The sequence below is a fragment of the Juglans microcarpa x Juglans regia genome, chromosome 1D (assembly GCF_004785595.1).
Source record: "Juglans microcarpa x Juglans regia isolate MS1-56 chromosome 1D, Jm3101_v1.0, whole genome shotgun sequence".
NCBI classification, from domain to species: domain Eukaryota; kingdom Viridiplantae; phylum Streptophyta; class Magnoliopsida; order Fagales; family Juglandaceae; genus Juglans; species Juglans microcarpa x Juglans regia.
The window spans coordinates 49708666-49852844 of NC_054594.1; the positions used below are offsets into that span (position 1 = coordinate 49708666).

A 144179-nucleotide genomic window follows, 5' to 3' on the forward strand; every position below is an offset into this window, starting at 1 on the left:
TTTCGGTAAAATGCCTCTACAGACTAATGGTAAGGTTGCCACGTGGCAGCCAATCACAACTCAACACGTGGCATTTAAATACCATGTCAGGACTCTTATTAAAAGTAAAAAATATTTTAAAAAGGAACAATGCTAGGTACAGTCTCCAAATGGAGATTGCAATGCAAGTCTAGGTAATTTTAATTTTAAAATTTTTTAAAATTACAAAATTATTCCTCTTAAAATGATATTTTTTCTCATTTAATAAAGAGATTGCATGGACTGTAAATAGAATTTCTCTTTAAAAAAACATAGTTCTTTTAGTATAAATCTGATGATCCATATTTTCAGACTCTATTCGTTATGGTTGAATCATGTGTAAAAAGTGTTCAACAAACCCACATCAGCTATGTTAAGAGGTGGCTTGAATTCAGATTGAACAGTGCATGTGTCGTAGGTTCGCTCGAGTGGAGGTTCACTCAGCTTGAGCGAAGTCAGACAGAGAGCTTGGCTCGACATTCGCTCGACACTCAGCTCGAGCAAATTCAGACAGAGAGCTTCGCTCGACATTCGCTCGACACGCAGCTCGAGCGAATTCAGACAGAGAGCTTCGCTCAAGTATCGCTCGAGCAATATCCAAGTCAGAGAGCTTCGCTCGACACCCAGCTCGAGCGAGTTCAGGCAGAGAGCTTCGCTCGACTCTCGCACAACTGTTGGCTTGAGCGAAGTGCAGAATATCTACGCTCGCTCGACACTCGCTCGACGTTCGCTCGAGCCAATGTTCACAAAAGTGAATTCTCACTTTTCCTATAAATATCAAACGGCGCCCACTTCTTTGTAAGAGACTTCAGAATTCATTTTGCTTGTTTTTTAAGTGTTTTCTTGAGAGAGAAGTCTAAAATGAGTTTGAGAGATAACTTCATTGTGAAGTTTTGTTGTATTCATATGTATTCCATCTCTGTTGATAGTGAAATCTTCGATACCGACTCCACCAGTGGACGTAGGCTTATTTTGAGTCGAACCACTTAATTCTTAGTGTTCTTTCTATGTGATTGTCATCAATTTCTTTCGTTTAATTTCATTACTATACTTCGAATTAATCTTAACTACAGTTATTCCAACAAGCTCTAATTTGGGGGTGGATAATAAAACATACCGAGGTCCGAGATTTTTTTTCTTAAAGACAAACCTGCATGCCGTGGAACGATGAAGACCAGAACTGCGGTGCCACGTGCACGCTCGCTTTAGACAGGCAGACGTAGACAAAAGAAACATTGATTTTCTGGACATAAAAGAGGGCTGCTGCATCCTGCAGCTGGAGATAGAGAAGGGGAAGATGGCGGTTTCAGCCGTGAGATGCGGTCGCTTACCGATAACACCATTGTTCCACCATCATCGTCATCCCCTGTTGTTTTCATCGGGTAAAGACTATTCTTTAAGACGAAGAAAGCTGAACAATCGTGGCTCAAACCGTTTATTTTTTTCTGCCCGTTATTCTCAAGCCCAAGATCCTTTCTCCTCTCGCCGCCTCGAAGGTAGGTCACGCATTTCATATCTTTAATAATTTACCCCCTCTTTCTCTCTCTCTTATGGGTAGGGAAAGTTCTGATTTTTTGTCGAATAAAATCTCACACGACAAGCGTGCAACTTTTGGCAGTTTCCATAACTGGCTGCTTCTACCCAGTTTCTATGTTTCGCTTCCTCAACTTTTTGGCAATTTGGCTCTAATATTGCCAGTCTCCCTTTTCAGAGCAAGGGGTTCCTTGCAGCGTCTACGTTTTGTTATTCGGCCCTTTCTTATCATCATCATTAAATTAGAATTCTATGGTGATAACATTTTTTTCAATTTTTCAAGAAAATTAGAATACAATGATAGCAGTATATTATTTCTCTTTTGAAATTTGTAATTATCTGAATGAAATATATTTGAAAACACTCACCTTCATTGGGTAGTGATATTAAGAAAAGTATAAACCTTAGTTTATTGTTCGCACGTAATTACCTCTTTTTTATAATTCTTATATATCTCGCTTCCATAATTCAACTTATTATTTTAATTGCAACATATAAAAATATTAGATGTAAAATTATTAAATTTCTTGGAAGAATGGAAATTCAAAAATTCTTTTCGTTTTTTTTTTTTAATTTTTTTTTATCAATGTTGTTCCTAAAAAATTTCAACTCAACTAAAAGTATCCGGTCCTTCTAAACCCCTAGGGGTTGGCTCAAATGGTAAAGGACTTGGGCTTGAGGGTATGCTCTCCTTAGACCTTCAAATCCCCTTGGGTGCAGACAATCTTTAGACAATCTTTAGGAGCCATCTGACTGAGGGATTTTCTATTTGAATTATCCGAAGTGCACTTGCGGAAAACTCCTTACCGAGAGCCTATGCACTCCCGGGATTACTCGGGACATTGTTTGCGGACACCTGGTGCCAGAAAAAAAAAAAAAAAAAAAAGTATCCGGTCCTTCTAAACTTATAATTCTCGCTTTGTCCCAGCATGCAATTAGCTAAGATTCTCGAAGTTCAGTGGTAATCCAAATGGTCTTGCCAAATATTATTTCTTCCATTCACTTTTGGTACTTCTCATTATCCAACTGTGAAGTTGTATGTTTAAAGTTAAAACTGAGGCTTAAAAATCATAGTTGTTATATTTTCAGATACTTTAGAGACCTTGCCTAAACTGGTGGAGGATATTGTCCAGACATCAATTAACACTGGTCCTCGGGGTGCCCTTAGACTGGCCCAAGGTATCCAAGCATTTCTTGGTGTGGGTAGCGAGTGGCTTGCTGATGTTTCAAAGGTATCCCCTGTACATCTCTAGCTCCTTGTGAGATGTTCTTCCCATTCAATTTATGGGAAGTTCATCCTGTAATAAAAATTCCTAGCAATTTCTTTTAATTATGTGAACCTCACTAAGCCAAGACGTTTGAACCCACCTCTGAGGAAACTCGATACACAATCCTACCCATCAGAATCATGTATCTGTTAATCTGGAGAACTCCTGGTGTGGAACAAAGTCAAGTTGTTTGAATCATTGAATGCACAACTCAACCAGCCCATCAACCTTCAGGATAATTAAACCCCCTTTTGACCACTAAGCTGCATCCTGATAGCGAAGAATTAAAAAAAATGTTCCTAGCAAAGTTGTGCCCCTTATTACGGTTTGACTTCGAGGGTGAAGAAAATGCACTTGTGGTACGCTTTAATTGAAAAAACTGCAAATGATGCATGAATATTATGAAAGTGTAGCTGTAAGCCTTGGGAAGATTCTCTTTTAGGATACAGGAGTCGTTCAGTGTATAATTCTTGGGGTTTGGTCTTTTAGAAGTAGGATGTTGTGGTTTTCACGCAAAGTAGATTGGGTCATTAATATGATAAAAAGATTTCTTCCTCGGATACAGTTGAAGATTGAGCGGAGTGTTGTTTTTTCTCAAATTATTACATTCTCCTCTGTGTGTGCGCACGCGCGCACCATGTAAGATCCTAACATAAATCATGTTGAAGTAGTTAATATGCTCAATAATAATTTGATTTGATTTGAGGTCTCCATTTTTTCCACGAAAGAAATCTGAGAATGTTGACAGAAATAATGACACATTTTCATCTTTTGTAGTCCACAAATTCATCTGTTGGATTACCAACTCAATCGCAGCTTGGACTACTTTCCCCACTTTATTTGAGGAGATTGTTTGAACGAATGGGAGCAACATATATCAAACTAGGTCAGGTACGTCTCAAGTTATGCAAATTACTTTTGTACTTTTAAAATATAATTGCTGTATTTTAGCTATATGGACATGAAAAAATGCCGCTTAGCTCATATGGCCACTTTGTTGGTGTATTCCATCTCTTTTGTAAAAATATTTGTCTTTTTGTGATTCTCTTTCTTATCTTTTAGTAAATTTTCAAATGCAAGGTATGTTTTAATAATGAATAACTTGGCTTGCTACTGGTAGTTCATTGCATCTGCACCCACACTGTTCCCACCAGAATATGTCCAAGAATTTCAGAACTGCTTTGATAGAGCTCCTGCAGTTCCTTTCGAATACATCCAAAAGATTTTGCGTGAGGAATTGGGGAGACCCATAGATAGTGTCTATGAATATGTTGACTCAACTCCAATTGCTTCGGCCTCAATAGCACAGGTTTATTTATTTTCCTACTCTCTTTTCTAAAATGCATTTCTGAGCGATAAAGATAAGAATTTATGTTAATTGGCAGGTTCATGGTGCAAGGCTCAGAGGCTCTCGTGAGGATGTAGTTATAAAAGTCTTGAAACCTGGAATAGAGGATATATTGGTGGCAGATCTTAATTTTGTTTACGTAGTTGCTCGGATATTGGAGTTTTTGAATCCTGAATTCAGCCGTACATCATTGGTATGGAACTAATCACTTCAATGATTACCTTGGATTACAAGCATAAACACCTTCCCGATATTTCAAGCAGCTAACAATTATCTACCATTAGCATTTTCTTTAGTTCCACATTGGTGTAGCCAAATTTGGGGATGTACAATCAATTTTTGGGTATTCCAATTTAGTGGCATTTAAAGTAATGTGATGCAATAATGTCATAGTAGGTTTTTGTGGTGGTGTACTTACTTCCCTATACTTTTGGAACGAACCATCTAAACTTTTCTTATAATTCATGAATACTGTATGACTTTTTTTTTCATTTGTTATATAAAATGACGATAGCATGAAGCTTCAGTGTAATGTAATCTTCCTTTCAGCAGGTTGGTATTGTCAAAGACATAAGAGAGTCGATGCTTGAAGAAGTTGACTTTTACAAGGAGGCAGCAAATATTGAGTCCTTTAGAAGATATTTGGAAGCTATGGGACTGACACAGCAGGCTACAGCTCCAAAAGTGTATCAGTACTGCAGCACCCAACGAGTTCTGACAATGCAAAGGCTCTACGGCGTTCCTCTTACTGACCTAGACTCTATAACTTCGCTTGTTTCTAACCCAGAGTCTAGTCTCATAACTGCCCTTAATGTATGGTAGGACCAAAGTCTTATATGTAATGCTTATGCTTGCAAGGTTGATGCTTATTTCTGTCCAGGCGTTAAAGCGTCACGTTCTTGATGAAACGCTATTGCAGGTTTGGTAGTTTGCTTGCCTGTGAATCCTTCCATGCAGATGTGCATGCAGGCAATTTGTGGTTGTTACGTGATGGCCGTATTGGGTTTCTTGATTTTGGTAAGCATTTATCTTTTGCGATTATCTGAATTCATGATTTAGTTTTAGCTGTGATCTATTTAGATATAATCTTTCATCATGAACTCTTAAAATGCTTTACATTAGTCACTGGCTCATTTAATGGTCAAGCATCTTAAGTGGCACCCTTTTTGTTTTCCTCAATAGGAGCCTCCCCTACATTTTGCTTAATTCCTCTCCTTTCCCTTGCTAGTATTCCCCTCATCCATCATGATATGCTCATTCCTTCTACTCACTTTACTAATGATTTATTATTCATATATGGTCAGTAAGTTTACATTAGCCATTTTATGCAATTCTCCTCCTTTTTCTGTGATTTTTACTGGCTGACTACCAATTTAGAGCACAAAGCACTTGAGGCTTATCTTTCCTATGGTTTTGTCATTCTATGCCGGATTAAAAAGTCACCAGACATTTTTATAGCTGTAGTGTTTAACTATTGATTACTAGCATATATTTTTATGGTTTATAAACTTCCTTGCACTATATGCTTTCAACTTGAAACTTGCAGCTTTTCCCATAAATTTGCTCTGCCAAGGTTGCTTCAACCACAATAGTTCCATGAAATAAATTTGGTATCACCATGAAATACTTGTTAACTGGTTCGTAGTTTTTCTATAAAAATAATGTAGGCTTCCCATACATCAATGGCAAAAGTAATATGGAAGTTGGAAATTAAAATTTAGTTTTTCCTAGAAAATAGAAGAGATTTATTAGTTAATATTTAATGGAGTATAAAGACAAAGCAATGTATTGATAGACATGACCTTACTTTTTCATATGTACCATGAGATTCAAATGAATTCCTGCTTCCCAGCACACAAAAGGTGCAATGTTTTGTAAGCCTTAAAAATTTGAGCACTTTATATGGTACAACTAGGCTTTGGTTGATTAAGGTCCAGTTTTTGCCCCCACTTCAGGTGACTAAATTGCAGCCTTCTCCTGAATTTTCTCATACACCCCATTACTGAAAGTGGCAACCATTTTCCTGTTATCTACTTGGTGCCACCAATTAAATTGACCATTCAGGTGCTTATGGACTAATTTGATTGGTAATAGCATCCAGGATTTTTACATCAAAGCATTGTTGCATGTAACACATAATAGATTTATCTTACAGGAATTGTTGGGCGGATATCCCCGAAAACATGGGCTGCTATGGAAGTATTTTTGGCATCGATAGCAGCGGAAGAGTATGAGTCAATGGCATCTGCCTTGATTGAAATGGGGGCTACAAACAAGGATATCGATGCTGAGGCCTTTGCGCGAGACTTGGAAAAGATATTTTTGTCAATACAGGCAAGAACTGTAAATTATCCATGTAGACAATTGATATATGTTGAAACTTCAGTCCAATTTCATTAAGAACTCCATGACTCTAGAGCTTTATGAAACACGTGTACATGTTCTGGTTAAAGTTGTTATTCTCAAACCATTTTTATGTTCTATATTCAATAATGTACATGGTGCTTAAGGTGGAGAGAAAACAGAAATTTGAGAAACAAGAAAATTTTGTTCCCTTTTTTTTATAAGTGAAAGATATTTGTATTAATATGAATAGACATAGCCCAAGTACACAAGGAGTATACAAGAGTTTACACCTAGCTAAGAGGGAGAGGTAGAAAGAAGAAAATCATGAAAATTTATTACAATCTACAACACTCTCCCAAAGGAACAAAGTTTTAACAAAGAACACTCTAATCTCCTCCAATGTTCGCTCCTTATCTTCAAAATTTCGATCATTTTCTTCCTTCCATAGGCACCAAAGAATACATATAGGAATCATCTTCCACGCGGTTGAGATTTGTGGAATCCCATCCAAATTCTTCCAACTACCAGGAGCTCAACCACTGTAGCAGGCATAACTCAGGCGAACTCCAATCTTCTTAAGACATCATCCCATAGCGATCTAGCGACCTCACAATGTAGTAGAAAATGATCCATGGTCTCTCCATTCTTTTTGCACATACAACAACAGTCTACAACAATCACCTGACATTTTCGTAGATTATCCATAGTCAAGATCTTTCCTGATGAAGCTGTCCAAGCGAAAAAGTTTGCCTTAGGAGGCGCATTGTTTCTCCAAATACTTCTCCATGGAAAGCAAGCTATTTTGTTGCGGATTGGTGAGGGTCTTATAAAAGGAGCAGACAGAGAAAACACCTTTTCTAGCAAGTGTCCACCACAGCTTATCAATTCCCTGATTGCTCAGTCTCATGGCATACAAGGTTCTTAAGAAATTAGCAAAACTGTTGACTTCCCAATCATGAGCTGACCTCATAAATTCACATTCCACTGGGTTGAGTTACTAGATATCTCCATGAGATCCGCAACTGATGCTTCTTGTTCACATCCAATCCCAAACTGCAGGAAATGTGTCCTTAGGAGCTCGATCTCCACACCAGAAATCATGCCAGAATTTTATTCTAAATCCGTACCCATCACAACTCTAATGTGTTGAGTGAATCCCCCACCTTCTTCATATGTGCTTCCAAACTTCCACTCCATACACTCCTTGTACTTTCCTGGTACTCCACCCCCCGCCCCCCCAATACACCCATATAGATCAAATCACTAACTTCCATAAAGCTTCCCTCTTAATGTTATATCGCCACAAACATTTCCCAAGAAGAGCCCGGTTGAATACCCTCAAGTTTCTAATCCCAACCTACCGGTAGAAATTGGAGAACAAACCTTGTCCCATTTGACCAGGTGGAACTTAAACTCATCCCCCAATCCACTCCAAAGGAAATCACGCTGGAGTTTCTCTATTCGGATTTTCCCGCTAGCCGGGAATGGGAACAAAGATAAGAAGTGAGTTGGTAAATTGGACAGCGTGCTCTTGATTAGGGTGGTCCTACCACCTTTTAACAAATACAATTGCTTCCAACCTACGTTTAATCTTTTTTATTACTTCATCCCATATAGATTTAGACCCGAAAGAGGCCGCCAAAGGAAGGCCAAGGTATTTCATGGGAAGTGATGAGACCTTGCATCCAAGAATGTTGGCCAACTGCCGGTGGTTTCGAACGTTTCCAATTGGGACCAACTCCGATTTGGATATATTCACCTTCAATCTGATTTGTTCTGCTTTACAAAATACCAAGGTGTCATCTACAAACAACAAATGAGAAATGTTAAGGGTTCCCCTTGGTGTCACCAATCGAAAATCCAGCCATAAAGCCATTGTCCACCATAGCCGACATCATCCTACTTAGTGCCTCCATAACAATAACAAAGAGAAGTAGGGACAACGGATCACCCTGTCTTAGGCTGTGTGAAATTTTAAAGAAAGCAACTGGATTGCCATTGACCAAAACCGAGAACCTCGCAGTTGAGATGCAGTAATCCATGAGCACCACTTCTCCCTAAACACACACCTCCCAAGCTAGTATAATAGGAAGTCCCAGTTAACATGGTCACACGACTTCATATCCAGCTTGCATAGAACACCTGGTTCTCTTGATTTTAATATGCTATCTAGACATTGATTGGCGATTAGTACTAGATCCAATATTTGTATTCCTTTTAGTTGTGTGGTCTCGAAATAACCCTCCCCAAAACCTCCCCCAAGCAGTTGTCTAAAACCTTGGAGATAATCTTATATGCCCCATTCACAAGACTAATTGGCCGAAAATCTTTAACATTCAAATCCCCGACCTTCTTTGGAATAAGCACAATAAAAGTGGCATTGAGATTTTTCTTGAACTTGCCAAATGAGAAAAATTCTTGGAAAACCTTCATCAAGTCTTCCCTCACCACCTTCCAACAGGATTGGAGGAATCACATAGAGAAACCGTCTGGACCAGGGCTTTGTCTTTGACAATCCTTCTCACCACTTCATAGACCTCTGTCTCATCAAAAGGCATCTCCATTAAGGTAGCACTTTGCTGCTCAATGGTCTCAAATCCTAATCCATCGAGTTTAGGCCGCCACACTACTTGCTCGGTGAGTAATTGTTCAAAAAACCAGCAACATGTTCCTGAATCATTGGAAGCTCCGTTGACACAACACCATCAATATTGAACATCTCAATGTTGTTAGTCCTTCTATGTGAGTTGACCACTTTATGGAAAAACTTCGTGCTTCTATCTCCTTTTAACCACAATGCTCAAAATTTTTGGCGCCATGAAATCTCCTCCAATAATATAACTCTCTCAAGTTCTGTAACTAATTCCATCTTTCAAGAGATTTCCTCCATAGATAGTGCCTGACCCTCCTCTGCCCTTTCTATCTCCTGCAATTCCTCCATTAGAGACATCTTCGGTCGCCTACATCTCCAAAAACTTGTGCATTCCATATCTTGAGATCTCTTTTTAAAGCTTTCAGCTTCCCTGTAAAAACAAAGTGCCATGTATTAGATTGGAGGACCACCATTGCCTAATCCTTTCTACAAAGCCCTCAGTTTTCAACCACATTCTTGAATTTGAAATACCTACACCCGCCACGAATACCTCCACAATCTAGTAAGATAGGGAAATGACCTGAACATAGGCAAGTTAGTCTTTTCTGACATAACTCTGGGTAATGGGTTTCCCAATCTGATAGAGACTAGAAATCTGTCCAATTTAGACTAGGTTTGATTATTTGACCATGTGTATGTTCCACCTATAAGAGGAATGTCCACCAAACCCATCTCAAATATAAAATCCGAGAATTCCGTCATTGTAGACCGAAGCCTACTCTCCTCTGATCTTTCACTCGGGAACCTAATAACATTGAAATCACCCCCTATGCATCAAGGCATGTCCCACCAACTTTGTAACCCAGCAATCTCCTCCCATAGAAGTCGTATTTGGCTGTCTAGATTCGGCCCATAAACTCCGGCAAAGGCCCACGTAAAATCATCTTCCACATTTTTAAATGAACATGCCACTGTATACTCCCCTATGTAATCTTCAATTTTATTCACTACCCTTTGATCCCACATGACTGATACCACTTGAGGCCCTAAGAGATGCAAGATACACCCAATCAACATATGAATAGTTCCACAAGTTACGAACAATGCTTCTTGAAATAATTTCTAGAAGCGTCATATTCTCTCTTAGAAAAACAAGCGCCATATTCTCTCTCCTCGTACATCCAAGAAAACCCTAAGGAGACTGCCGCCATCCACCATTGCCGGCGAGTGACCCCTCACTGCCGTCACAGACAAAGCCGACAGGCCCCAGCACTTCGTTGAGGGCCATCTGGCGTTGGTCCTGAGGAGAGAGAAATCCTTACGAAGTGAGAAAACCGTAGATCGGCTGCCACCCAACCCTGCCCGCGAGAGATACCGCACCGTTTAGTCATAGATAAAGCCGATGGACCCCGGCGACTACACTGAGGGCTGTCCGGCGTTGGTCCACCCTCCGGTGACCTAGATTCCTTTGTCGTCTCTCAGAGTACTTCGGCGACCCCCACGACGACTCCGTTGGTCTTGCCGTCTACACAGAACAAGTCAACGTTTTCCGGCGAGTCTTCTGGGAGTACTCCAGCGTCAAGTAGTGGTCTTCAGCCGTGGTCTGCAGTCTTGGTCTTCAGCCGTGTCCTTGTGTCGCAGATTTAGATTCTTTGAGATGACGAATGGTTGTTGAAGGAGGGGAGTTGGTCAGCATGGGTTCTTCTATGGAGTTGGTCATAGAATCTAAATCCTTTACATTGATGAAGGAGGGGAGCATGATGTTGGTCATCACTGAAAGGAGTCGAAGGGTGATATCTAAGCTGGTTCTGGGTTTAACAATAGTACAGTGTCTGGCCAAGGCCATGGAAGCGTGCACAAAAGATGAGAAACAAGATTTTTTCTCTACGGTCCGGGAAGGTAGACGCAGTTTCACAGCGCATCGTTGCTCGAATGCTCGAGGACGTTATATGGCGGTGGAGGAGTATGGAGGTGGAGAGAGGAGGAATTTTATTTTCATTCCTGAGGTGGGGAGCAGTGGCTACTGCTAGAGAAGGATGGGGAGGTGCTGCGTGATTTTTCCTTCGGCAAGAGAGGGAGTGACGGCTTGAAAGGACAAGGTGTTGTAGGACATGGCTTTGTCAGGGAGCCACGTAGCAGACATGTGGCGAGGCGATCCTATGCAGCAGCTCTAAAGACGGGTCAGGCTTCGGGGATTCAGAGTGAGGAGGGTCTGCAAATTATGTCTCACGACCAGCTCGTCGAGATGCACAATTCTATAAAAGAGATGGAAACCCAACTTGGCGAGTTGAAGGCAACGATAATTATATTGTCTACGAAAATAGACCGACTTTTAGTTGGAGGCAACAGGGTTGTAAGTAACAAGATATGCCCGAATCCTTTAAACTCAGAAAAAGGAAAATGGAAGATCGGATTCGGCCTTGTCCCTATAACCAAATTAAGGAGAGTATGGCGGGTCAAAAGGAAATCTAGGTTATTTGAAGCAGGGTCTACATCGAGTATCGGCGTAGAGACATCAGTGGAATGTCATTCGCTTCATGTAACACAGGATAGACTGATAGTCGGTATTACACCCTTGGTCCCCGAAGAAACTATGGCTCCCTCGTCAGAGTTGAGTGTACTGCCGACGTCTAAAGGAGATGTAGGATCCGCTATCACCCTAGAGGTGAAGGGACTTGCTGTCAACCCAGAATTTCCAATGGAGAGAACCAATGGAGTTGGTGGAGAACCTATGAGTTTGGCGTTGGTGCCTTGTGTAGAGTTGGGAGTGCAGTTGGATACTGTGTTTGGGGATAACGTTGTTCCCCTGGTCTCTCTTCCTCCAATAGCAGACTGGGATTCTGCCTAAAGTTAACGAGATTCAGCAGTTTGTGGGAATCTCACATGGAGGATGTGAATATCAATTTAAAGAACTAATAACTGCGATTGAGGCAAGTCACGCGCTTGAAACCAAATCAAATTTCAAGAAAAGCAGGGAGTTACAACGTCTTTCTTGGACAATCAACTACGACGCTAAGAGTGGTAGCTCATATAGAGGGAAGTCTAAAGGGAGGGCATTGTGAAGACGGGAATCAAGGGGTTGGGGTTGGTTTTTCAAGTAGAGTTTTAGTTCTATGGGAAACAAGAAGTTGGGATCGGGTCTGGTGTATTTTGGGTTGTTTTTCCACGGGCTTTTTGGGTCATTATGGGTTTTTTGGGTCATTTTAGGCAATGTGTTTTCTTGTATACATTCAATGTATTTGGTTTCTCCTTTTGATATATATATAATTTTTTACTTATAAAAAAAAAAAAAGAAATAATTTCTATCTTAGTTTCCTTCAAGCAAATGATATCCGCCCTCCACTCCCGAAGCAGATTTTTTTTTTATACGAAGTCGCTTATTTTTCTCATTAAGCCCTCAGACATTCCAAGATATAATCTTTGGCTTCATAAAGAAATTTTCAGCCCCCTTCCTTTGGATTGTCCCTTCCTTGAGCTGCATTCATAATTAATAGACCATGTTAGCCTATTTAGCTCCCCCTGTTTCTTGGAACCCGACTTCTTTGACTGAGCATGTCCTTCTTCAATGGTTGTGAGCAATGCCATAAATTATTCCTCAAAGCCTTCGCACTCGATCCCCACACATTTTTGAATTTCCTTCACCTTGTATAGCACCCAGTCTGAGGAAACTGATCTGGGCTGATGTGGCAGTACAAACTTTATGGGAGTGGGTTCATCTGCCATCTCGTCACCCTCCCTTGGTGCCCACTATAATTCCATCAAGTTCCCTGTATCTCCTTCATAAAATAGAGACCTACCCTCCCAGTCTTGCTCCTCATTCGTAACTATCATCATCTGTAGTTCACTCTCAAGCTCATCCCTACATTCTGTAAGGTTTCCAACCTTCTGCAGGTCCTCCAAAGGTGCTGTTATCAATACACTGATCGTTACATCATTATTGCCCTCCTTATCACTCCCGATATATTGCAACGCCTTCGTCAGAGGTGACACCCCCTGAAATTCCTTCAACAGGCCTTCCTTGCACTACATTGTTCCCTTCTGTCCATTCTGGGCCAAGGAAACACCGCTGGCCGCTTCTGTGGCTGTTACCAACTCTGCCGACACTTCCCCTCTACATTTTTTTCCATTTGAGTCACTGACATGGAGTTTTTACCGGCGTGGGTAGCTGATTCCCGGCGTTGCGAGTCTCTTTCTAGGGTGGGTTGCTGGTTCCTGGCAGCAGACAACCTTGCAGTTCCTCTGGCCTGCCCCATAAATTGGGACAGGCCTTACACTTCCACATTTGCCTCAGGCCCACCCTCGTCATCTTAGCACCTCCTTGTAGGAACAATTATTACGGTGATGAGCCTCCACCTTTGGCGCCAGAGCCAAGTTCCTACCTCCATAGCTTTCCTCCATTCGATCAGAGCCCAATGTCCCATCTGTTGTGCCCCATGTTACCTCCAACCTCCACACTGTCTTGAACTTCTTGCAAAATGCCCTCTAGTTTCTTCCACCCCTACCTTCCATATCTTCCAGTATGAATATGTAACTTCTTTTGCCGCCACCTCCATACTCCACTAGTGCCATGAAACACCCGTGTATGTTTGAACATCTTCGAGCTATACTATTACTGTCCCTTATAGATGCATAAAATTCCTTTTTATCTCCTGACACACGTTCCTCCAACACTTTGATAACCCATTTCACTGTGTATAGCCCTAGAAACATCTCCTTCATAAGTTTCCAGCTCTCCTCAATGATATATATGGATTTCCCTTCCACCGTGACTGTAAAAACTGTAGATTCTAATCAAATCTGCTTCGATTTACCAATGCGTCCCACTTGCCACACTATTCTAAAGAAATCACAGGCCCTGGTTAAAAGAGGTTCTGGGGTGCATGACAAGTATGATGGCATGCGTAACTTGCCCATCCACTGTTTATCCCCAATCACTTGTTCCCTTTTATTATTCAGCTTTATTGCTTACAAAAATTTTATTATTGTTTTTGTTGTGGTCATTGCTATCTGTTGAAATAATATGGACTCCAAAAAGTTTTTCTTGGCCAAGTATATATGCTTCCACAGTGGGATGACTAATAATGTACAACTGAATGCAATGATCATGAACCCCAAGGGGTGATGTGTTGTCTTGGGGCGAACTGTATAAACCGGATGTCTAGGGTTCAAAACTCCGCATTCACACTCTTGGAGCCATTGGACGGGGATGATTTTCCCTTGAATTACCCGAGGTGCACTTACAAAAAACCCTTTACCAAGGCCCTTCGGTATTAGTTAGGAATTTGTTCCCAAATACCTGATGCCATTGAAAAAAAAAGGCAATGATCAATACTTTTTTAGCTAAAGCCTACTTGATCAACACATTTACGTCCAGATTTTGTTTTTGTTATTAATGCAGGATTTGGATACAGAAATAGTTGTAGCAACAGCTAGGGGGACAACCACAAAGGCTACTGCTGTCTCTGCTAATCTAGTTGTTGATGAGAGGCAAATGAATGCACTCTTTCTTGACGTGGTAAGAGCTCTTATATTATAGAAAGTAAATACAAATGGCTGCTAGTGAGGCTTTTTATCAGCAATTGTACCGGTTTTAGTAGGTGCATTGCAATGTCAGCCCTCACAAATGAGTAATATAGATATAGAAAATTATTGGATGCCTGGCCATGTCAAATGAAGTGGTGGCAGCCTATAAATATTTACTTTAGAACATCGTTAGTACGTCAGCTACCTGAAGCTGCATGTATGTCTGATGCTCTAGTGCTGCTAGATTGTAGAGTTATACTTGAAAACTCAACTTTGGCTCATAGTTGAAGTATTGATTGAGAATTATCATGATTTGACTTGGAGGGGAAGAAGAAGCAGCGGGAAGGGGAGAAAGGTTCATGGAATTAAGATGAATAAATTGTGTATTTAAATTAAACTTACATTTAGGACTATAAATCGTGTGCAACATGGAAGTTTCTTGAACAATCCCAAAGTTATCAAGCCATGCATAAAAGAGTTGGATACGTATGTCTACTGATACAGCTACCTATAACTACTGACACTTCCTGCCTCTCCCTAAAGTGGCATTAATTAATGGTCTCGCCAGGAGCATTAATTAGTTCACGATTGGGGTGCAGGTCTTGGGGCTCCCAGCCTTTGGGCTGGGATGGGCTGATAAAATTGTACTGCTTTATTAAAATAGCGTAATGTAAGACTGAAAATAAAGTTTTTGGATATGCTAGGTAAATATAACCTTGGGTATGTCAAATGATAATTTGAGTTTTAAACCGCTTCATATTTTTCTATATGTTCCACAGGTTGGGGTTAGTGAATCATATGGATTGAGATTTCCTCGTGAATTTGCACTTCTCATGAAGCAGCTTTTGTATTTTGACCGGTACACCCGTTTGTTGGCTCCCAACTTGAACATGCTTCAGGACCAGAGGATCTCCATTGTTTCCAAGCGAAGAAGCAAATAAGGGGACGGTGTCAACTGAATCTCGCTTGCATGGATATCGGTTGTCCTAGGTCAAAGGCTTTATTTTTGTCTTCTCCATTTTGGCCTTGTATCTAGTTCTATAAGTGTGTAAATACTTGTCAAAAAAAATTTTTTGTCTTCACATTTTTTAAAGATGCCTATAAGTTCTCCTGAGGTGGTATTACCCAGATCACATAGAAATACTAAGAAAGCAGGGAAGATATGTACTCGTTTTATATTTTAAGCCGAGTATTCTTAATGATTTGTGGTGATGGGACTTTTGATATCTCTTCTGTATGAACATTAATTTGGCTGACAAGAAATTTCGCTCCCTCCCCCTAGGAGAAAATCCAGGCGGCAAGTGCATGCAGACCTCTTTCATTTAAGTCTCCATGAAGAAAATATTCTTTACATTTAACTGATGGAGAGGCCAATCGAAAATGGCAGCGATCGAGAGGAGGGAGGGCCCGTAAGGAGTTGGTCTTGGCAACTGGGACAAATGTCTCAAGGTAGGTCCTCTCGTTATATAAAAAATCATCACTCTCTCCTTTTCTTCAAACCTTGGTTCAAACAAGAGAGGTACACTACGATAATGTGCTTTGGATAAGCCACATCTCATGGATAGGCACTAATGAGCACATTGAACTATCCATGTGGCTCAGGGTCCTCATAGCCTAGGTACAACGACGCAATTATTAGAGGTGTGCCCTACTATTGAGCTATGGGCTATTGTGGTGGAGGGGTTGGCGGTTACCGTAGACAAGAGAATTCTTTCTTTTCGTAAGCTAGACAAGTAGACGGTTACTCTCCGTAGTTAAGAGAAGGGCAGCCAAGCTCACTAATCTATATAAATCTTTTTTTGTTGCGGAAGTGATGCTCGTGCATTTTGCATCTGATAATCGCGTGAACTGTGTCCTAGCCTTGGCTTTAACAAACTAGTCTCATGCCATTGCAGTCTTCCACATTTTCTGACTCATGCTATATGGAGATGGCTGCATAACTTTAGCTTTCTCCACCTGGAATGATAACCTCCTCTTCTTCTGCACCTGACCTTTGGATCTTTATTTTATATTGATCGCCATACTTCTTCTACACCTGACCTTTGGATCTCATTCTATATTAGATCACCATTCGACTCTCACTACCACCCCAACTGACACTCATAACAACCATGTGCAACAAGGTATTCCGAGACATCTTTTTCAAATATCACTCAAGTATAAGATACTTTTCAATTTTAAATTTTAAATTTTTTTATTTAATTATTATAAGTTTTCTAAACTGTCAAACAAAATATAAAAAATAATACAATTCTTTTAACTTTATAATATTTTTTTCTTTCCTTTCCCAAAATCTAATAAAACATTTTAATTTAAATTATTTTACTACTATTCAAAGAAATACTAAAATATTCTAAATATCCAAACGGACCTAAAATATGAATTTATTGACTAGTTGCAATAAGAATAAGATATAAATCTAAATTGTTTCAATAAGTATATTATTTATGTATTTAACCTCAGCCACATTTTCTTGCCTCAAATATTCTCGTATACGAAGAGATAAAATACCACCATTAAGTTACAAGTGCGTCACAATATTAGTATTATGTACATCAACACAAATTTAATATAAAATACTCATTCATTTCCTGATTTTTTCTGTTCAACTAAATAAAGTAAAAAACACTATGTTTTATCTTTCATTTTTTCTACAACTCTCATTAAATATAATGACAAAAAAGTTAATATATGTGTAGTTTTATTATATTTTCATAATAAAAAAAAACTTGTTTATCAAATACAATTTAAAAAATAAAGAAAACTTTGAATTAATTGGAATCAATTAAAATCGGTCTGAATCACACAGAATCAATTATGTGATCGATTTAAAAAATATATTAAAATTGGCTTGATTTCTGCCTGATTCTAATTGAATCGGCCTGAATTGACACCTTTTTTTAAGGCTTGTTCTATATAGATTGCTCAGGTTGCTGTGACGGTGGCTTTGGGAATGATGAGTTTTTGTTTTTGCTTAGGACTAGGTGATTGAGGGAATGATGAGTTTTTGTTTTTGCTCAGGACTTTGATATGGTGAAGAAATTTATAGAAGATGTAAATTGAGAGAGAGAAAAATAAAATATTGTGGTTAAGCTATGATCGTCTACATCTATTCATGCTTTTGTGCATATCATTTGATAACTTTTTTGCTTTTTTCTGACCTAATTTTCCAACTTTATTTTTCAATTTTGATTTTTTTAGAAGAAAAGTTAGTTGTGTATATTTTTTTGTTAATTAAATTCATAACATTCAAATACAAAATGAAAAGAAATTAATAGGAAAACACAAGCTGTAATTGAGATTCCAATCTTCCGAGTTGTTAGAATAAAAAATTGTAATTTCCATCAACTTAGACAATGGGTAAGTTAACATGATATCAAAACAGTGATGAAGATTTTATGATCGAGCTTCAAGTCAACACTTCAGTCCTTAATTCAATTTTCAAGTAAATATTCCTCATGACTATTCATCACACATGATTATTATCTCGATTCAATTATCTCTAATATCAAATACATATAATAAGTTTGAAAATTCATTACACACGATCAATCTTAGCCTACCCCACAAATATACAAATTTAGATAGAAATCTGGGTGAATATCTACATATACAACAATCAAAGCCTTTCGTGTCTACTTCTACAGTATAATCCAGAGCGAAGACGTGAATCTTGTTTTAACCAGAACCAAACACGTAGTATAGAAATCAACTAATGTTGTTCGTTTCTCAGAATGCTCAATGCTTCAGCCTCCAGGCAATGGATACAGCATATTGCTTCTGGCGAATTCCCCACTCCTACCACACATTCTCCTAGATAATACTCCTTGAACGCCATTATTGCCATCCAGTACAGACCAATTGGAGAACCACTCCCTTCTATGAACAGCATATCGCCCTTCTATAGGGCTTAACTCATGGCCAGATCACCAAATACTAAACAATATCCCTCATTTCCTTGACCTCATGCATTGTTTTCGTTGGAGACTATAGGCTTACTCCATACCAGACGGCCTTGAGCCAGTTATGACCTCGCTGGGTGAGGAATAACCCATGAGACGATGAAGGGGTGAGCTTGATCTTGGCTCAATTTCAGAGGATAATTTCTCTGCTTTGGACATGTTGGAGGAAAGCCCAGCTGATTCAAACGTTTCCACTGAATTCTTATGCTTGTTTTGTGACCGTTTCCCAATAGACTCCTTCCTTTCATGCACAGGTTTGGAAGGATCAGATAACATGTTTCTTTGATCTGAAATTCCTGGGAGGGCATGAGAGGACGTGAAGGGAACATGATCTCCTTCAGTGGAGCAGCTTTTACAGTATGAGAGTCCATAATCATCTGAGCATGACACCGGATCAGCATACGGAGAAGCATTGGTGTGAGATGCTGAAACCAATCTCCTATTACTATCATCACTATAGTCGCCAACCTCACTTGGTGGAGGGACACAAAAAGCATTCAGTGCATGTGGTACCAAATGAGTTCTGTTTTGAAGTGAAAATTTGAGCAGCTCTGAACAAGCACCACACCTTAGCCAATGAAATCTCTTTCTAAAGAGAAGAAAATCTGCAGGTATCTGCAGAGGGCTCAAGCAATTATAGCAAGATATGATAGGGGCTCCACCTGCAATGGGTCGGAAATGTTGTTTAGCCGAATGATGTTTCTTCACCTCACGGTCTCTATGCCTCTGTTCTTCAGACTTCGCATCACGACTGCACATGGGAAACTCAGGGTCTGCATACTGGTGGGGACTTGAAGGACAAGAGCGGTAGGAAGGATTGCAAAATTTGCGACCAGGATGGAGCCCACATAACTCTTGATTATTTCCAAAAATGGATTGAGGTGGCAACTGTACTGAGCATTGCCAGTCTTGGGGATGGCAATGAAGACAAGAGTGATGAACTCCATGTCTACTGCTTGTTGCCTCTCCTGAGAAACGTACACATGAGAAATTGCGCTGCTCAAGCCAGTTGCTTCCAGACTTACCTCTTCTGGGAAACCTAGGATAATTTAACTCATTATAGAGATCCCCCTCGGGTGCCTCATGATCATTGTAAGTTGACATATGATTTTCCTTCCAAGTGTTAACCCTTCCATCAGCTTTTCCATTTAGATAGCATCTTCTGTTAAGTTCATCCTGCAATTCAGAAACGATTCTCAATAATTTCAACTTGTCCTGTTCAAGGTAATCAGACTTGTCTGATGATTGAAAGCTACTATTGCGATGAAACTGATAATGCACTTGATTTGAGGGGCCACCAATCTCATAGCCAGCAAGGGAACCCCTTCCATAGAAAGGTACCCTGGATGGATAATTTTCTCTGTCACGTCTCCTCCAGTTTCTGACTGGGCGGCCATGCGATTTGGGTTCCAGCAATTCATCTTGATCCCACTTGCCACATCTATTGGCTGAATGCTTCTTAGTGGATGAAAGAATTCCATCTTCTTTAAGATAAGGATGGCAATTCATCAAGCTGTCCACCAGAAAGTTGTCCTTTCTGTTCCTTTCTTCAGAAGGAACAAAGTTTGCAACCTTACAAGTACTTCTAGATAAATGTCTAGGTCGTTCAGGGAATTGATCATCTGTACCATCATAAGAGGAGACACTTCCCTCATATGCGTAATAACTTCTGGTTGGCGATTTAGAGATATCTATAAGTCTACCACTGAGCTCAGAGCTGGGGTTGGCAAACTCTGTGGTTTCTATCGTATCTGTGGACCTTACATGGTCAAACACATGAACATTTTTCTGAGGTTGCTCAAGCTGTTCGTTAGGAGAAGATGTAGGAGTATCTGATGAAATGCTTTCCCTAGCTGCCATATGGTGAGTAACAATTGAAGTACTTCCCATTGTAGCCACGTTATTGTCGGTATTTGAAATTTTGATATTAGAATCACCTTCATTAATATCCACTTCTGAGTTTGCTCCTGCCAACAGTAAGCCATCATCATATGCCTTTACCTCTAAATTTGATCCTACTATTGGTAATGACTCTTCATTCTCAGGAGGTATAAGGTCAGTTGCCAAACACTCTCCAATGGAATCCTCGGGTTGTTTGATATTGCTGTCACAAGATTCAATTGCATCATCTTCATTGCTTTGGTCATTGTTTGATAAGTGTATTATACCTCCAAGCAGCTCACCATTGCAATCCCTTGACTGGCATCGATCCCGCTCCTTGTTCTGACCTTCATTCAACAAATTTATACCTTCAAGATGCTCACTGCAGCAATACCCTGATTGTCTTGGATCTCCCACATTGTTTTGGTCCAAAGAACATCCTCCAGTGGAAGGAACAGTATCTGTATGCATAGAGCTGCCAGATTCTTTATCTTCAGTAACAAGATCCAATGCATTTGTCTGAGGATTATCCATTTCATTTAAGCCAGATTTTGTGCTCTTCACATCATTTGTTTGATTCTTTGCTGCATGCCGGAAAGGGATTGAAAAAAACCAATATTAAACTTAGTGACAATACAGCTAAGCAATATTCTGTACACGCAGAAAAATGAGTAAGCCATGGCATAAAACCTACAGATAGTAAGGCTGCAGTCCATCGCAAGGAAACAGTCATAGTAAGGGGTCCAAACAATGGGGAACAACCCACCATTTTATTCTTTTACATTGGTAGATACGCTAACTCAAGGAGAGCAACAACTGTCTGTCAGCTTATTTTGAATTGAGAAAATAATCAAGAAATGGTACATGACGTTGAAATGGTGGGGGCTATAATCATCTTAAGCCCACACCATTGAGTTTTAGAAATTTCCTGAAATTGAATACTTCAAGATCTGATGTCTACACCACGCATGTCAAGCATAAATTAATTCGTATTCACTGAGTTTATCTAACTTGCTCTGATTTATTTTGGATTATTACCTTGGAGAATTGTACCGCATCCACCACACTTGTACACAGGATGGTCCGGTAACTCGGGAAGAAGCTGCCGACATTTAGGGCATCTAACTAGCCGGAGCTTAGTAGTCAACCCACTGGTCATCTTGGTTGACATATGTGGTCGTGATCAACTAGGGATTGGGCTTCTAAAACCCACTTCGACAGAACATTAATGATCAAAACCCAGATTCATCCATAAAAGGTTTTGTTGAAAACAAGGAGGCCGTCACCGTCTGCATTCAGATAGAAACAAAGATAGACAGGCATGAGATAGATGTATAAAAGACAGAATTCATAGTCGCAATTTGCGGGTGAACTCGTGAAGGGATTCAACGAGGTTGAATAAAAATAAAATAGAATGCTATTGCTACTGAAACGGGAATTATGAATCAGCGAGTTGGAAAATGCCTGCTCAAGGCTATAAGAAGCTACGGAGCATCGGCAATTAACGTGGTACAATAAACACGAAGAGATTATTGGAAAAACTAGCTAACTGCATAATCAACTCTGCATATTAAAGAAACAAAAATTGGGCAAGAAAAAGGTTAGAAGAGGAATGCTTGTCTAGCTGTATGGAATCCCTGGGGAATGAAAGGATAGGTGAAACAGGAGGGGTGGCAATTTCCTCCAATCGGAATACTTGCTCTGCTAGCGGATCAGAAAGATTTTTATGGAATGTCCTACTCCTGCCCGAGCTTTCCGATCAATCAATCCCCTATTTCAGGGCATGAAAGAGAGTACAGATTGGAGAGGATAGGTAACAAAGAAAAGCAGCGGAGATCGGGTCCAATTATAGTCGCAGGCGCTTATAGTGGACAAAAAAACATACCTTTGAGATTGGAAGATGGATATATTAGATCCAGAGAGAGAGAAAGAGAGAGAGAGTTCCCACAATATATAATTGTGTGTGTGTGTGTGTGTGTAAGGATCCGAGGGAGGTGAGGTGTAGAACGCAGATTAGAGGTGGGGAAATGGAAATTAAAAGGAACCTTGGAGGAAATTTAGAGAATTGGAAAGAACTCTATTCGCTGCCGCAAAGTTCACGACTTCCTTTCCATCAACTCCTCTGTCAGGTCATTCTTCTTCTTCCACACTTATGTTTCGTGTGTAGAAAGCTTTTACAGTCAAAGCTGACCTTTCAAAACTAAAGAGAGAAACAAGACGAAGAACTAGAGCTAAGGTCTTTTGCACTGTGTTGTCTGACTTTGACCAACAGGATCGGGGAAGCGAGGCGCCGGTGCCATTCAAAACGGAAATACGTGTCATCCTACGGGGACATACACTCTCTCTCCGAGGTATGGGTTACCTGGTTTGGTGAGGTCCAGCTAGAGCAGGAAACGGGCCAGAGTAGTGTCAAAATTGATCAAGGATATTCGAGTTTGACCAGAGGTTTAAAATTATTATTATTTTAAGATTTAAAAAAGTTAAATTATTTATTATATTTTATGTTGAGATTTGAAAATATTTAATGATAAGTTGAGATGAATTTAAGTTCTGAATGAAGCCTGAATCAGTTTGATGTTGATCTTATTTCTCTATGAATAGTAATGAGGTAGAATAAGTTTTGTAAGATCTATTTAAGATGAGTTTAGATGTGTTTAGATGTCAAGATGAATTTAAATGTATTTATGAAAAGTTGAAAAATATTATTAGTCCCTCGAGTAAAGAGATGTTGAGTTAAAAAATATTGTAGGTCTCACGTGTAAAGAAGTTTTAAGTTGAGATGAGTTTAGTGATTTTGAGAGTTAGATGTTTGAATATTAGAAGAGGTTTAAATCTGAACCGAACTCAGCCGAGCTGAGTGCTGCAGTCAAGGAACCAAACGAGCCCAGGACTGGTTTGGATTCAGAGATGAGATGAGATGGTTTTTTATGAAAGATGAAAGTTGAATAAAATATTGTTAAAATATTATTTTTTAATATTATTATTATTTTAGAATTTGAAAATGTTGAATTAAGATTTGAAAAAATTAAATTGTTTATCATATTTTGTATAATAATTTAGAAAAATTATAATGATGAAATAAAATGAAACACTTTCTTAATTTAAACGGACATAAGTTAGAGAGTTTCTCTCTGTACTATCATCTATTTCTTTTCTTCGTTAATTGTTTTCTTAATTGCAAATTTGCCACCTCGTCCTAGACCTCTACTATCATCTTGCTCTTGGCAGATCCCTCACTCTGGTCTTTTTATGGTTCTCTTTGCTACAGTCTCAGTAACCTACAGACTTTTGGTGACGACCACCAAATTCTGTCATATGCGGTGTGTGTTTGGAGGGAAACGGAAAGTGCGAGGAAGGTAACGGGAAAACAAGGGGAAAATGAGAAAGATCGGGTGGCAGTAAGATTTTGAGATAGTAAGAAAGATATTAACAGTGAATTGAAATGAGATGAAAATTTTTAATATTATTTTTATTTTAAAATTTAAAAAAATTAAAATATTTTTTGTATTGTAAGTTTGAAAAAATTATAATAATTAAATGAGATGTGATAAATTGATATATTCTAAAAAAAATTCCTAGACAAAAGCAAAATAAAACACATTTTTTTATTGTTCAGCTTTCCACGTCCGCGTATAAATAGTTGTCAGTGCGAAAGGTTGTTTCCCCGGCATCACCATCAACAAAGTGTGGGACAAGTCAAAAGTTAAATGTAACAAATGTGTGAAATTGGTTGATTTTGCCCGCGATTAATATCATATCAGGAATTAAGAAGATGATGAGTTGTGCAATCAATCCTTAGTCCATCGGAAATAGAGAGTACCTAATTTATCTGAATTTGGCGTGTATAAGAGAGTTAAGGATACGAATTGGGTAAAATCAAACCGCAATAAGTTACTGCCATTATCAAGAAAGAATCTCAACACGATATCGACTACCATTCCAGTTCCTGAAAGGTAAATTTTGATGTAATTCCTTCAAGGAAAGATGATCAGGAATTGCCAAAAGTTAATTTCAATGTCAGTTGTCAGGCATGTTGCCTGGACTGCTTTATCTTAGTCGGGCCATCTCGATTTTAACACAAAAATTTATGAAATTCCCAAAGACAAAGATGACAATAGAAGCACAAGATGAGTATAATGCAACTCTGATACAGATGCGAGGCACCTGATATCATTTGCCTGAGCTAGTCTAAACCTCAATAATTCTTTCAAAAGCTCAAAAATCTTAAGAAGCAATTAGTGTGAGCCACCTTTTTCAAGCTTCTCAATTTCTTCTTGGTGTCTCCTTTCTCCCTCCTGGCGTTCTCTTTCAGCATCTTCCTCTTCTTCAATTTGGTCAAGATCATCAAACTCTTTGCTTGCTGCCATCGCTTTCACAACAGGATCTCGTAGCTCAGATATTAGTCCACCACCAACCTTATACTCTTCTTCATCGCCAATCAGAAATAATCGTTGGTCAGGTCCTGATGCCATGGGAATGTCGACTGCCAAAAGCTTCAAATCATACTGCAAAAAAGATGGCACCGAATACTTCAGTATAAGGGGACAATCAATGTGCTTCCCTACATGCAGCTTGCCCTTTTCTTCCTCCAAAAAATAAAAAATAAAATTGGCCTTTTCAAGTTCCTGGCTCCATATCAAAAGAAGACTAAAGATACTAGTGACATACAAAAATGGCTTCTAGATGCTTATATTTTAGAGTGTACTGGAGAAAATTAGATAAAGTTCTAATTACCATATATAGTAAAGTGGAATCTAGTCAGATCTCATCCCTCTCCCAGTTTCATGCATGCATTTGCCTGGTTATTAATTGGGTGAGTCGTCAAATATCCATCAACAAATAAACTACGTAGGAATACCATGCAAGTTATTGGTTTAGAGAAGACATTTCCACTTGAGACGAACCAAAAATAGAATTAAAAGGGGCAATTGAAGTTGCCGATTGGTTCAACCTTGGCTTTATATTAAATGCTTGGGATTAAATACCGCAATCACAAGGGAGAAGACTATCTCCCATGATGTAGTCCCTAGGTTTACGGAATGCCAATTGACCAAAAATAGGAATTTGCGTGGGCAAGGTTTGCCTAGAAGAGCCAGTGGAACATAACTATTGTAACATAACATGAAAAGTGTTCTTTAAGTTACATGTCTAAACAATATGCACCTGGAAGAATGGCATAAATATTACCAAACTTTGAGAACAATCCGATTTGATGTTACAAGAAGTTGTCGAGGCAGAACAATAAACACTAGCTTATGTGAGTTACACAACTACAAAAAGTTCTATTACCTCATGATTGAGAAATAAATGGAGGGTCAGCAGAAGTAAACCTGGCCTTTTTTATTCTTCACTTCAACGCTGACGAGACCTTTTCTCTCTGAACCTTGTACGGGAAAGATGAGAAAACACCGCTTGCTCCTAAAATGTGGCCTCAAGTTCTTTAGTGTAAGTCCACCTCCTGACATCACATAGGCTCTCAAATCTGTTCCAGTAAGAGGCGCACCCATAACCTCTAGGATCCCAGCAGATGTATTAAGCCTCCTCATGGCCATTCGATAAATTTTATCAGGATTGACTGTGGATCTTGAGCGGAGATAAAGGCCCTTTAAATAACCAAAAACACAAAACAGACAACACAGCATCTATACCTCAGGCAAAATTATCCAGCAACAATCCGATAACACCAGTTGATCAATATTTTTTTTCTTTTGATGGTTTACAGTTGATCCACATATATTGGCAAGGAAAAATCCAAATCTCAGGTTCCAAAGATCCATATACATGTGTGTGTGAGTGTGCGTGCATATAATTTGCAAAAAGAATGTCAATCAGTTCTGCTTTAGAATCATGGGGTGAGAAAGATGGCATCCCGTCATGAGCTCAGATGCAACTATTAGCAGTTTGAGATTTTTTATCACTCAGCATTTGTAACCGAAGGGCCAGCCAGTACATATGAATGTGATTGGTAAGGAAGTTTGGAATCATTGCAACCTGTGGGCACTTCCGTGGAACTGCATTTGGTAGAACAAAGCTTCATCATGGGTGGCGTTCTTTGCATGGATAGTTATATCAGCTATATTTTTATGTTCAAATTTTGGTTTTTCATTAAGTTTTTCAAATGAGCTCCAACTTGATCACAAGCTGTTTGACTAATTTATTATTTGTGAAGGAAATAAATTATATTACTGACACTTTTAACATTTTCATAAGTTCATTTTGATAATGAGTTATTCAATTATTTTTTTGATAAGTATATTCAATTATTTCTAAATTATAAAACTTTAGTTAGCTAAACTAATATATATGAAGTATGAACTAGTAAAATTAAATTGAAAATAGAATAACCTTCAGACCAGATGCAGGCTTTACACCACCAGTCAGCCTCTCATTCCTTAATAGAAAATGTGAGCCACACAGGATCGATCCGCAAAACTAAGTTAGATCTGTTTTGATGCAGGATTGGGTTCATTCCCATTTAACTCTCTTCAACCACTCAATTTAAAGCCACCACACCTCAGTGAAGAACCTCTGCATCGCAGATTGAGTACTTGGTAGCCAAACCTGACATCATGACATTGTACCGGATTTAACACTCCAGATTTCATAGGTTGATTTTGGTGTGCTGTGATTTTGGTGGGAGAAAATTGAACTAAATTATTCCAAAAGGCATAAAGCACAACAGCACAACACAATCTGAGGCTAGAATCTGGATTTTACACCCTTCAACTTTCACTTTAGGCTCTGCTCCAGGTTCCATGTCTTCCTTTTTTTTTTTTTTTTTTTTTTTTTTTTCGTGGGCTGTGATCTTGGTGGTAGCTGATTGAAGTTATTCCAAAGGTATATAGTCAGTGTGACAAATTAAAGTCCGTCAGCAACCAATAACCCCCAACACCCATCGATGTAAGACGTCGGATTTACTTTACAGATGTTCTCTCTTCTTTGAAATCCGAAACATCCATAATCCTTTTTCCCTATATCAAACATCCCCAAGTCAAACAAACGGCAGCACACAACACAACCATGTACACATTTCCATACTTCGATGACATTCAGAATCACCTCATTAAGCATCCCCACGAACAAACAGATACACCTTAAAACATAAAGCAATGAAGAAGCTGAAAAACAACACAAAATGAAAAACCAAAAAGAAAAAAACAGAATTGTTGGAAAGTTTCCAAATTTATCCAGTCAAGTCTCCCTGGATTATAGGAGAAATTTCTGTAATTATGTAAATATTCTTAGGAGATATTCTTATGAGAAATTCTAGGAGATTTGTTAGCAATTGTTATCCTTGTAGTCTATAAGACATATGGATTGTACCTCATTTTAAAAAATGAGAAATACTATTCGAATTCTTCTCCACTTCTAGATGGTATTAGTAGATTGATCAACTAGAAGTGTAGTAGAAGGATTACCTGGGATTTCCAAATTACCAGTTTTGGGGGGCAATGATTGGCAGCGCTAGGATGATCGAAGGCCTTTATTATTTTGATGATACCCTATTCAGCAATAAACAAGCTCAGGGCTTGAGTGGTAGTACTAGTTCAATCCCTGTGCGGGAACAAATAATGATTTGGAATCATAGATTAGGGCATCCTAGTTTTTCTTATTTAAAATATTTGTTGCCTAGTCTGTTTAAAAATTTGGATTGTACTTCTCTTCATTGTGACTTTTTTCATTTATCAAAAAGTTATCGAATTCCTTATAATTCAAAAGGCTACCGTGCATCAAAGCCTTTTGAGAAACGCTTCTAGACAGCCCTGCTGTTTATAGGAGTAAAACAGTCCTCCAATAAGCATCAAACACGTAAGAGAGTGATGAATTAGCACAATACACAAGGATACAGGTGTTTAAAACTGAAAGGTTAAACATTGAAGGAGATTTCATCCCTGCAGCCCTTATCCGACTAGATAAAATATCAACTTCGAATCCCTGTCTGTTTTCTAGTAGAAATTATCTAAAAATCGAGTATTTTTGCATTGAGAATTTTCGTTAGGCTCGATTGAAAAATGTAGTCTTTGTTGATTCGAATCTTTCAAAAAAAAAAAGGATTTCTCGTTTCTTCTTCTTTGGGTGAACTACCACTAGGTATTTGCTCCTACAAAATTTCCCAAAAATGGAATCTGGATTTTGACCTAGCATGTCCAATGGATCCATCTACCTTAGAGAAAGAAATTGGTGGAAGAAGCTGTCTTTAGTGACCGTGAGATCATCCGATTTGACAGAGAAGCTTGCTTGCTGAAACCCACTGAACATCCTTTGGCATATATGGGATTCAAATGCATATTTTTTATGAGCTCTTTTTTCAATGACATTCAATTGAGTTTGCAGCAGCATCAAGATCCCACCAAGTTGCTTTCATCATGTTGATCAACAGCTTAGAAAAATCATGAATGGCTTTGAAAGTAGCTTCTACTGCAGGTGTAAACAGATCATGGGATAAATCTGCAGGCAAAAATCCATTTTCATTTGAGGAACCTTCTGATTCTTTTGTTGACAAGCCCCTGAGCTTAAGATTCTTCTCCAGTTTCGCCCGCCTCTGGTTTGCCTCATCAATCTGCTGCTGCAACTGAAGAACCTCAGAATCTTTATTTTGAATTTCAGACTGAAATTTCTGAGCTCCTGGGGGGGTCGAGCTCCATCCGTGCCGTGGGATGAGTGTGGGTTGGGGTGGAGTGGAAGATGAAGTAAGTGGCACGGGAGGGTTGTATGAGACGTTGTGATCGGGTGTTGCTAAATGCAGACCATGTAAAATGAAAGGCTTACGTGGAGCCCTGCTATTGGAGGGCTGTTTATTGAAGAAGACCACCCGAACCAGCCTCCAGGTTTTCTCAAACCTTTTTATTTGATTCATAGTGATGTTCGGGGTCCCTCTAAGGTTACTACCTTATTTGGAAAAAATGGTTTGTGACTTTTATAGATGATCATACTCAGATTTGTTGGGTTTATTTGATGAATAGAAAATCTGAAGTATATTATTCAAGAATTTTTATAGCATGATCGAAAATCAATTTCATACAAAAATAAGCATACTTCGTACGGATAATGGTACAGGATATTTCAACTAAGTTTTGGAAAAAATTTTCAAAGAAAGAGAGATTCAACATCAATCCATGTGTCGTGACACCTCATAACAAAATGGCATCGCTGAAAGAAAAAATCGCCATTTACTTGAGGTTGCACGGGCTATAATGTTTTCTATGCATATTCCAAAATATTTGTGGGGGGATGCCATTCTAACTGCTTGTTACCTTATTAATAGAATGCCTACCCGTGTGCTGCAATATATCACTCCTTTGGCATGCCTAAAAAAATCCTTTCCTGATAATAGGATAATTTCTGATCTGCCTCTAAAAGTACTTGAATGCACTGATTTTGTTCATATTACAGATCATCTTAGATCTAAACTTGATCCTAAGGCTGAAAAATGTGTTTCTTGGATATGCTCCCAATAAGAGGGTACAAATGTTTGAATCCAAAAACAAAAAAAAATCACATCAGTATGGATATGTCGTTTTTGTTGAAAATCAGTATACTTTAACCAAACTTATCTTCAGGGGAGAAAGAGAGTAGTGAAGATCAGTTTTGGCAAACTTCTATACTAATGCCTACTGTTTTCCTTGACATTGACATCCCTTTACAAAACATTCAAGGAGCTAAAATTTTAAATAGTGAAAAAAATGGAAATCCAAATCTGCCTGTACAAGCATAAAGGAATCACAAACAGGGGGAGAATTGCTACAGAATAATCCCTCTTCTGAGCTTCGTGTTTATACTAGAGGCAGGTATCGTTCTAATACTAAGGATCATCCCACAATTCCAGAGCATAATCAATCATCACCTCCAAAAACTTGTCATTTGGGAATCCCAGGTAATCCTTCTACTACACTTCTAGTTGATCAATCTACAGACCTTGACGTACCTATAGCCATTAGGAAAGGAGTTAGAACCTGTACCGCACACCCCATTGCCAAATATTTATCATATCACAGACTCTCTCATAATCATAAGGCCTTTACATCCAATATTTCTTACCTATTTGTTCCAAGGACCATATAAGAAGCTATGGATCATCCGGATTGGAAGTTAGCAGTTCTTAAAGAGATGAATGCACTACAAAACAACAGTACTTGGGAAATTATTGATTTACCAAAGGAAAAGAAAACTGTAGGTTGCAAATGGATGTTTACAGTTAAATGCAAGGCTGATGGCAGTATAGAGAGATATAAGGCGAGACTCATTGCAAAAGAGTTTACACAAACATACGGAATTGACCATCAAGAAATGTTTGCTCCAGTGGCCAAGATAAACTCAATCCAAGTTTTACTCTCCTTAGCTGTACATTCTAACTGGCCCTTACACCAGTTGGATATAAAGAATGCCTTTTTAAATGGAGATCTAGAGGCTGAAGTGTTTATGGAATTACCACCAGATTTTGAAGGTAATCTTGGCAGAGATAAGGTGTATAAATTGAAAACATCATTGTATGGGCTCAAGCAATCTCTGAAAGCTTGGTTTGAACGCTTTGGGAAGGCTGTAAAGGGTCATGATTACTGCAAAGGTCAAGCTGATCACACCATGTTCAATAAGCGCTCAGGTGAAGGGAAGGTTGCTAATCTAATTGTCTATGTTGACGATATTATTTTGATAGGTAATGACAACAAAGAACTTGAGAAATTAAAACAGATGCTTGCTAATGAATTTGAGATTAAAGACTTGGGTGGCTTGAAGTATTTTCTCGGTATGGAATTTGCAAGGTCGAGAAAAGGTATTTTTGTTTCACAAAGAAAATATGTGCTTGCCTTGCTTGGAGAAACAAGTTTACTAGGGTGTAAAGCAGCTGAGACACCTATAGAACCTAATCTTAAACTACAACCTGCCAAGCCTGACGAAGTAACCAATAGAGACTAGTACCAAAGATTGGTTGGAAGGCTACTTTATCTATCATATACACATCCTGACATAGCCTTTGTTGTCAGTATGGTAAGCCAATTCATGCACTCACCAGGGCCTGACCACTTTGATGCAGTTTATAGAATCCTGAGATATTTAAAGGGAACTCCAGGAAAAGGTCTATTGTTTGAAGACCATAAACATCTACAAGCTGAGGTATACACTGATGCAGATTGGGCTGGGAGTATAACCGATAGAAGATCAACTCTTGGTTATGGTGCCTTTATTGGTGGAAATTTGGTTACATGGTGCAGCAAAAAACAAAATGTGGTAGCTAGGAGTAGTGAAGAGGCAGAATTTAGAGCAGTTGCTCATGGAATTTGTGAAGTGTTGTGGATTAGAAAATTATTGGAAAAATTGAAAGTCACTAATCCACTACCTATGAAACTGTATTGCGATAACAAATCGGCCATAGCCATTGCTCACAATCCAGTGCTTCATCATAGAACAAAACATGTTGAGGTTGGCAAGCATTTTATAAAGGAGAAGCTGGATAGTGGACTGATTTGTTTACCCTATATCTCTACTATTGAACAAGTAGCAGATATACTTACAAAATGACTACCAAAGAAGCAATTTGAAAATTTGATCAGCAAGCTGGCAATGGAAGACATCTTCAAACCAGCTTGAGGGGGAGTGTTGGAAAGTTTCCAAATTTATCCACTCAACTCTCCCTAGATTATAGGAGAAATTTCTGTAATTATGTAAATATTTACATAATTATTAAAGACCTGTATGGCCTGAAAACTAGAAAAACAGAGGCTGCTGTGTGTCCGGAAAGTTTTTATAGCAATCCCATCTGATGTTCTTCAAGAAAACCAACCCCTAACCCTAGATAACTGCTGCAATCAAAAGCTCACGAACTCCAGTTTGTCTATGTTCCCGTGGAAGAGTATATGGAAGACGAAAGTTCCTTCAAAAGCAGCTTTCTTTGTCTGGACAGCGTCTTTGGACAAGATTCTCACTATAGATAATTTGAGGAAACGACGGGTCATTGTCCTAGATCGGCGTTGTATGTGCAAGAAGCATGGGGAGTCTGTTGATCATCTGCTTTTACACTGCGAGGTGGCTAAGGCTGTATGGGATGATTTCTTCTCAAGAGAAGGATTGTCTTGGGTTATGCCTTGGAGATTGGTGAATTTCCTCGCTAGCTGGACAGGACTACATGAAGATTCTCAAGTAGCGGCAATTTGGAGATTGGTACCAATATGCATGTGTTGGTGCATTTGGAGGGAGAGAAATGCTAGATGTTTTGATGATCAAGAGAGAACAAGGGACAAGCTTAAAGTTTTCTTTTTTAATACATTGTTCCTATGGGCAGGGGCTATAGTTTGTAACAGACGTAGTGTCCATGATCTTCTTCTTTGTATTGCATCCTCTAGCTATGCGTGTTTTCATGTATACTTCCTATGTACCTGCGCTATGCTTATTTCTATGAATATATTATCTTTGATTACCTATAAAAAAAAAAAGATAACTGCTGCAAATACCAATCAACTGTTTTCTTCAGGTTCATGCTTTATTTTGTTTTAAAGAAAACCCTAGGAAAGTTGCTGCAATTTCAGGAGATTTAAAAACCAGCCTCACCCTATCAAGTCCAACCCAATTTTCAGCAAGTCCAACCCAATTTTCAGCAACTTCAAGCAGGTGAGTATTGACCCTACCAAGTTATGATATGATGGAAGTGAGTTTCAATGTCGTGTTATTATGTGTTTTACATCATCATGATATGTTTTCATTTATGACTACAATGCGTTATGTTATTATGTGTTTTACACGCATCATGGTAAGAAAGAAAAAAGACAAATTATGAAAGAAGCTTTAAGAATAGCCATAAAAGATGTCTGGTACCAATGCAGTTATGAGTGGATGTGCAAGCCACAAACCTAAATGTAGTCCGCCATAGTGTGTTATAATAAGTTAAGTTGTTCCCTTAAAGGAAAAACAAGTTTAATGAGTTATGCATAGTACACGTTACATGTTTATGTTAGTACAAGTATTAAGTATGCATGCTTTCCAAGAAAACCATATGTTTATTATGTTAACTATATGATGCACTACTTATTGAGTATTCGACTCATTTTGGTTGTGTGGTTGTTTTTTATGTTTTCAAAATGTCTAGGTAAAGAAGATAGTGTTGACGAGCTGATGTCAGGCATAGATCATGTTTCAAGGGATTTCAGACTTCGTTAATAAGTGTTTTTACACAAAAAAACAGTTTTACATTTTCTAGCTACAGAACAATTTTTATTTAAATATTTTTCAAGACCATTTTTATGTATATTTTCCAGTTATTTTCTTTTTTCAAGAAATGATATATTTTTCATCAAGCTGGGTCTCTTTACCTGGCATAGTTACAAAAGTACATAGCAATCCCAACCTAAAGGAAAGGGGTGCTACAATTGAAGTCTTTATGATATTTTCCAATGAGTTTTATTTTATTGCGAAAATTTGAGGCATTGTTACTGTAAGGGTTATGAGAGATTTTCATTGATATTCTTTAAGGATAGAGAAATGATAGTTGCAGTCGTGAATATGCAAGCGCCGTGCAATCACTTTGAAAAAAGTGAATAAATACGAGACCCACATGAAAAAATATTAATTTTCTAATAGTGGACCCCACTCTTTTTCAAAGGGACTGCACGGTACTTGCGCACTCCATGATTATATGTAACATTACTCTTAAGGATAAGCCAGAATTAAGTTATAGATTTTACAAGAACAGGATGAGGGTTGAATTAATATTTAAAATTCCGATAGGAGATCCGGAATTCCCAATCTTACCTCAGAAAAGATATATTAAGACTGATTTTTTTTTATAGGTGAATTAAGACTATGATTAAGGATAATCAGATATTAACGGGTTTTTATGAAATTAGTATGGATTTAAAGGTCTGTGAACCAGACATAAAAAATTGGTTTGAGGTTATTTGGAGTTAGGATAAATTAGTTATTATATTTACCACTATCGAAGGTCAGGTTGTGCTTTTTGTATAAAATTGCCAGAACTCTAATTATGACTTGCACCTATCAGTTTATGAATCAAATGACATCGCAGTGCCTTAATTTCTGGATATGTTATAAACTTAGATATCAATAAGAAATTGATATAAATATCTAATAAGATCCTCTTCATTGTTTGCCGTTAACAATAAAGGTAGGTTACTTGAAACTAGTCCTTATTGAAACTAAGGCCTCGTTTGTTTTCAGAAAACATCTCATATCATCTCATCTCACCTCATCATTACAACTTTCTCAAATCCCCATACAAAATAAAATAAACAATTCAACTTTTTCAAATCCCAAGACAAAAATAATAACCCTAAAATATATTTTAATAATATTTTATTCAACTTTTTAAATTTAATCTAAACTCATCTCATCTCATCTCTGAAAACAAACGAGCCCTAAGTTTTTGAGCTCTCTATAGAAGGTAGTTGATCGGTGCGTATTGTAGAGAGAGGAAGAAAGGGGGTGAAAGAGCTGGTTGTGGGATCCTCAGCTGTGAAATGGATGGTGCAGACATTGGAGGAGTGTGCTTGCTCAAATGGAAAAAAGGAATTTTACAAAACCTCCCCTGTAAGCAGCAGTGCTTTCATTGCACAAAGATGTTCTAATGCTTATGGAAGATTCTTGACTCTAGTGGAATATAGAGGGGGTGGAACAAGAAGCCCCATCATAATCCCTAAAGAAGTGGAGGGGAAGGGCTGGAAAAAAATGGCAATGGAGCTTTGCGAGGTGCATGAAAGTGTGGGAACATCTAGGAAGAATTTATTGAAAGGGGCTGGAACCACCCAATGGAAAGACTTGGAAAAGGGCCTAGTTAAGTCGTAAACGGAGGCTGTCTTGACTCCATCTGATGGTCTGCCATTGGAGGAGTGCACTGTCGGCCGGAGGAAGCACAGAGAAGAGATGGGCAGTCGTTGAAGGGCAATCTGAAGATTTCACAGAGGCATGTTGTTTCCGTTGTAGAGGCGTGCTGGACACGTTGGTCAGACACACTGTCAGTTGATAGCACTGATGCAATAAGGGAGGGGGGGCATTCTACTCAGTGGTCATGGTGCAGAGCAAATGACCTTAGATACCTTTAAAAGGTAGATAATTGACTTGAGGGAGACAGTCAACAGCTTTATTCAGAGGATAAACCAGCATTTTGGGTTGGGCTTAGAAGCTTCTGTGGGTTGTGGGTTGTGTAAGGGAGAAAGAAGTATCTGTAGGGCTCATACCTCACAGGCAGTAAAAGAAAAGGGCCCAGCCCATATGGTTGTAAGATCTGTAACCCAGTTTTGGTAGGCCAAAAACAACCTAACCCCCGGGAAAGGTCTAGGCCCGTCCTCAACCCAAGATCTAGAACTGAGAAACCACCATCGGTGTCGAGGAACTGTTGGACGAGGATGGCACAAACTAGGCCGGCACTGTGGTGGCAATGGCGTCAGTGATACTCAAGAAAGTCTCTAAGCTAGAAAATGTGACCGAAACCGCGGGGATTGGGGATTGAGGGTGCAATCCCACCTATGTCACCTCAAAGTGGGTCAATGGACATGGGCGATCCGGCAGATGACATCTCGGTTGCCACTGTAGTGGCAACGGTGCCGAAGACACTTGAGGACATCATACTCGTCTCAGAGCTAGAAAATCATGTCAAAATCGAGGGGTTTAAGGGTGCGGTCCCAACTGTGTCTCCTTAGAGTGGGTCAAAAAATCAATTTGAGGTGGGCTTTGGCTCTGGTAATGTCTTTCACACCAGGGATCCTAAAATGACAACTACAAAGGCTGAATCTTCCAAGGGTGCCATGGTTTTGTACAATTCAGATGGGGATGTGAAGGAGTATTGTCAGTGGTCATGTTCCAAACTGTCCAGTCCTCGGGGCATCAATTGAGAGTTCTGGGAGGCACCTATCCCATTGAACTTTGTACACCCGATTGAAACCCAGGCTTCGGAATGGGTTCTCTATAAAGTTTAGGAGATCCAATGTTGTGTTGGGATTGTATGTAATGGTTTTGAAGACCAATTTATTGCCTTACTTGCAGCTGTTGAGGCTGGACAAAGATAAGCTAGCCTTGATGGCGAGCTCAACTCAGCTAAGAAAAGAGCTAGGGAGCTCAAACGGCTTAACTAGACAGTTAATGATCGGGCGAGTGAAAGGAGTTCAATCGTGGGAGAGCAAAGGGAAGGGCAAAGGAGATTGTACAATGAAGCCAAAAATCATTTCTTGGAGTATAAGGAGGCTGAATGAGACGGCAAAGCGCCTCACAATTTGAAATCAACTATGAATATGGCGAGGTGACATTATATGTTTACAAGAAACGAATTTGAGTTTTTCTCTTTAAGCATCATTAGGAGTTCATGGGCATGTAATCAAGTGGGTTGGCACTATCTACCCTCCAATGGAGCATCGGGAAGCATTCTAGTGATGTGGGATAAACGAGTGGTGGAAATGGTGGAGGATGGCATGGGGGATTTCACGGTGGCTTGCTCGTTTAAGAATGTTGAGGATGGCTTCTAGTGGGTCTTCACAAGTGTCTACGGTCCTAATATAGATCAAGCAAGAAGACAATTATGGGATCAGTTGGTAGGGCTATGTAGCATCTGGGATATGCCTTGGTGTATTGGGGTGGTTTTAGGCTATGTTTGAATGTCAAGATCATCTCAACACATCTCAAAGTATTATTAATGGGACCCACTACTTTTTAAACTTTCCATAAAAAGTTAAGCTCATCTCAACCTACTTCATACATTCAAACACATCTCAATGAAGCCCACAAACACTACTATTCACAGATCAACTCAGATCATCTAAGATCACCTCAGCATCTAAATGCAACCTTAATGTCACTCATTTCACGAGGGAAAGATCGAGTGGTTCCAACTACAATTCAGCAATGGTAGACTTCTCTAACTTCATTTTTTACCAAGATCTATTAGACTTGCAAGTGGTTCCTTCACTTGGTCGAGCAACCATGAACATCCTTCTTGCCTTCTTAGTCAAGGATCGATAGATTCTTGGTTTCCTCGGATTGGGAAACCCACTTTCCAAACTTCATTCAAAAGCATCTTCCCCGACTATGTTTAGACCACTTTCCCATCCTTCTTTGACTGTGGAGGACTACACCGAGGTCCAAGGTACTTCAAATTCAAGAGCATGTGGCTGAAATTTGAGGGCTTTATTGACCAAGTTAAACAGTGGTGGACTTCTTATCAATTCCATAGAACTCCAAGTTATATTTTGGCATGTAAATTGAAGGCACTTAAAAAGGATTTGAAGAGCTGGAATGAACAGATGTTTGGTAAAGTGGAAGGCCAGAAGAAACTACTCTTGGAGGAACTTAAGGGTCTAGAGATCATACTGGGTGTAAGGGAAATGTTAGAAGTGGAAAGGGCTTGCAAAACACAAGTGTCTGTAGAACTTGAGAGGGTTTCCCTCATGGGAGAGATATCTTGGAGACAAAAGTCAAGAGCTCTATGGTTGAAGGAGGGGGACAAATGTACCAAGTTCTTCCATCTTGGAGACAAAAGACAAAAGTCAACGCCATTGATACATTGTTGGCGGATGGGGTGACTATCTCTAACCAAACTAAGATCAAGGATTACATTGTCAACTACTATGAGAATTTGCTTTTGGAACAATTTTCTTGGTGATCGAAATTAGACAGATTTACCTTTGATACTATCGACCCACAAGTAAAAGGGTGGCTCAAGAGGCCTTTTGAAGAAATAGAGGTTTAGAAAGTCTTAAAAAGCATGGGGGGGGGGGGGGGGGGGGGGGGGGGGGGGGATAAAGCTCCGAGTTTGGATGGCTTCACTATGGCATTCTATCAGTCTTGTTGGGAAGTGGTAAAGGGTGGTATTATAGGAGTCTTTCAAGAATTCCATGAAAATGGAAGGTTCGGAAAAAACCTCAATGCAACTTTCATTGCTCTTATTATAGCTCTTATTCCAAAAAACTTAGGAGTGGTTAAGGTTAAAGATGTCTGGTAGTAGACTCAAGTCGGGAGAGCCGGGGCTTCTTTGCAAACTATATATGGAAAAGACCTATGATCGAGTAAATTGGATTCTTACTATATATGCTCAAGTGATGTGGTTTCAGGATGAAGTGGTGCTCATTGATCAAACATTGCATCTCTACTGTACACTTCTCTATCTTGATTAATGGCACAACAAGTAGTTTCTTTCAAAGCTCACTGGGACTGAGATAGGGAGATCCCTTATCTCCATTATTATTTGTTTTCGCAATGGAAGCATTTAGAAAAATGATCTACGGGGTTGTGGAGGATGGTTTTATATCCGGCTTTTCAGTGGGGGAGGCAAATATTGGATCTCTCAATATTTCTCATCTCTTATTGCCAACGATACCATGTTATTTTGTGAAGCCAACCTTGATCAGTGCATTGAGGGCTCTCCTTCTATGCTTCGAAGTTGTTTCTGGATTGAAGGTGAACTTGGGCAAATTAGAGGTAGTTTCGGTGGATTAAGTGCATAATGTGGATAGTATGGCTTCTATCTTAGGATGTAAGATATCTAACTATGAAATATCTTGACCTCCCATTGGGTGCTCATTACAAATCAATATCCATTTGGAATGATGTACTATAAAAGATGGAGCGGAAACTTGCTAGTTAGAAGCATACGTACTTGTCCAAATGTGGCAGAGTTACACTTATCAAAAGTACCCTCTCCAACCTACCGACTTATTTCCTCTCTTTATTTCCGCTTCCATCAAAGGTGGCTCACCAATATGGCAGGATTTCCTATGGGGAGGGATGAATGATGTGTTCAAATTTCATCTAGTAAAACGGGCCATCGTTTGTTCCCCAATTTTCAAATGAGGTTTGGGTATCCGAAATTTGTAGCTTTTTAACAAGGCGTTGTTGGGCAATGGCTATGCAGATATCCCATAGAACATGAAGATTTGTGGGGAACAGTTTTAGACTCGAAGTATAGTAGAGCGTGGGGAGGTTGGTGCTCGAACAAGGTGAGTGGATCCCATGGGGTGGGGCTCTGGAAGCACATTCAGCGTGGATGGATTGAATCTTCTAGTTTTACATGTTTGATGTAGGTGATGAGTCCCGAACCAAATTCTGGCGTGATATATAGTGTGGTGAATGGTGATAAGGCACTTAAGGAAGCCTTTCCAGACTTCTTTGGCATAACAAGAATGAAGGAAACCTCGATTGCAGACCTCCTTGACCAATCTAGCAGCACTCCCCAATGGAATATCACATTTCTTAGAGCTGTCCATGATTGGGAAGTTGAAGCAATCTATGAATTTTATAATCTAATATATTTTGTTCTTATGAGGGGGGAGGTGAAGACAGCTTTTTTGGTGACCCTTGGCGAAAGAAAAGTTCACGGTATGCTCCTACCAATCCATCTCTAAGCATAATGTAAATCCATTTTGGTGGAAGAGCATTTGAACGACATCCTTCTTTGTATGGACAACTTTTTTGGGGAAGATTCTCACTATCAACAACCTAAGGAAACGACAAATCATGGTACTGGATTTGTGTTGTTTGTGTAAAAAGAGCGGAGAATCCGTCGATCATCTACTAATACATCGTGAGATTGTCACGACTTCGTGGAATGACTTTTTGCTAGGGTGGGTGTAGCTTGGGTGATACCAAGAAGGGTGATCAACCTCTTAGCTTCATGGAGAGGTCTCAAAGGCACTTCTCAGATTGCTGCAATTTGGAAGATGGTTCCGATTTGCTTCATGGAGAGCGGTCTCAGAATATTCTTTTTTAACACCTTGTTCCAATGGTCGATTGTAATAGATTTTAATGGCATGACCATTCATGAATTTCTTATAACACTAGAACATCACTCTTAGGTGTTGCTCTTGTATTATGACCCTTGTACTGGGGCTTTTGCCTATTCCTCTTCGATCAATAAAATCTTATTTACCGATAAAAAAACATCCAATAAGTATAAAGGGTGAAATATCGAAAGAAGTGAATCTCGGTAGTGACCAGATGCAGTTCCAGGTTGTTTTTCCTAACAGATTATTGCATTATACTTCTAAGAACTCTTTGAGAGATGAATGTAGGACTCATAAGTTAAGAACTTAAACATATAAAAAAAGACAAGCTGAGAGCTTAAGAACTTCAGTTCTCAAGTAAGATACTTCTTTCATGGCTTCATAAGTGATTCTTGCTCATGTTCTAGCAAGGTGAATTTATGTTTGGTTAAGGAATTTAAGCAAATGAAAGTTGACAACCTAGGTAAGTGGATTTGATTAATCTAGACATTGTAAAATGCCCTGATAACTTTTAAGAAAACTTTACTTGAAACTTTCTATTTGGGCTGCTTTACTATTAAAAAAATACTATGATCACAAAATGTCTTGAAAATTTGAAATCATTTCACGAAAAAATATAGATTGAACCATTTTATGTTATGTTTAAGAAATGCATGTATGATAATAGGACAGCATCCAGACTTGAAGAAATATGCATATCTTGCCATATCTATAAAAAAATATGCAAGTCTTGCCATGAAAATTCATATATTAAAGGATGATTTTTGTGATGATGCTTATGACTTCATGAAATGTGCAAATTTCATATTATTCATAAAAAAAAAAATGTGCAAATGTAATATGCTTTGAACTGCAAGGGATGTGAATTTGCATGCACCTAGGGGTGACAAATCGTCTTAACGAGTCGTGCCAAATCGTGTATATTATACGATATGAGTCAACCCGAATATGACCCGTTAGGCTTAATGGGTTAGACTTCCAAACCCTAACACAACCCATTAAAATAACGGGTTGACACGACACGACCAGTTTTGACCCATTATGAATTAATTAAAAATATATTGACATGACCCGTGTGAACCCATTTATGTAAATGGGATGAATTAACCCAAATAATCTATTTGACCTGATTATCATAATTCCACATAAAAGTTAAAATCACAATATCTCCCAAAAATATAAAACTAACTACATAAGTCCAAAATTACAATCCAAACAATAAAAACACCAAAATTAAAATCCAGAGGAAGTGTGGGAGGTGGTCGTGACTTATGAGAACTGACTCAACTAAGAACTAAGAGAGAGTGAGGGTCTAAGGACTGAGAGAGAGTTAGGAAATACGAAATTTAACGGGTCACTAACAGGTTAAGTAGATTGACCCGTTAATGAATCGTGTCTCAACAGGTCAACCCGTTTTGACCAGAACCCGTTAATATCAAACCCAAACCCGCTAAATTTGTGTCGTGTTCATGTTGGGTTAAAGGTTCGTGTTACATATTGCCACCACTACATGCACCCAAGTGAAAGAAAAATTGATATAAAAGAAGTGAGCACCTTATTGTAGCCCTTTGGCAATTTGAGGAATTGGTAATGATGTTTTTGGAATCAAAGCTTATGAGCGAGGCCTTCCTTTCTTTAATGGGGCCATTCATTGCAGCCACTACAAAGGCTGTGTGGTTAACGAGGATGGCTTTCTGAGTGGACCATAAGAGAATGAAGTTGGGGCTAATAAGGGAGCTCATTCAAAAGAATGATGTTTCTTCTTAAACGGGGGATGGGAAAAGTTGATCCCAGAGGTTGGATTGCATAACTTAGTCATATAGGGTCAAAGTAGTATAACCACAAGTGAAATGGCTTAGGGATATTTCACATGAATGTTCTCCCCACTTAGCTCAAATATGAGATTACGAACTCAAGTTGTTTCTCAAGTTCAGCTAAAATGACTTTTGTACAAATTATGGCCTCTCGTTTGGTTACACAAACCATCTCATCTCATCTATCTAATCATTACAACTTTCTCAAACTCCCACACAAAATATAATAAGCAACTTAACTTTTTCCAATCCCAAAACAAAAATTATATTAAAAAATTATATTATAATAATATTTTATTCAAATTTCAATTTTCATCTCATTTCATTTGTGTAACCAAACAAGGCCAATATGTCAACACAAGGAAAAATGTTGGCGTGATATACACTAGTTTGTGGTTTCAAACTTCTTAATGTCAATGACTATGACACAATATGGCTTATTTAATAGTTGCTGAATTTTAGTGATATCATTGGGAATTGCTATTCTATGGGAGGTTAGTTTGTGGTTTCAGACTTCTTAATGTCATTGGTTATGATACATTATGATTTATTTAATGGTCGGTGGCTTTTAGTATTCTTTATGTTACATGAAATTGATCTTATGCACTTAGTGATCTGCTTATGAAAGAAAGAACAATTGACTTATGAAAATCATATGGTAGTTATTTACTCACAATCCCATTTTTAAGAAAGCATCATTCCCTTAATCCCATGGTTTCAGGGTGTGACAGCGGGGCGGGGCAGGGCTGGGGGAGGGGACCTCTTCCCTAGCTAGACAAGACAAGTTCTATCGATTGCAATGCATCAACTAGTGGAATGTAACACAGTACATAAATATCCCTTGATGCGTACCGCATGAATTCGGAGATCAATTTGTGAGATTATAGTGCCTGTTACAGTACTGAAATACTGAAAAACCTAAAAGACAAGTGAAATTGCATTGAAGGGTAACGCTTGTTTCCGAGGGAGCTAGGTTGCCAACTAAGATGAAGAAACATAAGTACAGACCCGGCAAAGCATTTGGAGCAAGAAATGCAAGGTACTAATTTTTAAAAAATGATATGCCTATGCAACGTTCCACAATCACATCAATCTTTGAGAACTTGGCCATGCCTCGGAAGAACGTGTTGTGCATCAATCAATTAATCATCTATTTTAATTTATATTTCCAAAAATTCGAAGAAATTTATATTACTTTAATTTATAATTCCAGAAAATTGAAGAAATTGATAACAATAATTAAAGGGGGATTTGAATTAAAAGAACTTACAGCAAAAGCAACGATAGCCGAAGAGAGGGCAAGAAAGCCATACTTGGCCATGCCTTCGGAGAGGCCAACGAAGGTGTTTGCTATCCCAAACATAATCCTCCAGAGCAAAGCACAAACTAAAAGTCCTCCGGCCCCAATGAGAATCAGAGAGTTTCTCCTAAAGAAAGCCTCAATTTGCAACCCAATAGCTTCGCGATAGCGGGAGAATGTGGAAGTAAGAGCTGTGGCGGGCTTGTCCCAGAAAACCCTTTTGCCCAGGTTCGAATTCATGGAGAATAACCTAACCCCAAACCCAGCACCAGATATAGGGCTATGAGCTGGTTTAATCGTGAAAAAAAGCAAGCTTCTAGTAGATAAAGACGATGTGTTAGGATTGACGGCATTTGAGGAAGTGGGCCTCGAATGGAATTGAGAGATCATGGAGGTCCTTGAATTGACGGGTGAAAGAGAAGACGAGTAAGCTCGAACAGAAGAGGCAAAGACATAATTTGGATTTGAAGAAGACAAAGGGGAGCGAATTGATTTTGACAGCTGACTGTAGTGAATAAGCCTGACAAGACCACCTCGAATCACTCTGACCATGGGTTCTGACATTTCTATTCTCCTACTATGATAATATGCAACACAGAAACTCAAGTCTCAGCAATATCCCCAAATATAGTAGATGACAGAGAAGAAATAGAAACGAGCTTCTTCTCGTCTTATTAACGCTTTCTTATTCCTCTGCGATAGAACTAGTTTTACACAATATCATAAACTTGCAGATGCTCTCAGCTCAGAGATAGTAACACATACAAACGGATCCCACGCAGACGTGGCACACGTCTTTTTTTTTTTAGCTAGGCTAAGGACCAGCCGTGAACAGCTGATCCGTAACACACCTTAGCTGGTATTAAATATTTTTTTTTTCCTTTCTTTCTCTAAAACAGACCACATCTCTCAGTTGGCACTAAAATATATATTTTTTTCCTTTCTTTCTCTAAACGCTGACTACATCTATCTCTTGTCAGTACTTCTCTCTCGCATCAGCTCTCTCTCTCTCTCGTCTATGACTCTCTCATCAAACTCTCTCACTCATCACATCTCTCTCACTCCTTAGATCTCTATCTCTCATCAACTTCATCTCAGTTGCCGAAGTTGAACCGAGGAGGATCAAAAGAGTTATGGCAGGAAGGAGAGGCATAGTTGGGAAAGCCATGAGAGCTGAGACCGAGAGAGAGAGCGCTATAGACAGAAATGGAGAGTTTTATTCAACAAAAAATGTTATCACAAAATGGTGGCGAATATGGACAAGATTGTTTTTTAGATTTTAGTCAACAGATGTGAGTTGTCTGCCAAAGTAATAAACAATCCGGCCCAGAAATCTCTTGGGTATAATATATTCCATGGCATGGAACTCGAACTTACCAAATTCAGCAGAGAGAAATAAGAAAAAAAGAAGTGGAAAGAGAAATCAGAGGGAACGGGAGGAGTTTTATTATAGGGTGTTTTTGGTAATTTTATTTGATCCACGTAAGGTGTGTTGCGACTACTCTCCAAACAGGGGCTGCTCCCCATCTTTTTTCTTTTTTTCTTTTTTTTTATCTCCAACATCTATTTTTCTCATTTTTTTTCCTTCCTTCTCCCCTTCTACCCTCCTCCCTCGAAGGCCACTCTCCTCACTGCCAGCCAACAACACACGGAAGTCCCCTCCTCCACCACTCTCCTCACTGTCAGTCGACAATCGTGACCCTCCCATTGCAGCCATCTTTCTGGCGTCAACCCAGTACTACTGTCGCCCATAACCCCAAATTACGATATATGATGCATGAAAAGTTTAACTTGGGATGTGGATGTTGAGAAGAGTGAGAAGGGGGCCAAGAATTTTGTCTTGGAACTTGGATCCCTATTGAATGTTGGTAGACTAATTGATGGGTATGTAGCGGAAATTGCACGTGATTGAAATCTCACGCTCTCTAGTTTTATTGATTTAGCTTAGATGATTCCTGGATCAACAATACCTATTCATGATGGATTATACAAAGCCATCAACATCTGTATGAAGGTAAGATGTTATTATGCCATGCATTTTAATTTTGCCCATCTTTTCAACTCTACCAGAATAATAATTGAGCCCGATATGCACAAAGGAACAGTTTCCCCGCTGCCCATCCTGCCCACCCCCGCTGCCCATCCCTTTGTCGCTGACAACGCCATGTATCTCTCTCTTGAAATTAGGTGCTCAGTTGGGGCTTCGAATTTCCACATTTAAATTATGTGCTCAGTTGGTTGATTTGTGTATACAAATTTTGTATACAAATTGGAACCGGTTTCTGGATTGTGATTTTAGCATTAGATGCTCAGTTAGTTGATTTGTGTATACAAAGTGTGTACTGTTTTTCATAATTTTCAGTGTTTTTCATGTTGCATATTTGCAAGAAATTCCAAAACTCTTATTATATACTTGTTTCTTCTGGACACTGATAAATATGAAACGTACTCACAGTCAAGTGAGGGTAGAGGGGTTGGAGACTCTTGACTACCTTGACAATTGAATCTGAGGTGAGACTTTTTATGTTTATTTTTAATTGGTTGAGATGTGGGAATCTTATCCTCTGGGAAGTGACTGCTATTGCCTATTGCAAACACTTTAAGGCAGTCGGCATTGAGTGGAATAGAACTTTTGAACATTTTGTGGACAAAATCTTTTTGGTGATAGAAAATTAGGAAGAAAAACGAGGTACTTATAATAAGGTAAACTTTGTTGTTAAACAAGGTACTTATAATAGAAAGACTTTTGATTGGATTAATTGCTTCTTTTTCTTCTTTTTCCTCTGGACACGTTCCATGTTTTCTCATTTCTTGGCAGGTGGATTGAGTTTATCTAAATTTCTTGGACGTAATTGCTGTTTTTTCTCAGAATGCCAACCGTGTAACCTTTTGTCTGCATTGAAAAACTAGACTGAACCAAGAGAGTTTTCTTCTCAAAAGGCATAGTACCAGCAATAGTTGATGCAGAATACAAAAAGATGCTTTGCATTGATGCAACAGCAGTAAAGAAACCAGTCACCTTAAAAACAGGTGAAGAATACAAACAATAGACTGTTTTTTGTGGTGGTGGCTACCATTGTTACTGAATTGCTGGAAACCTGGCTCTTGAGCAGAAGTTGATGAATCAGTTGTAATGTACTTTGAGTTGTAATGTTAGCAGTTGTAATGTACTTTGAGTTGTAATGTTAGTAGTTGTCATGTACTCTGAGTTGTAATGTTAGCAATTGTTGACAAAGTACTTTGTTGTCAAGTATGTAAGACATAATTGTAGTTTCACAAGTTGTACAAGACTTAAATAGAAATGAGATTTTGTACTACGGAAGTTGTATAATGCTTGTTGAATCAGTATTTAAATACCAAAATAAGTTGTCTCCACTGCCATCACCAAAATTTACATTTAAACCCCAAAGTTACATTCAAATCCCAAAATTACAGCTCAACCATCTAATTAAATTAAAATCCCAAGATTACAGGGTACTCATGGTTGGGTAAGTATACTATCTTGACTCCCTACTCCAGCATGTATGTCTTTCACCTGCAGATCACAAAAAAAATTGTGAGTGAGGTGTTAAAGGAAAGACTTGGACATGACAATGTATAAAGCGTTTTTAGTTGCATAATTTTACGATATCTCATCTATCTTGTTTTTTTTTTTTACTTTTTCTTTTATTTTTCAGTATTGTCTCCACCGTAGAGACTTGCCGTTTGGATGGAGGCCTACTCTTACTTTTAATACTAACAGAACTACGAACCCCATGATTTTGTTGTTTTGTTTCACTTGGACCAACCTGACACACAACATACTCACACAAAAAATGCGTTCATACTTTCGCTACGCTAGGTTATGGACATTCCGGCCCAAAACGTACTTCTCACATATGCAGGTACCTATTGATGCCGCTCCTCATACAACTTACTCAACCAAGCCCTGTCTGTTAAACCATTGCTATGAACGATGTTGTGCCACTTTTCTTCAAATTCTTAACAGCTTAAAGAATCGTATATACAACTTAATAAAGGGCCTTTAAAGTTGTCATATTGTGATAAGATCCCAACTTGTGAGGTAATTTGAATAAAATGTGTCATAAACAGAATCTATGCTTGGCTTTCGAAAAAACTATTGCTATTGCCACTTTCATTATCCTATCTTGGTCGGTTTTAATCGCATTAGGAGCCCGTCTTGACATACACCTTAACCACTAGTCTAACAACTACACAAATATATACGTGTCCTCATTTGATATACGGTCACATCCAAAAAGTATCAATTGGCCTTGATGGTTAACTCCCACGAAAGGGGCAAATAACATTTTATATTTATTTGTCAAATACGTTGTGTCAAACGATATGACATCTCCAAATGACTCAAATGCTGCCCTACTTCGGGCATCCGCCCAAAACACATTTCTCAACTTCCCTTCTTCATCTAGATCCATCGAATATAAAAAATCATTATTTTTCTCTTGTTGCCGCAACAAATACTTGTGAAATGGCTCTGCATCTCCTTCTCCAAGCAACTCATTATGAACTTTGTTGATATAATTTCTGCATTTTTTTTCTTTCCAAAAGTGAGATTCTCATATCCACTTTTTTCAACAAGCATAGTTTTGTAATTTTTAGCTAAACGGATTCCGGCTTTATCCATCATTTCAATTCTTTTTTTCGACCAACTTAATAATTTTTTATGGCAAGCAATATGTCTTGACATACTCAAGCTCACTGCATGATTTTGTTCGAGGACGACATTGGATAACTGATACCTTCCATCGACTATTTGCTTTATATTAATCTTAGCCTTGCAATCTGTCCCTCCTATCAGTTTTGGCTGATCAACTTTTGATGACTTGCTTATTGACTTGTGATGATGATTGCATGCTATAGTGAAGTATTTTACTTCCCCATAATTCCCAGTAGTCGATGTTCTTTTCGATACTCCAAATCCCTCTTGTTTGGCATACTTTGTGTAATATTCAATAACATCTGCTTTAGTCTCAAATATCATATCAACCTTCGGTTCTTCAACCTTTTGATTCTTGGTATACTAAGATCCATCTTGCTTTTGTTGGTCTACATTAATCAAAACATGATTTATTTAAAATCCGTTAAATATGCCATAAAATAATCGATATTTAAAAGAGTCAATAAAACAATGCCATTAAAAATTCAATAATTAACATCTAACCTCATGGAGTGTCAAGACCGTCACTATCGTCTTTTTCCTCTGAAAATATCAATCGACACGATTTCATCTTGATTATAGCTATAAAATAAAATAATATAAAAATATAAAACAGCTTTATACAAAACCAAAATTATATAACCGAAATTCTTTTTAAAACTCGTATTATACATATGGTTTCATACTAGAACACACTTCAGATTTCAAACATAAAATACACTTCAGACTAGAACACAAATACATACTTCAAACTAGAAAATCTAAGGCAATAGGCACTGAATGTGTAGGCAAATACATACTTCAAACTAGAACACAAATGCATACTTCACACTTTAAGGCAGTCAGCACTGAATGTTTAAAAATCTAATGTGTAAAATGCATTTTTTTTTCCAGGCAATACCAAACAAAAAAAGAAAAAAAAAAGAAATGAAGCAAAGAAAACCAGAATGGAGAGAGAGAGAGAGAGAGAGAGAGAGAGAGAGAGTTACCTACAAGAAAGACAGGAACCAGAGAATGATAGAGAGAGAGAAAGATGTGAAATGGACACAAGGAAGACGAGATGGCATAGACGCAAGGAAGACAGGATGGCATGTACAACGCGTTCACCTTTCAGTCTTTTCTCTAGTATCGGGCAGATCACTTTTTGGAGGAAAAAAAAAACGGACGTGGCATAATTTCACATCAATGTGTGAGATTCCTTTGTGGGATCCTTGTGTATCTGTAGCAGCTCCCCAAAATTAATTGAGAATGTCAGAAAATCAATCAAAAATAGTATTCCAATTCCTTCTTTCAAAAGCAGTATTCTATACTGTAAACGTGGTGGCAACTTTCATAGGCCATTTAGATATTAAAATTATTTTATCTCATCTCATTTTATCATTATAATTTTTTTAAATTTTTATACAAAATGTAATAAACAATTTAACTTTTTTAAATTTTAAAACAATAATATTATTAAAAAAATATTCTAATAATATTTTATTTAACTTTTAACTTTAATATTGACTCATTTCATTTCAACTCACTATCCAAACGGCACCTTAACTTTCATTCCATTGTATGATTCTATATATAATATATTTATCAATAAATTTTTATTATTTAATAATATTAAATGCGCTACATCTTATATAATAGAATGAGAATAAAATGATAATATGGTATATAAAATTTTTCCTTTTCAACTTTACCAATTATGTAAAATAATACGTTGTTTCAATTATAAGAACAATAATTGTAAATGTAATATATTTTATAGAAATATAATTGAATGCACTACAAAAGAGATCCATTTTTACTGGTGAAATATGTCAAAACTTTTTAAATAATGGAAACTCATGATCTCTATTACGGAGATCTTTAGAGAGTAAGAAGAGAAGAGAAATTTGAGAATAATAGTAAAATAGTTTGTAAATAATAGTAAAATAATTTGAATTATGATATTTTATAGGGTTTAGAAAAAGAAAACAAATTAAATAAAAATATTATAAAATTAAAATATTATTAGAATATTGTTAAAGTTAAAAATTTGCTCCCTATACTTTTTAATTCCTCAAAATCTTACAAAAGCTAAAAACCCTTCTATTATAAATTTTTGGTAAAACTTGATCATTTGAACTTAAAGGTTTGACGCTAAAAAGTTTCTAATAGTCATATTTTTCTAAAATCATTAGCAAAGGAAGATTTTTCTCTATTATCATTTTTTCTTTCTTCTCTACGTAATCATAATTTCAAATGGATATATCAAGTTTCTATCCAATAGAAAAAATAATAACTTATTATTAATAACTTGTTACAACCATGATTCAATTATAGGCAATAAGATGAATGAAAAATAGGTAACATGACAGATAATAACAGGGTAAAAAATATCACTTTTTTAATAGTTTAAGAATACAATGAGTTAGTTTTTATAATTTGGTATATAAATTGCAAAACCTTAATAATTTGAAGGTCTGAAGTGTATTTATGTCCTCTTTTTTGTATCGGTCTATATACAAATATGCATTATATAAAGACAAGAATTATTGTAATGTAATTTCTCCGTCAAACATAAATTCTTGAGTTAGCGACCAGGAGGATGACCTCCTTTTCATGAGTAGTGCTACCATCTGTAAATTATCCTTATCAGCAACAATCCACCCTTATATAAGGGACCAACGCTAGCAGCCCAATGTACGATTCTAGATCCCTTATTACCAAGCAATACCCCCGTATTTCTAACTTAAGCACAGAGGTGCACCAAGCAAATCAAGCCACTCTTTTTCCTTATTACAGGTCATTGGTAGTCATAAGTTGGCAATGAAACATGTCCTTAACAATGGCGTCATTTGTGGGGTCATTATAGATTCCTTGAACACCTTTCGACGTGGTTTCACATGTCTACTATGATGCACTTCCAAACAACCCGTGAACATGATATTGCCTTCGCAAATATAGAGGCACAACTTATAGAGATGGAAGAGAAGTTAAAGAAGATGAGTAAAAAGATGGAGGCCCTCCAACAAGAGAATGAGAGCCTTGAACGAAAAAACAAAGCCTATAGCGAGGGCGCCACTCCAAATCACAGCGAACAACCAGAAGGAGAAATGCCCAGTGCAGGCAGAACAAACGTCGAGGAAACAGAGAAATAGAAGCTGCAAGATGAATTGCGCAACCTTGTTGACAAATATGAGGAGATAGCCAAGAAAATGGGAGGATCATCTTAGTCGACCAATTGCTAAACCACACGGGCCTACCCTATAGCTCGGAGATAATGGTTGTGCCACTCCCACCAAAATTCAAGGTCTTGTGGATAGAGCTATACAATGGGTTGCGAGATTTGGTGGATCATTTAGAAACTTTAAAGCACACATGAACCTCCACAGGTTCCCCAGGTGGCATGCCAAGCTTTCCAGTTAATGTTGAAAGGTGTGGCAAGAAGATGGTTCGAGGCCATACAACCCGGATTGATCGATATCTTTGAGGAATTGACCAAAAAATTTCTCATGCAAGTCAAGGCCAGCAGGAGGCGAAAACGACCCGTGGCATACCTTTTGACCATCAAACAGAATGAAGGAGAAAGCCTGAAGGCATACCTCACCTAGTTCAATAAATTAACTACGGACGACCAAGATTAGAAGATTACGTTGGCAGCCCTTTTAAGGGGGTGTGGCCCCGAAGTCCATTCATGGCAGAGCTTGCATGATGAACTCCGTTATCATTAAGAGAATTCATGGACAAGGTCGACGACTTCGTCAACGCTGAAAACACATTACAAGCCTTAATTGCATTGCGGAAGGCATAGATGAAAGGAGAATATAAGGACCTCCAAAGGTTGAGAGGGTGAAGAGTGTCAGAGAAGACTGGCCGAAGCCATAGTGATAAAAGGCGAGAGAAATGAGTGCCCCCAAGGGGACACGACCAAAGGTCTGCTCACAACAACCTGAATGTATAGACAAAAGGCAGGTCAACAGAACAAGCAGAAGGCGGTGGAGCGAAGAAAAGATGACGCTTTTGTACCTATCAATGAAATGATATCCACTGGACAGAGGACCGCTTCGCACTAAAGAGGAGAGTCGATGAACTATGGGGAAGTGCAAGTTGGAGCGTCTAAAAAAAGAAGCCTAGTATTATCAAATGGGCATAGTACCCATTATGCATTTAAATCAAAGCCATCTTTTCATAATGTTGTGTATTTTGATTTTTGAGACAAAAATAACCTGCTAAATTAGGTAAATACAATAGGCAAATTAATCATAATTTCTCATTAATCAACACACAAGACAAGTATTCACATAGAGTTCTACCTCATCTCTCAATTGAGGCCAATAGTAGCAGTGGCAAACCTATTAAGGGGCAGGGGGCCATGACCCCCCAAAGTTTGAAAAAAAATAATATATATTAATTTTTTTTTTGATTTAATAGAATTATATTAATCTCATATTGTGTTGGTTCTCTCTCTAAAAAATTATCTCGGCCCCTTCTACAAAATTATTTTGATCTTATAGATTATTTTAACTCAGAAATAGAAAACAAAAATTTATTATAGTTTTAGCTTTGCTCGGCCCCCTACGACAAATTCCTGGTTCCGCCACTGAATAGTAGGAAGCTTTCAGCAAAGCTCGAGTGCGTTGTTGGCCTGGATGTTCTGCCCACAAAGAATCATGGCACTCCTTGATAAGGTTCCTCCGTAGGTTTCCCCACTTAGGAACATAGATTAGCCACCTTACGGTGTAGAGAAGACCGTCCTCTACCCAAAATCTCTTGGTTTTCCCTTCCTTAGTCATGTTCACCAAGTTCTTGGCTAAGGGATCATGCTCCATGCCTTCACGGATTATGTCAAGTAGCTTTCCTTGGGCTTGAGTAATAGTAGCAAGTTCGCCCTTTCTACTTAATGCATCAGCGACAAGGTTGGCCTTGCCAGGTTTATGCTTCAAGACATAGTCAAACTTAGCCAAGAAATCTTGCCACCTTGCTTGCTTTGGGCTCAACTTATTTTGGTTTTGAAAGTAGCTTGTGGCAATGTTGTCCGTCTTAACTACAAATGTGGAGCCAAGTAGATAATGTCACCAAACTTTAAGGCAATGGATAATAGTCGTCATCTCTTTCTTGCGAGTCTCAATAGCAATGGTATGTCCCTCTTACATAAGAACACTCCCAATGGAAGAGTCGGAAACGGAGGAATTTACCTCTAAGTTTTGGTGCAATTGGGTAGTTCAAGTCTTCAAAGGCTTCTTGACACTTAGGTGTCCACTCCCATCAGTTGTTCTTCTTGAGCAGGTCAGTGAGGGGGAAAGCTCTTGCAGAGTATCCCTTGATAAATCTTTGATAGTAGTTAACAAGCCTAAGGAAAGAACGAAGCTCGGTAACCTTTGTGGGAGGGCCTGATAGTTGACGCATAGCCTTAGAGATCTATCATGCTTCCTTTGAAATAGTACCAGTGCTCCATAAGGTCCTTTTAATGGTCAGATAAAACCAACATCCAATAATTCCTTGAGTTGTCTCCTAAGCTCCTTGAGCTCAGGTGGAGACATCTGACATGGCGCCTTAGCGGGTGGTTTTGCATTGGGTTCCAACTGAATTTGATGATCCACCTCCCTCCTAGGTGGAAGCTTTTTTGGTAACTTGGGTGGCATGACATCCTCATATTCCACAAGAACGTCCATAATCTCCTTTGGTGGCTTGGAGGAAGTCTTCACATTGCCTTCCACCAAGGTAGCCAAGTGTGATATCTCACCCTTCTTACATCCCTTCTCGAATTGCATAGCAGAGATAATTTGAGTAGTATTTGGCTTAGACATGGTGGGTACCATACATGGACCTCCCTCCAAGATGCACATTAAGGTCTCGTTTGAATACAAAAATGGTTTCATCTCATTTCATCTCATCATGACAACTTTATCAAAATTTCACATAAAATATAATAAATAATTCAACATTTTCAAATTGCAAAATAATAATAATATTAAAAAATAATATTCTAACAATATTTTACTCAACTTTTAATTTTCATCTAAAACTATCTCATCTCATCTCACTATCCAAACAGGGCCTGAGTTGTAGTGAGGGAGTGATACCACGTTGAATTGCCTTAGAAATTCCATGCCCAACATAATATTGAAATCATCCATAGGAGCAACAAATAAGTCAACCTTACCTCTCCATGTGCCAAGTTGTCACTCCACACCTCGAGCCACACCATCAAGTAGTTTAGCATAAGAGTTTACCACCTGCAGCCACCTTTGGCCCTTCTCGAGCTAGATTCCAAGCCTAGCAGCCTCTTCCTTCTTGATGAAGTTATGGGAAGCACTCGAATCCACCATAGCATGGGTCTTCTTTCCATTGAGTTTGGCTTTCACATACATCAAGGATCTATCTTTAGTGGATTGCTTGGGGTTGGCTTTAAGAGAGTTAAGAAGTTGTAAACACCCCATGTGTGATTGATCTTGTGCTTCTTTCTCCTCGAGCATAGGATTAAGGGCCTTCTTCTTAGGACAATCCCTAGCCCAATGTGACCCATTGCAAAGGAAGCAAGCATCCTTGGGTTTCCTCTTCTGAGTATTCCCTATTGCCTTCCTTGCTTGTAGAGGGCTTGTCTCCCTTCTCCTTGTGATATGAGGGCTTGGACCTTTTGCTCCTCCACTTTTGGCATGATTATCCTAGGGGGCCTTGGATTTAGAAGAGTTTTTACTCTTGTGATACTCAAACTCCTCCAAAGTTTTGGCAATAGTGAGAGCGGTAGAGATGTCATTGACACTACGACACTTGAACTCTTGAGCCACCCACGATTTAAGGCCATCAATGAAGTTGAAAAGGAGATCCTCTTCACTCATTAGAAATTTGGAGCATGAGGGCAAAGAATTCTTCGACATAGTCATAGATGAAAGTGGTATGCTTTAACTCTTTCATCCTTCCAAGCACTAAGGACCACATTCTCTAGGTAAAATTACCTTTTGAGTTCATGTTTGAACTCATCCCATGTGTTAATGGTGCAAGTGCCTTTCTCTATTTCACCATGCTTACGACGCCACCAAGTACCCGCAAGATTAGTAAGATAGAGGGAGGCAGTGCGTACCTTAATCGGCTCGTCCTGCATTTTCAATGCTTTGAAACAATGCTCCATCTACCACAAGTAGTTGTCTAGCTCTTTGGCATCCTGCTTGCCATCGAATTCCTTCAGTTTGGGAGTATCCACTATTGGAGTAGCTCCCACCCCAAACCTTGTTGAGATTCCCATTAGCCACTACCTACTTGCAAATGGCCTAGTCGGCCCTGGTTTCCTCCGAACTGATCAATGTTCCTCCCTTTGCTCCTAGAGTCTTGCCAACTCACCCAAGATCCGATCTTGGAAGGCAAGGTTCCCCGCATACTTTGCCTTGATAGTGGGGTTGATGACGCTTAGTATGGACTCCTTGAGCATCTCAAATTGGCCTTCCAATCCTAGCTCCTCCAAACTTTGCTCTACAATGTTAAATCGATTCTTGACATCCGCCATCACCACCTCTATCTTGGCAACAGTTTTGTTTAGAATGCTGACCTCCTTGTGAGACTTTTCCTATCCCTCCATCTTGGATAGCATAACAGCCTTGATAGCTCTAATACCAACTGTCAGGGACTTAAAATTTTCAAGCTATCTGTGCGGCTTTAGATGGATTTTTGTCTCTAAACCCCCTAAGTAAGCCTTCCCGAACACCTCAAGAAGAGAGCAAACTTCTAGAGAGAAGCTTTAGAAAATGTTTGATTGCTTTATTGCTTGATGCTTTGAACAAATGAGGCATCCTTTATTTATAGGGACTCTTGGTTACAAAGAATGGCTAGGATTGTGACACTTGTCACTAATCCAATAGTGGGAACATTCTAGACTCATATTCTAGAATACTCTACAAGATATTTACAAAAGAGTAGTTTGGGTATTCTACACTCGTCTAGAAGTTTGGGTAGTTTGGGTATTCGTATACCACACTATTCTAGAATATTCTACAACGGTCTAGGAGACTCTAGAGTTATGCAAAATTCTCTAGAAAAATCAAGGTGATGACACGAGGTTGAAGTAAAAACAGACTCCCAAGTAGTCGTTAATCAGGTATTGGGAGTGTACGCGGCAAAAGGCAAGAAATTGAAAAAATACATACAGTTGACATGGGAAAGGCATGATCGGTTTCACCATTTTAGTATTGAACAAATACCACAGGAAAGTAACGATATAGCAGACAAACTAGCATGGATAGCCTCAGAAATGGAGGAATTTGCCCTGCCATGGGAGGTTGAAAGCAGGGTGATAGAAGTCCCTACTATCGAGACCGAGGTCACCAAAATGGGACCAGAAGAACCGGAATGGGCTCGAAAAGTGACGAGATAGCTAGACATGGGAGAACTCCCAGCTGAAAAGGAGGAAGCGAGAAAAATCAGAAGAAGAACTACGCAGTTCACTCGAATCGACATAATTCTCTACAAGCGGGATTTCTTGATCCCGTTACTGAGGTGCATCTCCCCACAAGAAGTCCAGTACGTCCTAGTAGATATACATGAATGAGTGTGCGGGAACTGGGCTTTTATCACCCTACTTTCAACCTCCCATGGGTTGCCGCACACCTTTCTCACCAAGTGGATAGAAGCAAAACCCTAAATATCACCAAGTTCCTATGGAAAACCATTGTATGCAGATTTGGGATCCTTTATAGCATCATCTTGGACAATCGACATCAGTTTGACTCAGAGAATTACATGGAGCGGTGCACAAAGCTAGAAATTCGATTCAAATACTCCTCTTCATGACATCCCCAGGCCAACGGGCAAGTAGAAGCGACCAACAAGTTCTTGCTCGGGATGCTAAAAAAGAGGCTTACGAATAGATAAAAAGATTGGGTGGAAGAGCTCTTGGGTGTCCTATGGGCATATAAAACTTCTATCAAAACCCCGACGAGGGAAATCCCATTCTCTCTGACATACGAAAGTGAGGTTGTGGCTCTGATAGAGAAGGGATTTCAAGCTACCGCATCCAGTATTTTTTAGAATAGAATGACAGGGCGTTGGAGGTGCACCTCGACCTGCTAGATGAGCGCTAAGATGAAGCTGAAGTCCAAGCGGCCCTCAACAAGAGAAGAATCGAGCGATACTTCAATCAGAGAGTTAAACCTCGAACCTTTAAGGTAGTCAACTTGGTCTTAAGAGAAACTTGAATAACCATGCAAGAAGAAGAAAAACTTGGTCCCTGTTGGGAAGGACCATATGTAGTGATCGCCAATCAATTGCCCTGCGCGTACCCCTTAAGAGATGCCCAAGGAAAGGAATTCCTGCACCCATGGCTAAGCATCTAAAGAAGTATCATCCTTGACCAAGAACTATGAATAAAGTTCATGAATAAAGTTGATTATTTATTCTCGCCTGCCTCCCCGCCAAAAGCTCTTCAACCACTAATGTCGAGTCCTTAGACTCGCTGTGGGTAAACTATAGGGCGTTCAAATCCTCAAACTTTGCGACCATTGACCACTAATGTCGAGTTCTTAGGCTCCCTATGGGTAAACGATGGGGCGCACAAGTCCTTAGACTCCAAGACCCTTGACCACTAAAGTCGAGTCCTCATACTCGCTGTGGGTAAACAATAGGGCATGCTGGCCCTCAGATTGTGCAACCCTCGCCATAAAAATGGTCAAAAATACATTACGAATATCGAGCGATTGAAACACAAAGAATACAAATCAAAAAAATTGGAAACGACTATCATAGTTCAGTAACAAAAGGAAAATTTTCCATTAACTCAAAATATTAATTCTATACAAAGATGGCTGGTACAACCAAGAAAGAAGAATAAACAAAAATAATCACAACCAAAAAGGCGCTATGTTCAGGTAGGAGGAGCTGGAGGAGCCAACGAGGCTACAAGAGTCAGGACTGGGAACGCATTAGGCATGGTGTCATGCCCAAGAGAGTCAACATATTGGCGAGTAGTCTGATCAGGCTTGAAAGGCTCGAGGTTCAGTGTCCTCAAGTCAGTCCGGGGATTCACTAGTAAGAAAGCCCTCAACCTCTCCAGGCTGGTTCCATAGCAATAGCCAAAGCCAAAGGCCCTGTTACGAATTGACTTGCAGCCAGAAGTTGAAGGGAAAAATGAGCAACCTGCTCGCCAGAAGCATCCAACTTGGACTCTAACTCCTTAATACGTTAGTCACGAGCTTTAACCCTGTTGCCAAGTTGATATAGGGAGTCCGACAGTTCGATTTGCCTTTTCTTCTTCCCATCGCAGTCTTCTTTCATCGCCGCATGCCAGCGGGATAGCTCCTCCAACTTCCCTCTTTCCTCCTCCAGGTCAAGTGCCAAGTGGCGCTATGCCTTAATAGCATTTTTCGCGGCATCTGCTAGGTCACCACAGTGCTTTCTCGCCTCCCCCAACTTTGCTTGAAGGCGAGACGACTATTCGTTCTTGCAAGCTCTCTCTTCCCAAAGCACCCTAAGCTTAAAGTGATTGCGAGTAGCCTCATTTCTTGCCTAGTCAAGCTCCTCGCCAAGGATAACCGCATCTTCCCAAACTAGCTAGGTCAACCTCCAACAACCGGATGTACCCATCGGCTTGGTCGATGACTACCTCCAGTTTAGCTTTCTCGATCTCCAGGCATGAGAATTCCTTTCCAGCCTAGAAGGCGGACATGAGCCTGGCCCATACATCGTCTTCCAAGTCGGTCTGCTCATCGACGACCCAAGCCACCAATTGATCCATACCCTGCCAATGCCACATAAAAGTAAAGATTCGAGCCTAAGAAGAAAAATAAGGGCCAAGCTTGACAAACAACTTACCGAGGAAAATAAGTCTCTCAGCTAGGACGTCATGGCACAAAAGGCGTCATCTCTCTCCATGGGCCAGGCCACGTTTAGGGCCCGAGATGGACCAGTGTCCTCCTCGCCTTGAGGAATAGGTCTTGGGCCACGAAAAGACCCTGATGAGGTAAGGTCAGGGATCGCCCTTGGGGAGCCCTACCCCTGTTTCGAAGGTAGGCGGAGAGGAACTCGTTGTGGCGGAGTCAATAGGCGATGGCTACACAGCAACCTACCCCTGCACATGAAAGGAATCAACCACGTTGTCATTCGCCTAAATAGGGAACGACGAGATGCCCTCGACAATGAGGGATGAAGAGGGTCCCTCCTCCCCCCCCCCAAAGAGGCACTAAAGGGCGAGGAAGGAATCAAAACCTAACCCCCACTCAATTCCTAGTCATGGGGGAGCACAAGGGTTTCGCCACCAGAAATAGTCATGGGAAAGGAGCCTGGGGTAGGCTCCCCTTCCCTTATGGTTGTGCCTTCCTTTGAGAGCCAAGATCGACTTGAGGCTCATCAGTCGAGACTCTAGTCTCAACTCCTCCAGTCGAGGTTGAGTTACGATGACAATGGCATCCAAGAGGCCACAAGTAAAGTGGAGTCAATGCCCACATCCTCTTCAACGACCAGCTCCAGGCCAACTGGAGGGGTCAGTGGTAAAGGGAAGTGAGGTGAATGCGTGGAGTGAAGTCCTCGCAAAGGAAACTCGAAGTTAAGGGCAGTGGCCAGATTTGAGAGGGGCTGCCCCATCAAATCGCCTAGACCATTAGAGTCTAGGAAACCCTATTGGATAGGATACTCATGAGGCTGAGGATCAATTGCCCCTTGACATCACGACGAGACAGTTTCCCTTCTTTCTCTAGTAGGGTCACGACGGGTCTCTCCTTGTCTTGGGAAACGTCATGCTCCTTCGACAGGCTGCTACTGATGATGTGAGAGCGGTCAGGCATCACCAATAACCTGTTGATGTGGGCCCTTGTCGGTAAGGCCTCGGTTGAGGGTAACATCCATTATTTTTTAGTCGGAAACTTTTTCCAAAATGACGATAGTTGGGAATTCAGCCTTATCGGCCTTGCTACCAGGGAATTCCCATCCCTGCTCAGAAACCAAGAAAAACCTATTTTGCCATTGTTTGGCATTTGAGTAGCGACCCTTGAAACGTGCAAGGCAATAACGAGGACAAGAGCGAAAGCTGCAAATGTTACCCTCCAACGCCATGATCGCATGAGTAGCCAAAAACTCACTGGCCGTCAAGTTGGGATACCCATCTCCGGTGGGTTCCAAAACCATCCTCCATGCGACGTAACAACACATGTGGATTCTCCAGGCATTAAAGTGGAGTTGGGGCCAACTTCAATTAGTCGAGAATTTTGCACATCAGGTGACAGAAAGGAAGCCACAACCTATGAGAGAGGGAAAAAACCGTGAGGGCCACCTTCTTAGTAAAACCATCTTCATCGATAGCCCCTTGGGGTGGGGGAGGGACCTCAAGAATTACAGAATCAGGGACTCCATACGCATCCCTTAGCTTTCAAAGGTCAGCTTTTTAGGCTCGACGACTAGTGTAGCCTTCATAATTGGGCACATTATGGGCGAATGAGGACTTTGGAGGGGCAGAGCCACGAGAAGAATGGCAAGAAGAACTCTAACAAGCCATATAGCCAAATTAGGGACTGTGGAAAAAATAAAATGAGTTTCGACAAAGAAGGCAGACAATAAGGAAGAGGAATACGTGAAAGTGAAAGTGGTAACAATGAAAAGGAGGGGGCTATTTATAATCAGGGATACGACGATTGAAATGCCCCAAGAAAAATACGGTAGTCTGACAACATGATCACCACGAACACATTCCACGATCTGGTGATGAGACTGAGGGCAAACATGAGGCCGTTGCAACCCCTTTTGACACAAAAGCACAAACGACCAATCACAATGAATGACACGACATGCCAGAACGTTTCATAATCTTTGAATTCTCGCTATGCCAAAGTGGCTAGAATTTACAAGATAATTGGATATTCATTTAAATCTCTATTAGACGGCCAATGATATAAAGTAAATGGCCCGTGTAATGAGCCCAACGGGTTAAGGAATCTACAGGAACGTTGTATGCTTGTTACCACGAGACCATACTGCCCCAATAGGATATTATGGTAACTAACTTTGATAGAATATATTTACTCATAAAGAAATGACGAGATATTCGAAAAAAATAAAAAAATTGTAAGCACGCCAGCTTTTAATTCTCTGCTGCGTGACATATCATTCCGTTGGAAAAAATCTGATTTTGCGGTTAACCTTTATTTTTTATTGAAAAAATGATGCAAATATGACTACGGTTGGGCTGGGCCGGTTGTTTATAGAACAACCCAAGACTTTCAAATATTTTGTTTCAGGTGTTTGGGTGGACGATCCCAGAAGCAACATCGAAGAAGAGGACAAGCCAGAAGCAGGCGATATTCAGATGAAGGTTTACTCGGTTCCGTGCTTGGAGGATAACTACTCCTACCTGTCTGTAATCTAGACTCGTTTTTGTGCTTCAATTTTTCAAAAACTGTCTTCGATATGTGACTATTTTTGTTTTGATGGTTCATTAAACGTTGCTGCCGAATTAAAACGAACGATGATAGATCTCCGATTCTCCACAATATTTTTTACTTCCTCTTTAGCCTCGTGTTGTTGGACTTAGGGTTTGCACTTGCAGCATCGTCGATGAGAGCTCGAAAGAAGCCGCAGCAGTGGATCCTGTGGAGGCCGAGAAGGTTGTAGAAGCTGCTAAACAACATGGCGTCCTTCTCAAGCTCGTTCTCACCACCCACCATCACTGGTATCACAGATTCACCACTCTTCTCCCCCTTAGAGAACAGGTGTCACAGAAACACTCACCCCCTGGATACACCCGGATATTCCATCACGATTTTGTTCAGTCTGATTTACGCTTTCTATCTTTGCCAAATATAGACCGCTGAATATTCGTTGCCTTTGTTATAGTTTTTAGTTTTCAATTTAACGCCGGTATTCTAATAGGGATCACGCTGGTGGAAATGATAAGATAAAGCAGCTGGTACCTGGGATTAAGGTCTATGGTGGTTCGCTCGATAATGTGAAGGGTTGCACCGATCAAGTGGAAAACGGTGATAAGCTCGTCCTTGGGGCTCATACAAATATACTCTGTCTACACACACCTTGGTACGGTTGTTCTGCTTTTCCCCCGCTCGGCTTTCCTTCGCCCTTGACCAATTGTTTATTCATTTTGTAATGGACTATGTTTGGGGTGGAATCGAGTTCCACTTTTCTAGTTCGTATATTCAGCCAATTAGCGACTTCTCTATTCTAAGAAAACAGGACAGAAATTACCGATAAAATAAAAAGAAAGAAAACAGGACAGAAATTAAAATCTATCTAAACTTTAGCTCGTAGCACCTGACTTTCTTATGAGTCATTAAGTTATAAATTCTTCCTAACCAACCAGATGCCCTGTTATTTTACATATTTTCTAATTCTCTCACTAATTTTTTCATGAGAATCGATTCATGAAGTGACATGTTGTGGCTGGTTTTAGGAAAGACAAATTGAACCCTGACCACTAGGAGGTTTTCCTTTACAAATAACTTGTATTGAAGTTTTTGATTTTATGACATACCCACATTGGATAAACTGTATTTCCGCTTTCAGCTTGCTAATCATGATTTAGTTATTGAAAAAAGGAATTTGCTCTTCCAAGCTTAATTCAGTTCTACTTAACACATTTTATAAATTTATCATTGATGCCATTCACTTTGTATGCAAGAATCGACATTCTTTATTGTTAAAAGTCTGATTTGCTTGCTGTGGTTAATGCCTCCAATTCAGATGCCAAGAATTGTAAAAGAAATTATAAAGAACTTGAAACAACACATAGCAGGAATGTAAAGAACACAAAAGAGTTTACGTGGTTCGATCCTAGTGATCTACATCCACGGCAGCAACAGTCAAGAGACTTTGCTTTATTGATTATTAAAATACAATCTTGAGATTACAAGAAAACTCTTTCAAACATCCTCACACTTCTTGGAGCCTTACACAAATTGTTCTCTCTGTTTCTCTCTTGTATTTTTTCTGTATTGAATTCTATCTCTCAAGTACAAATGAAGGCCTCTATTTATAGACTTAAGTTGTAGCAGAAGGAATAAGTTTCTGTTTCCTATAATCAAGCCAGTACTCGAGTCTTTCCACATGTGCAACCATGTGCTCATGTGCTTTCCTCTAAATGGTTGACACTTATCATAACAATCTCCACCTTGGAAATCATTTAGAACTTCCAAGCTGCCTTTTCCCCTCTTTGACTGTTGTTGCAGATCCCCTCTAAGTGGCTTGGTAATTTCCCATATTGATCAAGTTCAGACAATGACTGTTGGTAGTGACTTAGTCATCATGTCAGATGGATTTTCTTCTATTGGGATCTTTTCTACCCCAATCTCTCCCGCTGAAATGATGTCCCTCACAAAATGTAGCCTAATGTCTATATGCTTTGACCTTTCATGATATACCTGGTTTTTAGCAAGGCGAATGGTGCTCTGATTATCACAGTAGACTGTGATATTCCCTTCAAACATGCCTACTCATTAGATATACCTTTCAACCATATAGCCGCCTCGATTGCCTCAGTCATGGCAATGTATCAAGCCTCAGTTGTCGATAAGGCAACAACTGGTTGCAAATTTGCCTTCCAATTGACGGCTCCTCCAAAAGTTGTAAACACAAAACTAGTTAAAGATTTTCTGGTGTCTATGTTTCCAGCATAATCATAGTCCACTAAGCCTTTTATTTCACTTCCTTTTTGTGAGTTTCCACCAAACTTCAGTCCCAAACAAGCTGTACCAGATAAATACTGAAACACCCACTTGATAGCATGCCAATGGGGTTTTCCAGGGTTGCTCATGAATCTGCTGACTATGCTAACAGCATAGGTCAGGTTAGGTGTAGAGCAGACCATAGAGTACATTACACTTCCCACCATGATAGCATAAGGTATTTTATGCATAAACTCTATTTCTTCATCTGTTTGAGGAGCTTGTGTGACTAACAGTTTTGAGTGTTGCCCCATGGGAGTGCTTACAGATTTTAAATGATCCATGCCAAACCTTTTAAGAATCTTTGAAATATAAGTCTTTTGTGATAAGTAGAGTAGCCTTTTCTTTCTGTCTCTTACTATTTCCATTCCCAAGATTCTCTTGGCAGGCCCTAGTTGTTTCATTTCAAATTCTGACTTCAGTAAGCACTTGACTTGTTCAATCAGATTGGAGTCTTTACATGCAATTAGCATGTCATCTACATACAGCAGTAGATATACTAATATTTCCCCAACTTTCTTGTAATACACAGCTGTTATATCCACTTCTCTTGAACCCATTTTCAACTATGTGTGAATCCAACATTTTGTACCATTGCCTAGGGGACTGTTTAAGTCCATATAAGGATTTCTTGAGTAAACACACTTGATTGCTGTTGATCTCATTCGAATACCCTTCTGGGGGCTGCATGTATATGACCTCATCGAGGTCTCCATGTAAGAAGGCTGTTTTTACATCCAATTGTTCCAAGTGCAAGTCTTCATAGGCAGTGTAAGCAAGTAGTAGCCTTATGGAGGTGTGTTTGACCACTGGAGAAAAGATTTCATTGTAATCAATCCCTTCTCTCTGTGTAAACCCCTTGGCTACCAATCTTGCTTTATACCTTGGACCCTCAACCCCTGGAATACCTTCTTTTCTCTTATAAATCCACTTAGATCCTATCAATTTTTGTTTCTCTAGTTTAGTAACTAATACCCATGTTTTATTTTTGTTCAGAGACTCCATTTCCTCTTGCATTGCAAGTAACCATTTATTTGCCTCCTTGCTACCCATGGCTTCTTGATAAGATCTTGGATCTAAATCTACCACCTCTTCAGCAACTGTCAAAGCAAATGCAACTCAGCATACCCATATCTCTGAGGTGGCTTGACAACTCTCTTTTGCCTATCTCTTACCAGGTTATAAGAGTTTACTCCACCTTGATGTCTGTCATCTGAGCTTGATTCCTCAATTTTTCCAACTTGATCATCCTGTTGAACTGGTGTGGTTTCCCCTTGCTCCACCTCAAGTTGCATACTATCAGAGACAAGGTTTTGTGCTATTTCAGTTGTTTCCTTTTGTACTCGAGCCATTTGTTGTTCATTGAAAGTCGCATCCCTACTAATCATACACTTATGTTTCCCAGGTTCATCAACCCACAATTTGTAGCCTTTGACCCTTTCTAGATACCCCACAAAGATGCACTTGAGTGCTCAAGGTTCAAGCTTGTCTGTTCTTGAATGAACATAGGCAACACAGCCAAACACTCTCAAGTAGTCATACTTTGAGGGTTTTCCTGACCACATTTCTTGAGGGGTCTTGAAATCAATTGCTGATGGGGGACTTCTGTTTATCAAATATACTGCTGTAGCAGCAGCTTCTGCCCAAAATGATTTTGGCAGATTTGAGTTTGATAGCAGGCACCTTACCCTCACCAAAATGGTCCTGTTCATTTTTTTAGCTAGACCATTTTGTTGAGGGGTTTCTTTCACTGTCTTGTGCCTAGCCAGCCCCTCCCTTTGACAAAAGGTGTTAAACTCATTTGATAAGAACTCTAGTCCATTATTAGTTCTGAGTTTCTTCACCTTCCTTCCCACCTGGTTTTCAACTAAAGTTTTCCATTCCTTGAACTTAGCAAAAGTATCACCTTTGTTTTTAAGGATATAAATCCATACCTTTCTCGAGTAGTCATCTATGATGGATAAAATATAGTTTCCTCCACCATGAGAACTAACCCTTGCAAGTCCCCACAAGTCTGAATGAATATAGTCCAGAACATATTTGGTGTGATGGACTGCAGGCTTGAAACTGGGTGAAACTGGGCCTTGTGGATTTTCCAAGTATGCAGTCTTCACAAAATGGTAGTTCTCCCAATTTTTTCTCACCTAATAGGCCTTGCTTTTGAAGTTCTTGAAGACCCCTTTCATTGACATGCCCCAGTCTCTTATGCCACAACACTGCCATGTCATCCATTTTCATATGAACAGATGATGCCTCACCACATATTGTTTTTCCTATCAGTGTATAGAGGCCATTTTTTATGATGCCTTTCATTATTATTAAAGATCCCCTTGTCACCTTTAATACTCCTGATTCTGACTTGAAAGAGCAACCAGATTGGTCAAGCATCCCAAGAGAAATTAAATTTCTCTTTAACTCTGGTATGTACCTTACTTCCTTCAGTAGCCTTTCCATACCATCATGTAGCTTCAATCTGACTGACCCTATTCCTAGAATCTTGCAGGTCTTGTTATTACCAAGGATCACCTACCTCCATCTACTTCAGTGAAAGTCTCAAACCATGGTTTCGAGGGGCACATGTGAAATGAACACCCTGAGTCTAAAATCCATTCTTTGCCAGAATCTACTTCAGAGACATTCAACACTTCAGCACTGTCATATCCATCTAATACAACAACAGTATTTCTTTCTCCCTTAGATTTGTTTCCAAGATTTTGTTTCCTCTCAGGGCAGTCTCTTTTAAAGTGCCCCTCTTTGTGGCATACAAAACACTTGAGTTGTTTCTCTTTTGATTTTGATCTTGATTTGTTATTCCTTCCCTTGTATCTTTGTTTTTCTGCTCTACCTCTCACTGTCAAACCTTCCCCAGTTTCTGTTTTTGTGTCAGTTTTGTTTTGCATTTCTCTTGAGTGCAAAATAGACTGCACTTCATCTAAGGTCAAGCTTTCTCTACCATACATTATAGTCTCTTTAAGATTTGCATATGAGGTGTCTAAAGAACTTAATAACAGAATAGCTTGATCCTCATCATCAATTTTAATGTTTATGTTTGCAAGATCCAAGATGATCTTGTTAAACTCATCAAGACGTTCTTCCATAGACATACCTGGGTCATTTTAAAGGTGTAAAGCTTGGTCTTCTTATGGAGTTGATTTGCCAAGGATTTGGTCATATAGAGGCTTTCTAACTTTAGCCAAACCCCTGCTGCTGTCTCTTCCTTGGCAACCTCTCTCAAGACTTTGTCACCAAGGGAAAGAATTAGAGTGCTGTGGGCCTTCTGCAAGATCTCAGTTTTTATTTTTTCAGGCAAAGAACTCATGTTCTTTTCACCAAGAAGTGCATCCTGAAGGCCCTGCTGAGCTAGAAGAGCTGTCATCTTGATCCTCCATAACCCAAAATCATTTTTTCCATTGAACTTCTCTACATCGAACTTGGCATTTCCCATCTGAACCTAAGCTCTTGATACCACTTGTTAAAACTCTGATTTGCTTGCTGTGGTTAATGCCTCCAACTCAGATGCCAAGAATTGTAAAAGAAATTATAAAGAACTTGAAACAACACATAGCAGCATTGTAAAGAACACAAAAGAGTTTACGTGGTTCGATCCTAGTGACTACATCCACAGCAGCAACAGTCAAGAGACTTTCCTTTATTGATTATTAAAATACAATCTTGAGATTACAAGAACACTCTCTCATACATCCTCACACTTCTTGGAGGCTTACACAGATTGTTCTCTCTGTTTCTCTCTTGTATTTTTTCTGTATTGAATTCTATCTCTCAAGTACAAATGAAGGCCTCTATTTATAGACTTAAGTTGTAACATAAGGAATAAGTTTCTGTTTCCTATAATCAAGCCAGTACTCGAGTCTTTCCAAATGTGCAGCCATGTGCTCATGTGCTTTCCTCTAAATGGTTGACACTTATCATAACATTTATGTTTGTGGAACCACTTCTCTGTACCGCTTCAACATTTGTTGAGAAAACAGTATGTTGTCTCTCAAAATCTTTTGGATATTGAGTTTTGGATTAACTTGGCTTATTATAAGATGTTTTTTTTATCTTCCTTTCAGATAAGAGTTTCCTTTGTTTTAATTTGTATTATATGCGTGAGTATCTAAACTTGGCAAAAGAAACACTTGAACCTAGAGGTAATGCTGCCTGTATGATGCCTTGCCACCATATAAGGATGGACGCAGCAGATTCTTATCTACGTATTATCACTTCTTTATATACTCGGTGTACTTGGGCTTCACTTATTTCATTCGTATTAATAAAACTGTCTTTCTTAAAAAATAAAGTATTATCATTTCTTCTTGATGTTTTTTTTTTGAAAAAAAAGAAGGAATCTTGTGTTTATGTTTTTATGCATTCATGCCCAGCTTCTTTATTCTTTTTGACTTTGTCTGTCTTTGGGCTCTTTCATCAGTCACACCAAAGGTCATATTAGTTATTACCTGACCAGCAAAGAGGAAGAAGACCTAGCTGTTTTCACTGGAGACACATTGGTAAGTTGATTGGAGATTTTTTTGTGTGTGTGTGTGTGTATGTGTAATCAGTTTTCAATAGGTGTCATATGATTCGACGAAAACCTTTTTTTATTTCCTGTTCTGGTATTGGGACCCTTCAATAAGTCTGTTGGAATTGGCTCTATATCAATGGAATTTCACCATCCATACACGTTAGCGTGGTATATTCATATCATAACATATGAGTATTAAGAACTAGCATTCTTATTGAGACTCAAAACTCATAGGGAAGAAAATACATTTCTGAATGGAATCAACTATGCGGTATTTATAGACAAAAGTATTTGTTTATTGGATAGAAATCAATATACTTCTAATGTCGAATCGGGATCAACAATTTTCTTTTGATTGGAGAGGCCAGGGTAAGAAAAATGAGGGGAAACAATATTGATGATTTATCTTTGCAGTATATTTGAACTCGCAACAGAAAATTTTCTCAAAGATAGTGGACAATTGTGATCCTTCATTTTTCCAGAGGAGAGGGGGTAGAGAGAGAGATATTGAGTGGGGATGTCCTGGATAGCAAATATTCTGGGCAAGGCTACATGAATTATTTTCTTAAAAAAATTATTTTCTTGCACTATGACGTGGATATCATATCTGTGCAAATGAGATTTGAAGTGTTAATTCCTAAATTATGTCTTCCTGGCAAATTTCTGGTCAGTAACAATGTCTCGTTTTGTTTATAACCAAAAGTTATGTCTTTCGATTATAATTATATGGTATTTAGGTTACCAATAATTATCACTCGTTTATTGCAGTTTATTGCTGGTTGTGGGAAATTTTTTGAGGGAACAGCAGAGCAGATGTATCAATCACTATGTGTGACACTGGTTTCATTGCCCAAACCAACTAGAGTGTATTGTGGCCACGAGGTATGAGAGTTTTGATGTCCTTTCTTTGGATTGATCTCAATGTTAGTATAAGTGCGTTTAAGCACACGACCTTACTTGAACAGGATCTTTTCTATAGGTTGTACATCTGTTTCCTTGAGTTCTAAGGAGACAAGGAATCCAAGTCTGGTTGATGAGCCATGACCGTGCGATCAGAGCGTGAATAACAGATTCGCGGTCCTCAGACCGTTGGATCAGTAGAGGATCGTTCTCAGCTACTCTTCCGAATAGCTGCGATGGTCGCACGGTTGTCTGACAGACTTCCCAAATCTTATCTATTTTGCGTTTACTTATCAAAAAAAAAAAAAAAAAAAAAAAGCTCGTTTAGGCACAAAGTGCCAAGGCTGAAGCGATTTGCATACCAAAAGCAAAGCACATTTACAAAAAGTGCTTTTGTGTGAGCTTAAAGGTAACAAAATGTGCTTTTGCAACATTTTTGAAGAAAAATATTAAATATTAATTCAAGACCTAGAAAATTATATAAGCAAATATTCTTAAGTATTTGTTGATATTGAAGATCATTTACATACCACGGTACCCGTACCTGTGTCGCTTGTTGCATATATGGTTTATATGCTTTGAACCGGATATGATGGTCCAAGTTGGCTTCCTAGATGGGTTGTATTTGATTACTTATGTTAGCATAGAAGTCAATACCTAATGTCGTGAGTTGTTGTGGTTATGGCCTTTTTGGTATGGTTTATACATGCCAGACAAGCTTATATTTAGTAAAGCACAAGAAAATTATATAAAATGCTATGTTTAAATTTTATGTAATTGAGTTAATAGGCTAAACATATTAGTCTTGCTTTTTGAACTTTTTTTTGAGTGTATTTTATATTTTTTAGTTACTATAGATCATTTTTATAAATGCACACTTCCATCGGGCGTGCGATTGCGTGTTGCACCTAGTCTCTATATGGCGTTTGTGCTGAAGTGTGCCTATGGCTTTCATCAACACTGTTTGTTCTTGGAACTGGATTAATTAAAATTTATTTAATTAATCCAATTATTTGTAGCCAAGAGTTAAGAGTTGTTTGTACATTGTGTTTTCAGATTTCTACTGTTGCATTTGACATTATTGCTATCAACAATCCCTGGTTAGTTTCTATCCCACTAGGCATACACATGGGGTGTGTGTAATGGGGAAAAAATGTTGGGCTGAGAAAAGCTGAAACTTATTCTGGGTGACCTTTAAGAACCAACCTGTTTTGCTATTTCATCTGGTCATGTTGCGTTAGTTTCTAGAACTCTGTCCAGCCATTGCGCACAATTCCCCAAAAAGTACAAATCTTCTTTGGAATGGTTTTTTATTAGTGAAGGAGAACTCTATTGATGAGAAAAGTAGGCATTGGCCAAGTAGGCATTGGAACGGTTTTTCTCTCATCCAGTTAATAAAAAAAAAACGGTTTTTCTCACATCCACACCAATGGCTCCCTAAATCATCAGAAGCCAGTCTTCCATAGAACACTTCATGGTTCAACTGGTGTTACCAGCCCATTGAAGGGCTTCAGTTACTGCAAAACACCATGAATTGTACTCTGCTGATATCCAAATTTTTCCTACCGTCTTGAACATTTACCCTTTCAATTAAAGAATCCTCAATATGAAATGTGAATTTTCAGCCTTAAAAAACTTCCTGCTGAATTATAAGGTCCCGTTTGGATTCGGAAAGTGTTTTATCTCATCTCATCATTACAACTTTTTCAAATTTCTACACAAAATATAATAAACAATTCAACTTTTTCAAATCTCAATTCATCTTTTTTAAATTTCAAAACAATAATAATATTAAAAAATAATATTCTGACAATATTTTTTTCAGCTTTCATCTCATCTCTGAATCCAAACCAGCCATAAAACTTCTCAGGTTCAATACATAATTAGGCCGTGGCTTAAATATGTAATAGGTACTTGAAAATTTCATTTTGATTCAAAATGTTCAATCTGTCCATTTTCATTGTGACGTGTTATTAACCATGTTGACACAGCTCCATGAGTGCAATATCGTTGTCATCAATATTTTACATGTAAGGTAGAGTTGACATGATGAGGACACGTCACAATTATATTGGTGCTTAATTGGCACCCTATTAGAGTTATACGCGAAGATTGGCCGGAATGACTTTTGAAAAATGATCGAGGATTCAAGTACCTAAATGAGTGCTTGAAATCGTATGGCTTCTTTAAATTGAGCAAAACCTAGGGAACAATTATACGTTTGACCCAAAAGTCTTCCTAAATTTATATGAATTAGTGGCTAAAAACATCCATTGGGCGGGGTGGAGAAACCTTAAAACAATAGGAGTATGTCCTTGATCACATTTATGGAAATTAATTATGTTACAATCGGATTTGACAGAACTTACTCCTTTGTTACTCATATTTCTTATCATAGTTACTAATTGTTTTTATAGGTAAGATAAATCATGTTAAAACAAATAAAATAGGCGTTGTCCAATTACTCAGGGAGGATACAAAATAAAACACCTAGTTATATTCTAGGTACCAGAAAACGATACAAGAAACTCATGAACTGTAGTTCCATTGAGTGCAATAGCAGAAAACCAAAGAAATAAAGTGTGAAGAGATTTCCAAGTTCATCTAAAGTGCAGTTCCATTGAGTGCAATAGCAGAAAACCAAAGAAATAAAGTGTCGATATTTCTAAGTTCATCTAAAGTGCGCTCCCTATCTTCAAAGCTCCTAAGTTACTGATTAGAAAAATAAAATTGTTTCTTATCGGAGTTTTCTGTCTGGAATTTAATGTTTCTGTCGTGTATTTTCTCCAGTACACAGTGAAAAACTTGCAGTTTGCTCTGACAGTTGAACCAGATAATGTGAAGATACAACAAAAGATAACATGGGCTCAGCATCAGCGGCAAGCAGGCCTCCCCACCGTTCCCTCAACCATTGAGGAAGAAATAGAAACGAATCCATTCATGAGGGTTGATCAACCAGAAGTCCAGGTTTACTCTCTTTTGCAATTAGCATTCACTACATACATTTGGCATTAATAATACAAATATAATAATAAAAATATATAATTTTTTTATATATTATATTAAAAATATAATAAAATGATAAAAAATATAATATATTATAATAATAAAATGAAGGTGAAGGTTCTGTTGTGTTGTTGAGGGAGGGAGAAGAGGAAAGGATTGTGAGAGAGAGTGAGAGGAGAGAGAAAATTAATAAAATAACATTTGAGAAATGAATAGTGCATCTTCATAGATGTATTGACACTGTTCATGGCTATGGAAATATTTCCATATGCATAATCCAATGTAGACAATTTAATGGTCTAATTATGCAAATGTGTTTATATTTGCATATAGATAAATCAATGTCAATGCTTTAATATTGTCTACGGTGGCGTTGTATCCACATATTGAAGAGATGGAAATTCATAAAAAAAAAAAGATATGTTGCACTTATTATGCTATTTTTTATTTGGTATTCGGCAACCATGTAACTGCCAATGGAATGCTTTTGGTATGACCTTGCGCCATTTAACTTATATAGACGTTGGCTATTTTACAGGCGAGGGTTGGTTGTCGGTCTCCTGTTGAAGCTCTCCAGGAGATACGCCGACGGAAAGACAACTGGAGGGGCTAATTGATGATCTGCATAATGCTCTTCCTTTTGTTGCATGCGTGCGTGTGTGGATGTAGTCCAGTTTGTGAAATATTACCGCTCTTTGCTGCTTGGGATTGCAAAGTCGAGACTTGTATTTTGTTTTTGGCTTGGGTTGTAATGGACCAGTTCTCCGTGATAACGATGGAGGGTGACGTGTCTCGTTTTCATAATAGAATAATGTTATTATGTCCCTTTATTTTTACTGTTTATGCATTTAATTTTTTTTTAAAATTTTTTTGCTTACAAATGACTATTAGGATATTGATATATATATATATATATTTTATATATTTTTTAAAAGTGTTAAAAGAAATATGAATAAAAAAATAATTAAAAAAGTAAATTTTATCTAGAGCACGCCCAACGTTTACTGCACCAGGGTGGCATCCTAGTAGCACTTTAAGGTAATAAGATATCCCGTGGACGTGTTGGGCAGACCGCACCCAATAAAGAGCATTCAACATAATAATAATGTTAACAGTTGTTGAATGTGTGAGACTGCATAATTATTTTGAAAAAGAGTTAATTTATTATTAAAAAATTATTTATTTTCAAGTTAATCTTGTATGTTATTCGTATTACATGATTGTCACTAGTGCTACATACAACCGTCGGGTTACAACCGTTGGCTAACCGGAATTATGCGTTAGCCAATATATTAAAAAAAAAAAGAAGACGAAATTGGAGGGAAGATTTCATATTTTCATTTCACACATCTTCCATTCTTGTTTGCGAAAAAGCTCCATTTCCTCATTAAATCTACCAATCTCGTTTGCTTTCAAGCTCCGTTTCCTCACTGAATCAACCAATCTCGTTTACTCTCAAGCTCTGTTTCGTTACTACTACAGACGGTTTTCATTTCACACGCACAGAAAACTGAATCTACCAATCTCAAGCTCCATTTCCTCACTGCTAAAGAGAATCTTTGGGCAGCTCTCTGCGTCGTCGTCGTCCCGCAGTGTTCGAAAGGTTTAACCCAAACTTTTGCTTTTCTTTTTCCAGTTGATGACTTTGTTTGGTTGCCAAGAAAATGTGTAAACTTTTTTTTTTTTTTTTTTTTTTTTCTGTGATTGATTCTGGGTACTAAGTAATTTCTTTGGAGTAGAGGCTAGTGTTTTATTTATTTCTTTATTCTTTTCCTTTGGGTTCCTACCACTTACAGAGATTAGGGAGATGGGCATTAACAGAGAAGCAATTAGTAAGGGAGGGATGTCGATGGGCATTACCAGTTGCGAAAATTGAAATCGCTTTCATCCCCTTCGTGTGTGTTCTTCCTTCCATTTCGTGACGTTCTCCATCGCTGGTTTCAGGAAGGGAGGGATGTTGATGGTAGGGATGTTGATGGTATTAGGGTTAGGGAGAAGGGGACGCAACGAGAAGGGAGAAGGGAGAAGGATCGAATTCGTTTCAGTCAAAACAGTGAGTTTTTACAAACTCTAAGTCCCACCTCCCTCATTTGCTTCGTTCGGTTCCAGTTTCTCATAAATGAAACACACCGTTTCATTAAGATGAGTTGGCGTTTACCCACCGGTTGCATGAGCCGGTTACGTTTAGCTTTTTTCATTAGGAAATTCTTTCACACACTTGACTTCCTGAACAATAATGTAGGATGCCACTGTAGCGGGAAATAGTAAAAGAAAAATAGCAGAAAAAAAAAAGTTGGAAACACAAAAAAAAAAAAAAAAAAGAGAGGTAGAGAAATTGATAGAAACAATGAATAAAGAATTTTTAGATAGATGAATAGTTCACTCTATATTTCGAGCATCTCACTGGATTAACAATTCCAAAAATCACTAATATCACATTTTTTATTTTTATCTATTTCATTCAAAACACATTTTCACGTTAGATTATCCATCTATTCTTTCTATAATAATAAAATATTAATAATTTATTATTTTTAATCTTATCTACTTTTGTTATATTTTACAGTTTTATCAATTATATGTTAATTAATAATCATATAACCTTCGTATAGTAGTCAATCATATTTGTAGATTGGGATAGCATTATTGTGATTCATGGGCTGAATGGCTTTAAGTTGAATAATTTAATGTTGTCCAATTTATAGCACATTAGCTAAATAAAGAGTTAGACTAGCATTTGGCTAAGTCAATATCAATACTCTTAACGAGTTACTACATCTATTTGTATTTTTCTTACGTAATCGGATGAAACTCCTTTTTTGAGCATTTCATCAACTAATTTACATTTCATTTATAATATATAAACAGTAGAGAATGTTCTAAACATGGACCACACCCAAAATTCAAATAAAGCAAACAAAATCGAAAAAGGAAGGAGACAATCTGTCATGTGTCAAATCATTTGGGATAAATGAAATGAGAAATTCTTAATTTTTATCTCAAATATCACTCAAACACGAAATACTTTTTAATTTTTAACTTTTTCATCTAATCATTACAACTTTACAAACTTTCAAAATAAAACACAAAAATCAATATAACTTTTTCAAATTTCAAAACAAAAATTATATTTAAACACATTTTTCTCTTTATATTATTATTATTCAACTTGTTATCTTTTATTTTTCCAAATCTAATAAAATATCTTAATTAAAATCATTTTACTACTATTTATAGAACTATGAAATACACCTTAACCCAATAAAAAAGAAGAATATATATCACAGCCATTTAGAGGAACTTGTGCTTCAAGTAAATGATTTATGTTTGTTCTATTTAAAACATCAAATTTGCCTGGACAGGAAGGATCCTGAGCTGCCTCATCGAGGCAATAGTAGGGGTGAAAACTGACTCATTCGACGCTGTTTTTGGGCAAAATGGGTTTTCACCGACGTCTGCCATGAGAGCTTAGCATCGGTCAAAATCAGTCGATTGGGGAGAGAAAACTGATATCATCAGTCTCGACGCGGCGCGATTCGATTCTTCGGTCTGCCTTCGGCCTCTCTGTGACGGAGGAGGGATACTACGTTCATTGTCGAGTGAGAGTAGAAAGCTTAGAGTTTAGGGTTGCCGAACCGTCGATATCGATTTTTCCTCAAATCCTCTCGCTCGTCGACCGATTCTTTATCGGTTCCGTGCTCCGGTGGCTAGTGTGATTGTTTCTTGTACACCCCTAGGCAGCAACACTTGGGTTGGGTCCAAGTTGTGCCACCTGGGATGTAGTCCAGGTCACACAACCTAGACTGTAGCGCCTGGTGAACTTGGGTCATCCAGGTAGTGCAGCCTCTATGAGATCTAGACAATTGTCTTGGTGTGCTCTTGTGCATTGTGTTTTTATTTTTATTTTAAATAATATTTTTAAGCATTAATTGTTAAACTAATACTTGAGTTTTGATGATTTTGCAACTTGTATTTCAATTTTTAAATTTTGCAAAATTAATATATCAACTTCAAGAAATTTACAATTAAATATATTCGTCAATCATCCATTAGAAAATTAATAAAATAATTGTCACATAATATGCGTTAGTATTTATTTAGCTATCGTTGATATTATAACAATGTCAGTTAATTAAAAATTGACATTTAATTTTTAATTAATTTTTTAACATGAGATTTACCAATATATTCAATTGTAAGCTTTTTAAGATTCAGATGTTAACCTTGAAGTGTTGTAATTGCAAGTGGCAGTGGCAGTAGACCGCATGGTCAACTTCCCATGGAAGACGAATAATCTATGATGATAAGATAATCTAACAACGCAAGGAGTCTCCTCTCGGCTTCTCTATAGAGAGCAGTGGTAGAGTTTACGAGTCTTTCCTACATTCTCCTTGTGGGTGGTGATATTCCAGGATGTAGGACCCAATATGTTTATGGTAATTTTTGCTACCCATGCTGACAAACAGAAGGTGATGTATGGGAGGCCATGGCTATTTGACAGCAGATTGTTTGTTCTGAAAATGTTTGATGATTTTACCCAACTAAATAAGATCCCTTTTGATTGCGAGACGTTCTGGGTCCAACTACATAACTTATCTTTGGCTTACATGAATTGTGAGAGTGGAGAGCATATTGGAAAGTCACTGAGTAATGTAATTGATGTGGATGTCCCGACAATGGAATTGGCTGGGGTAAATTTCTTCGTGTTAAAGTTCTTTTTTTTTTTTTTATAAGTATTTCTTCTTGTTAAAGTTGAGTTACAGATATCAAAGTCAATAGCAAGGGACAGATCAATTAATGTTAATGGGAAGAAGATTTGGATTCCAATTAAGTATGAAAAACTTCCAAGAATATGTTTTGAATGTAGATGTGTTATACATGAAGAAGAAACCTGCCAGGACAAGAACAAAAAATGGGCTCTTATGACTTAGAAGGTTCAACAATTTGATTCTTGGTTATGCACTGATCCAATCTTTTATTGAATGAATCATTTCAAAATTGGAAGCTAAGATAAAAAGAAGGAAGGAAGCAGTTATAAGCATATGGTGGGAGCAGAACAAGAGGATGGTAGTCGATCGGAAGAAAGCTTAGTATGGTGGTGGTAGGTGATGGCAATTTGGTAATTGGTAAAGGAAAGAATCTTGAAAATACCAAGAAACATAGATTACTAGACAGGGATGAAGAACTAACTGATATGGTGGCAGATGTTGTGGAGCAGATAAGCAAACAAGATTTTGGGGGACAGTTCAAAAACAAGATCAGTTAAATAAAAGTAATCCGACAATTGATGGAGTGGGAAGTGGAGGGGATCATTCAGGGAATTGGGTGGGCCAGAAGAAGGACAGATCCATTAATTCTAAAACAACCCAAGTCTGTAATATCAAAGTGGAAGCAATGGGAATGAGTGTGGATGTAATGGGCTTAGGCTCATACGAGCTGATCGTTAAGGTGAAGGATGATATGCTGATGGTGAATGAAAGGGTAATAGAAGACTTAAGAGCAGTAAATACAGAAATAACATGCACAGTGGAACAAAGCTCTGATAAAAAAGTAAGGAAAAAGAAGATCTATCAACAAGGGGGTAGATGGAAACACAGAACTAGAGATCAAGGTACGCTTTTAATCTCTGAGCATACTAATATCTTATAAAAAGAGAATTGGTAGATGAGGAGGAAATGATTTCGGTGACACAAAACCTGAAGAAAATAAGAAGGGGGAATGAAGAAAGGGAAGAAGTTGAAAATGATAGATTGGCAGAGGCTGCTAGGTAGCTCTGCCTGGAACCATGAAAACATTAATTTGAAATTGTCGCTTGGGAACCCTCAAATAGTTCAAGATCTTCATAGCATAGTGAAAGAAAAGCAACCTGTTTTATTTTTCCTCATGAAAACTAAAATAATCAGTCTTAGGTGGACGTTTCTTAAAAAAAGACTGGGTTTTGATGGATGTTTGTAAGTGGATCTGATAGGCAGAAGTGAGGGATTAGCCTTGTTGTGGAGATAAGAGGTTAATATCACAATTCAAAATTACTCTAGCAGACATATCACTGCTACTGTGAATGAAGAATCTGATGAGAAACAGTGTCAATTTACTCGATTTTATGGATACTCTGAAGTAAGTAAAAGGTGGAAATTGTGGGAGTTGCTAACTTACTTAAAACCAACAGATCAGGTGGATTGATGCGTATATGGGGATTTTAATGAAATAATCTCCCATGATGAGAAACAAGGTGGCAATTCTAGTAGTGAAGCACAAATGGCCTATTTCAGAAAAGCATTGGAAGATAGTGAGCTTTATGATTTAGGTTGGCAAGGATCAAAATATACCTAGAGCAATAAACATAGTGATGAAACCTTTACAAAGGAAAGACTAGATAGGGTGGTAGCAAATTCTATGTGGAATAGTATGCAAAATGAAGTGAGAGTGGAAGTGTTAGAGGCTAGAAGCTTAGACCACAGACAACTATTGTTGATTTGCAGCAATAAAAATAATAAGAGGATGATACGACATAAATGTTTTGAATATGAGACTAGTTGGGGCTTGGAGGAAGAATGTAGAAGATTGATTGGAGAGGAATGGAAGAAGAGTACTACAACCACAGATCCCATTAGCAGTGTGCAAGAAAACACAATGATGTTAGATAAGTGAGATTGTTGTCCCATCTTGCCCCTCGTATTACTGGTTTATTTGGTTCATTTTTCTAACCCTTACTATTGGACCTGTTACATTTTCTACCCCTTCGAAGCACATTGTCCACAAAGTCTTGTTCAAATTGATCCAAATGTGCTAATCCAAACTACAATGAACCAAGTCACTTAAAGAATACTAGTATGGAAGGCACGTGCTTGATTTCTAATAAAAGCAAACAAGGGCAAGTAAAACCCTAAAAAAATTGTATTAATTAAGAATGTTTATCTTCAAGATTTTTCACAGGTACACATTTCTATGTACACGAGTTTGGGGTTTAGTGTTTTTGGGTTAGGGGTTAGGATTTAGGGTTTAGTGTTTTAGGGTTTAGGGTTTACGATTTAGGGTTTCAAGTGTAGGTTGTTGTGCTTAAGGTCTTGGGTGGTTGGGTAAGGTCTACGATTTAGGGTTTGGGATTTCGGGTTTTGGGCCTAGGGTTTATATGGTCCTAGGTTTAGGTTTTAGGCGTTGATAGGTTAGGGTTTAGGATTTATGGTTTAGTGTTTTAGGGTTAAGGAATTTTGTGTTTTAGGTTTTCGAGTATTAAATTTAGGGTTTTAGTGTTTGAGGGTTTCGACTTTAGAGTTTTAGGGTTTAGGTTTAGGGTTTAGGGTTTAGGGTTTAGGTTTTAGGATTTAGGTTTTGGGGCTTAGGGTTTTAGGGTTTGTGTTATGGGGTTTAGGGTTTTCAAGTTTAGTGTGTAGGGTCTTAGGGTATTAGGTTTTAGGGTTTTGTGTTTTAGGGTTAAGAGTTGATGATGTAGGGTTTAGGCTTAAGAGTTTGGGGTTTGGGGTTTAGGCTTTAGGTTTTGGTTGTGGTGCTTACGATTTTGGGTTGTTGGGCCTTTGGTGTAAGGTTTAGGGGTTTGGATTTTTGGTTTGGGGTCTAGGCTGGTTTGTATGGTCCGGGGTGAAATTGTCATATATTATCATCTAATTAATGTTCCCAACTAGGGAAGGGATCTGTCTTTGGTGAACCTTCATCTTTTAGCTTTATAATCTTGAAAGTGAACAATTGCTATTTCAGCTTGGGAAAGCTTAAGTATATGATAGATGGGCATCCCATGTCATTTTTTCTTTTTGTTCCTAGGAAGAAGATTTGAATTTGTCCTTATATATTTGGATTTATTTGGCTTTTTATACCTTTATCATGGTTCAATAGTTATGTGAGTTCGTAGGTCATATATTATTTGTCGCCAATAGGTAAAGAAAACAAAAGAAGAGTTTTTAGATGTTACTGTTAGTTCCTTATTGTGATTTCTCATTGACTCCAACTTGGCGTTGTCTACAATTGGAACCTATTTAGTGACTGCTGGAGCTCGTTCAATGGCTAGCTTTACTGCTTCTTTCTTGTGTATGATTACTGCATAGGCTTCATCCAATTTTTTTTTTTTTGTAAATCATCCTGCTAGTTCCTTCAAGAGCAAATTTACAATGAGTTTTTTCATTGACTTAAGCAGACAGAGTCATCTATGGACTTTGCATCAAATTGCATCTCCCCGTTAGTGTCTTTACTGCCCAAAAATGTAAGAGACTATAGTCTCTCAATGGCTACAGAAACCTAGAAAATATTATTTAACTTAGATATGAGCTCAATCTATGGAGCTTTTGTAAATTTAGTCAAGTTCATACTAAATCAACAAGCAAAAGATGTATAGAGATTGAGTGTCTGAAGCAGAGAGAGAACCTCCTCATTCTCTCTTCAAAAAGTCCCCAATCTTGAAACTAGCTTGAGGGGGTGGGAGCTTCGGCTCCTCCCCTCCCTTCCCTCTTGCTTTTTTCGTCTTTCTCCTCTGGGTTTTGTTTTGTTTTGTTTGTATTTTTAGGGATAATAATAAAAGACACTGCTATTGGTTTTTAGCAGTTTCTGTAGGGGCAGGGGTGGGCATGGGTAGGCAGATCGGCACCATCCACCAACGGTAGCAGTGTGTGCGCATTCATCCCACGGTGTTTGTGCTGGTAGCAGTTTTGGCAATGGCATGGGTGGGCATGGGTGGGTAGGTCGGCAACATCCATCGATGCAGATTACACCGCCTTATAGGGTGAGTAGGGGTGGCGGCGGGTGGGGTGGCCGATGCATCAGATGCCGCAACAGCAACCCATATCTCCTGCGGTGGTGGCCGAGGGCATAAGGGTGGGTAGGGGTCGGGGTGGCGGCGGCGGCATGAGATTGGCAGGAGCATCGGTGGGTCGTCTGCACAGATGGGCAAAGGTGGCTCGACGGCAGTGTCAAAGGAATCGGTGGAGGGGGTAGCGTAGGATGGTGAAGAAGAAAAAAGAAAAAAGAAAAAAATAATAAGAAAAAGAAATGGAGGGGTGACGGTAGCGGTATAAGATGTAACCCTAATAGCAATGTTTTTTTCAGTCCACGTGTCTTTTTTACTTTTCTATGTACTTACTGTTTGGTGTTTGTTTTCAATAAATAGAAATAGGCTATTGGACTTTTTGGAGTCCATAGCAGTAGAGTCCCGGTCCTTATTTGGGAGGAGGCGGAGTGATAGTACTTATCCTCTTTGAGAGGACAGAGGGTGATGGTACTATTTTTTGAGAGGGGTTATTTAGTTTTGTTTTTACAAAGCTCTATTCTCTCAGACAAACCGGATGGTTTGTTTAGGAGAAAGTTTACAAAAGTTAAGACAATGTCTATCATGAAGAAATATGTGTGCGGGAGTGCTTTAGAGCAGATGCGTAGGTTGGCTTGTAGTTTGGGTTTTTCTCTGTATTGATAAGTCACATTTGTAACTTCGAATTCATTGAATGACATGAAGTCTATTTCCATAAAAAAAAATAAGCAAAAGATGTGTACAAAATAGTCGAGCCTCCCCAACAACATACTATTAGTAATGAGTCTTCTTTTTCTTTTCACCCTATAGTGATAGTAGGCTATAGAATGGCATGACCCACCCCCTCAATCTATCATCTCTGCCTCAATCAACCCCCTTATTGAAGGGGAAGTGGTACCAACTAGTTACAAGGAATGGTAACAAGTCAAAGTAATTATATTTGATAAATGATAGCAAGTCAAAGTATTCAAAATGTTTTAGTAATATGATTCATTATGTTACCAAGTATAATTTTATTTTAACTATCCAATATTCATGGTTGATGGAATATACCTTTAAGTGCTTTTCAAATTCTAGTCACCATGTTAGGTCTTCAACACACTTCTCCAACTTGTCCTTAGCTTTGTTAAGTGCTCTTATTTCTCTTGCAGCCTGCAATAAGGAGTTTATTTTTTTTCACTATCCATTTGCTTCCGATCATCTTATCGTACTTCAAGAATTGTAGATAAGTGCTAGTAAAATGGTTATGTGAGAGGTGAAGCACACATGTAACACCGCCTTTCCAAGGGTTAAGAGTGTCACGTGTTTTTATAAAATATAGTCCGATAAGAGATCTCATATTTAATAAAATAAAATTTACATTTATTTCATAAAATTAATTATTTAATAAAAACATGTCTCCAATAATATTAAATAAAAAAATGAAAAAAATTCATTTCATAAAAACAATTTATTCTAGGAAGTCTGAAATTTAATTGACTGCTCCATCTAATCTTGATCCGCTTGCTCGTGTTCATCATCCTCACGTGGGTGATTAAAAACATGAAATAAAACTAAAATGAGTTGAAAACTCAATAAGAAACCCATCACAATGTAAACATAATAAACGTAGGATTTTTCATAAAACATTTCATGCTTAGAATTTAAATTCATGATCATTCATACATATGCTCATGTTATGTATGACTTATCTTAAATAATCTGACGTATCATACTTATTTTACTGGCCAACATACTTAACCCTGTGTGCGAGGAGATCATGCATTGACCCCACATCCTATATCCACAAGGGTAATCGCTAATAATATTCTAGTATACTATGGTGGACCTCGTTTAGGTCCATGGCTTGTACATCCACCCATAAAATTGCATTAGTATCATGCATCTAAATGATCATCTTATAAAACTCATCTTATCTTACACTTGATCATAAGAAAGCTTTCGTAACTTGATCATAAAAATCTTACGTGTCTTATGCAACATGAGGTGCATGACATGCATAATACACACATAATTGTAAAATGCTAAATTAAACATGATGCGGAATTTAACATGTTCATGGACATAACAACCATTCCTTAGAGATGGAATGAGCTACTACATTTCGTCTTAATTTTTTTTTCTCTATTAGTAAATAATATGAAAATTTACAAAAGGGACTTTCTTTTTTTTTCTTTTATAACTTCAAAACTCAAAATAACATGTTTGTCAAAATATAAGACCGTCCCTTTAACTACATACTAAAAACCATAATTACTTTCATGGTAGGAACCTACCCAGTTTACACAATGCTTTCCTTCTCAAAATACATAGACCAAACAGTTTCACAAAATCAACTAAAAACTAAATTTCGTTCAGAGACCCAACCCAAGGCTACTACTAAGCATCTGTCTCTCCTTCCTGAGTTGTGTCTTGCTCTGCAGCCTCATCTTTTTCATTACTTGGACGTTTAAAATATTAAACATAAAAGTGAGTCTAATACTCAATAAACAATACACCATACATTTAAAATATCATACATAAGTTATTCATTTCTTTTAAAAAGTCATATAAGTTTAAAACATTTCAATTAAACATTTTGAGTTTGTTTTCACTTTCCTTTGACCGGTATACACTATTACGTCCTGTGTGTTAGGGTTAGAGGTCTTTTGTACCCAATTTTGTCCATGGCCACGGATTGAGAATCCCTCAATCAGGATGACGCCATTGGGTGCACTACTAATGGAACCGATCCAACATTACAATATGTCCCTTTCTTTGGTACTGTCATCATTCTGTCGTTGGCCTTTACGTATTTTTATACATAAAACCGTCATTTTTATTTTTTTTCCTTTTTCTTTTCATAACATTTTCATTATCTTTCTTAGTCCAATGTAGTATGCATTTTCTTTCATAAAAGAATGTATTTCATGCAATAACTTTATATTAAGAAAATTATTAGTTTTTAAGAAAACATGTACATGATAAATCTCATGATCTCAAACTTGAATGTGAATGCTTTGCATTATACTTACACATACACCTATAATTAATAAGATGCTTAACAGGGCCATCAAAAAGGCTTATACATTATAATATACATTTATTTTTTCATTACAAAGAAGCATTTGAATAAAAAGTGAGTATTTAGTAGAAGAAAACATTGTATACTTTAAACTTCATGCTAAGCTTTACTAATCATACTTTTAGGTATCGTTTGGATTCGAAGATAAGTTGAGATGAATTGAAATGAGTTGTGAATAGTAGTGAGATAAGTTGTGAATAATAGTGAGATTTGTGAGTTAAAGTTGATGAATAATAATAAATAGTAGTAAGATGAGTTGAAATAAATTGAAATGAATTGAGATGACTTGCGAATACAAACTTAAGTCTTAATTATTTACTTTAAATACAAGAAGGAAGTAAAAAGAAAGTAAAGCATTTTCCTTAGCTTCCTCGTCGCTTAGAGGTAGTCAACTACAAGACACAATAATCATGGAAATTTGTCGTGATAATCCAAATTCGAAATTTGAAAACGGATCGGATTCGCACACATTGAAATCCAACGCAGAGTAAAGTCTCTCTCTTCAACCCAGTTGTACACTTCTACTCTTCGTTTCGTGCTTTCCCTCGGAGAGAGCGAGAGAGAGAGAGAGAGAGCAGTGCGTCGGGGCCTCTTTGGAATTAGGTGTAGGATTTTCTATTGGTAAAGAAAATAATTTGGGTATTTGGATGGTGGGAGAGTTAGGGCTTTATTTGAGAGGGATGGAAGCTGAGATATTAGATTTGTGGTTGTAATTGAGCTGCAACCGAGCAAAGCGATGCATACTATTTCGCTTTCGAACTAACTGATTATGCTATAGGTTTTCGAGTCTTGTGGTCTAAGCCTCGTGAGAAGCATTTTGCGAGAGAGAGAACAATGGAAGGCGGAAGGAAGATATCAGTGAGTCCTCGGCCTTGCAGTGGAAGGCGGGTACTGGCAAAGAAGCGAGCGCGCGGGGGCTGCGTGGATGGGTTGGTCAACAGCGTTAAGAAGCTTCAGAGACGGGAAATCAGTTCGAAGCGCGACCGTGCTTTCGGAATGAGCGATGCCCAGGAACGTTTCCGTAACATACGTTTGCAGGTCTCTTCTCCTTTCCTCATTCTTCTTCTCCTTCTACAAAAATCGTGAAGTAACAATACATTAAACAAATCTTTCTATGAGACGAACTTAGTATTACTCATGAACGTCATTAAGTAAAGTCCGTGAACTTAGTAATTAGAGTAGTTCATGTATGGGTAGTAGAAAGTGATTAGTGCATGTGGTAGTTATGTATCTGCTAGATGTATATACTCTATCCGTTATAAATACTTTTATATCTACTCATTTGGAATCGAGTTGAATGACCAAATTGAGAATTTTTTCTACAAAGTTACGTTTATTTAGGAGGTCCGGGTTTTCTCGAACGAATCCTGTCAAAGCAACGAATCCTATCAAAGCAAGATTCCTCGAATTATCCTACTCCAATTTTTCATTTTCTTGCTAGTTCTTTCCCTTATTACGTAGATACGTAACGATTGGTTTTTTTCTTTATCTTATCTCAAGGATTACTAGTACATAGCTTTTGGGACCAAACTTAGGCTTACCGCTTACGGACTCCTCTCTTGCCATGAGATTTCTTGACGCACAGCGGCAGATAGATAGATAATAAGGATTGAAGTCAGTTACCTACTCTTGTTATCGCCAACAGAAAAGATGCTTATATTTATTCCCATTCAATTAAGAGCCATAAACTTCACCATGGTGGCATCCTTATTTACAAATGCCAACCTTATCATTGGCCCTATTTTTAGTGGAGGATTTACCTGTGTACACACACTGGAGTGAAGAGCTATATGCTTTACAAAATGTGTTTCGTCATTATAGATATAAATCATTTTGGAAGTCCTGACCAGTTCATATTTTGGTTGAGTTGGAATTCGCCCTGAAAAATTTTGTGCATTAATGAATAATCCTGTGATTGTTAGTTGACTGTGCCTATCTGCTTTAGTGTAACATAGATAAGTGCACTCTTCTAAATTTCTGCCTGTTAGTATGTTTTGATCTATTTATGGCTAGGAGGAATATGATACCCATGATCCAAAAGGTCATTGTTCCATGGTACTGCCTTTCCTGAGAAAGAGGTCAAAGATAATTGAGATTGTAGCGGCTCGTGACATTGTGTTTGCTCTTGCACAATCTGGTGTTTGTGCAGCATTTAGCCGAGGTATAACTGTATTTCCATATTTCTAAACTTTTTGGGTATGCTGTGAGATTCTGTTTGCATTGAAAAGTAGAATGAATTTGAGGAAATTATGTGTCTCCTTTGCTGATGCAGAGACTAATCAGAGGATATGCTTTCTGAATGTCAGTCCTGATGAAGTTATACGAAGCTTGTTTTATAATAAAAACAATGACTCGCTCATCACAGTTTCTGTGTATGCTTCAGACAACTTTAGTTCTTTGAAATGCAGAAGTACAAGGATTGAGTATGTGAATATTATTCCACTTCCCGTTCCTACTAAATAAATATTATAATTTCATAAGAGAATGCACATTCTCAAATCCTATGGTTGATTGCCCATTTTCTTTGCTTGTACACATTGCTGAAATTGTTCTGTTATATTCCAGATACATAAGGAGGGGTAAACAAGATGCTGGGTTTGCACTTTTTGAGTCTGAGTCACTGAAATGGCCTGGTTTTGTAGAGTTTGATGATGTCAATGGGAAGGTACTCACTTATTCTGCGCAGGATAGGTAAATCTTCTATTATACGAGTATTTTTTCTGCTAAGATATGGTTATCTATTACACAATTAGCTAATTGATTTTCCTATATTTTTTCTTTTTACTCTGTGGTAGTATTTACAAAGTGTTTGACCTGAAAAACTATACAATGTTGTACTCCATATCGGATAAACATGTTCAAGAAATTAAGATCAGGTAATGTATCTATACATGCTTATACACATGCACAATAGTGGTGATTCATTTACACGTGCATGAACTTCTTGAGAATGAACATGCTGCTTGCAATTGGTCCTTTCCTTGTCATGCTCACTTATTTGCTTCTCTTTGATGTCTTTTCCCGAGCAGTCCAGGGATCATGTTGTTGATTTTTACCAAATCAAGTAGCCATGTTCCCCTCAAGATTCTTTCAATTGAGGATGGAACTGTTCTAAAATCTTTCAACCATCTCCTTCACCGGAATAAAAAGGTGGATTTCATTGAACAGTTTAATGAAAAGCTACTAGTCAAGCAAGAAAATGAGAATTTACAGATTCTTGATGTAAGGATCATTCTTGAGATCTTTTATTAGTGCTTGTTCATATGGATATCTGACTGCTATTATATGTAGGTCCGCAATTTTGAGCTGACTGAAGTTAGCAGAACTGAATTTATGACACCATCAGCATTTATATTTCTGTATGAGAACCAGTTGTTCTTGACGTTTAGAAACCGAACTGTGGCTGTCTGGAACTTCCGTGGGGAGCTTGTGACTTCATTTGAGGATCACCTTCTGTGGCATCCTGACTGCAACACTAATAACATATATATCACGAGTGATCAGGATCTTATTATCTCTTACTGCAAAGCTGATTCTGACGATCCACTGTCTGAAGGAAATGGTAATTTTATTTTTTGTTTTTTAATTCAGCATGCTCTGTGTAATGGAAAGATACAAGAGGAGAATCCAAAGGTGTGGCCTATTAATTGAACTGGTCTCCTTTGGTGTTTGACATCTTAGCCTGATACCTAACCAGCAGTATTAGCTGCACAAGTTAAATGCTATTATACACATGCACATCCACGTCATAAATTTGGTTTTCTTTAAATAAAATCTTATTTTACCTATCAAAAATAAAATATGACGTGGATGTGCATGTGTATAACGGTTGTTAAGTTTTGTTATCGCAACATTATTTGAATACAAGATTAGACATTACTGCATTCTTTCATGATATCTACTTTTTGATGGTTTCTTGAATTTGTTCCCAGTTATCTTTAGATTTACGTTAGCTCTTTTTGATGGTGGAATTTATTGTTGTTTATTATCACTAATAGTATTTTAATACAGACTGAACCTTGTGGTCTGTACTTGTGTTTTCATGGTGTGGGTTGGTATCATAAAAACTCCCAAATTAGGCTGGTGAGTGGTGTTTGGGTAATTTAAATTGATGTAGAGATACTGATTGGTGTGAAGGATAATGCTGATTGTGAATGTTGTCAGTTGCTTTTAGTTTGTGTTGTGGCTTGCCTATTTAATTATTTATTATTATTATTATTATTGTTGTTATTGTTATTGTTGTTATTATTGTTGTTGTTGACATGTTATTATCAGAAGAGGAGTCCTAGTTGATGTTTTTATCTTCCGTTGTACAGCTAGTTAGAGCATCCTTTTGTTAAAATTTATGATGCTAACAGTTAGCGTCTCTTATGCAGCTGGATCAATCAATATCAGTAATATTCTAACCGGGAAATGTCTTGCTAAAGTTAGAGCAAGCAACAGCTTTCCCGTGGAAAATGAATGCAGTTGCAGTGATCATTATTGTGGTACCAGTTGCGCTCTGAAGAATCAGACTCATGCCTCCAGAATCAGGAGCACGGTTGCGGAAGCCTTGGAAGATATTACTGCTCTCTTTTACGATGAAGAGCGGAATGAGATCTATACTGGCAATAGGAATGGTTTAGTTCACGTATGGTCCAACTGATAATCTCTTGACATTGTTCATAGTTTTCTCTTAGATTTATTTAAGCTCTTTTGGATGGTTGAATTGATCGTTCTGCCACACTGAGAATTGGAACTCTACCATGTAATGCTGTCATACGCAATTCATTTTTTCTTTGTTTATCTAGTTTTGAGTCCCTCGGATCCTTTCCGAGTTGACGATTTACTTGTGTGCTGTGGAGTTGGCTAAGTTGGATCCTAGTCTCTTCTCAAAATCTCAGATGAAATTGGGAATGCAGATCCATGACGTTTGAGGCAAGTTTGGCATTTATTTACTTGTACAAATGTAAGTGCATATCTACGAGTATTGTGGTAACTGAGGTGGCATGCCAACGCACAATGAGCGTTCACATTGCAATCTCTTAACCCACTTGCTCTGTTTGGTCAATGAAGTTTAAAATTCCTATGCCATTCTATCGGGTTGATTTTCTCAGATTCCGATCATTCTTTTCAAATTAAAGAGATTTTTCTACCTTAGTAATTTATCAATTTCAAATTTATCTTACCATTTACGATATTTAGTCTATTAAATTTAAAAGTTATAAATGGTGTAGAAGTCTTTACTTTTGGATTAAAAACAATGATTGAGATTTGAAAAAGAAAAATCTAAGAGATCGAATGCTCAAGAAATTCTAGAGAATATTCCTTTTAGTAGCTATCCTACCACATTGTTAATAATCCTACCAATGTTAATACCTCTTTTGATTACATAGATGAGATAAAAGTTAAAAATTAAATAAAATATTATTATAATATTATTTTAATATTATTTTTAGTTTAAAATTTGAAAAAGTTGAAATATTTATTGTAATTTGTGTGAAATTTTAGAAAAATTATAATGATTATGTAAGATAAGATGAGATGAAATGGTATGTATTAAGATTGGAATGGAAGAAAGGAAAATAATCATGCAGTTGTATTATTAATAAATACATTAGTCTTTTATATATAAAAAAATAAGCGGGAAAAATAATTTTAAAACTAAACTAACTAATTGAACTATATCTCTAATTACTCCCCTTCAAGCTGGAGCATGAATGTTGATGATGCCCAGCTTGGAAAGTAAAGCAGAAAATAGAGGAAAGCCAAGTGGCTTTGTAAAACAATCAGTAAGTTGATGTTGGGAGGAAACATGAAATGGTCTAATAATTCCAGCTTGAATCTTGTCACGAACAAAGTAGCAATCGATCTCTATATGTTTCGTATGTTCGTGAAAAACATGATTAGTGGCAATATGAATAGCAGCTTTGTTGTCACAATACAATACACCTGCATGAGAATGAGGTACTTGTAAGTCATGAAGCAAAGAAAGAAGCCAAACTACTTCACAAATAGTAGTGGTCATAGCTCTATACTCTGCCTCAACTGAATATCTTGAAACTGTTGGTTATTTCTTTGACTTCTATGATATAAGAGAGCTACCACGAATATACAAAAACCAATAATAAATCTTCTTGTGTCTTTACATCCAGCCCAATTTGAGTTGGCATAAGCAGTTAAAAGGAGAGTTGAATTAGAAGGAAAATGCAATCCTTGGTTGGGTGAAGCTTTGATGTATTGCAACACTCTATAAGTAGCATGTAAGTGAGGCTATCTAGGAGAATCCATGAATTGACTGAGTGTATGAACATCAAAGGTAATATTTGGTCTTGTTATGGTAAGATAAAGTAGCCTACCCACCAAACGTCTATAAGCTGTGGGATCATCTACAAGAGGCCCATCAGATCGAGAAAGTTTGATATTTTGTTCTATGGGAGTCTTAACAAGTTTGGAACCCAAATAGCCACTGTTTGATAAAATATCTAAGGCATACTTTCTTTGAGAAAGAGAAATTCTAGTATCATTTCAAGCAACCTCCAGTCCCAAAAAATATTTCAAAGATCCAAAATCTTTAAGTTTAAACTTCTAATCAAGAAATGTTTTGAAAGTGTTGACAGACTCTATATCATTGCTTGCAATTAGAATGCATTCAACATACACAACAAAGCAATGAAAATAGAACCTTGAAGATCTAGTAAAAAGAGAGTAATCAGCATTTGACTGTATAAAACCATGTTCAAGGATGGTAGAAGAGAATTTAGCAAACCATTGGCATGAAACTTAATTTAAGCCATATAATGACTTATTGAGTCGACACACTCTATTGTCACCTTTATCACCAAAGCCTAGAGGTAATGACATATAGACTTCTTCTAACAAGTCTCCATGAAGAAAGACATTATTGACATCTAATTGAATTAGATGCTAGCCTTTTACTGCTGCTATAGTTAGAAGACACTTTACTGTAACCATCTTAGCAACTGGACAGAAAGTGTCAAAGTAATCAATACCTTCCTATTGCGTAAAACCATTGGCCACCTATTGTGCCTTATGCCTCTCAAGGGTACCATCAAACCTAAGCTTTACTTTATAGATCCATTTGCATCCAATTGGACTTTTTCCAGGTGGAAGATTAGTCCAAGTCCATGTACTGTTATTTTCCAACGTTGCAATTTCCTCAATCATAACAATTCTCTAATGAGGAAACTTAACAGCTTGATGATAATATTGAGGCTCAAAAGTGGTAGAGGGCTAATGCAAAAGCTTTGTGGTTAGGAGACAAATGAGAATATGAGAGTGAATGAGAAATAGGGTATTGCATACCTAATAAAGGACCAGAAAAATCAATTAGAGATGAAGAAGAGCAAGCCAATCAAGATACCAAATGGCAATGATAATCCTGCAGATAACTAGGTGGCCTGTGTACTCTAGAAGCTCGTCTAGTAGGAAGATTTGAGTTAGGGGGAACAAATGTCAGAATGAGTGGAAATAGGAGAAGAATGCGGAAGGTATTCTGGATGATCAAGAATAGGTTGAGGAAGAACAAGAGAAGAAGGAGTTTGAAGATAAGTAAGATTGTGGGACATGGACTGAAAAGGAAAGATGTGTTCATCAAAAACAACATCTCGAGAAATAAAAGTTGAGTGAGAATCAAGATCATAAAGTTTGGATCCTTTAATGGCAAGAAGGTAACCAAGAAAAACACATATGCTAGCTCGGAGAGAAAATTTTGATCTGTTATGGGCTAAAGTGGAAGCATAGCAAAGTGACCCAAAAACTTTGAGATGGTCATATGAAGGTGGTCTTTTGAAGAGTAGTTCATAAAGATTTGTATTTGCCAATAGAGGAGAAGGAATTCTGTTGATCAAGTATACTGCAGTAAGAATACAATCAAACCAAAAGGTTAAGGGAAAATTGGATTGAAAAAGGAGAGCACGAGCAACATTAAGAATGTGTTGATGCTTCTTTTCAACCACTGAGTTTTGTTGAGGAGTAGCTACACAGGATAATTGATGTAGAATTTCTTTGATAGAAAAGAATTGATGCATAGCAAACTCACTGCCATTGTCAGTACTAATGATCTTGATGTTAGAGTTGAACTAATTTTCAACCATAGCAATAAAATGTTGTAATAAAACTCGAGCATCAGATTTACACATTAATAAGTAAACCCAAGTGCTACGAGAATAGTCATCTATTATGGTTAAAAAAATACTTAAAATCATCTATAGATTGAGATTGAAATGGCCCCCCAAATGTCACAGTGTATGAGCTCAAAAGGGCAAGAAGAAGTACTTTGACTATTAGAAGGAAATGGTAATCTCTTGTGTTTAGCAAGAGAGCAAACATCACAATATGTGGGACTATTATCATAAACATGAGATACAAGATGAGGTAAGAGTTTCATTCTAGAAAAGGAGGGTTGACCCAAACTTTTATGCCAAACATCAAAAGTAATATGACTAGAAGATTGTGAAACAGAAGCAAGGTTGAGAGGCACATCTTTCGAGTTAACAGGATGGTTCGGTTGTTGCAGAAAATATAATCCTTCCTTGTCTTTACCCTTCCCAATCGTTCTCCAATGGATGAGGTCCTGAATAAAGCAAGCATCACAAAGAAAAATTAGACAACAAGAAGTTGAATTGGTTAGCTTACTGACAGAGAGGAGATTAAAATTGAAGGAAGGTACACATAGCACATTGTGTAAAACAAATGAAGGTGAAAGATGAATAGAACCAAAATGAGTGATTGGGGTAGAAATTCCATTAGGCAATTTCACAAACAAGTTATGAGTAGGCTGATAAGAAGTGAGTAAGGAGACAAAATGGACCATATGATCTGTAGCATCGGTATCAATTATCCAATCATTTGGACCAAAAGTGAAATTATGAACTTTTTTGATGGAAAAGACAAAGTGTTGAGGAGACATAGTGGAAAGAGAATTACTCGAGAGGTGTTCAAGAGGGGAAGAAGATGTTACATTTGTTGTCTATGATGGAGAACCTGTGATTCAAAGTTTAGGAAAGTCAAAAGTTGTTGACACTACTGTGGTGTAACAGGCGAGGCAAAACTGGAATCAGACGAGGCAACTTTATGTGCTGAGGGTGAAGGATTGGAAGATCTGCCTTTGGATCGATATCCAAGAGGATACCCATGCAGCTTGAAGCACTTGTCAATAGTGTGTCCAGGAAGAGCATAATGAGAGCAAATAGATCTCTCTCTTCGATTAGAGTTCTTGCTTGCATTTAGAGGTTTAGCAGAGGAAGGGAGAGCATCAGATTGAAGATTGAGAATTAATACTGATCCTATTTCACGTTGACAATCTTCTTGAATAACAAGGGAAAAAACCTTGTTAATAGGAGGAAGTGGTTCAATGAGAAGGATTTGTCCACAAACGTGAGAGTATGAGTCATTTAGCTCCATCAAGAAACGCATCACATACTCCTGCTGTTGCAGATCTATCAAGGTGCGCAAGCCTCCACATGAACAAATAGGTAATGGCCTATAGTAAAGTAAGCACTTACAGAGAGATCATCCTGTGTGAGAGAAGCAATAGCTTTCTGTAATTGAAAAATTCGAGGTCCATTATCTTGAGAAAATCTTTCTCTAAGGTTAGACCACATCTCCATGGTAGAATCAACATAGATGATGCTGGCAGCAATCTCTTTAGAAAGAGAATTAAGGATCCAAGACAAGACCATATTATTACATCTAGTCAAAGAAGAGAGCAAATGAGATGTATCGAAAGATGGAGAAATAAAACCATCAACAAAACCAACCTTGTTCTTGGCAGTTAAGGTCATGAGCATGGATTTACGCCATGTGTGATAATTGTCGCCGGTAAGAATTTAAGTAACAAGTAGAGTCCCTGGACTATCTTTGTGGTGAATATAATAAAGACTGGAAGCATCCTCAGGAAGTGTCGAAGAAGAAATAAAGGATGAAGAAAACATCTTAGTACGCGGGAATTTCCTCTGATACCATATTAAGACTGAAATTGAAGAAGGGAAAATAATCATTTAGTTGTATTATTAATGAATACATCTATATTTAATATGCAAAAGAATAAGCAGAAAAAATAATTTTAAAACTAAACTAACTAACTGAACTATATCTCTAATAGTATGTGTAAAGGCCTAAAATGCCCCTACCAAGTCTTTACCCATCACGTACCTCACTCCCTTCTAGAATCCCAAGTGCACATGCTTTTAGCCTCAAACCTCTATCTTTTCTCGCAAACTTTGTTTAGTTCCTAACCTATCATCCATTCTCCCAAAGATAATTAGATCTATGGTTTATGGTAGTTAAATAGGTTGATGAGACCACTTTGACAAATATTACTCTAATGAGTCACATCAATTATAGCTGATGCTTAGGCCAAACTTCGATTAATCTTGATACATGGACATTTTATCGAACATCTTTCTAGGATCATGTATATTCTTGCTTCCTATATTAAAAAACCTTCTTTTGAATGGAAGCCTCACCTCTTAAATGACCAACACTAGTCATAAGTGTTGAGTTTGTGGAGCTTGGTTTGTGACTTGAGTGAAGGCAAAGAGAAAGTTTGCTTGAGTGAACATCAGATAGAGAGTTCGCTCAACACTCGCTCGAGTGGATTTCAGACACAGTTCGCTCGATACTCGCTCAAACGAATAACCCGATAATTGTTTTTATTAGGATTTCGCCGCATACCATATATATATATATATATATATATGTACTGTAGCCTTATGAATAATACATGAGAATGAATAGTTCCTCCGTATAGTGTACTTGTAATTTTTCCAAAAGAATAAAATCATTTGTAGCTCTGTGGACATAGGCACGTGCTGAACCACGTAACTTTGTGTCGTGTGTTATTAATTCCTATATTTTTTCTTTACTTTTTTCTTATCCTTTCACAACAACTGGTATCAAGAGCCCATGTTTGGGTCTAAAGGAGAACGATGGTCAGAGAAAAAGTGAAGGTGTCTGCAATCGAGAAGTCTAACGACATAGACTCTGAATATTGGAGGATGTAAATCAATGATTCTCTCTGAAAAGAGACTCCATCTTCCTCTACTAGGGAAGAAGTCGGGCAATATGAAAGATGTTGATTGCCTGATTTGAGCTTGTTAGATCGATAGGTCCTAGGTGTTATTCGGCTGACCCTATCAAGATCAATTGCACACAACGTTATCAAGGAAAAGACCACTGCGGATCTTATGAAAATGACAGAATGTACTTCAGTTGCTCAACATTTGAATGAGTTTAATACAATCATAAGTCAATTGTCATTTGTCAAAATTGAGTTTGATTATAAAAATCAGGCACTGATTATATTGGTGTCATTACTGAATAGTTGAGATGTCATGAGAATGAATGTGAGTAATTCTGCCTGTAAGATGAAGTTGAAATACAATGATATCCGAGATTTGATTTTTGTTAAGGAGATGCGCATGAGAGATTTTGGTGAGACCTCAGGTTTGTATCTTGAATATTGATACTCGGGGCAGAGGACATGGCATGAACTCAAATAGGGGTAGATCAAAATCATGGAATAAAGGCTGGAGGGTTTAGGTAGGAAAGCACTTACTAGAATTGTGGCAAGACATGTCAGTTTAAAAGAAATTGCAAAAATCTGAAGAAGATAGAGAATGATGTTACAAATGTGGTGACTGAGGAAGTACAGGATGCTCTACTTCTTACATTTCACAGTCCGGTTGATGATCGATTTTGGTTCGGAAGCTTCATTTTACACCTTCACACTGAGGAATCATGCATAACTATGATGCTAGTGACTTTGGTAAGATGTACTTGGTTGATGGAGACACATTGGATGTAGTGAGAGTGGGAGATGTGGACATTGTACTCCCAAACAGGAAAGTGTGGACTTTACATAAAGTTAGACATGTTCCCAAGTTAAAGAAAAACTTGATCTTTATGGGACAACTTGACGATAACGGTCATTCGATAGTCTTTTCAAGTGGCATATAGAAGGTCACAAAAGGAGCAATGGTGTTGGGTGGTCAGAAAACTAGTATTCTATATATGATATCGGGATCAAGCAAAATGATTGCTGCTACTGAAGCTGAGAGTACTGTAGAGTTATGGCACTGCAGGCTTGATCACATGAGTCAAAAAAGGATGAAGGTACTTCTGTCAAAAGGAAAACTAGCAGAGCTAAAGTCAGTTGATCTGGACGTGTGAGAGTTACTTTGGGGAAGCAGAAAATGGTCGGTTTCTTTAGGGGAGGTAGAGTACTGAGGTCAAGAAATTTGGAACTTGTACACATGGATTTGTGGGGACCTTCCCCGATTTCATCTCTTGGAGGTTCATGGTATTACCTCACTTTTATTGACAACTACAACAGAAAAGTATGAGTCTATTTCTTGAAAAATAAATTTGATATGTTTGAAATATTCAAGAAATTAAAGCAGACTTGAAGCTGAAATGCTCGAGGTTTGATAATGGTGTAGAGTAAATTGATGTAAGGTTCAAAGAGTACTGCGCATCACATGGTATTAGAATGAAGAAGACCATTCCCAGCACCCCACAACTGTAACACCCCGCATTTTAGTGTATTTTTACTAAAGGATTATTTTTATTTATTTAAAAATTTATTCTCGTATTTTAAAATTGGTTGGATTTTTAATGAGTTTATTTCTATGATTTTAATTTGGTGAAAATTATTTTATGTACTTTCTTAATATTTATTTATTGTTATGCATTTAAATTGCTTTTAATATTTATTTAATTACTGTGAGATTTAATTATTTCAATTTGACTTTACCATTACGTTTAAATTATTTTATTTAATTTATGGTTTTAAAATTGTTTCCGTTGGATCATTTTTGTTACCCAAGTTATGAGGATTGAACCTCATTTCTTTTTCCTCTATTTTTTTCTTTCCTCTCCTTTTCTTTTCTCCTTCTTTTCTTTTCCTTATTTCTCCTTCGGTTTCCTTCCCGCACGCGAGGCCCATCCCCCCTCCCTCTCTCTTCCGTCCGTTCCTTCTTCACCACCCAGCGCCGCCGTGCGTCGGCGGTGGTCGACACCGCCCAGCCCCCTAGCTTCCCCAGCCGCCAGCGACCTTACCCCACCAACCTCACCTCCATTCGCGCCGCCGTTAGCCACCACGAGCCCATTGAAGCCGCGACACTCTTTCCGCCGCTGCGCCGCCGTCGCACCACCATTGGCCACCATCTTCTCACCACATCATCCTCGACCTCTTGGCAACCCATTGGACCCAACCCCAGCTCCGATCCGCCACCGGTGAAGCTCCACCATCTACATTTTCGATTTGGGTATTTTGGTCTTCTACCGCCCATTGCGCCGCCACCCACGGCGAACCTTCACTATCACTAGTTTCACCGACCTCCTTAGGCCCTACCCTATCATTTTTGGGTCTTCGTTTATCCCCGTTTGAAAGTGGGTATTTGTGACCCACGGCCACAGTGTATTTTGCACTGTTACGTTGCTTAGACGTCATTTCTTGCAGCTTCGTGATCCATCGGAAATTGCTATATAGCGCTGTAAGTATTTCTTCAAAGAATTCTTGTGAATTTAATGTATTTTTGCACTAACACATTTCACTGTATTTGAACTGTCGATTGGTTTTACCAGATTGAGTCCGAGGAGTACGAGGGTTGGATGGATTAGTGATTGGAGTTGTTTGGTTGGATTTGATTGGATTGGTAATTGTTGGTTTGGATATTGTGTTGGTTCATGTACATTGCATTTGGCACGCATGATCATGTTTGTAAAGGAAAACTGGGTTTTCGTGTATTGCATTGTTCATGTGTTTATGAAAACTGGGTTTTCATGTGAGTATGGAATTTGGGTGCGTGTGTATCACGATCCCAAGCCGAGATGGGGCATTATCTCGGTGGAGCTCCTCTGGTTACTCGGGAGCGGAATATACTGAGTAACGTCCCCTGGATTGTCGCCGGGCGACAATGGGATCGGATGAGAGATTCATGTCGACTCCGTGGTCCTTCTGCTGGCGGGGACTAGAGGATGTCTGGCCACATACGCGCTGGGCGCGGAACTGGGCATCGCTCGTTGCGTAGTGTGGGTGCTTGGCCATGTATGTGTCGGGCGCGGAACTGAGCACCGCTACGAAGCCAGGACATGCGGATGGTCCATAGGGGAGGCCATGGTGCATAGGATAATAACGGATTAATTGGCTATTTTCTGGGAAAATAGTGTGTGTTGGATTTTGTGTAGGGAAAATGATTTACGGATTATTTTTGGGCCAAATGGGATTTTGGCATGTGTTGGAAAATTATCATTTTCGGGAAAAATGATGTTTTGAGCAAAAATGCATATTTCATCATATGCATGCATGTTGGTTGCATTAAATGCATTTTATTCTTAAGGATTATTTGGGTTATACTTACCTGCGATACCATTTTGGTGGTAATGCAGATTTTGATGCAGATGAAGAGGAGGAGGGCGAGCCTGAGGAGACGGCTCCGCCTGAGGAGTGATCTGGGATCACTCGTTTGTTTATTTGAAAACTATTGTATTATATTTTTATGGATGACTGTATAACTGCTATTTAAATTTTTGCTGATGTTTGATTGTAAATAAATTCTGGTACTTAGTTGACTATCCGCTGCGTTATTTTATTTGTACACTGTTGCATGTACACACACTGGCACTTCGTTGGGATGTGTGACCGTGTTGTTACCATCCTGGCGTCTCGATCCCTGTGTATTTATATAAGGGGGATTGGGGGCGCCACAACAACAGAATGGTGTCACTGAATTCATGAACATGACCATCACTGAGCATGCTAAAATCAAGAGGTTGCACGCTAGGTTACCACCAACATTTTGGGCAGATGTAGTTTATCACTACAATTTATCTGATTAATTGAGGGTCATCTATTTCGTTAGAGTGCAGGCTACTTGAGGAGGCTAGGAGCAAAAAGGAGGTGAAACTTTCTCATTTAAAACTTTTTAGTTTTGTTTTCTATGTTCACATTGATTTTGATGCTTGTAACAAGTTTGATGCCAAATCAAGAAAGTGTTTCTTTATTGGCTAAGAGGATTAGTCTTTTACCTATCGCTTTTGGAATGATCAGAGTAGTAAAGTTATCAGGAGTAGGAATATGATCTTTAATGAGAAAGTCATGTATAAGGACAAGTTTAGTGCAACAACAAATATCGCAAATGCAGCTCCTCACGAGTCTGAGTTTGTGAGCCTGAATAAACTTTTTGAGATCACAATGTAGAGTAGATGTACAAATGACGAGGAGAGTCTAATGCATCAATCCCTATTGTTCCACATTTAGATCCAGAGCCATCTACACCTACAGTTGTCGTACATTGGTCTTCCACGATTACTAAACCTTTGCAGCGGCTCTCATGCACCTTGAATTACATTATGTTGACTGATGGGGGTGAGTTGCAGAACTATAAGGAAATCTTGCAAGATGAGAATTTGAACAAGTGAGAGTCAGTAATGAAGGATGAGATGGATCATCTATTAGGAAAACAGACGTGGGAACTGACTGAACTTCCAGCAAGGAAATATGCTTTGCATAACAAGTGGGTATATCGATTGAAGACTGAGAATGATGGCAACAATATGTATAAAGCTAGACTTATTGTAAAAGTGTTTCAGCATAAGAAAGGCATTGACTACTTTACGGTCTTCTCTCCAGTTGTGAAAATCACAACAATCGGGTTAGTATTGGGAATAGTGGCGACATAAGACTTACATCTTGAGCAATTAGATGTGAAATCATAGCGATTTGGAAAAAGACATCTACATGCATTAGCTAGAGGGATTCACAGTACAAGGGAAAGAGAATCAAGTTTGCAAACTAAATAATAGCTTGTATGGTGGTCTGAAACAAACTCCAAGACAATGGTATTGAAAATTTGACAACTTCACATGCAATTGGTTCCTCCCAGGGGCCCTTTATCGTATCACTCACACATCTTCAAGCAATCGCGCGGAAGGGGGGGGGGGGTGCCGAGTACATAGACGAGCCAGTCCTAGGAATGAAAGCCCATTCCCTCGTGCTTTGGAACTCCTTAACTTCGGCTGAACAAAAAAGGTTCAATATTGTGAAACCGTAGCGTAGGCGAAACACGGCAACCCGATTCACTACTCCCTCAAACTGTCTTATCACTTTCCTGGATCACAACTAGCTCTATTTTCTCTTTCTCCTTTGGCTTTCAAGACTAAAACAGTTCCTTCAAAGGAAAGAAGGCATTCACTGGCACATGCGCACAACACAAACAAAGACAATAGGACTGGACCCGTTCAAGCAGAATCGTAGCTTTTTCAGCTTGCCTTACTACAACCTTCCTTTCAGACTACTGGTGCGCTACTTGATAGCTTCCGTTTCGACTATTTAATTCTTTCTAGTTTGAAAAGAAGTTTTGTTACTGGGCTTAGAAGGGTACACTAGATGTCAGAAAAACCATTCTTGCTATGTTAGCTATTTTGACAACTCTTATATCATTCTACTGTTGTATGTGGATTATATGCTCACTAGAAGGTCCAGCACTAAGGAGATCAACAATCTAAAGAAGCAATTGTCAAAAAAGTTTACAATGAAGGATTTGGGAGCTGCGAAGCAAATCCTTGGCATAAGAATTATCGTAGATAGAGTCAAATGTACATTTAGACTTTCACAAACAGGATATGAGAAAAGAGTGCTTAGTAGGTTCAATATGGACAAAGTTAAACCAGTGGGTACACTTTTAGGAAGTCACTTCAGACTTGGCAGAGATCAGTTACTAAAGTCAAAAGAGGAGCATGATTACATGAGTAAGGTATTCTATGCCTTAGCTATTGGTTCTCTTGTATACGCTATGGTCTGTACGAAACTAGACATTGCCCATGCAATGAGAGTTGTGAGTAGGTACATGAGTAATCCAAGAAAGCAGCATTGGGAGGTAGTAAAGTGGATTCTGAGGTAGTTAAGGGGGTTTCTCAAATATGAATCTTTGTTTTACTTGAGTAAGTCTGAAACTGTAGAGTTATGAAGATGCTAACTTAGTTAGTTACACTATTAGCCAGAGACTACTATTTTTTTTTTTTTTAAAAAAAAAATATACTTTGGGTGGTATTGTTGTCTTTGGGTTCAAACTTGCATAAGATTGTTGCGTTGTCAGAAGCTGAGCATGTTGTTGTATCGAAAGCTTCAATGGAAATGATTTGGTTACAGAGTTTCTTGGAAGAGTTTGGTAAGAAGAACGAGAATGGTACTCTCCATTGTGACTGTCAGTGCCATATTCCTTGTCAAGAATCCTGCATTTCATTCCGAGACCTAACATATTCAAATAAGGTATCATTTTATTTGATCTCTTCTTGTTGATGGCCAATTGATACTTGAGAAGATCAGTGGAAGCAAGAACCCTATAGATATGTTGATTAAGGCCTAATTTGTTTTCACAACCATTTTTATCCCGTCTTATTTAACGATTACAACTTTTTCAAATCTCCACACAAAATAAAATAAACAATTCATTTTTTTAAATTCTAAAAAAAACTAATATGAAAAAAAATATATTCTCACAATATTTTATTCAACTTTGATCTCAACTCATCTCATCTCATCTCATCCCATCCGCAAAAACAAACGAGACCTAAGAGAATTACACTTGAGAAACCGAAGTTGTGCGTAACTTCAATTGTTCTTCTAGCTTGAAGACAAGAACTATGAGCTACAGAGGTGGGGGGTTTCAGTGTTGGAGACAGGTGGTTGATACATGCAGTCATACCAATTTCCTAGTAAGAGAATTGTTGGATTTGTAGAGATTGGTTTGTAGCTCGAGAGAAGGCACTTGACCTATCGCTCAAAAGAACTTCACTCAATGAATAATTTAATAATATTTTTTATTAAAGTTTTGCTGCATACTCTATATACATGTACTATAACCGTATGAATAATACATGAGAATGAACAATTTCGCCGCAAGCTGTACTTGTAATTTTTTCAAGAGAATAAAATCATCTGCAATTCCATGAATGCAAGTACGTTGCCGAACCACAAAGGCATCAATGTTTTTTTTAACTAATCTTAAGATAAAAGTAAGAATTGTTAGAGCATTATTTACTAATCTGGGTCTAGTATGATAGGCCTTGTATTTTTTGTTTCTTCGATCGGAGGGAAAAATAGGGAATAGAGAGGTGCAATTCAGCTCCAAGACGATAAAGAGATTGGCTCAACTAACATCTGTCCTTAATCTTGGAGGGGCCCGCAAGAAACAACCCCAAAACAAAGGCTACAATATAATCTCTGCACTATGACACAACAATCACTAAATAGTGTTTCAATTATGAGTAATGCTGCTTATCATCCCAACTTCCATCATCCTATAATGTGGTATTAGGTGATTGAAAATTATTTATTACATTTCACTTATAAACCTATTATCTAATGCCACATTATGAAATAATAGGAGGATGATGAGAGTTGAAACGATAAATAGATTTTTTTCTTCAATCATTTCTAATCAATACTCTCAACCCTCGAGGACCCCAAAATTGGTGTGATCATTTCTTGACATGGGATCCTCATTAAACATCAAATAGAAGATCCTCCGAAAGGGGAGCTCCCTCCCCCAATCCGAGGTACGGAAAGTAAGCACTAAAAATCACACAAGAATGAGAAAAATGACAAAAACAAGATCTCCATCGCCAACTTGAGAGTTTGAGGTTCTTCCACTGGCATGCAAGTGGGTCTTTAATGAGTTCATTCACCCTATGCACGATCCTCAATGATGGCATGGACCGTATCATGTGTTCCCCAATTGGTCGTACTCATTTCCCATTGGAAAGCTTGTTTCCCCTTCTCTATGGTGACTATTTCAGACTCCCATGTGCATTGATCCTGGGCCGTATGTGTTCCTCAATTGGTAGTACTCATTTCCCATTGGAAAGCTTGTTTCCCCTTCTCTACGGTGACTATTTCGGACTCCAAATGCACCGAGCATTCTTAACGGTCCTTGCATGGAGCAACAATTCTTGGCATATGCAGTATACATCTGATATTCTCGTGGAAGACGAGAGAGGGAGGATTCAAGATACATATAGTATCCAATGACAGCAGTAGACTTTTAAAAAATTAATAGAAGTAGACTTGAAACTGCAAATGAATATGCAAACACAACTTTAGACCTAAAAAAGTCCAAGCAGCGCCTGGCTGTTACATAACCATTACACCTATTCTACGGTATAGCCAACTCTTTACAGAATTAACTGGAACGGATAAAATCTCAACATATCAAATGCAATTCATCAGGCAAAAGTAATAATCGATCCCTTCATGTTCAAAGCAGCAACCTTGATTAGTGATTAGTCATCTTCAAATTCTTTTATGCCCATTCTATTTTCATCTGGAATTTCTCTCAACATCAGCGATAGGATTAGACCTTTATTGAACTAACTTTGGTGAGTTTCCCCTGTAAGGGTTGCAGATATGGGAACACCTTGTCTGCATGAGATCCATAATAACGAGAAAAAATTTCACTGACTCGATTTATGTTCTTGACAGCAGTACGATCCCCCATGGATAGCTGAAGAGATGAAAGCTTCACAAGTTCATATCCAATGACAATGTGATTCGGACCATAGAGCTTTTCCAAAATCTGCCAAACGAAAAACTATCATAATCAGATTTGCATTTCATTACTTATCAGGGGTGTGACTGACAAAGGCTAATTTTGCCTGCATCGTATTAATGCAAAGGTAATCCTCCTTTGCTATTTGCCATGTGAACTACTAAAAGAATTGAACTTCTTCTAACAGGTGCAAAATAGTGATATCAAATTAATTGTTTATTACCAAACACCCCTTTTCTATATATTGTAATTACCAACCCAATCATTACTATCCATGCAAGTAACGATCACTCCTGTGGTACTTTTAAGGTAAAAAAAACAATAAAAAACTATTAAGAGGTGCCCACATCTTTTTATTTTTTATCAGTAAAAGTTGCCCGATCAAAAAATATCCCACGGGTGTCTACACTTAACAAAAAAAAATCCCACAGCTATCCACGACAATTTAATTCAAGTAGCCTCAGTCATTGTCACAAAAAAAATATCAATGGTAAATCAATCCCAAAAGTTCCAAAAAAATTTGTTACCAATTGCATAGGTCCAGTTTTTACGTTAAGCCCAACACTTTCGTAGGTCCAAATTCACTCCACCCAACTTCACTATTGGAAGGGAATAAGTTGGAATGTATTTATTTCAGAATATAGGACAGTTAGCATTCTGAATTTTGAAAAGAAAATATTAGATGATCCCATGATTGGTTGGCTGATGTTCATTGGTGTATATTCTTGACAAGTATATATATTGCGGTAGCTTAGAAAATATGTATTGCGGTTATGTAATGATTGTCAATGGTAACGTAAATAGGATCTGAATCTACTGGATTGGGTTCTATTAAATTGAGGATGTTAGTTTTGAGAAATTAATTGAATAAAATATTTATCAAAAGGGGGGCTGGATGTAGAAGGTTTTATTTTTATGGAGAATAGAACCAATTTCAGATGGGATAAATGGAAAACACCATGCCCAGCGGGGTGTGTTATAAATTTAGTATATTGTGGTCCCATTACTAATCTTATTAAATATGTATTGAGTATTCCCAAATTTATTTAAAGGTTGTCCAACTGGCTTTAGGGAAAAATTATTGAGTTTTAGTAGTGGATATTAGTTAAAAGCTTGCTCAACCGTGATGTAGATTTTATTATCTTTTAGTTGGCTTTGGTTTAGGTTCGGAGTAATTACCTCATAAATTGAAGGAGCATTTGGTTGATGGTATTGCAAACGAAGCATGTAGGTTCTTCATGGGTTTTTATAAAATCTAGTTACTCTTTGCTAATTTAAGACTATGCACGTCGGTTTCAAAATTTCAGCATATTATAAATTCTGTCTACATGCATCTTTTTATGCTATTTAGGATATACCTATGAGGGAAGGCACAAATTTTTGGGAATCATATATGCTGGTCATACTTTGAATATCCTTGTGTAATTTCTTCAGATGTGATTGAGTGGCTCAAAATAGGATTGAGTGGAGTCTAGTCCATGCACCTAACATTTCTCTCCATACACCCAAAACTCCGATGATGAAAAGTGATAATTTTTCTTTTGGTGCATGCAACAGCGAGGTTGTGATTGAGTTAGAGTTTATAGGCATATTCAAAACGGGGTTTCTTAAACATGTAGTGATAGAATCCAAAGTTTTTTTCAATATCAAAGGAAGTGAGCTCTATGCTTATTATTGAGAAAAGCTGGAAGGTGGTGAAGGAGTCGAGGCTGGGTTGCCTTCGGTGCAGTGGGTTGCTAAAGCATTGGAACACTTCTTAAAGGAAGAAAGAAAGGACTTCTACACCATGGCAAGGGAAGGAAATCGCAGCTTCATGGCACATCGTTGTTCGAATGCTCGCGGTCGCTACATGGCATTAGTGGAATATGGTGGTGGTAGCAGGCACAATTTTATATTCATACCTGAGGAGAAGGAGGGTCAGGGATGAAGGAGGTTGGCGGAGGGACTGTGGGAGTTCGTGACTGATGGGAGAGGTATTAGTCAGAACAAGGAGGGACAACGATAAGGCAATTGGTGGCAATGGTACAACCAAAACAACGATCGTACAGGGAGGCTTTGGAGATGATGAAACCTCACGAGGGGGTTCAAGGCAGAGACACGGCGCCATGGAATTAGAGGAACCCACACAAGACAAGGCAATGTGCATGGGGCTGACAAAGCTCATTGTACCGCAGGTACAACTAGTACAATGTGGAAGGGTGGTGGTGGCGGGCATGTTGTTGGCCTAGCAGAGGGGGATGTACATAGTATGCTTTTGGACTTGAGGACACAACTGATAGAGTTGCAGGAGAAAGTGGAGGTTTTGCTACGGTATGAAGAGGAGAAAGGTGGGCTTGATATGGGCTTGGGCTTGGAAGCAAGAGGACCCAGAACAGTTACAACAGACTGGCAGTTGAAAGGGGGAAAAGTGGGCCTGAGCTCGACTTTCGCTGGACCTGGTAGTGGTATAATAACTGGGTTGATGAAAACAAAGCAGGTGGGCCATGAGATTAGGCCTCAGCCCATGGGGCAAAATGTAGGCAAAGAGCCAGTCAGGACCCAGCCCATGTGGAGAATCAGGACAAGGGGTGATCCATGGCCCTCCACTGGCGAGAGTCTAGTAACCTTTCCGGAAAAAGCTCCGATCACTTCACGACAGGCTAAGGAGCCTTCGACGAAGGCCCTTAGGGTGACGACGACGGTGGGGGAGGTGACAACAGACGTCTCTGAAACGGCTCTCGACATTTCCTTACCATTGTGTGGCGGATCTTTGACGCAATAGAGCCAGACAACAGTGCCAAGTGACAGGGAAGTGGTTGCTATCGTCTCTCCAATGGTAGCTATTCCGACGAAGGCCATGCAACATATGGATGAAAGCTGCGACTTGTTTTCAGAGGAAGAAAGTGACACAGGAGCAGATGATGGGTCTTCCAGGAGCCTTATCTCGATGCAGGGCTTCTCTGAATGGGAGTGCAGAAACCTTTTTGTGGAGGAGAAGATAAGGACGCCATTGGTTTTGTAGTGGGCCATCAGGCAGGCAGAGCCCATATCCCTTAATTCTATGCTTCTAGGTCAGTCTAGTGTCTCAGAATGGGTTCTTCATAAGGTAAAGGAAATCAACATTGTGTGGGGATGGAGTGTGAGGGTTTTGAGGAACAATTTATAGCTTTGCTTACAGCCATTGAAGTTGGTCATGCTCAGCTTAAGAAATCAGATTCCAAAACACAGAGGGAGCTAAAGAGACTAATGTGGTCTATTAACTATGAGGACAATGCAAGTCAAGAGAGATCTAAAGGGAAGGGAATACTTTTTTTTTTTGATAAGTAAAAGGGAAGGGAATACTACCTGCTTTATGAAGCCCAAAATTATTTCTTGGAATGTCCGAGGACTTAACGAGGAAAATAAGTGTCTCCGAATCAAGCATTTGCTTCGTGAGTGGAAGACAGATATCGTATGCTTACAAGAAACTAAATTGAAATATACTACAAGAAGAATTGTTTTTAAGTATATGGGGTTGTACATATGTGGATTGGGCTTATCTTGCATCCGATGGGGTTTTGAGAGGTGTTAGTGATGTGGGATAGATGGGTGGTGGAGAAAATAGAGGAATTCATAGGGGAGTACACAGTAGCGTGTTCCTTTCAGAGTGTGGAAGACAACTTTACGTGGGTTTTTGCTGGTATTTATGGGCCGAATTTGGACAGCAGCAAAAGTCAGTTATGGGAAGAACTAGCTGAAGTACATAGCTAGTGGGAACTACCATGGTGCATAGGTGGTGATCTTAATGTTATAAGATTTCCAAGTGAATGTTCAGGAGAAAGTAGACTGCGACCAGCAATGACTGAATTCTCAGAGTTTATTTACAACTTGAGTTTGGTGGACATCCCTCTCATGGGTGAGGCATTCACGTGGTCCAATAATCATAAGTGGTCTAGATTTGATAGATTTTTAGTTTCATTGGAGTGGGAAGCACATTATCAGGATGTATGTCAAAAGAGGTTGTCTAGTCTTTGTTTGGATCATTTTCCTATTATGCTTGATTGTGGTGGCATCCAAGGAGGGCATTGGCACTTTAAATTTGAAAACATGTGGCTGAAAACTGAAGGTTTTGTGGACAGGGTTAGGCAATGGCAGTCGTCATATTCCATGACACGCTAGTTTCATTCTTGTAGGTAAATTGAAAGCTTTAAAAACAGATTAAAAGCTTTGGAATACACAAACCTTTGGTGACATAGGTGAACGTAAGAAGTCCATGTTGGAAGAGCCACATGAGTTAGAGAGGATACAGGAGGGCCGGTTACTTTCCTTGGAAGAACTATCTCACAAGTCAGAAGTGGTCTCTGAATTAGAGATGGTTATTTTATTGGAAGAGATCTCGTGGTGCCAAAAATCTAGAGTACTGTGGTTGAAAGAAGGGGATCGAAGTACAAATTCTTTCATAGAGTTGCCAACTTTCACAGGAGAACCAATACCATTGAGGACTTGAATGTAGATGGTGGTGTGGCATGTAAAGAGGCCCCTGTGCTTAGAGAACTTCTTGTTGATTTCTTTGAACACTTGCTTACCGAGCAATGGGGTGGCGGCCAAAGCTTGATGGATTAGGTTTTGACTCCATTGAGCCGCAAAAAGTCTCTTGGTTGGAGAGGTCCTTTGAGGAGACGGAGGTTCACAATGTGGTGAGGAAAATGGCCAAAGACAAAGCACCTAAGTCTAGATGGATTTTCTATGGGATTTTTCCAAAATTGTTGGGAAGTGGTGAATGAGGATTTAATGAAGGTTTTCCAGGAGGAGTTCTTGGTTGGAAAATTTGAGAAGAGCCTCAATGCCACCTTTATAGCACTAATTCCCAAGAAGATTGAGGCATTGGAGGTAAAAGATTTTCGACCCATTAGTCTAGTGAATGGGGTGTATAACATCATCTCCAAGGTGCTCGCAAATTGCCTACGAAGGTTTTGGGGAAGATCATAACAAAATCTTAAAACGCATTTGTACGAGGTAGGCAAATCCTAGTCTCAATTCTCATCGCCAATGAATGCCTAGATAGTAGACAAAAATCTGGTAACCCGGGAATCCTATGTAAGTTAGATATGGAGAAGGTATATAGCTCTTAAGGTCTGAGACAAGGGGATCCACAATCCCACTCCTCTTTGTCATTGTTATGGAGGCACTTAGTAGAATGACCTCGGCTTTGGTTCACAATGGTTTTATGGCTAGACTCTCAGTTGGTGATCTACCAATCGGAGAACTATTAACATTTCCCACTTGTTTGCAGATGATACACTTATTTTCTGTCAGAACAAAACCAGATGCGGGCATTGAGGGCACTCTTACTCTGTTTTGAAGCAACATTGGGTTTGAAAGTGAATTTTAATAAATCAAAATTGGTGCCAGTTGGTAATGTTTGCAACATTCAGCAGATGACTAACACTCTAGGATGTAAGGTCTCCTATGAATTACCTGTGTCTACCGTTGGGGCTACCTCAAGGGCTATAGCAATATGGGATACAATGATTGAGAAGATTAAACGTAGATTGTCGAAAGGTGGTAGAATCACTTTAATCAAAAGTACTTTGTCTAATTTACCAACATATTTTTTTATCTCTTTTCCCAATTCCAGCAAGTGTGGCGACTTGGATTGAGAAACTTCACAAGGACAAGTCAAATGGGATAAGCAATGTTCCCCTTCGAAAGGGTTGGGAATTAGAAATCTGAAGATTTTCAATTGGGCATTACTCAGGAAATCGCTGTGGCGATATAATATGGAAGTTGGTGATTGATTGCAAATATGGAAGTTTGTTTTTTTTGGGGGGGGGGGGGGGTTGGTGCACTAGATAGGTAGTGGGGCTTATGGACCGGGGATCTGGAAGCATATTAGTCGGGGGTGGGGGGTGTTCACTCGTCATGCTAGAATCGTGTTGAGAGATGACTCTAGAATAAAATTCTGAAGCGACATATGGTGTGGAAATAATGCCCTAAAAAACTCGTTCCCCTCAATATTCCTGATTGCATGTGAGAAAGAAGCTTTAGTTGCTGATTTTATGGTGATAGCTAGGGATCAAATACAGTGGAACATTAACTTAAGTATGGCAGCCCAAGATTGGGAAGTTGGCAGTTTTGAGGACTTTTTTCGGCTTTTGTATTCCTTGAGATCGAGCAACCAAGGAAATGACACAATGTGGTGGGTACCTACAGGTAAAGGCACATTTTCGGTTCGTTCGTTCTATAAGTCTCTCACACAGGTGTAGAACATTAAGTTTCCATGGAGGTGGATTTGGCGCAATAAGGCGCCTCCCAAAGCTACATTCTTTGAATGGACAGCTTCTCTGGTAAGATCTTGACAATGGATAATTTGCAAAAACACAGGGTGATCATAATCGATTGGTGCTACACGTGCAAGAAGAGTGGTGAGACTGTGGATCATTTTCTATTGCGTTGTGATGTTTTGGAGTGCTGTGGGATGAGGTGTTCAGCATATTAGAGTTAACTTAGGTGGTGCCCACCACAATGGTGGCACTTTTGGCTAGTTGGACAAATTTAGGAGGTATTCCACAAATCTCAGCCGTGGGGAAGATGGTTCCAATTTGTATTCTATGGTGCTTATGGCAGGAGCGAAATGAAACAATGTTCGAAGACAAGGAGTGCTCATTTGAGGATCTTAGATCTCTTTTTGTTAGAACCTTATTCCTATAGGCTATAGCTGTAGATTTTAATGGCCTAAACCTTCATGACTCTCTTGTTTCCTTTTCTTCATCCTAGATAGGTGTTTCCTCTTGTATACCATCTTGTGTACTTGGGCTATGCCTATTATTAATACAATCGTTTACTTATATAAAAAAAAAATTATTGAGATTTTATTTTGTGAGCTAACTGATATATTCATCAGTGTACCTATGACAATTAATTTATGTGTGGTATATTGATGCCTTAATGGCATCTGTGATGTCTTTGTGGTAATTAAAATTGTCATTTCCCCAACCCCCATTAATTATGATACTTACAGAGCGCGTGGCAGCTCACTCTATGTATTTCTTACTCTTTTAGAGAATCCATCTGCTTGAGGTTTGTGACTAGGGAGTTGACAAATTGTTGGGCAAGGTGGAGTTGCTATGTGAAGGCTTGAGGATTTAGATAGCTATGGATTTTATTTTAGATTACCTATATATCGTTATGTTATTAAAGTCAATGAATTGTACTTGGGATTTATGTTGCGTTATTGGGTTATAGTTGCTCTGAAAAATTCTTTGGGAATGATCATATTGGAGTATTTTATTACAGTTTTGAGTATTGTTGAGAATATTTGCATTGAAAAGTAAGGCTTGAGAAATTTGTAAAAGGGGGGAAAGTCGTCATCTTTCAGACAGGACTCTGTCAGTTGTAAATTTGGGGAGTTACAACCTGTTCCTTGGCCCCATGGGGATCGCCACTATCATACCTTACTAATCCTAAATCATCCTCCTGTGCAGTGCTAATCTCATAGAATGATTCACCATATTCAGTTGCAGCACACTATGACTCTTGTAATGATGGATATTTTACCTCAATTGATGCTTTACAATGGTCCACGGCCAGTTGTAATTCTCCAACCAAACAAAATGCCTCAGCTAGATTGTCCTCTACCTGCAAATATCACATCATATACAGTCATTGATGTAGCCAGCTGGTCAAACTAACTAAACCAGAAAATCAGGAAGATATTTTCTGTCGGTTCAGCAACCAGTCCTTAATTCCATGTGCTGGGAGTTTAGCAATCTCTACTGCTAATTATTTGACTCCAAACAGTATTTGAATCCCAATGACACTTATTTTTAATGTGCATTGTTTGGAGTCCTGTCTTATTAGTCATTATGTCATTCGTTACTTTACAGCAAGATCTTATTGTTGCAGCATCTTTTGGCTGCATCAGTCATGAACACTAACGTCAGTTGTACTCTATGCCACATGTATATGTTCATAATACTACTATGCATGGTAGATGGGGTTACAGACATCCAGTGTGGAAAAGCACTTATCACCACTCAGTAACTTTAGTAAACACTTCTATTTGCAATGATTAAAAATAGATGGCATTACCCTAAAGAAAAAAAAAAAATGAAAGGAGATGGAGAGGAGGGTTACTAGAACTCACTTCAGAAATGCGCTTGTTATATGCATGCAAAGTTGATCTTAGCAGACAAAGAGAATTTAGTGCAGCCGTAAGGACAGTGCTTGAGAATACTCCTGAAACCATTGTATCCTTCAACCTGTAGAGTATTGATATACAAACTAAAGGTGAAACATACATGCCTATGGATGTAAAAGCACACGTGCTGATATTTCTAACTGTGCAAAATGCAGAATTTAATTTTACCATGGATGTTTAACCATACAGATTGAAGGAAGAAGGTTAAAGCAATCACAGATTAATATCGGTTGGTATACAGCGAAGTTTGGCTAGCATAAACTTGGCACTAATGCAAAGTACCAACTCTTGTTAGGTGATCTGGTAGGATTAAAAAGAACGTAATTGAGGATGTTAAAATCATGAAGCTTCAATGAGAACCATGCAACATGCCTTGTTATGGAATAAAGATAACGGGTTTCTACAAACCCTGGGACTTTCATATGGAGAACAGGGAGAACGTGAAGACCAATTTAAAACACTACTCACTGCAATCGAGATAAGCCACGCGCTTAAAACCAAATCTAAGTTTAAGAAGAGCACGGAGTTAAAGAATCTTTCATGGGCAATCAACTACGATGCTAAGGGAGGTAGCTCAAGTCGAGAGAAGGCTAAAGGGAAGGCTTTGTGATGTTCGGGTTGAGGATTAGTTTTTCAGAATCTAGGGGATGGGGCTGGGGAGGTTTAATGATAGTTTTCCAATTCGGGTTTGGTGTATTTTGGGTAGGTTTTCATGGGCTTTTGGGTTATTATGGGCTTTCTTGTATGGGCTAGGTGTTTTTCTTGTATACGTCTAGTGTATTTGGTTACTCCTATTGATATATATATATATATATATATATATATATGATATTATTACTTATAAAAAAAAAAAACATGCCTTGTTATGGAAATCCAAGCTCTATTAACTGCAGCAAATGAAGATTCCAGATCACAATAAGAATCACACTTCAAACAATATCCAGGATCAATACGAAGGGAGCCATTGCTTGGAAGGCATTTCAACATATCAACCTGAAAAAACATTGAGAATTTCAGTATAAAGAAAGAAAGTAGAAATATATTTTTTGCTGCAACTCGTGAGGACAAAGGAATGTCATAACACATTCAACTGTTATATTGATTCAAACATTGCAACCTCATTTGCTGGCATGTTTTTCCTATTTTCTGTGGTGCTCTTTCATAAGTACAAAGTCCACCTTGCGTCTCAGGGACAAGTAAATAGTGTCCATTAAGAATGTCCAGATGCAATAAAAGACCATGATTACGTACATTATACCACATCATTACCCAAAATTGACATCAGCGAGAATATAGAGTACCTGCATATAGGGCTCCAAGCTGCTTATTCCGGTGGCACTTTGGACGTGCCTAGTTTTCTGTTTTTCACAGTTGACTACACAGCTATCCAACACTATGCCGGGACAATTTGGACTGACACAATGAAAAGCGTTGAGAACAAGGTCAGAGAGATTCACTTCTGCACAAGCTCTGCACTCACATCTAAATGAGTACTCATCTTTTAGAAACTTTAGACGATCTTTACAGTCCCACTGGCCAACCTGTAAAACAAAACCATAATTTTACTATTAGAACTAGCTATTTCCGCATCACATTTAGTTCGAAAAGATGAGGAAATTGCTGCTTGGTTGCCAAGTGCAGGCAAAGTCAAGTCCCGCTTTCTAAGTTACTATAACTGGTTGAACAAAAAATTAAATGTGGAGGGAGGGAGAGAGAAAGAGATCAGCAGCATTAATTGACAGAGAGGTCCTAGTTGTCAAGAGTGAATACCTGTGGACCATATGACAATTCCAGGGGACACCCTGCCACCACAAACTCCGTTGTTCTTATAAAAAGGGAACGTGACACGAAATACGCACTAATGTTTGGTTGGCAAGAATGGTTGAACAAACTTCCAACTCTATAAATAGCTTGACCTACTTTGACCTATGAGAGTAACAACAATTACAAACACATGCGATGATCACATATAAATGAAAAATCCAACTATTGTCAACAAAGTACAAAACTATATTATTATAGAGTTTGCAGTGATAAATCACAATGAGATATTGCAGATAGGAAATGGAAAGAGGGAAAAAATGACACCCGATACACAAACCTGCTCCACATTACTAGTTAAAGAAACCTCGCTGTGTGAAAATTTTCCGAACTGATGCAGTGGACCATTAACATCAGCTGATTTCATACGAAAAATTGTCATAGAATTCACCCTAATTTGAGATATAAGTATGACAATCTGCATCAACAGAAGAAAATGAAATAAATAACATGAAATCTTTGGGACTATCCCTCAAATATTGATACTCCTAACAATACATGATAATTAATACAAGCCATACATGACGATCCTGAATAGAAAAATGATAAATACTATTTGAACCATTAGTGCATGATGAAGAGTGACGTTAGTAAAATAAATTGATATATAAAGAATCAGTAGCGTGTAAGGGAAAAAATTCTGCCATAAAGTTTAAGTTAAAAAATTTGACACATTAAGCATATTAAATGTTATGTGAGATTAACGTCCCTAGTTTTAAAGATTTGAAGAAGAATGTGTTTGCAACAATGATGAAGAGAGCATAGGAGGAGAAGCTTGTCTTCAACTATTGAGATCTTATAAACACACTATTTCTTGTTGGAGGGGAAGGAGAATGGAAGATGGGATGAAGCCTATTTCGCTTCAAGCATTTTCACCCTTCTGTCAACGAATGACCTCTATAGGGCTTGATGGAGTGAGATGAGTGATAGTTCGTGTTTGAATCTCAAGATGGAATTTGTAATTTTGTAGTGCTTCTATATTCAAAGGTAGTGTTTGGGAACAAAGAGTTTTTGAAGATGTTATCAAAATTTTCGTACTCCCAATCCAAACATCTTCACACCAGGACAATCTCAATCATCAAAACATCTCATCTCAATTTCCATAACGAACAAAAACCAAAACAACTTTCACAAAACTCCAAGAAACCTCACAAAAATTTTCTTCCCAAACCTATTTTCAATGGGCCCCACCACTTTTTTTCGGTAAACAAGATTTTATTGACCATAAGAATAGGCAAGAGCCCAAGTATACGAGACGGATACAAGAGCAATGCCTAAGCATGCTAGTTTAGGGAACAATGAATTCATGAAAAGTCATGCCATGAAAATCAATTACAATCGACCAATGGAGTTAAAGTATTCAAAAATAAGTTTCTAAGCTCATCCATTGACCGCTCTAAATCTTCAAAACTTCTTTCGTTCCTCTTCCTCCAAGTACATCACCGTAAACATATTGAAACCATCCTCCACATTGATGCAATCTGAGAAGCTAGGAGGTTGATTACCCTTATTGGCATCACCCAAGCTAATCCCATCCAAGCAAAAAGACTTCATTCCACAATGTCATGGCAATCTCACAATGAAGTAGTAGATGGTCAATAGACTCTCCGCTCTTTTTGCATATACAACACCAATCCATTACTACGATTCAAAGTTTCCTTAAGTTGTCTAGGGTGATGATCTTCCCCAAGCAAGTCATCCATACAAAAAAAGGTAGCCTTTAGGGGTGTTTTTGTCTTCCAAATACTCTTCCATGAGAATGGATTTGTATTGTGAATCATCATGGCTTGGTAGAAAGAGTGGATTGTGAACTTCCTTTTCTTAGAGGGGCACCAAAAAATCTTGTCTTCGACTCTCTCCAACAAACAGTGGAGTACACTACATCATAGAACTCCGAAAAAGCATTAATTTTCCAACCTTGTGCATCTTTGACGAATGTAACATTCCATTGGGGAATACCATTGGAGATGATTAAGAGGTCTACAATCGAGGCTTCTTTCATTCTTGCTATACCATAAACTTGTGTATAAGTTTCCTTGAGTGCCCTATCGGCACACCATACATCATGCCAAAATTTAATTTTAGATCCATCACCCACCGTAAAGTGGATACTTCTTGAATATGTGTTCTCATATGCTTCCATAGCCCTACTCCATAAGGTCCACTCATTGGAAAACCATCCTTTTTATGGTTTCCCATGCTTCAATTCAATGACAATTCTCCATAAGGCCCCCATTCATTGTGGTATCTCCATATCCATGGGGAACCATTGCAAGTTCCGAATACCCAATCCTCATTATCCTGGAATAGGATAACATATTATGGCCCATTTCACCAAGTGAAATTTAAACTCGTCATTTATCTCTCTCTCCCCCCCCCCCCCCCCCCCCCCCCCCCCCCCCCCAAAAAAAAAAAAAAAAAAAAAAGTAAGAAGTCATGTTGGAGTTTCTCCATGCGAGGAGCGGAAAAAATAATAGGAAGTAGGTTGGCAAATTGGAAATAGTATTTTTTATTAGGTGACCCTACCACCTTTGGATAAATACATCCTTTTCCAACTAGACAATTTCAGCTCCATTTTTTCTAAAACATCATCCCAAATAGATTTCGATTTGAACGGAGCACCCAACGGGAGGCCAAGATATATCATAGGAAGCTAAGATATCTTGCATACCAAAATGGAAGCCATACTCTCCACATTTTAGGAAAATCCCCCACCGAAACTACTTCTGTTTTAGCCAAGTTTACCTTCAACCCTGATACGGCTTCAAAGCATAAAAGGAGAGCCCTCAAAGCTCAACCCCACCACTTCTTAATACCACAATAAAATGTTCTGATAGGTTAGCCATATGTTGTGTATTATCAACAATTTCCACAAAAGGTGGTAAGATGATGTCTTGAGTAGTTAGTCAGTGGATGGGAGGTCTTCCATTCCAGAAGATATTTTCATTTCACTCTTTCTCCCACTTATCGTCTCTCTGTGGGACCTCTTCAACTCAACGCTTTATAGATAGGCATTTTTATTGAGAATAAGGTCCCACCTTAAATCTGAATATAGGAAACCAAAATGACTTCAAGCTTCACTTCAATAGTCTTTTATCAATGCTAACTTCCTTTTTTCAAAAGTGGGGGCGGAGTAGGTAGAGGAGGGAAAATGTTTGTCATAAACATAATGCTAAAAAGCCTTATGAAGGAATATAAGCTAAAGAAATCTGTGAAGGACATGGATTCAACTTTTGGTGGGAGAAAGTAGGGGACATATTTTGAAGTGACAAACAAAATCAGCCATTTAGAATCTGAAAAATTAACTATTTAGTTCTAAATAATACATTGGGGGAAATACAAACTCACTCATTTTACAATGTGCCATTCAAGCTACCACTTTCGACCCACTAAACCATCAAACTACCACTTCCCATCAAATATCAGCCCCCTTTCAATTCTATTATTAAGATAGATAAAAAATAGTGTCATGGCACAATCTTGCCTGTCAAATCTCCCTTAAACTATTTAGTAGTTTGCAGGTGTAGTGGGTCGAAATAGAAAGGGATGATAGTTTGGGAGTGCAAAATATATTCTCTCTCATATATAAGTTTTATATACACAATATAGTAAGATAAAGAATACAATTACATTGGATTTGCATTGTGCAGGTCCGATAGTATATGCTTACAATTTCACCCTTTAAATCGAGCTGCAACAAGTTTTTTCTAGGTGATTAACTCACATAGTTGATGGGATTTGAACCCCTAACGTCACTCACCACCCCATTGTTGTGGGAAAGGAAGTGTCATCAGGATTTGGTGAATAGCAGATTAGCCTTTAGCTTGTGGATATTGTGATGTGTGTATAAGAACCACTAATCCTAATTTTGTGAGGAGAGAGAGAGAGAGAGAGAGAGAGAGAGAGAGAGACCTGTGCTATAGAAGTCCCATTTAGTAAAAGTTCAGTGCGTGAAGAATGTTGAAGGCAATATAGCAATATAATGGAGTATATATGTAACTCCAATTTGCTTTCTGGATGAATTTGTGGATAATTTTGAGAAAGGTTCTGTAGAAAATTATAAAGGCTATGAGAAGCTATGTCATATTAACCATAACATTAACAGGATAAAAAAACCAATAAGCAAATAATAGTTATAAATATACCAACATGTCCACAAAATTAGCAACTGGACTTCTTTCTGCCAAAGATTTTATTAGCACCCGTCCAGCCAAAGCTATCTCAGAAGGAAATACTGTGGGCCAGTGTACACCTTGACATTCATGCTTATGTTCAGGAATGTCAACATCTGATTCAGAATCATTGCCCAGGGTAATCTCTGAAATATATGTGTCAAGATTATGAGATATATTTCCTTGAATGCCATGTTTCACTTGATGATTCCTGAGCATTTGTCCTCCTGCTCGTATTTGGCACCTCTGCGAGCAGTACAGAGGTATAGAACATGATGTACATGAGACCTTATCTGGTGGTAGGTCATTCAAGCAGTAATGGCAATGAGTTTCTCGACAATGCTTTGATATTATCTGCAACTTATAGGGCCAGTAAATTTCTTATTCCTCAGCAGGAAGGCAGGCATTAGATCTATTGACAAAATAATGAGAAAATAACTCGTGTTTGAAGGGAATATATGGGAAGAGAATGATAACAATAATAACAACGACAACGACGACAGCAGCAGCAACAACAACAAAAAGACAATTTTTTTTTTTTATGAATAAAAATTTTATTGAGACAAGTAACAAGGAAAAGCCAAGTAAACAGGAAGTAAAAAAAACTGAACTATTACATGTCAGGAACTAGAAAAAGAAAGAAGAAAATCATGGACACTAGTTCCATTAAATATAATAGCTGAAGCAAAATGAAATAAGGAATTAAAGAAAAAAAAATCTAAGTTCATCCACCGAGCATTCCTTATCTTCAAAGCATTTACCATTCCTTTCAACCCAAATACACCACACAAGGTATAAAGGGATCATATTCCAAACATCGGCTATTTGCACATTACCCCTTAAACCTCTCCAGAAAGCAAAAAGGTCCACCAACCTCCTAGGCATCACCCAAGCCAAAACAACAAAACAACATTAACAATAATGATATGAATTATAGCAGTGAACCAATTGTATGAATGCTTCTAGAAGACTGAATAATTCACCATGTGGTCAGCATTTCCTAGAAGACAGAACAATTGTATAAAATTTAAACACTTCTAAGCTGCAACTTGTGAGGTATATTACCCTTGTAAGCATAACCAAAACCAACCCAACTCAACAAAGGTAATCATTCCACAAAGCTCTAGCAATCATATAATGGAATAAAAGATGGTCTATAGATTAATCGCTCTTTCTACACGTACAACACTAGTCAACAACAATGATATGGCGTTTCCTTAAGTTATCAATGGTAAGGATTTCCCCAAGGAAGCTATCCAATGAATAGAATTACTATCATGAGGCATAAGGACCTGATGCAAAAATCAAATAATGAACATCCCTTTATTGAAAGGGATCCAAGGAGTCTTATTCGCATTCCAAGACATAATCTACTGGAGTACAAAAGATTGAAAAAAATTGTAAGAGTATCGAACCCCTAATCATGGACACTCTCAAGAAACTAAAATTCTAGTAAGGGGAGCATGGGAGAGCTTGTTTGAGGGCCTTATCTCCACACCATAAGTCATGCTAATACTTGATCATAGAGCCATCACCCACCACAAGTCTAGAATGACTATAGAAGACCCCTTGTCGGAAAGGTTTCAAAATCTGCCTAGTCAACTCTACTGTATTCTAGGAGATATTGGCTGTAAATGTGCGAATATTCTAGAAGATTTAGTTTCTTTAGAGGTTAGCATTTAATTTATTCTTTCCTACTTTATTCTTTCCTTCTTTTCTTCTGCTGTAATCTATATATACTGCCTTGTACCTATGTTACGAATTAATGAGAATCATTCCTACAAATTACTCTCTCATTCTAGATGGTATCAGAGCAAGGTTTGTTTTTCTGGTTCATCTAAAAACCCTAATTCCTCTTGCGGCTCAAATCAGCCCCTCTCTCTTGGGTTTTCTTCCTTCTTCATCTCTGTCCTTCTCTTCTGTTGTTGTCAAGCCTTTTACCATAGTTGATACTTCAAACGAGGCCAAATCCAAAAACAAACCAAAACCAAAACCAAAACCTACCCATTCTGAACCCTACTCTGTCCAAACCACAAACTTTAACATATGGGTTCAAATTTAGGGCTTAAAACTAGTATTATATTTTATTTATTTATTTATTTCACTTTTATTATCATCTTAGGAAATATGCTAACATATAGATTAAATAAGTGATTCCTTCCCTATCAAAACCTTCGTATGGTTTATCCATTAGGTTCCCATCTTAGAGTTGGTTCCTAGTTCAAGACTAACTCCAACTCAAACTCTTCAAAATCCTCTCAGAATCTAACTCCTTGAAGGAATAGGTTCCTAAAGTTTAGGCAATTTCGAATTATAGCCAATCTCCTAAGGATTCACGTTGCTTCCCTCCCGTCGCCTATAAGAAACCCACAAAGCCTCTGGATTACACACACAAAAATCCCTGGAGAAAAACTCTTTCACGTAGTGAAAGAAACCCACTCCCGCAAGCACCACCGTAGCCCCCTTCCGGCAACCAACAGCCACCTCGACGGACCACCTCCCACACCACCACAGAAAACGCCGGCCAACCTAGTCTTGTCGCACCCACTCCCTCAGGTAAGCCCCTGTCATTGCACGCCACCTTCCTCCCTCTCGGTTATTTGAATTTTCAATTCCATCTCTCTAAAACTCTCTTCCTTTCTCTCTCTCTCTATGTCGCACCACCATAGGAACCTCCCAGTTGCACTGCCGTCGCGTCCAGCCACCCAGAGCCGCCATCGCACTCAGCCCCTCTCTCGGTAATTCATTGCGCGACTCCCTCCCGCATCCATGAGCTCTCTGTGTTAGCTATGAGAGAAGCTTTTTGCTTTTTAATCTCAAATGGGCCCTGTGGGCCTTAAGCCAGTTGGTTGAATGCCTCCTTATTTTCTGAGTGGGCTGAATCAATGTGGGCCTGATGTTTTATTATGGGCTTGTAATTCATAGAAAAACCCAATTACACTACTAAATTATTTAGTCACGATTAACTTTATATTACAAGCATTTATTATTTTTGCAAGGAAATATGATAACTACTATGTTAAAATTCTAATTTTTGTTTTAATCACGTAAACAACCATGACATGTTATCTAGAAAATTAGTAAAGTTGAGTACCTCGTATAGGTAATGCGCTTCAAGTTGGAAATCAGGAAGCAGCGCTAAGAGGTAAATAGTATGATCATATAAATGCATGCGTTCTGTGAATATTATTGTTATGTATGAAAATATGATGTGCTTATGATGGTTAACTACGCTACGCTAAGAGGCAAGTCAAGGTTAGATTCCTTTTACAATCTTTGATGAAATATGAGATTATGCTTGAATGAATGAATTTGTTGTTCGGTTGATTGAATGTTACTAAAATCATATAAAAGCCAAGAGATGCTCATGTAGTAATTCAAGTCAAGTATGCCATGTAATGGAATAGCCATGTCCATGTAATACTTAGATTCTGTATGCCATGTTCATGTAGTACTTAGATCATGTATGCCATGAAATGTCATAAAACGTTCAAAGCATGTTATGTTATGTCATGTCATGTCATGTTATGCTATGCCATGTATAAGAAAATGCCATGTTATGCTATGTCATGCTATACCATGGACAAGAATATGCCATGCTATGCTATGTCATGTACAAGAATATGTTATGCTATGCTATGCCATGAAAAAGAATGTGTCATATTATGTCATGTTATGCCATGCAATGTACATGAATATGCCATGTTAGAAATATTCATGAAGCCTAATAAATTCTCATGCATTAAGAAAGATAATAAATGTTACGGTGCCACGGACTCAAGCGTGGTTAACCACAAGTGAAACACAGACCCAAGTGTGTTTCACTCCATGTTATGCAAGTTAAGTGAAACACGGACCCAAGGAAGGAATAAGTGATATTCACACAAGAATTAGATTTCTTTTATGTCATTCATAGGATTAGCTTATGTTCTTTTATTTTACGTTCAGCTTTCGAACCAATCATGTTCAATTCAGTTTTAATATTTTGATGTTTTTCAATAAATGAGATATTTTAGGAAATGAATCTCTTTACTGGGCATTATGTTATGATTGCTAGTAATATGTCTATCCTACGGGAATGGGGTGTTACACAAACATACGACTAAATGAGGCTAAGGTCCTACGATGGTCACAATCAGTCACGATGTATATTCAAGGGAGAGGGAAGATAGGGTACTTGACTGGTGTAACTAAGCAGCTCGAGAAAACAGACCCATCCTATGCTGTATGGGATGCAGAAAATTCCATGGTGATGGCATGGCTTGTGAATGCTATGGACGAAGAAATTAGTGCCAACTACATGTGTTGTTCGACTACAAAGGAGCTCTGGGACAATGTTAGTTAGATGTATTCTGACCTTGGAAATTACTCTCAGATATATGAAGTGTAGCAGAAAATCAGCAATACTCACCAAGGAGAAGGCAGTGTGACCAGGTATTTCAATGTTCTTAATGGACTAAGCAGGATTTAGACTTATTCAATGATTATGAATGGAAAAATCCTGATGATTGCAATCATAATAAGAAGATGGTGGAGAATGCCAGAATTTTTAAATTCTTAGTTGGACTTGATGATGAATTTGATGTAGGGGAAGGATTTAGAGAGACAACCATTATCTCCACTTGGAGAGGTATTTTTTGAGGTGCGAAGAGAAAATTGTCATCGGAATGTCATGATGAAAAAAAAGGAGGATGAAACTGTGGAGAACTCTGCATTAGTTGCTGCCAACCCTGCTCCTTATTGTGCTACTAGCACAAATCTGTCAACTGCCAATGTTTCTGCACAGTGGCCCTATTCTAACAAAAGGAGATTTGAAGATAAGCCTCGGATATGGTGTGATTATTGCAATAAACCATGCCACACCAGAGAGACTTGCTGGAAACTCCATGGAAAGCCTACAAACTGGAAGAGCAGCAAATTTGGAACCTTTGGCAGCAACAATATAGCCCTTAGAGCCAATGAAGCAAAGGCTAATTTCCTATGTGCTGAGCGGATCATTTTCTTCAATTGCTGAAATCCACTCCTACATTTGGTCCTACTGGTTCCTTGGCCCAAACAAGTGATACACCTAGTACATACTCTTGTGGCTTAACTCTTGCACCATGGATTATTGATTATGGTGCATCCGACCATATGACTAGTACTTCACAATTTTTTCAATCTTATTACCCTTGTCTTGGTAATAAAAAAGTTAGAATTGCAGATGGAAGTTTCTCATCCATTGCAGGAACATGTTCTGTCCAAATCTCTGAGAAAATTAAACTAAAATCTGTCTTTCATGTTCCTAAACTTGCTTGTAATTTGCTGTCTGTTAGTAAACTCTCACGGGATTCTAACTGCTGTGTCATATTCTTTGATTCCCATTGTGAATTTCAGGACCAACTCTCAGGGAGGATGATTGGAAGTGCTTGGATGATTGATGGACTCTATTATTTTGATGAGACCCTATTCAACAATAACAAGCTCAAGGTTTGAGTAGTAGTAGTACTAGTTCAATGCCTATACAAGAACAAAATATGCTTTGGCATCTTAGACTATGACATCCTAGTTTTCTCTATCTAAAACATTTGTTTTCCAGGTTATTTAAAATTGTTGATTGCAACTCTCTTCATTGTGATACTTGTCATTTATCCAAGAGTCATCAAAACACTTATCAATCAAAAAGTTATCGTGCTTCAAAACCTTTTTATTTAATTCATAGTGATATTTGGGGTCCCTCAAAAATCACTACTGCATATGAAAAAAAATGGTTTGTGATGTTTATTGACAATCTTACACGGTTGTGTTCGGTGTATTTAATGAGTGATAAATCTAAAGTTGAAAAATTATTCAAGGATTTTTATCATATGGTTGAACATCAGTTCCAAACACAAATTAGTATTCTTAGAACTGATAATGGTACTGAATACTTTAACAAATGTTTAGGAATTTTTTTGTCAGAAAAAGGTGTTCAAGATAAATCTACTTGTCATGACAACCCACAACAAAATGGTATTGCGGAGAGAAAAAATCGTCATTAATTAGAGGTTGCACATGCCCTAATGTTTTCTATGCATGTTTCTAAATATTTATGGGGTGATGTTATTTTGACTGCCTATTATCTCATTAATAAGATGCCTACTCGTGTTTTAAAATACATTACTCCTTTAGCCTGCCTAAAGGAGCTTTTCCCTACTTGTCAAGTAACATCAAATTTACAACTAAAAGTTTTTGGGTGCACTGTTTTTGTTCATATACCAACCCATCTTCAGTCCAAACTCACTAGGGCAGAAAAATGTGTTTTCCTCAGATATGCTCCTAATAAGAGAGGGTACAAATGTTTTAACCCTATTACAAAGAAAATTCACATCAGTATGGATGTCTTTTTTCTTGGAAAACAGCCTTACTTTAGCCATAACTATCTTTAGGGGGAGAAAGAGAAAAGTGAAGATGAGTTCTTACAAACTTATAATCTTCTTCTTAATGTTTTCATTGACATTGACATGAACATCCATACTTCTTTAAAAGGTCAGGAAACAGAAAATTTATCAAGTGAAAATAATGGAAATCCGAGTCTACCTGTACAAAGCATAAGTGATTCACAACCAGGGGGAGAAATACTACCAGATATTACCTCATTTGAAGTTCGTGTTTATAGTAGAAGAAGAGATCGTCAGAATAATAGAAATCCTTCTTCCAATCCGGAGCAAAGCTAATCATCATCACCTCTACAAGTTGGTCCTTGCAATACACCAAGTAACTCTTCCACTCCTGCTCCTTTTGTTGACAATTCTGCTAATCTAGATTTACCTATACCCTTAAGAAAGGAGTTAGAACCTGTACCACACATCCTATTGCCAAACATCTATCCTATGATAGACTGTCTGATACTCATAAGGCCTTTACATCCAATATTTCTCATTTGTTTATTCCAAGAACCATTTAGGAACCTTGGATCACCCGAAATGGAGATTGGCTGTTCAAGAAGAGATGAATGCACTAATTGCTAATGGCACTTGGGAAATTGGTGATCTACCAGAGGGGAAGAAGACTGTGGGTTGTAAATGGGCATTTACAGTCCAATTCAAGGTTGCTGGTAGTGTAGAGAGGTACAAAGCAAGACTTGTGGCAAAGGGGTTCACTCAAATATATGGAATTGACTACTAGGAAACTTTTGCTCCTATAGCCAAGATGAACTCAATCCGCGTGTTACTTTCCCTAGCAGTCCATTCCAACTGGCCCATGTATCAATTCGAAGTGAAGAATGCCTTCTTAAATGGAGACCTAGAGGATGAAGTTTTTATGGATCTACCACCAGGATTTGAAGGTAAAGAAGGCAAGGGGAAGGTGTGCAGATTGAGGAAGTCTTTGTATGGACTCAAGCAATCTCCTAGAGCTTGGTTTGAACGCTTTGGGAAGGTGATAAAGAGTCACTGCTACTGTTGACCACACTGTGTTCTATAGACACACTAGTGGAGGCAAAGTAGTTATACTTATTGTCTATGTTGATGATATTATTCTGACAAGGGATGACAACAATGAAATTGAGAGGTAGAGAAGATTTTTGCTAAGGAGTTTGAGATCAAAGACTTAGGTAACTTGAAATATTTTCTAGGTATGGAGTTTGCAAGGTCAAAGAAAGGTATATTTGTTGCCCAATGAAAATATGTTCTTGATTTACTTGGAGAAACATGTATTTTAGGATGTAAAGCTATAGAGACACCTATAGAGCCGAATCTAAGACTCCAACCAGCTAAACCTGAAGAAGTAATCAATCGAGAAAAATAACAAAGATTGATAGGGAAACTCCTATATCTCTCTCACACACGGCCTGACATAGCCTTTGCAATAAGTGTGGTAAGCTAGTTTATGCACTCACCAAGACATGAACATTTTGATGTTGTATACAAAATCTTAAGGTACCTAAAGGAGACTCCAGGTAAAGGCTTATTGTTTGGAGGTCATGGGAGCTTACAAGTCGAAATATACACTGATGCAGATTGGGCTGGAAGTGTCACTGATAGAAGATCAACTTTGGCTATTGCACATTTGTTGGAGGAAATTTAGTAACACGTCACAACAAGAAACAGAATGTGGTGGCAAGGAGTAGTGCAAAGGTCAAGTTTAGGGCCGTTGCTCATGGAATTTGTGAAGCACTGTGGATTAAATGGTGCTAGAAGAGTTGAAAGTTACTAGTTCATTACCAATGAAACTGTATTGTGATAATAAAGCTGCAATAGCTATTGCTCACAATCCAGTTCTTCATGACAAAACAAAACATGTGGAGGTGGACAAGCATTTTATCAAGGAGAAAATAGATAGTGGGGTAATTTGTTTGCCCTATATTTCCATAGCTGAGCAAGTAGCAGACATACTTACAAAGGGACTGCTGAAGAAACAGTTTGAAAACTTAATCAACAAGTTGGCTATGGAAGACATCTTCAAACCAGCTTGAGGAGTGTTGGAAAGTTTCCAAAATCTGCCAAGTCAACTCTACCGTATTCTAGGAGATATTGGCTGTAAATGTGTGAATATTCTAGCAGATTTTAGTTTACTTAGAAGTTAGCATTTAATTTATTCTTTCCTTCTTTTCTTCTGTTGTAATCTATATATACTGCCTTGCACCTATGTTACGAATTAAGAGATTCATTCCTACAAATTATCTCTCTCTTCTAATATTTTTCCACAACCCCACCCCATGGGGCCCATGGGGTTCATTTGATTTTTCCACAAATCCACTAACATCACCCTAAGCACTACCAAATTTAAAATCCACTACCACTTTCCATAAGGCCTCCCTTTCATACTGGTATGCCAAAGCCACTTCCCTAAGAGAGCCTGATTGAACAAGAGATCAAGGAATATCTAAACAGTGAGTGGAAAGTGTAAAGGACACCAAGATTACTAGCCCTACGGAAAAGTTTGAGGGAAGCCTCCATCAGCAGTAGCTAATGCCATTTTACTAAAAGCATTGATGATAATAACAAATAGCAATGGAGAACAGATCACCATACTTCAAACCTTGAGAGCTACTGAAGAAACCAGCTGAAGTCTCATTCACCAATAAAAAAAAAGTGCATTAAAAAGATACAATGCACTATTCAAGGTTGTAGTTTTTCCCCCAATCTGCATCTTCAAGAAAATAACAAAGAAACTCCTAATTTACATTATAGTAGGGCTTCTCAGCATTTAACTTGCAAAGTACCCCTGCTCACCTAAGTTTAGCGTACTGTCCAGACATTCATTAGCAACAAGCACAGAGTCTAGAATTTGTCTACCTTTGATAAATGAAGTGTGCCACTTCAAAATGATCTACTTTACTCAACCGATTAACCAAGACTTTAGAAATTATCTTCTACACTGTTCACCAGGCAAATGAATAAGTCTTTAATGTCTACTGCACTAGCTTTCTCAGGAATGAGGGTATGAATGTGGCATTAAGGCTTTTTTCAAACTTACTGTTGGTATGAACATGCTGGAATACCCGCATAAGGTCATCTTTAATAGCATTCCAGCAAGCTTGGAAGAAATTCAATGTAAAACCATCCACCCTGATTCTTTCTCACTACACATACTTTTTACCACCCGGAGAACCTACCTCTTCATATGGCCTTTTCAGCCACGTGGTCATCTCTTCCTCAATAGTCTTGAGTGCTAGTCCATCGGGCTTAGGCCTCCACACAAACCTCTTAGAAAACAAATGCTAATATATTGCACCATACAGTTCCTACTTTCAATTTGATCTGAAGAGACAAAGCCATCAACCAACAGCATCTCAATAGCATTGTTCCTCCTATGTGAGTTAGCCACTTGATGGAAAACCTTTGTGCACTTGTCCTCCTCTCTTAACCATGAAGTCCTTGATTTCAGCCTCCAAGACACCTTTTTTTATAAGTATTTCAACCTCCAAGGTACCCCCTCCATTAAAGCAACACTTTCAAAGACCAAATAATCAATTGGTTTTCCCGTAGCTTCTATTCTTCATAGTGCTCTCTCCTCTTCCACACCTTCCAAGCCTTGTAACTCGTCCGAAAAAGTTTCTTCTGATGCTCCAAATTTCCAAAGACTTGTTCATTCCTAGTCTTTATGTCATTCTTCAATGCCTTTTAGTTTGCAACCCAAGATAAAGCTCAAGATTGCCTTCGAAATGGTAGGATGACCACCATTGCCTAACACTATCGACAAACCCTTATGCTTTTAACCACATGTTCTCAAATGGGAAATACCTTCTACCCCTTGAAGACCTCCACAGTCTAAGATAATGAGAAAATGATCAGAACAAAATCTGGGTAGTCTCTTCTGAGACAGATCCGGAAAGTGAACTGCCCAATCTGGGGATACAACGATTCTATCAATGGAGCAAACAATTAAGGGAATATCCATAAGATTCTGTTCAAAGATGAAGCCTATACAAAAGTTTTTTTAGTGGGGGCAAAATTCATCCTTGTAACTTGTCATTATCTAAAATGATGCCATGGGGCAGCTTGTGTGTTTGTGTGTGTAGTATCTATCGGAAGTTAGTTTAGGCTTAGTTGTGTTAAATCACCATATCTCACAAAAGCTTATGCGGATGAGAAAATGCAGATTTAGTCATTTATTTAAATTATAACATTCCCACTCATATGGGCTATACTTTCAAATTTTTCCTTTATAAGTAGATCTAACACATGGAGTAATATATTGAAATAAGGGGTACAGAATGAAGTCGGAGGTTGAACTCAAGGCCACTGTTTTAAATCACTAATGATCCTAAAAGCTTGAGATAGAAGAAAATAATGAATTTACTCAATTAATTAATATTCTAACAAGTTGGATAAACTGAAATCTTAATTTGAGAAATTTTTTGACAGGTGATCAGTTACATGCTGACCTTCATAGAGAGATGGTTGAATTGCAAAAGAACATTCTAGTGGCCAGAAGCAAGATATGCTCGCCAAGCTCTTTAACACTAAAGGGGTTTCTGTAAAACTGTGGAGATATTTTTCAGTTTTGGACTCGTTAATATTTATGGAACCAATAGTGATATTGTTGTGCAAGGCACTGAAGGCCAATCTTAATAGCCTCAAGCTTCAGTGGCAGTGGCAGCGACACAGCATTGCTGGAGGCCGGCCACTAGTCAGCTGTCAAGGCAAACACTACAGGCCATTTCTTTGTCATACAAAACACATGGAGGTGAGGCAACTTAGCTGCCATCAACTTAAGCCACAAGTGGGGGTAGTTGTTGCACAGAGAAAAGAACAGAGTGATAGAAATATAAAGCAACACATGAGACTTCTTCAAAGAGGCTCGGTATAGTTCATAACATAACCAGCTTGTGTACATGTGTGTGTGCATGGGTGTGTTTTTCTTAATTAGGGTAGTTTTCTATAGTTATGATTCAGCCACATCTTTTTAATTAGATTGAAAATCAATTATTCTGTGCCAATGACCTCGCCTCTATGTCCTGTAGTAATTATTGCAAGTATGTATATTGGCGTTGTAGGGGTTTAGGGGGGTATCCAATAAGTATAGACATGTAACAAAACTTTTTATTGATCTATTTTCCAAACTTCGGCAATATTCATTGATACCAAGTGCTCCATAGATCTTAAACATTATATTCATTGGACAGATCTCCATTGGATCATAACTGTCTTTTGCAGAGTGAAACAGAATAAGACAAGACAGTAGATCGTCAAGAATCTTCCCAAATAATAACTACCATATTGGCGATATATGTATACAGGATAAGTAGATTAGCCGACACACAATTGGGCAGTAGATTGTAACTGTCTTTGGACTAAAACACTGAAAACGATAGAAAATGACAACATATATGACTTAAAAAGTTGATGATATCACGGATGAAACAAATTCCAGTTAATACCAGGGCATAAGGTTCTTCAGCATGAACCAAGGAAGCTGGAGGGATGTCACTTGGTGCCACCATACCTCTTCCTTTATTTGGTGTGATGACACACTTCAGTTTTATTTGGTCTGGCTCATCTGTCCAAAATTTCCATGTGAGCAAATAATGTCAAAGTCAATATGATTAAACATAAGAATTATATCAGAACTAAAGTTTATCCAGACCATCTCTCATTATAAATTGATTTCTACAGAATTGCTTAAGACAACAAATTATACTTCAACCGGAAGTTCTATATGAGCAAACTGTTAAGCGTCAAAGTACATTAATCTATTAATGGAGACGCCCAACAGGTCCATTATCCAATGCGGAATTCCTTAAAACAAACTACATTAAGTGCACAGAAAACTGATTTATAGTGATGAAAAGGCTGCAAGAAGTGATGCAAGTTCTGTTAATGCTTAGACAGAAGAATTATTGTAAAAACATTCAGTCCATTTGCAACTGCTACTAGTCTGAGTGGAGCATAAGCACACAACAGAAACGTCTCAAAAAAGAAGCTCTCAGACACTCTAAAAATCATTCTTTATTAATTGATTACACTATTAGACTGCCGAAAATAAGAAATGGCATCTTTCTGTTGCACCCTAAAACCAGCCAAAGGGTTTCCCGCAGGAGGTTTGGGATAAATCAAAGTACACATAAAATTTCACAACAAGAAGGAAAGCTTCTCAATCTCAATGCATGCCAGTTAAAAAATATAAATTACAAGAGGAACCATTGCAGTGGTATTCTTGAGTCCATAACGATATATTATATAGGTCAACGTATGAGCAATAGTCCTGAACTCCCAGAATTTGACTTGGATAAACAAATTGGCCTAGAATGGTTTAATATCAGAACATCGTAGCACAGTTCTCCCCGTAAAAATTGAAAAAAAAAAGTGCAATTACCATATATGGATATCTAAGACCATCCTACCTAAAAGATCCAACTCATTCTCCTTATGCTGTACGAGTGAACTTTCTGTCCTCTCAAACATGTCTGTAATTATCCTGAGCTCACTTTCTATTTGTCTCTGTCCACCGAATGATAACTCCAAATTCTTAGCTATATTCAAGTCATGGACTGCATCTTCAAAGTTTCCCAGAGAAGCATTCATCTTACCTCTCCTATACCATGCCTGCAGCAAGGACAAGTTATATTTGGAAATTACCAAAAATAAATTCCTGCAGCAAGATTGTGATGTGACAACAAAAAAAAAGACCAGAAATAAATGTCAAAATGCCTGAAGCAAGAAATAAATGCGCACAGGCACATCAATAAACAGTCATGTACATTTTTGTAGTCACAAAGAAGATAGAGAAGGAGCAAATACAAAGTCACTTTCGGACATCATCACATACGTTTTTGTAGTCATATTAGTATTGATTACAAGTAGATGTGCCTGTGCGCATTTTTGGTAGTGAGAAAAATGAGTGTAACTACCCAAGGAAAGTCCAAGCCACATTTGGGCCCTTCAAAAGGACTTGTCAATATAACAAATGGAGCCTCTTTAAATTCAAAATAAAGGGCAAGATTTTTTTTCTTTTGAAGTGATGTGGGATCTCATTCACCACATTCCTATATCAATCACACTCAGTCCAGGATTAAAAATCTTCCCCCTTAAATCCTTAAATCCCTAATGTGGTAGGGATGGGGGTGGGTCACCCAGACCCGCTAGGCAATTGGTAGACACCCCCAACCCAACTAGCCAAACGGGCAGATTTAGGCCTTGTTTGGTTTCACAAACATTTCAAACCATCTCATCTCATCTCACTTTATCTCATCTTAACATCAAAACACCATTCAAACACAAGATTTTTGTTTTTTTTTTTTTAGGTAAACGGTTAAATTATATTCATACGAATAGGAATAGCCCAAATACACAGGGGTATACAAGAGATGACACCTATTTAGGAGGAAGAAATATAAATAAAAAAATCATGAAAATTGAGATCATTGAAATCTACAGCTTTAGCCAAAAGAAATAGAGTTCTATTAAAAAGAATCTAATCTAATCTCCTCCAATGAACGCTCATTTTCTTCGAACAACATACCAGAAGCTCAATAGAATACAGATAGGAATCATCTTCCACATAGCTGAGATTTGTCGAATACCACTGAGGTTCGACCAACATACCAGAAGCTTGACCATTGTAGCAGGCATAAACCACGCTAATTCTACCCGTCTAAATACATCGACCCATAGTGCTCTAGCAATCTCGCAATGTAGTAGAATATGGTCCACAGTCTCACCATTTTGTCTACAAATACAACACCATTCCACCACTATCACCCTACATTTCCGTAAGTTATTCTTCGTCACAATCTTTCCCAGAAATGTCCATGCAAAAAATGCCGCCCTAGTAGGGGCCTTATTTCTCCAAACTCTTCTCCATGGAAAGTGATTGTTTTGCGGTTGTGTGAGGACCTTATGACTAGAACGAATTGAAAGTATACCTTTTTTGGAAGGTATCCACCACAAAGTATCAGCTCCTTGAGCACTCGGTCTCATGGAGTATAAGGGGAGGTTTGGATAGTGAGTTGAGATGAGATGAGTTGAGATGAAAATTGAAAGTTAAATAAAATATTATTTTTTAATATTATTATTGTTTTGGGATTTGAAAAAATTGAATTGTTTATTGTATTTTGTATGAAAATTTAGAAAAGTTGTAATAATTAGATTAAATGAGATGAGATGAAATGCGTTTTGTATCCAAACCTAGCCTAAGAGTTGGAAAAAATCAACAAAGTTGCCGACTTCCCAATCTTGGGTTGCACTAGTGAAGCTCACATTCCACTGGAGTAAATCACCATCCCTCTCTATGAGGTCCGCCACTGAAGCTTCTTTCTCACGTGCAAGTCTGAACATTGTAGAGAATGAGTCCTTAAAAGCTCTATCTCCACACCATATGTCATGCCAAAATTAAGTTCTTGAGCCATCTCCCATCACAATAAACACTCCCCACCCACGTTTAATGCGCTTCCATATACCCACTCCATAAACCCCATTGGCCTCCTTAGAGCACAATCCCCCCAGAAGCCTCCATATTTGTAACTAATCACCGACTTCGATAAAGTTTTGTGTTCCGCATTATAGCGCAAGAACCATTTCCCAAGTAAAGCTCAATTGAAAACTCAGATTTCTAATTCCCAAACCACCAGAACAAATTGGAGAGCATATCTTGTCCCACTTGGCCAAATGAAATTTAAATTCATCCCTAAGTCCGCTCCAAAGGAAGTCACAATGCATTTGCCCAAGTGGGACAAGAATTTAAATTTGGAGTGGAGTTAGGGATGAATTCAAATTTAAACTAGGGGTACCTTGGGTCTGATAGGAGGACCACCATGGCCTAACCCGTTCTACAAAGCATTCAACTTTAACCACATATTCTCAAATTTAAAGTATCTCATTCCTCCTTGAATTCCCTCACAATCCAACAAAATGGGAAATGATTAGAACATAGGCGAGGCAGTCTCTTTTTACGTACCTCCGGGTAACGAATTTCCCACTTTAGGGAGACTAAAAATCTGTCCAATCTAGACCACGTCTAGATATTAGACCACGTGAATGCACCACTCATAAGAGGAAAGTCCACCAACCCCAACTCAAAGATACAATTCAAGAAACTCGACATTGCTGGCCGCAACCTGCCATCTCCTGATCTTTCACTTGAGAATCTAACATTAAAGTCCCCGCCTATACACCAAGGAAGGTCCCACCAGTTGTGTAACCCGGCCAACTCTTCCAATAGAAAGTTTCTATTGCTGTCCAAGGTCGGCCCATAAATTCCAGCAAAAGCTCATCTAAAGTTATCCTCCACATTTTGAAAAGAACAAGCCACTGTGTATTCCCCGATATACTCCATTTTTTCCATCACCCTTCTATCCCACATAACTACTCCACTTGATGCTCCCATCGAAGCAAGAAAGACCCAGTCAACATATGGACAACTCCACAAACTTCTGATGATGCTTCTTGAAATATTTTCCATCTTGGTTTCCTACAAGCACATAATATCCGCCTTCCACTCTTGGAGTGAATTTTTTATCCAGAGGCGCTTATTTACCTCATTAAGCACTCGGACATTCCATGACATAATCTTAGTCTTCATGGAAACATTGTCAACCCACTCCCTTTGGATCTTTCTTGACTTGAACTATCCTCATAATTGATAGACCAAGTTAATCTCTTGAGCTCCCTCTTTTTGTTTTTTAACCAGATTTCTTAATCTGAATATTTCCAACTTTAATGGCAATTAACAAAGCCATAAATTGTTCTTTACACTCAATCCCCACACAACGCTAGATTTCTTGCACCTTATCCATAACCCAATTCGAAAAAGTGTGTTGACATGGTAGTTGAGACTTCAGTGGTAAAGGCTCTCCATCCATCTCAGCCCCTTCCTTTGATGCCCACTTCGAGGCCACCAGCACCCTTGTCTCCACCCTTCAGCAAGAGAAAACCAGCATTCCCAGTCAGTAGTTTCATGCAAAGGGTTTGTCAATTGTAAGGCCCTTTCTGCTCACTATATGCCGAAGAACAACAGGCCAATGGTAAGGGAGGTGGGTCACTTGTGTCTAGGACCGTTGGCTCTACCACAAACATGATCCTGTCTGTCCACTCCACAGTAGTGGTGGAGTCGATGGAGATGGCAGTGGTTGGTTGGTGTCGATGGGTACCAACCAAGTCTTGAACCCAAGCCTGCCTTGCCTTCCCTCTTAATTGATCTCCAACTTGAAGCCCAGTGGAGTGGCCCACGCCACTTTGGTCCTTACTAACTAGCCTTTTTGTATCCAGACCACCCTTTTGACCCAAGCCCAAGCCCATCACCCTATTCTTCTCAGCGCACTGTATAAGGCACTCCATTTTCCCTTGCAATGCGTCTAACTGCTTTTTCATGTTCGTAAGAGTTCGATAAACACGTTCCTCTGCCAGGCCACAGCACACATGCCACCACCGTGTCTCTATACGCCTATTGTAATAACAACACAAACAGCTCTAACTGGACCAACAGCTCCGCTCAGACTTTCCAATGTGTCAGACCTTCTTCCAGTCTGTTTTGCTCATGGAGAGGCACCGATGCCCTTGATTGTTGGAGAACCTCCATGTACATACGCGTTTGAGGTTGGTTCATAGCCACCTTGGTTACGAGTGGCGACGTACGAACCTGCCCACCCTCTCTTCCAGCCTCTTTTAGCACCTCCACCAATTTCCTCCAGCCCTTTCTATCCCTCTCCTTTGGAATGAAGATGAAATTCCGTCGAGCGCTGCCTCCATACTCCACTAGTGCCATGTAATAACCATGGGAATTAGAACATCTATGTGCAATGAAACCTCTATCTCCCTCCCGATGAGCAATATAGAACTCTTTACTTTCACCCTTCAATCAGTCCTCCAATGCTTTGATAAACCAGAGTACTATGGCCACCACCAAGCTCATTCCTTTCACAACTCTCCAACTCCTCTCAGTAATGCACAAAATCTTCCATCCCTTGTTACCTCAAAAACTTTATTTCTATTACTACTAGTTTCGAAAAATCCATCTTCCCCTCCAAGACAACTAAAAATCTTGCCGTCAAAAGCCCTCAGCCACCATTGTAACGTTCAGTGTCTGGAGAGAAAAACTTGTGCCTAGATTATTTTAAAGCACACTCAAATGATAGGTACACAAACATTTTTCAACTTTTTCATCTAATTATTACAACTTTTCCAAACTTTCAAACAAAATACAAAAAATAATTCAACTTTTTCAAATTTCAAAACAAAAATAATATTAAAAAATAATATTTTAACCCTCTTTTAACTTTATAATTTTTTTAATCAACCTTTTCTCCATCCTTTTCCAAAACTCCATAAAAATCTTAACTCAAACTATTTCACTACTATTTATAAATTATCTCACTACTATTCACATATTTCTCATCTCATCTATATAACCAAACGAGGCCTTAAAGAAAATTATTGAGAAAGAAAACGGGTGGGGGCCGATCAAAGCCCACCCGCCTGCTTTACTTGTGTCTCTGTGTGTGAGAGACCCTACTTTTACCCAGAGACCTAAATGTGCAGAGACATCTTCGCACATATACTTGGTTTTTTGGGTACTTTTTGTGGAGATTTGATGATTTGTGAATTTAGATCTGTTTGGTTGTGGATGACAAACGAACTTACAGGTGATAGTGAGGAAACCTCCTGTAAACACACATGAAGAGAATACTTACATCATTCATTGATGTTCAACAATATAATACTACATACAATTGACAATTATACCCTCATGAATTATACTAATTACAACCATGTCCTCTAACACTTCCCCTCAAGTTGGGACATATATCATTTTTTTATAAGCATATATATCATACAAATCTAATTTGGAACAAATAAACTTTAACCAACTACAACACAATGACTCAGTAAACATACCTGCGAGTTCATTAACAAACTTCACAAAAGGTGTAGAAATGTCACCACTTAGTATTTTATCTCGAATGAAGTGACAATTAATCTCTATGTGTTTAATCCTCTCATGGAACACAAGATTAGAGGCAATATACACCACATTAGATTATCACAAAATAACTAAAGAGGGACAGGAACTGGAAATCCAATATCTTGAAGGAACTGTTGCAACCATGTCAGTTCACTAGTAGTGTGAACCATTGGCATGTATTCAGCTTATGCACTAGATCGAGCTACTACTGTTTGTTTCTTACTCTTCCATATAACCAAGTTACCTCCCACAAAGGTACAATATCCAGTAGTAAATCTTCTAACTGAAGGAGATCCTGCCCAATCAGCATCTGAAAAGCCTTCAACCCTAAAATGTCCATTTGGAAGATACAACATCCAAGGCCAGGAGCTCGCTTAAGATAACGAAGAATATGAATTATGGCATCCCAATGTGAGACCCTGGGAGTTTGTAAAACTTGACTCGCTACACTCACTGCATAAGAGATGTCCGGTCTAGTGAGAGTGAGATAATTCAATTTCCCAACAAGTCTTTGATACTTACCTAGATCTCCAAACAACTCCCATTCCTCTTTCAAGAGTTTACGATTTGGGTCCGTTGGCGTGTCAATCCGTCGTGCACCTAACATGCCAATTTCTTCAAGAAGGTCAAGTACATATTTTCTCTGAGATAGGTTAATAGCATTTTTAGATCTACTGACTTCAATTCCAAGAAAATATCTAAGCTTGCCCAAGTCTTTTGCCTGAAATTGATCATGTAAAAATTGTTTCAACTTAGCAATTCCAGCAGTCACTCCCAGTAATTACAGTGTCATCCACATATACAACCAACAAAATGTGGCATGCATCACTATGTAGGTGAAATACCAAGGTCTGTTTGGCATCTATGCCAATACAACATCAAAAAACCTCCCAAACCATACTCGAGGAGATTGTTTAAAACCATATAATGTCTTTTTTAACTTGCATATAGTACCTTGACACTCCCCCTAAGCAACAAACCCAAGTGGTTGCTCCATATAAACTTCTTCATGCAAGTCGCCATGTAGAAATGTATTTTTAACATCCAAATGAAACAAGGGTCAATCTAAATTAGTAGCAAGAGAGATCAACACTCGAACAAAGTAGATTTTGGCAATTGGGGAGAAAGTCTCCTCGTAATCAATACCATATGTTTGAGTGTAACCCTTAGTAACCAAGAAGGCTTTCAGACGTTTCACAGAATCATCAGGATGTAATTTGATTATATATACCCATTTACAACCAACATGTTGTTTACGAGGTAGTAGTGGAACAAGATCTCATATCCCATTATGGTGAAGAGCATCCATTTCATTTTTCATAGTTTTCCTCCATCCCAGATTAGATAAAGCATCCTAAACTGTTTTAGGAACAGAAAATTTTTAAAGTTAAGAAGTAAAACATCAAAATTAAGGAGATAAGGCATGATATGAGACAAATTGGCTAATCGGATGTTTAGTAACACAAGAATGAATACCTTTGCAGAGAGCATTAGGCAGAGAGTCTGAAGTACTAGGTAACTCAGGATTTGAAGATGAAGACACGGTTGGTAGAGGCATGGGAACCGATGGCCACAAGCGGCGCGAGTAAACCTGGAAATAAATAAGGGGAGGCACTAAGGAGGGTTGGGTAAGGTTGGGTGAGTGTGAATAAGAGTGTAATAGTAGTAATAGTAGAGGATCACACTCAACACTCGAAGATGTGTCCAATAAATAGGGCACGGGCTCAAAGAAGATAACATCAATACTCGTGAAGTAGCATCTAAGAATAGGACTATAGCAGCTATATCATTTTTGAGTCTAGGAATAACCAACAAAAAGACACTTGGTAGAACATGGATCAAGCTAATCAAAGCCTGGACCAAGGTTATGAACATAGCAAACACACCCAAAGATTTTTGGAGAGCAAGAAAATGAAGGAGATGAAAGGAACAAGATGGAGAAGGGAGAGAAACCATTGAAGATTGATAAAGACATACGCTTAATAAGGTGACAACTAGTAAGAATACCATCACTCCAAAATAGATTAGGAACATGAATGTGCAGTAAAAGTGCTCGGGTTACATCTGACGAATGACGATTGTTGTGTTCAACCACCCCATTCTGTTGGAGTGTATAAGAACATGAAGTTTCATGAACAATTCCTTTATTACTTAAGTAGCAAAAACACTGGATTGATATTCTCTAGAATTATTTTTTTTTATAAGTATATTTGCTAAAATTATTAAAACGCAAAACTTGAACCTTTTTTGCTAAATTGGGTTTTAATTTCTTTCCAAAAAACTTTGAATATGGAAAAAAGTTCAGATAGTGTCTTCATCAGAAACAACTATGTCACACAAGAGTAGTTATCAACAAATGTAACAAAATACTAAAACTTATTTGATTCAATGTTGATTAGTCCCCATGTATCAGAGTGAACCAATTCAAAAGGACTCAATGCTCGTTTATCAATTCGTGGTATAAAAGACGCATGATGACGCTTACTAAGGCCTCGTTTGGATTCGAAGATGAGTTGAGTTGAGATGAGTTGTAAATAGTAGTGAAATGAGTTGTGAGTAGTAGTGAGGTTTGTGAGTTAAAGTTGATGAATAGTAGTGAATAGTAGTGAGATGAGTTGAGATGGGTTGTGAATCCAAACGAGGCCTAAGTTGACATGCTTGACAAGGAAAGAGAAACGTTTCCAAGATTCCTAACTTGACGTTTCAAAAGGGAAAGAGAGAGGTGACCAAGGCAACATTGTCATTCATAAGCAGATGATGAGGAAGATGTGGGGGCTTGAGTGGGTGACTGTTTAACATCAAGATAATATAGACCACTAGATTCATGTCCCGTACCAATCTTGTTCCCTGTCTTGAGATCTTGAAACATATATGAAGAGAGATAAAAGGTCACTGAACATTGAAGATTTTGAGTAATCTTACTAACGGACAACAAACTGAAGGGAAAACTAGGAGCATTTAAAACAGATGACACAGATATAGAGTCGGTGAGCTTAGTGGATCAAATTCTTGTAACTTTAGCAAGAGAACCATTAGCAAGAGTAACACTCTTTTGAGATGTCACAGTATCTTAGATAAGACATAAGACAAACCGATCAGATGTTCATTAACTCCTGAATCGAGGATCCATGGATCTTGAGTGGATGAGACAAGGCATGCAAACCTTGGACCTGAATGGGCAAGAGTAGCTATCGAAGATGAAGTTATTGTGCGACCCAAAAATCGAGTTGGAGCTCGTTGATAGTGATATAGCATCTTGGCAAATGGCCAGATGAGTGGACCCAAATGATCTACCATGTAAATCCCAACAATAGTCTACCGAGTGATTATTGCAACCACAATAATGGCACTTACGACATTCATGACCTCGAGTGCGATTACCTTTGGCATCACGTCCCCCACGTGCACCTTTACAATCTCAGCCTCCACGCTCACCAGGAGCAACATAGGAGTCAACCAAAGCAAATCCCTCACTAATCTGAGCAACATATATTTTTTTTTTATAGATAATCTGATCAATAGATTTTGATCATAGCATGTAGTTCTTTCCATTCAATTTCATCGAAGTCATAGGCATATTAAAGTTTGGTGCAAGAGACCGTGACTCAAGTACCCAACCTGAGTAACCAAATTTCGACTCTGTATCAGTTGAAATCAGTCTGTATTGGACGAAACAGGCACATAACGGCTTGAAACCGGCCTATATCGAGTCTATATCGGCCTGTATCAAGTTTGTATCGGCCGGTATCGAGTCTGAACCGGTAGCGGCCTATTGTTGTCCTTAAACACAAATAATTTATCCTGAACGAGAAAAAGTGATCCGAGTATTACCTTATTCTTGTTACCAAACATATGTTATTCCGGATAGGAACAAGCTCTTACTCCAGGTTGGGGTTATTTGCACTCGAGGATTGGATAGCTTATACCTGCAACCAAACACTCAGAGGCTTCAACATTTTCGACAACGAAGAGCCCTTCCAACAGCCAATGACGACGAGAAACTTGCCAAGATGCATAGAAAATGATGGTGAGTTCAACTTTGGTGACTAATACTGGAGACGACACCAGAAACTTGCCAGAAACAACTTGAAACTCCTATTGGTTGCCGACAACAAAAAGAGAAGCCACTGAAATGCATAGAGGGCAATGGTGAACTCGAATCTGGCAACAAAAAACATTGGTGAGCCTAAATCTGGCCGAAAAAAAAGATAGGACACCGAAAAACACTCTGGCGAGCTTAGACAACAACAAGCTCAATTTTGGCCACTCCTAGTTAAACCACTATACACCACTTACCACCAACCGACTATTCAACACTTTGATACCATGTAAACACACATGGAGGGAATTCTTACATAATTCATCGATGTTCAACAATATATTTTTTTTATAGTTAATAAGAGATTTTGTTTCAAGTAAATGGGCATAGCCCAAGTATACAGGATGTATACAAGTGAGTACACAGGATATATATACAAGCTAAAGCAAAATAGTACTAAAATAAAACATTACAAATATTCTCATCCCTTACAAGATTCTTCATCCAAAAACTCCCCCATAGATTCTTCATCCAAAAACTTAAAAGTGCTAAAGAAAAAATCCCTAAACTCCCCCATAGAACGTTCACAATCTTCAAAACACCTCCCATTTCTTTCTAGCCATAAGCACCAAAACAAACATAAGGGAATCATCCTCCACACTACTTCACTGCCTCTACATCCCACTGAACCTTGCCAGCAAGCCAAAAAATCCACCACATACATAGGCATCATCCAAGCACTGCCTACCCTTGCTAAAATCTCATTCCATAATATTGTTGCCACCTCACAATAAAGAAAAAGATGGTTAACAAATCCACTATCCTTCTTATACATAAAACATCAATCAACCACAACTCTCTTCTTCGAATTATTCATGGTTAATATACGACATACAATTGACAATTATACCTTCACAAGTTACACTAACTACACCATGTCCTCTAACACCCCCTGCTTGTTCAACGGATGCAGGTGGGGTAAGGTGGTAGCAAATAGGTACGTGTGGAAAAAAGGCCATACCGCCCAAGCTGGGGTGGGAAAGGGTGTTACCCGCCTGTTTAGGGCAGGTAGGATCTCTAATAGGTAGCATGGCTCAAGTCCACACTTCTGGTCGGGATTTCCGCTAACACCTTTCATAATGATCCAGTGAAGGCACAAGCAACATCTGAGCTCATACTCCAAAGTGACTAGTCAATGTTACAATCGGAACTACATACTTCTATCAAGATTGTGTTTGGGTGCGGTCATACCAGCACTAATGCACCAGATCCCATCAGAACTCCACAGTTAAGCGTGCTTGGACGAGAGTAGTACTAGGGATGGGTGACTTCCTGGGAAGTCCTCGTGTTGCACCCCTCGTTTAACCCCAAGGTATTGGCCTAAGTGGTGAAAGCTTTGGTCTTGGGGTATCACTCCCTTCAAGGTCCAAGGTTCAATACCTCATGGGTGCAAATAATCCTTTGGGGCCACATCCCTTGATGAAAAGCCAGCGATTTAACTAGTTCTGTGTAGGAAAACTTCCGAGGGTGGGGTGCACGGGACAGGGGTTTACTCTGCAAGGGTGGGTCTGAAGGGCCCTGCCTTGGAGAGGTTCCTCGACACAAAAAAAAAGTAAAAATAAAAATAAAAAAAAAAACAATTGGAACTGCATACTTATAAAAAAAAAAACAATTGGAACTACTTGAAATTCATCATTAAAGGCAAGAACTTCTCATTCCCAAACAATCTGGGATCTCATTCACCACCATCCAATACACAATCACACACACAATCTAGGGGTATTACAAATAGTGTTACATAGAACAAAAACTTTAGCATGCTTTGTACTAGATATGATGACAAATCTTCCAAAATGTTTTTTTTTTTTTTTAATCGATAATCAAAAGTTATATTCATAAAAATAGACAACGCCCAAGTACACAAAAAGTATACATGAGAAGTACCTCACATACCAGCAAGATACAAATTGAAAAGGTATATTCCGATCTGCAACAACATAATAGGAAACACTATATGAGAGCCACAACATAAGAGCATTACCTTTGTATAGCTTGGAGAAATCTGAAGGGCTCGATTGCAGTCTCGTCGGCCCTCCATCAAAAGGTCTAGTTTCTAATAGAACAAACAAACATGGAAAGAGTATATGAGAACCCAGCTAAAAGACTGGGATAAAAATATATGATCAATTGTGAAGGTCTTGATCATGGACAACTTGAGAAAGCGTGAACTTATTGTAATGGATTGGTGTTGCATGTGTAAAAAGAATGGTGAATATGTGGATCACTTATTATTGTATTGTGAGAGCACTGACATTGGACTAGCCAAATGCTAATGAAGTCTACAATATAGTTAATTTCTATTTAAATGAGCTGCATTGGACTAGCTAAAGTCCTTTAGGTGAAACTCTGAGCTACAGTAAATGGAAAGGGAAGTCCAAACTTGGCTAGTCACTGTTCATAGATCAAACTCATATTTAATTTCCAAATTGTTTGCATTCTAATGTTAACACTAACCATATGTTAATTAATAATTTAATAATTTCTAAATTAATAAATAACATATTTAAATATCTAAACTTTTGATTGTTTGCATTCTAATGTTAATACTAAGCATATGTTAATTAATAATTTAGAAAATTTCTAAATTATTAATTAACATATGCTTAGTGTAGTGGCAAAATATGAAAAGAAAATTATTATTAAAAAAATAATAGTATATTATTATTTTGGCTTTTTTTTTTTATAAGTTATTTTGGCTTTTTTTTTACCTAGTCTAATGTGGGGTTATACTTGAATGGCTTTGGCTTTTAGTCAAAACATCTAGTTTTATCCAAATTTTGGCTTTGGCTTTGGCTAGGCCAATGACAATTCTCTGAGGTGGCAATGGCATTATGGGACGATATTTTTTGTAGGACCGGACTTGCATGAGTTATGCCTTGGAGGGTGATGGGTCTTTTTGCTTGATAGAAAGACCTTCAAGGTAATATCCATGTAGATGCTGTATGGAGAACTATTACTTTATTTCTCATGTGGCATTTGGCTTGAAAGGTATGATAGAAGCTTTGAAGATATAGAGTGCTCTTTGGATGAACTTAGAAATTTCTTTTTACACACTTCCTTTCTTTGGATTTCTGCTATTGCACTCAATGGAACTAGCGTTTCGGAGTATAAATTTTAACCGGAAAACTAGTCAAGACCGGCCCGAACCAGTGGAACCGGTTTCTAAAATGCCAAAACCGGCCGGAATCGGTCCGGTTCCAGTTCCATGATTTTTAGGACTGGACTGGACTTGTTCACTATAATATATATTTAAATTAATTTTCTAAATATTATATATAATATTTTTTATATTATATATAGCAATTTTTTTTTTTTTTACAGCAGATTTCTTGTTTCAGTTTCTGTTTTATAGCAGTTTTTTTTTTATAGCAGAATTTTTTTTACAAAGCAGATTTTTTTTATAAAGCAGATTTTTGTAAATAATAACAAATTTTTAATAAAACAGATTTTTTTAGAGCAAGACCGGTTTAGGAGGGTAACCGGTGCATAATCGGTTTTGAAAAATGAAAAACCGGTGCATACCAATTTGGTCCTAAGTTTTGTCCAAAGTCGGACTAGACCGTACTAGTTACGCCCCTACAGTAGCGTTCATGACTTTTTGGTATCAGTTTCTATATCCTAACTTGTAACTATGTGATTTCTTTTGCATACTCCCTGTGTACTTGGGCAACACCATTTACTTGATTTAATAAAATTTTATTTTACCTATAGAAAAAAATATCACATCAAATTCTTAGCATGGCCCTTATTTCTAACTTTTTTTAAAAAATGTAATATTAAACTTTACTGAAAAATGAGAACATTATCTACACGAACATCAGCCAAGTATTTTACAATTTAATGTAACAATTTATTAATCCACATTAAGGGAAGCCTAAAATTTTTAGGCAACACAACCTTCAATCATCAAATAGAAAGGGTTTAATAAAAAACATGGTAAGTGTGCATATCCCTACGACGTCTTTAAGAATTGGACTCACATGCAGTACAGAAGCCCGATTCACATATAAAGCTGCAACCAGATTCTTGTCCATGTCATCAACATCGACGGGAGCTAGTCGTAGTGCCTGTGTTTCGTGCAAAATAAAATAAATAAAGAAAACAAGTAGGTAAGGAACGAAATTGAAAAAATCAAAAGCATAACATGCAATAAATAACACAAGATTTTACGTC

The 144179-nt window shown here is 38.3% G+C and overlaps 7 protein-coding genes, 2 long non-coding RNA genes and 2 other non-coding genes across 26 annotated transcripts in view; 6 read left to right on the forward strand and 5 right to left on the reverse strand.

Annotated features, from left to right (window-relative positions):
- Positions 1–1261: 1261 nt before the first annotated feature.
- Positions 1262–15841, forward strand: LOC121253451 (uncharacterized aarF domain-containing protein kinase At5g05200, chloroplastic). Of its 2 annotated transcripts, none has more exons than XM_041153466.1 (10): positions 1262–1514; positions 2641–2783; positions 3597–3710; positions 3940–4128; positions 4205–4360; positions 4717–4985; positions 5087–5184; positions 6323–6501; positions 14505–14621; positions 15409–15841. In XM_041153466.1, exons 1-10 carry the CDS (start codon positions 1316–1318, stop codon positions 15568–15570), a joined length of 1626 nt encoding a protein of 541 aa, XP_041009400.1. In that variant the 5' UTR covers positions 1262–1315; the 3' UTR covers positions 15571–15841. The 2 variants fall into 2 exon arrangements, with proteins under 2 accessions (XP_041009400.1, XP_041009403.1); XM_041153469.1 differs by having other exon boundaries at positions 1264–1514; positions 4720–4985.
- Positions 15842–18111: 2270 nt separating this feature from the next.
- LOC121265037 (protein ENHANCED DISEASE RESISTANCE 4) lies at positions 18112–22814 on the reverse strand. 3 transcript variants are annotated; one of them, XR_005940599.1, is made up of 4 exons: positions 22518–22814; positions 21511–21761; positions 18517–21056; positions 18112–18442 (listed from the first exon to the last, which is right to left on the reverse strand). XR_005940599.1 is itself a non-coding variant. In XM_041168478.1 (4 exons), exons 2-3 carry the CDS (start codon positions 21641–21643, stop codon positions 18625–18627), a joined length of 2565 nt encoding a protein of 854 aa, XP_041024412.1. In that variant the 5' UTR covers positions 21644–21761; positions 22518–22813; the 3' UTR covers positions 18112–18533; positions 18612–18624. The 3 variants fall into 3 exon arrangements, 2 of the variants coding, with proteins under 2 accessions (XP_041024412.1, XP_041024419.1); XM_041168478.1 differs by having other exon boundaries at positions 18112–18533; positions 18612–21056; positions 22518–22813; XM_041168485.1 differs by lacking the exon at positions 22518–22814 and adding an exon at positions 22358–22511 and having other exon boundaries at positions 18112–18533; positions 18612–21056.
- Positions 22815–24415: 1601 nt separating this feature from the next.
- LOC121255676 lies at positions 24416–44056 on the reverse strand. The gene is made up of 3 exons (XM_041156139.1): positions 43269–44056; positions 25803–26075; positions 24416–24977 (listed from the first exon to the last, which is right to left on the reverse strand). Exons 1-3 carry the CDS (start codon positions 43860–43862, stop codon positions 24708–24710), a joined length of 1137 nt encoding a protein of 378 aa, XP_041012073.1. The 5' UTR covers positions 43863–44056; the 3' UTR covers positions 24416–24707.
- On the reverse strand, positions 28477–29866 carry LOC121255680. Its single transcript, XM_041156152.1, has one exon. It carries the CDS (start codon positions 29327–29329, stop codon positions 28781–28783), a length of 549 nt encoding a protein of 182 aa, XP_041012086.1. The 5' UTR covers positions 29330–29866; the 3' UTR covers positions 28477–28780.
- Positions 44057–61130: 17074 nt separating the features above from the next.
- On the forward strand, positions 61131–72851 carry LOC121266314 (hydroxyacylglutathione hydrolase cytoplasmic). 2 transcript variants are annotated; one of them, XM_041170103.1, is made up of 7 exons: positions 61131–61278; positions 61457–61594; positions 61795–61956; positions 68029–68107; positions 68890–69003; positions 71812–71988; positions 72566–72851. In XM_041170103.1, the coding sequence occupies exons 1-7, from the start codon at positions 61232–61234 to the stop codon at positions 72638–72640; spliced, it is 792 nt and encodes a 263-aa protein (XP_041026037.1). In that variant the 5' UTR covers positions 61131–61231; the 3' UTR covers positions 72641–72851. The 2 variants fall into 2 exon arrangements, with proteins under 2 accessions (XP_041026037.1, XP_041026046.1); XM_041170112.1 differs by having other exon boundaries at positions 61472–61594.
- On the reverse strand, positions 61340–68019 carry LOC121266327. The gene is made up of 2 exons (XR_005940779.1): positions 67533–68019; positions 61340–62567 (listed from the first exon to the last, which is right to left on the reverse strand). It is a non-coding gene; the product is annotated as an uncharacterized LOC121266327 (long non-coding RNA).
- Positions 69069–69283, forward strand: LOC121243608. The gene has a single exon (XR_005936196.1). It is a non-coding gene; the product is annotated as a small nucleolar RNA U3 (small nucleolar RNA).
- An 11457-nt stretch (positions 72852–84308) lies between the features above and the next one.
- On the forward strand, positions 84309–88625 carry LOC121266290. Of its 2 annotated transcripts, XM_041170075.1 has the most exons (8): positions 84309–84878; positions 85854–86001; positions 86113–86263; positions 86406–86531; positions 86636–86716; positions 86870–87062; positions 87132–87402; positions 88217–88625. In XM_041170075.1, the coding sequence occupies exons 1-8, from the start codon at positions 84675–84677 to the stop codon at positions 88483–88485; spliced, it is 1443 nt and encodes a 480-aa protein (XP_041026009.1). In that variant the 5' UTR covers positions 84309–84674; the 3' UTR covers positions 88486–88625. The 2 variants fall into 2 exon arrangements, with proteins under 2 accessions (XP_041026009.1, XP_041026014.1); XM_041170080.1 differs by lacking the exon at positions 86636–86716.
- A 14300-nt stretch (positions 88626–102925) lies between these two features.
- LOC121252549 (SET and MYND domain-containing protein 4) overlaps positions 102926–144179 on the reverse strand; it is a 42593-nt gene continuing 1339 nt past the window's right edge. For 2 of the 11 annotated variants that reach the window (XM_041152250.1, XM_041152302.1), the window contains 14 exons: positions 143987–144073; positions 141988–142059; positions 130353–130554; positions 129390–129508; positions 117518–117904; positions 117285–117419; positions 113653–113790; positions 113322–113477; positions 112853–113092; positions 112411–112544; positions 111498–111612; positions 111231–111266; positions 110909–110989; positions 102926–103420 (listed from right to left, as the gene is read on the reverse strand). In XM_041152250.1, the coding sequence (XP_041008184.1) occupies positions 103199–103420; positions 110909–110989; positions 111231–111266; positions 111498–111612; positions 112411–112544; positions 112853–113092; positions 113322–113477; positions 113653–113790; positions 117285–117419; positions 117518–117904; positions 129390–129508; positions 130353–130554; positions 141988–142059; positions 143987–144073 (2124 nt within the window). In that variant the 3' untranslated portion in view covers positions 102926–103198. Of the gene's footprint in view, positions 103421–109224; positions 109927–110908; positions 110990–111230; positions 111267–111497; positions 111613–112410; positions 112545–112852; positions 113093–113321; positions 113478–113652; positions 113791–117284; positions 117420–117517; positions 117905–129389; positions 129509–130352; positions 130555–141987; positions 142060–143986; positions 144074–144179 lie in introns of those variants that run through there. The other 9 variants (XM_041152256.1, XM_041152270.1, XM_041152286.1 and 6 more) reach the window with 9 other exon arrangements.
- On the forward strand, positions 103601–103803 carry LOC121252609. Its single transcript, XR_005938250.1, has 2 exons — positions 103601–103732; positions 103767–103803. It is a non-coding gene; the product is annotated as an uncharacterized LOC121252609 (long non-coding RNA).
- Positions 141184–141303, forward strand: LOC121243295. The gene has a single exon (XR_005936100.1). It is a non-coding gene; the product is annotated as a 5S ribosomal RNA (ribosomal RNA).

What these genes read in the sequence shown, in the direction of transcription:
- LOC121253451 (XM_041153466.1), top strand. Translation starts at nt 1,316, where the DNA reads ATGGCGGTTTCAGCCGTGAGATGCGGTCGCTTACCGATAACACCATTG. An exon ending in GGCTTGCTGATGTTTCAAAG is followed by an intron (nt 2,784 to 3,596) that starts GTATCCCCTGTA and finishes CATCTTTTGTAG; the next exon opens with TCCACAAATTCATCTGTTGG. An exon ending in TATTGGGTTTCTTGATTTTG is followed by an intron (nt 5,185 to 6,322) that starts GTAAGCATTTAT and finishes TTTATCTTACAG; the next exon opens with GAATTGTTGGGCGGATATCC.
- LOC121265037 (XM_041168478.1), bottom strand. Translation starts at nt 21,643, where the DNA reads ATGTCAACCAAGATGACCAGTGGGTTGACTACTAAGCTCCGGCTAGTT. An exon ending in ATGCGGTACAATTCTCCAAG is followed by an intron (nt 21,057 to 21,510) that starts GTAATAATCCAA and finishes TCCGGCATGCAG; the next exon opens with CAAAGAATCAAACAAATGAT.
- LOC121255680 (XM_041156152.1), bottom strand. Translation starts at nt 29,329, where the DNA reads ATGAATCAAATAAAAAGGTTTGAGAAAACCTGGAGGCTGGTTCGGGTG.
- LOC121255676 (XM_041156139.1), bottom strand. Translation starts at nt 43,862, where the DNA reads ATGTCAGAACCCATGGTCAGAGTGATTCGAGGTGGTCTTGTCAGGCTT. An exon ending in CGGCTATCGTTGCTTTTGCT is followed by an intron (nt 26,076 to 43,268) that starts GTAAGTTCTTTT and finishes GGTTATTTAAAG; the next exon opens with GGCCTTTATCTCCGCTCAAG. An exon ending in TGAAGAATAAAAAAGGCCAG is followed by an intron (nt 24,978 to 25,802) that starts GTTTACTTCTGC and finishes TCTTTTTTGCAG; the next exon opens with TATGATTTGAAGCTTTTGGC.
- LOC121266314 (XM_041170103.1), top strand. Translation starts at nt 61,232, where the DNA reads ATGAAGGTTTACTCGGTTCCGTGCTTGGAGGATAACTACTCCTACCT. An exon ending in TTTTCACTGGAGACACATTG is followed by an intron (nt 68,108 to 68,889) that starts GTAAGTTGATTG and finishes CGTTTATTGCAG; the next exon opens with TTTATTGCTGGTTGTGGGAA. An exon ending in GAGTGTATTGTGGCCACGAG is followed by an intron (nt 69,004 to 71,811) that starts GTATGAGAGTTT and finishes TATTTTCTCCAG; the next exon opens with TACACAGTGAAAAACTTGCA.
- LOC121266290 (XM_041170075.1), top strand. Translation starts at nt 84,675, where the DNA reads ATGGAAGGCGGAAGGAAGATATCAGTGAGTCCTCGGCCTTGCAGTGGA. An exon ending in TTGTGCAGCATTTAGCCGAG is followed by an intron (nt 86,002 to 86,112) that starts GTATAACTGTAT and finishes TTGCTGATGCAG; the next exon opens with AGACTAATCAGAGGATATGC. An exon ending in TCCACTGTCTGAAGGAAATG is followed by an intron (nt 87,403 to 88,216) that starts GTAATTTTATTT and finishes TCTCTTATGCAG; the next exon opens with CTGGATCAATCAATATCAGT.